The 114000-nt window shown below is 50.9% G+C and overlaps 4 protein-coding genes across 5 annotated transcripts; 1 reads left to right on the forward strand and 3 right to left on the reverse strand.

The window, feature by feature from the left end:
• Positions 1-2791: 2791 nt before the first annotated feature.
• UROC1 (urocanate hydratase 1) lies at positions 2792-38489 on the reverse strand. Of its 2 annotated transcripts, XM_010380576.2 has the most exons (20): positions 38316-38489; positions 32489-32619; positions 31414-31507; positions 30228-30287; positions 29779-29907; positions 29563-29624; positions 27708-27774; positions 27464-27607; positions 25814-25902; positions 23160-23222; positions 22634-22813; positions 21996-22093; positions 21283-21355; positions 19974-20095; positions 17971-18041; positions 14429-14527; positions 10926-11025; positions 9820-9901; positions 4971-5070; positions 2792-4087 (listed from the first exon to the last, which is right to left on the reverse strand). In XM_010380576.2, the coding sequence occupies exons 1-20, from the start codon at positions 38439-38441 to the stop codon at positions 3947-3949; spliced, it is 2031 nt and encodes a 676-aa protein (XP_010378878.1). In that variant the 5' UTR covers positions 38442-38489; the 3' UTR covers positions 2792-3946. The 2 variants fall into 2 exon arrangements, with proteins under 2 accessions (XP_010378878.1, XP_010378879.1); XM_010380577.2 differs by lacking the exon at positions 29779-29907 and having other exon boundaries at positions 2843-4087; positions 38316-38461.
• Positions 38490-44772: 6283 nt separating this feature from the next.
• On the forward strand, positions 44773-61458 carry CHST13 (carbohydrate sulfotransferase 13). Its single transcript, XM_010380578.2, has 3 exons — positions 44773-45074; positions 56359-56441; positions 59899-61458. The coding sequence occupies exons 1-3, from the start codon at positions 44978-44980 to the stop codon at positions 60742-60744; spliced, it is 1026 nt and encodes a 341-aa protein (XP_010378880.1). The 5' UTR covers positions 44773-44977; the 3' UTR covers positions 60745-61458.
• Positions 61459-68098: 6640 nt separating this feature from the next.
• Positions 68099-77328, reverse strand: C1H3orf22 (chromosome 1 C3orf22 homolog). The gene is made up of 4 exons (XM_010380579.2): positions 76990-77328; positions 71709-71837; positions 70406-70531; positions 68099-68499 (listed from the first exon to the last, which is right to left on the reverse strand). The coding sequence occupies exons 2-4, from the start codon at positions 71795-71797 to the stop codon at positions 68289-68291; spliced, it is 426 nt and encodes a 141-aa protein (XP_010378881.1). The 5' UTR covers positions 71798-71837; positions 76990-77328; the 3' UTR covers positions 68099-68288.
• Positions 77329-88553: 11225 nt separating this feature from the next.
• LOC104675927 (protein TXNRD3NB) lies at positions 88554-93355 on the reverse strand. Its single transcript, XM_030937292.1, has 6 exons — positions 92875-93355; positions 92627-92767; positions 91227-91271; positions 91057-91133; positions 90646-90703; positions 88554-88588 (listed from the first exon to the last, which is right to left on the reverse strand). The coding sequence occupies exons 1-6, from the start codon at positions 93260-93262 to the stop codon at positions 88554-88556; spliced, it is 744 nt and encodes a 247-aa protein (XP_030793152.1). The 5' UTR covers positions 93263-93355.
• Between the last annotated feature and the right edge of the window lie 20645 nt (positions 93356-114000).

Here is a 114000-nt window from a genome sequence, read left to right on the forward strand (position 1 = left end):
GACACGAGACAAAGCAAGGCCACGTCATGATGTGTCTCCACCCAGGTAAATGGCACAATTGCTGTGTCATTTACAAGACACCCAGCACCCCCTCTCTCAGCTAACGTGAGCGACTGCCGCTTTTGTAACCCTGACAGCCTGTCTGTCTGTGTGCCCCCTGTCTCTATATAGGATTTAGTCAGAAACCTAGTCATGGTGTTGACTCGATTTCTGGTAAGAGCCAATCCAGAGCAAATCCCCGCTTCCTAAGACTCCCCCACCCAACCAAAGCTCAAATCTGATACTCGGTTGTTTCTAATGCCCTCTGCTGAGACACCCTGAAAGGAGCAACAGGACTCCTGGCGAGGGTCAGACGCACCACTTCACCAGGTGGGCTCGAGTCAGCTCAATGTTGTCATTCAGTAGGACTCAGGCAGAGACTTGAACTTGGTAGTCTCAAAGGAGTCCCCCAAATTACAAGGACCACAGAGCTTGTGTCTCAGGCCACTCAGACCTGCACTCTCCAGGCTGTGTGGAAAGGATTTTGGAGAAGCCAGGAGAAGGGACACAGATGACACATGCATGCACGCTCAGATTTATTTGTGTCTGGGGAGAAATCCCACCAACCCAGGTATCGCTGGATGTCCAGCACCTCTTTTGGGCTAAAAGGCATCACGTGGATCTTGAGATTGCTAACAGAAGTGTCCATGATTCCCAAATTTTGATGGGAGTGGGGATGGGGTTCATGGGGAGCAAAAGAGCATCTCTTTGTCAAAGGTCACAAGTTCAAATCCCAGCAGAGGTCATACAAGTCACACAAATGTGGGAGACAGATGGGCACAGGAAACATAGAAGCTCATGCCAAGGGACAAACAGCACGCACACTCCGTCTCACCGTGGGGTCTGTAGGGATTGGAAGGGACTGTGGCCAAGTGTAGAGAGCTAGGCCAGCCCAGAGGGGCCCCCAGCAGATCACTGCCACAGAGGTAGTGAGAGCATGGTGTCACCTTACATCTTGATTTTCAAAAAATAAGCTCTGGATTTCTCCCAATTTGTAAACATTGGTGACAAAATCAAGTTTTTTTAAAACAGGACAGACCAAACAAAACACAACTGCAGTCTGAGTGTGGTGCTGTGTTCCTGTGGTCCCAGCTACTTGGGAGGCTGAGGCAGGAGGATCGCTTCAGCCCAGGAGTTCAAGGCTACAATGGGCCATGATTGCACCACTGCACTCCAGCCTGGGTGACAGAACAAGACCCAGTTTCTAAAAAATATAAAAATAAAACATATCCCAGCACTTTGGGAGGCCGAGATGGGCGGATCACGAGGTCAGGAGATCGAGACCATCCTGGCTAAGATGGTGAAACCCTGTCTCTACTAAAAAATACAAAAAACTAGCCAGGCAAGGTGGTGGGCACCTGTAGTCCCAGCTACTCGGGAGGCTGAGGCAGGAGAATGGCGTAAACCCGGGAGGCGGAGCTTGCAGTGAGCTGAGATCCGGCCACTGCACTCCAGCCTGGGCGACAGAGCGAGACTCCGTCTCAAAAAATAAAATAAAATAAAATAAAATAAAATAAAATAAATAAAATAAAATAAAATATAAAATATAAAATAAAAAATATAAAATATAAAATAAAAAAATAAAAAAATAAATAAAATAAAATAAAATAAAATAAATAAAATAAAATAAAATAAAATAAAATAAAATAACTGCAGATCAAGTCCGGCCCACAGGCCCCTGTGTGGTTGTCTACTCTGGGAAAACTGGAACGGGAGAGTGCACCACTCAGCCGGGCCCTCCCTCCCTGACCTGGGCTTGCCAGCAAGGAAAGCATACAGTTCCCAGGGACCCTGGGTTTGCAGGGAGCAGGGGCTGCCCAGGGAGAGGACCCTAATGCTGCACTACAGGGACTGAGCCTTTCTCACCACCAACTGTTAAGGCAACTGAACCCTACACTCATCATGGCCAGTTGGTTTCTCTTTTAATCATTTTGATGAAAACATTTCTAACTGGACTATACATCCTTGCCTTCTGAAAAACAAGATGGTACTAGGCACATCAGAAGCCACACTGTTCCGTCTATGGCGACTACAGCTGTGGCCAGCTACCCCAATTCCGCTGTGAGCCCCGTGGGAGTCAGCCGTCACTTCTCTTTGCAGCAGCCGACAGCAGGTTGGCATGCAGGGGCCCAGGGAAGTAGCTTGCTCCCTGGCATGGCTTGGTATGGAGCCCAGAGGGGGCCTGGGGTGTGGCTAGAAGCCACCAGAGCCCTGCCTGTCCTTCAAGAGGGAAGCTGCTGGATGGGGAAAGGGTGATGCCAGGGCCCTGCGGCCTGCTCTTAAGATGTGCGCACAGATACATGCAGCAGGGTCTTCCATGGAGATGTGGGGACAGATGATGCATTCCTACACAGTCTGTCTTATCTCTCTCTCTATCTCTCTCTGTCTTTCTCTCTTTCTCTGTCTCTTCCTCTCTGTATCTCTCTCTTTCTCTGTCAGTTTCTCTCTCTCTCTCTGTCTCTCTCAGTGACTCTGTCTCTGTCTTTCTGGCTCTGCCTCTCTCTGTAACACTCTCTCCTCTCTGTCTCTACCATGGAAGGATGCAGCGAGAAGCTGGCCTCACCAGGAATCACTCCAGTGGCACCTGATCTTGGGCTTCCAGCCTGCAAATGTGTTTCATTTCTGTTGTTTGGGCCCCAGTGCCAGACGTTATGTGGCAGCCGCCCTAGCTGACCAACCTGGTTGCTGTGTTTCCAGGCCCCACGTCTTGGTTCTGGCAGGAAGAAGGGGTGAAGGCAAAAAGCAACCCCACTGGATCTGTCCATTTTATTAGAAAAACGATGGCTTTCAAGAAGGCCTGCCCCACAGACCCCGCCATCATCTCATGGGCCAGGACTAGGCCAACAGTCCCTCCTAACAGCAAGGAAGACTGGAGAATCAGGCGGGTTTTTTGCCCTATATTGCTGCCCACACAAAACGAGGCTTTTCTTCACAAGGGAAAGGGGAGAATGGCTACTGGGGAGGAGACACGGAGTGCAGGGAGGGTGGGGACCAAGAACCCGGCTGGCCTGCCCCTCTCGTCCACAGACATGTGGGGTGTCTGGTTTTCTGTGGCCCTCAGAGGCCCACCCCACAGGCTCTTTCTCATTTCTCTGTTTAGGATGAGTTATCTGTTCGTCTGCTGCACGCCCAGCTAAGGGAATGACATTCATGAGCCATGGCCCTGACAGAGGCCACCTCCCCCATCCCAGTGACCTCTCACGAGACTCTGGACCCATCCATTGCTGGGTTACGGGATTGGGGGAGGGGTGCCAGACTCCAGCCTCAGGGACCAACACTCTTCCTGAAGTCTCCTTTGCTGTATCCCTTAGGCTGTGCTGGCCTCAGGGAGTGCCTCTGCTCTCTCATTTCTTTCCCAGTAAGTGATTTATCCTTAGGGCAGACCTGGCCTGCCCATCCACCAGCCCACAGTGCAGCACACAGCTCTGTTGAACCCTTTATTTCCCCGTCTATCCTCCTTCCTGAACTCCTTCAGGCCAACAGCCCAGCATGCCAAGGGTCCAGAAAGTGTTTGCACAGACAGCAGATGGGCAGCAGACAGACAGAGTTGCATGGAGGCTGGCAGGTGGCCAGGAGGCAGAGGGTGTAATCATCCCAGCTGGAGATAGCTTGGCCAGTGTTCACCGCAGGGCCCCCAGGCAGGCTTGGGACTCAGCCCTAAATGGACTTTGACACCCTTCAGGGCTCCCAGGCAAGTGGCATGGTCATGGACAGAGGGCTGCACGTCTCTGGGCCTCAGCGGTCTGTCTGTAAAATGAGGCTGTGGTGGCACCCTGCGCAGGGCACCATAAAGGCCACATGTGAGAAGTGCAGGTGGTGCGGGTGTGCAGGAAGGGTATGTGCCATGGCTGGGCAGGTGAGGATCGCCAGGGAGGAAGGGAGGCAGGGGCCGCGACTCTTGGCTCCCTCAGAGCTGCAGGGCCTGCTGGAGCACCCGCTCGTCCTCCACCTCGTGGGGCAGTGTCACCACCAAGCTGCTGTTCTCCTGCATGGTCTGGCAGATGATCTCATAGGCCTTCTGGTTCCCTGACCAGCAACGCCGGGCCACCTGGAGCAAGGAGGGGGAGAGCAGTCCATGTCAACAAACCTGGGCTCCCCACGTGTGTCCTGGCTCCCACACTTGGGGCCTCTTTGCTTCGGGACCTCTGAGGCTGTCCATGGGGCCAGCTGCCCTTTTGTGTCTGTCCCATCTCTACCCCCAGCTTAGGCTCCCTGTCTCTGGCCCTCCTCTGGGATCTGAAACTGGCCGTTATCACACCTAGTCCCGCTCCCCTGGCTCTGAGAATGGCCTTGCCTCCGGAGTCCTCCGCAGCACCTTCCTCTCCTCTAGAATCCACCTTGACCTGAGCCCTACCTTCACAATCTCCCTGCAGTCCACTTTCTTCCCTCCACCTGGTCTCCCCTGGAGGACGCCATGCCTCCTCCCCCATTCCCCACTGCCATTCTTGCCACCCCTGCCTCCACTGTCCACATGGTCCTCACACCTGTCCCCAACCCACTTTTCCATGCCACAGCCGGGGCATCTCCTAGAACAAAACCTCCTGCTCTGGGATGAAGACCTCTAGCCCCAACCCTGCCAGAAGCCCTGCAGCTCCCGGTGAGTTGGGGTGAGTCTCCTGCCAGCACCCTCTTTGTCCTCATGCTCACACTCTGGGCCCAGCCCAGGGACTCTTAGTCATCCAGACTATCTGAACTCCCGCCTTGGCTCCAAGCCTCCCCTCATTCTCTGGGTCCCACCTGTCTCCCCATCATCACCTCACCTGACCTCCATTTGAGCTGATTCCCCCTTCCTGGCTGCTGTGCTGTGGTCATGAGAGGAATCCGGCCCCTGTCCCCACACCCAGGAGATGATGTATGACAGCAAACATGGATGGGGGTCACCCAGCTGAAGGCCCTGCCTTCAGGAGGTGGCGAGGACTGGGCTGACTTACACCGTTGGAGACATCCCAGCTGAGCATCAGCCTGGCTCTCTGCTCGGCCTCTGGGGTACCGTCCAGCAGCAGGCCAAATCCCCCATTGATCACCTCACCCCTGTAGGAGGCAGAGGAGTTTCCAGTTCAGTCCTTGGGCCCAGCCCCGCACAGAGCAGGTAGAAGCCCATGTTTTGGAAGCATTAGCTTGAGACGGCATCAGGGTTGGGGCCGCCACACTGCCACCCTCTGCAGCCTGGTGGATGCAGGAGTCATGTAGGCAAGCAGAGCTGAGAGCAGCGTGGCCACCTGCCGCCCGTCTGCCCACTTGTGCCCCCTGTGCTGGGCCCGTCGGCCTCGAGCCCACTTCCAGCACCCATTGGAGGTCACCCCTTGATGGAAACCTCCTGGGCACCCCCAGTGGGCTATAGCTGCCTGCTCCCTGCATTCTCAGAGTGCTGCCCTATAAAGCACACTCCCCTTGGTGTGTCTTGTATGACTCAATTCAGTCATCACTCTTTCTGGTTTTATCTTTAAAAACTATTTTTTTTTAGAGATGGAATTTCACTATGCTGCTCAAGATGACCATGAAATCCTGGCCTGAAGCAATCCTCTTGCCTCAACCTCCCAAAATGCTGGGATTAGAGGCATGGGCCTCTGTGCCCCGCCTGATTTTATCCTTATGATCTTTATCTTCCTTATCTCTTCTTTCTGCCTGCCTCAAGTGTATGGTGGGGTCCTTCTGATTACCTGATCTGAAGGCTAAGTTCCTTTATTTTCAATATTTCTGATTTTCTAATTAATGCATTTCTCTCCCTCTAACAGTTTTTGATATGTTCTTGTTTTCATTTGTTTCCTAACAGATGAGTTGAACAGATGAGTTTCCTAATAGATGAGAAGTGTGTTGAAGCTCTGCCGCTGTTTCCGTACATGTGCACTGCAGCTGTTCCCCATCAGCCTGGGATGGCCCTCCTCATCCTCAGCCATCCACCTACAAGCTGCTGCCCTTGAAGGATCCAGCCTTGGCTCCTGCTCAGTCTTCTCAGCTTTCAGTCACACACAAGAAGCACCCTTGATTTTGTAAACACCTGTCATTGTGTTGTTGCAAACGTGTCCCTCCTGCCTCTTAGTCCTCACTTGCAGTGTATCTGTTTCTTTTTCCTCCAGCACCCAAAATGTGCATCTGGTTTCTCTTGTCTCACATCCTTCAGGCCCATCTGGCTTTCCCTGCTTCTCTGCTCAGCCTGAATCCTACTGACCACAACCTCAACCAGTTCTCACCAGGAAGCCGGTGAGAGGTGCCCTGTGCCCCTCGCAGCCACCTGCCCTGCCCATTCCTGGTCCCAGAAGCTGCACCCCTCCTACGAGTGAGCCAGCCCTGCTGCCTACCATGCTGCACTGGCATCCCTGCACCTGGGCAATCTGTGCCCTGCAGTGGGTTGCCCTCACACCTCCCACCAGCCTCCAGGTGGGAAGGTGCTCTGAGTCGATCTAAGGTCATTGCCATTCATCTGTCAGAGGAGCAACAGCCATGCCCAGGCCTGAGCACTCCCAGTGTCCCGCAGCTGGAGAGGCCTCTTGGAGATTAGAACTACAGATTTTGTTTTAGAAGCCTGCATCCCAGAGGGTCACAGACCAAGGCCACTCAGCTTCAGGTGACCTTGGCAAACTGACCACAGAGGAGCCCTGAACTTGCAGATCCCAGGAAAATGGGAACGCTAACACATTGCTATTAATAGCGAATTTGGGGTAACTCACAAATGGTGTTGGAACAACTAACTATACCTTAGAGAAAAACATGAAAGTAGAAAAACATAAATGCCGGATGTATTAAAGTGCATGATTCGATGAGTTAACATATATGGATAGTTTAGAAGTCCTTGCACATGTTACACTCTACAAGTGTTAGCTATTATCAGCTCATTTCCTCTTCACCCCTAGCCTACAAGGCAGTTACTATTATTATGCTTATTTTCTCATTGAGAAACAAAGGCACAGCAAGGCTACCCTGTGCAGGCAGATGGCCTAAGAACTGCTGTCAACTATGGCACTCCAGGGCTGTCCATTGGGGCATCACAGAAGGCGTGTGGGAGGGTGGGGGAGGGCTGTGTGCACAGACAGGGCCCTGGAAGCTCTGGCTACTCAGAGAGGTCCTTGGGGCAGAGGATCAGCGTCACCAGGAGTTTGCTGGAAATGCTGAATCTCCATCCCACCCCAGACCTGCTTTTCTTTCTTTCCTTCCCCCCCCCCTTTTTTTTTTTTGTAGAGAGGGTGTCTCACTATGTTTCCCAGGCTTTACTCAAACCTCCTGGGCTCCAGCAATCCTCCTGCCTCAGCCTTCTAAGTAGCTGGGACTATAGGCATGCACTACCAGGCCTGACTCAGACCTGCATTTTTACAATAATCTGCATTTTAATAATATCCCCAGAGGATTTCTGTGCACATTCAAGTTTCAGATGCACTGTAAGACATTGTTTAGTGTGAAAAAGTGGCAGTATCCAGATATATAATAGATGATGGATAGAACATAGCCATCTACCCTTGCCCCTCCCACACCTCACCAACAAAACTGCAGAGGAATTATTTAACCCACAAGGATGAGGAGAAAGGGACAGGAGAACGAGTGAAGGGATTCTGAAAGCTGGAGGCAGGCATCAGAAAGCTCCAGCTCAGTGGCCATGGGAGAGACCGGCAGAACCCATTGGCGCCCCAGGACCCAGGGAACTCCAGGAGCGGGTGGTCAGCACCAAGGGGCTCCGAAGGAGGGCAAGAGCAGGGGTAAAGTCGGAAACACCGGCTGGAAGCCTGCTCACCTGAGGTGGGCTCCCAGCTGCCCACCCACCTGCTGCCTAGAGGCTGCCTGAGCGGGCCCTCGGTGGCCACTGGAACTGACCGTCTCACATGTGAGGCCACAGCACCAACGGGGAGGCCTCACCCCTCTCACTGGGTCCTCCCAATAGGGAAAGGAAATCAGAAAAGTCTTTTATGAGGTCCGACCAACCCAAGAACAACAGCCTGGCTCTTGTCTTGATCTCTTGTACTCTGTGGCCCAGCCAGATGGCCCTGTCCTGAAGCCTATGGTCCAAACGTCCACCTGAGCATGCAGGGCTGCAGCCAGCCGAGCAGTGCCCTATCTAAACTTGAGCGCTGGGCAGATGGCACAAAGACAGATGGCAAACGGGCAATCAGGAAGAGGGGCTGCAGGAGACAGTGGCACAGAGGAGGCTAGAAACAACACACAGCTGTCACTGGTTGTCCTGGAGTGGAGCCAACAGACAAGCGGAAACACGGGACGGTCAGTCCAGGAATGTGAGGGTGAGTGCACAGCCTAGAAACAGGGATCAATGCACAGGAAGGAGAAACGCTGCAGAGTTGTGGGGGGTGGGGCGTCCCCTTGGAGTAGCCACAGTGGGGATGGAATTGGGAGTGGCATCCCTTTCAAGTAGCCATGGTGGGGACTGAGTTGGGAGTGGCGTCCCTTTGGAGCAGCCATGGTTGGAGGATAGACGTTTTTTCCGATGAGTTAGATTATGTATATGTGTAAGTGTGATGGGTCCCAGAATGAATCTGTGGCACTTTCCCAAAAGACCCCTCAAGGGCAGCAGGGTAAAAGGTCCCAGTATCTGGTCAGTCTGTGTCCCTGTCCACAGAGTCTGGGGGAAACCTTGGGGGAGCAATTTAGCAATTTGCAGTGAGCATTACCTATCTTGGGGAGCCCTGAGGGCAGGGTCAGTTGTGCCCTGTGTCTGCCTGAATTCTGGCCCTGCTGTCCCTGCCCTAAGGCCCTCAGGGTATGCCCTCTTCCTCGGCCTGCCCAGCCTCGTCCCTTCCTGTCTTCGGCTGTCTGTCAGCAATAATAACGGATCCTGGGGAACCTGGGGTCAGACCCCGGCTCCATCGCCAGCTCCATGGCCCTGGGCAAACTGGTCAGCCTCCTTCAGAGCCACTCTCTTTCCCTCCAGAAATGACTCAGGAAATCCTGCACAGAAATGCCAGGTACCCAATGGCCAGGCAGCCCTTTTCTGCCCGGAGCTTTCTACATCCTGTGTGTCGGAAAGGACATGGCCTTAGTCACATTTTCCTCCAATTACAGCCACCTGAGTGCCACAGCATGGAACTGCAGCCTCCAAGGACAGGAGGCCAAGCCAGCCTGTTGGAATGCTCCGCCAGGACTTGGTTCTGGAGGGTAGGGGACCACTAGACCCGACCAAAATAGGCTCAGAGGCCAGTTTGGAGATGGCCAATGGAGCCGGGAAGGGGGCGTTGTCCTCCCTCCGAAGCTGCAGCACCCCTTGCTGCTCCCCGCAGCCCCGAATCCAGCTTCAACTAGGAGCCCAGACCTGGGCACCTTTTCTCATAGAGGCCAGCCAGGCAGGGGCAGAGCTGGGAGCCGAGGGGAGAGGGGAGCTGAGACCTCAGGTCTCCTGCCCCCAGCCCAGCTACCCTGGGAGCCTCACTCTCCTTGCACTCTCAAGTGAGGTGGTCAGAGCAGGGAACAGAAGACCCTGGCCATGAAAGCACCAGGAATTCCATGGGAACACATGGAAACTGACACGCTGGAAACTGACATGAGGAGGGCGGCTGCCATTCTTGCAGAATGAATGAATCCTGCAGAGCCTCTGTAAGAGGCCTCTGAGACCCATGCGGCAGGGGAGATCCAGAGAGGTGTGGTGGCTAATGCAAGTCCGCTCCTGAAGTTCTGTCATCTGTCTCCGCTCACACAAGGAACACGTTTTCCACAAGGTGCTGGCAGGGGAGGTGACCAGGGAGGTAGGGCCCAGGACTTCAGGCACCTCAGCCTGGCCCTGCCCCAAAGGAACCCCCAAAACTTCCACATGAGCCCACACCCTGTCCTCTGAAACCTTCTTACCAGCCCACACCCCCTCCGTTGTGAAGGGCAACCCAGGTGGCTCCGCGACAGGCGTCTCCCACGAAGTTCTGCACAGCCATGTCTGTGGAAATAGAGATGCCTCCGCTCATCACCCCCTGCACTGGGTGGGCGCCGGGCTTAGTCAGGCCAGCCTCGGCTTGGGGCATCCGCAGGCCCCACTGGCTAAGCCCGCACTGCTCGGCTGGAAGGATGGGGCGGATGGGGCGGCAGCTAAGCCCTAGGGACAGCGCCTCTCACAGGAGCAGTCATGTGTGCTGGCAGAGCCAGAGCTGGAGCGGGAGAAATTGACACATGCCTAGTTGTCCCATGGTGGAGCTCTCCAGCACTGAGCGCCAGGTAAAGCACTCCGGAAGCAGAGGCAACAAAAGAATTAAAAGGGATGTGGAACCAGTGTTAGTTCAGATAAGCAGAGTGCCAAAGAGAGTCACTCCTACTCTTAAAAATGGGAGGAGCAACCTGCAAATGAATGGCTTCCCTTGACCCCATTAGGGAATTGAGGTCCCAGGACAACCATCCAACCTGAAACCTGGGGAGTGAGAGCATCTGCAGAGAGAAATAGAGGCCAAGTCAGTCACCTTGTAAGTGTTCAACACATTGCTAAGGGACAGGCGCGGGCCAGCCTGAGACCGTGAGCCCCGGGGTGGACAGAGATAAAGGGGTTTGCACCCTCTTGCAGGCTCTTCCCCTCAAAACCCCAATGGGTGCCACAGAGAAGATCAGGGAGAACCCTAAGAATATCCCCCCTCCTCTCGGTGCTGGGCTGTGAAGATGGGGAAGAGATCAGGAGCCAAAAAACGCAAGACGTGCAGCTCTAGGATCTGGAAAGGTAAAGAAACAGCTGGCTGCCCACAGCCTGAAGGTCACCCACGTCCAGGGCAGCCCGCTGGCCTGGTGTGCCTGGCACTCGTCGGTTTTACAACTGGAAGTCCCACATCCCAGACCCCCTCAGTCTGGGGTTGGTCACTCTATGCTGAGCCTCTCAGATGCCAGAACATCTTTCGAAACATTGTGACTGACTGAATGCATCAATTTTTAATAAAATCCAAATCTAAAATGAAAGTTTAAGACATTTTCGTCTTCCTCACCTGCACAGAAGGCAGAACCATCGTAAATGTTGGAGGTCTCCCTAAAGGGGCTGTCAGTGCCACTCACGTCATGGTGGTCTCGGCTCAGGACCACCGGCGCCTGTGCATGGAAGGACAGAAGCTGTCAGCCAACAATGTCCACCATGGCTGCCTGGTAAAGGCTGAGGACAAGGGGCAAGCCACACTAGAACCCGCTGGATTTCTCCCCCTGGAAAATAGACCCTTTTCACAACTATTTCTGATGTCATCTGTAGCTTGGAATAGATTCATGTGTGTCCGGCAACACTCGTGTGTAATACATGTGTGAGCTCACCAAGTACTCACAGCCACCCTGTTCAGATAGGCACAACTGTTATCATGCCCACTGCATAGATGAGAAAGCGGAGGCACAGAGAGGAGAAGAAATTTCCCCTACATCACAGAGCGAGTGAGTTGTGAGCTGGGATTTAACTGGCACGTGTTATGTGCTGGTGCTCCTCGTCTTACGATGGGGCTACATCTTAATAAGCCCATTATACCCTAAGTAAAAAAATGACTTAGAGTATTTTTAACTTACAATGGACTCATTTGGACACAACCCCATTGTACATCGAGGACAGTACTAAACAAGTGTCACTTCACACCATTGTAAAGCAGAAAAATTGTTAAGTCCTAGTGTCTGCTTAGTCTGGGCTCAAGCCTCAGGCAGGCTGGCCCCTGACCTGTGCAATAGAGACATGGCTGGCTGATGACCTGGAGGTGTTGGGGGACATCACTGGGGGAGTATTGGCAGCACCTACCATGAGACCTTGGGCAGGTCACTTCCCTCTGGGAATAGCTCTTGGTTTCCTGGACGAGGTAATTGCTAAGAGCCTTTTTGTGCTACCAGTCTCTGTGAGGACAAAGACTTTTCGCACGGAGAAAGCACTCACACTGAGTTTGATTTTTTAATACACTCATTGGCAGCACTCCCTGTTCCCCAGGACTCTCTGGCTGCTCAGATACCCAGGAGAGGCAGCTGGCTGCTGCTTAGCCCCGGTGAGATGGATGTCATGCAGCCCTGGAGGTCAGGTAGGGCTGTGGCTAAGGGCAGGTCAGCTGGCTCCCCTATGCTGTGCATAGGCAGGCCCGCTATGAAAAGGAGTCCTGGCCAGGCACAGTGGCTCATTCCTGTAATCCTAACACTTTGGGAGGCCAAGGCAGGGAGATCACTTGAGGTCAGGAGTTCAAGACCAGCCTGGCCAATATGGCAAAACCCTGTCTCCACTAAAAATGCATAAATTAGCCGGGTGTTGTGGCGCACACCTGTAATCACAGCTACTCAGGGGGCTGAGGCATGAGAATCACTTTAATTTTGGGGGGCGGAGGTTGCAGTGAGTTGAGACCCCACCTGGGATGTGGAGTGAGACTTTCTCCCGAAAAAAAAAAAAAAAGAGAGAGAGAGAAAAGAAAATGAGTTCTAACTGGCAATTTAAGAAACAGAGTGAAGGAACTGGGAGGAACCCTGGCTAAAGAGAAGGGGTAGGGGGAGCCATATGATACTCGGCACAGGGAGCGTGTCAGCCTGGCTCTGCACGGTTCAGTCAGGAGAGGGAGCAGGCAGGTCAGTACCTGGTTCGCAGTGTACCTGGGGAGCAGCCCAGCTGTTCCAGCTAAGTAGTCCTATTCCCATCACCAGGCCCTGGCAACTTTTCTTCCAAGTGTCCCATAAAGCAGATAGGGCTGGTTGATGGGCATGAACTTCTCAATCCCCCCAGGGGATCCCGAAATTTCACAGGCCCCCTGTGCCAGAGGATCCATCCTGCCAATAGCCTGGGATGCCCTGTGCTCCTGAATGACGAGGCCCACCTTTCCCTCCTTCAACAGGCCAGGCCTGTTCCCACGTCTTCACCTGGGCAATGAAACCACCTTCCCTCAGATATCCTGACACTTTCTGGCCATTCAGGTCTCAGCTCAATGTCAGCAACTCAGAGAGGCTGTCCTGACGACCCCTCTTCGCCATGTTCATATCCTGCATGCCGCTCCTCACCCTCTGAAACCCTGTCTCAGTGTGTACCTTCAGCTTTGCGTCAATCACCCTTCACCACACTACACAGGTCTGTCTTGTTCTCTGTTATGTCCCCGGTGGTTAAGACATGCTGCACAGCAGCCGCACTCAGCCTAGCACTGTCCAGTGAATGAACGCATGCGTACTGACCCGTTTCTGCTAGCCAGCTGACCGCAGCCCGGGGCGAGTGCGCCTAGAACCTCCTAGCAGTTCCCGGGAACACCTGGGCTTCCAGGAAGCACTGGGTGGGTGTGTTTGGCTGTGTCCAGCACGGCTGGCTGCTGCCTTTGCTGCCGGTGCCACCCCCAGAATCATGCCAGGGTGGCCTTCGCACCTCTGTCCCAATGCCTATCTTACATCTGGCCAGTAACATTCCTGGCGCTTCTGAAAAGAGAGACGCCCACAAGAACTCTGTGGGAGGAGGAGCCAGAGTCCCTCGGAGCAAGCACGCCCAGGGTTCCGTCCTCGAGGCAGGCCTGGCTGATTGGGAGCAAAACGAGCAAAAGCTAGGGAAGTTTGCCATTGCTTGAGAAAAGGGAGTTCCATGAAGATGTGTAAAGTGGCCGGGCACGGTGGCTCAAGCCTATAATCCCAGCACTTTGGGAGGCCGAGACGGGCGGATCACGAGGTCAGGAGATCGAGACCATCCTGGCTAACACTGTGAAACCCCGTCTCTACTAAAAATACAAAAAACTAGCCGGGCGAAGTGGCGGGCGCCTGTAGTCCCAGCTACTCCGGAGGCTGAGGCAGGAGAATGGTGTAAACTCGGGAGGCGGAGCTTGCAGTGAGCTGAGATCCGGCCACTGCACTCCAGCCCGGGCAACAGAGCAAGACTCCATCTCAAAAAAAAAAAAAAAAAAAAAAAAAAAAAAGATGTGTAAAGTTACTTTGTGGAAGCTGACTCACTCAGTCCTCACACATACGCTTTTTATTCTCTTTTCACAGAAGAGGGAAACCAAGGCTCAGAGAGGGCCCCGGACTTGCCCAAGCTCACACAGAGGGACCAATGATGGGGGCTGACACACACAGAGCAGGGTCCCCAGACACCTCCCCCAATCCCAGATTATCCCCAGAGGGGCCTTGGAGCCCCCGAGCCACCTATGCTCCAGGGAGGTTACCTATTTTGAGCACTGCTCCTGCTCCTCCAGGCCCTGCTTCCCACCACCCCCTCACGGCCGCCTCACCCTTGCCTCCCCAATAGAGCCCTTCTACTCAGCTGGTACCAGGGACCAAAGCCTTCAGCAAAACCTGATCTCCCTAAAGAGGGGGAAGTTTGGGCCTCAGCTGCGGGAGGCCTAAGCTCCCAGGAGGGGCTGGTCCACTGCTCCTGAGCACTGGGCTGCCGAGGCCCAACAGGGGTGTCATCCCACCCAGAAGGCTGTGGGGTGCAGCCGAGGCACAGGCGGGAAGGCCCAGGGCAGGAAAGGCAGTGGGAAGAGGTTGAGGGATGCTTCCCCTGGAGCACAGGACACCTCACCTTGATCCTCCTGCAGGCGATGGCCTGGTTAATGGCTACAGCGATGGCCACACGGCCCTTCTGGTCTGAGTACAGGATCCTTGCCTGGGAGCCCACCACCTGAGGAGAGAAGGGCAACAGGTGTCTCAGCTGACACAGGCAGCAATACCAGGACCTGACCGTGCAGGGAGATGCAGGCGGCACTTCCACCGTGGGACATGGCCCTTGGCAGCCTGAGTGCCTCTCTAACAATGTCCAGGAGGACCCCCAAGGTGCGTGGTAGCTCTCAAATCTGTGACCTGAGGTGAGCCCCCACATTCAGCCCACTAGACAGCCACACCAGCCCCACATGTCCACTGCAGTCTGGGCCCCCAGACACCTTCCCCCAATTCCAGATTATCCCCAGAGGGGCCTTGGATCCCCTGAGCTATCTGTGCTCCAGGGAGGTTACCTATTGTGAGCACTGCTCCTGCTCCATCCCACAGTGATGACATCAACACCACCCAGGGCAAGTTTGCATCTGGCCTGCTCCACTCTTAGTATGCCACACAGCCTCTCGGCTGTGAGTCTTATGGGAAGATACTGTCATCCTCATCATAAGCTCCATTTTCCAGATGATATGGCCCCGAGAGGTGGAGCCACCTGTCCGCAGGTTGGCTGTCTGTCTGCCGCACCCAGGAGCTCAGCCACCCAGTGATTGCCTCTCCTGGCAGTAACAGGTGGTTGTCCCCGGGAGACAAAGCTTCAGCGCATGAAATGAGTCACTGTGTAGCTCTGCGGTCCTCAAGCCGGATGACATTTGGCAATGACTGAAGACATTTTTGGGTGCTACTGGCAAGGGTACGGATGCTGCTAAACACTGTACAACAGCCCCCATGATGAAGAAGAAGCCCCAAATGACTCCAAGAGATACGTGCACACACGTGTTCACAGCAGCATGACAACAGCCAAGAGATGGAGGCGACCTGGGTGTCCAGCGCGGTGCACAGATGAACCAAACGTGGTCTATCCGTACAGTGGATTGTGATTCAGCTTTAAAAGGAAGGAAATTCCGACCCATGCTATAACATGGATGGACAAAAGGACAAACACTTCTGATCTCGCTTATATGAGGTTGTTGAGTGCCAGGGTCTGTGGGAGCAGAATGGGGAGTTAGCGTTTAATGGGGACAGAGTTTTGGTTTGGGAAGATGAAAAACCTCTGAGATGGATGGTGGTGATGGCTGCACAGCAGTGTGAATGTGCTTGAAGCCACTGCACTGCACGTTCAAAAATGGCAAAGATGGTTAAGATGGTAAATTTTATGTTTATGTATAATTTACCATAATTAAAGAAAATTTATCCAGCCCCAAATGTCAGTACGCCGAGGCTGAGAAACCCTGGTTTCTCCAAAGAAGATGCAGGTGTCTGCCCCAGCTGCTGGTGAGCTCAACCAGGAGCCAGTTAAAAGGCGGCAGAGCTGGTAAAAGGCGGCAAGGCCTGGCCACAGAGGCAGCTGTGCACCTGGCCGCGAGCTCAGCTTTGGCCAGGACAGTGAGTCTAGCTGCTTCTTCCTCCCTCATGGGTTCCTAGAGAACAGCCTTATTTTACTCACACCAGCTGCCTCAAATCCTTTTCGGAAAAACTACTCGTGTGAATCAGCACTGCAGAGATTTTCAGATTTTTTGGATCCAGAAAAAAATTGGCGAGGAACTGACATAGGATTGCCCACTTTGTTAAGAGTGTACGTTAAAAGAAAATAAATCAAAAAATTTTTAAAGGCAACCTTCTGCAGTCCCCGTTCAGAAGAGAAACAACAGTAAGTATCAGGAGGCACACAATTGCTAGGGAGCTTTAAGTCAAAGCAGACGCACCCTGCTGGCAGCTCCAGCTGCAACTCCACCCCTTACACCCTCAACTCTGGCACCTCCCGAGGCCCCTTCTCAGCCATGCTGGCATCCTCTCAGGCTATCCCCCTCTCTTCTCCACCCCATCTCTGCATTGACCCTGCAACTTCAGCCTCCAAGTCTTGGCCTTGGCATCTCTGACTCCTCACCGCCACAGAGATGCTGTTGGCATGGGGGCTCTGAGGCTGGATACAAATGCAAACCATTGCGCACAGATGAGACAGCCCAGGACGGGGGCAGGCCCCTCCTGGCCCTGGGACTCCTGGGCTAAGACACGGTCCATGGCCAAAGGTGTATGAACAAAATGCCCACTTTTTTTTTTCATTTTGTCCTCAGTACACCCAGCCTGCTGCCACCGTGGGGCCTGTACATGGGCTGGTCCCTCTGCCTCACCCAATTGTCACGTGGTTGCCACCCTTTCTGCATGTAGACCTGGACACACATGCTGGACCCCTTCCCTGGCCACTCTGTGTGAGGCACTCCTCCCTGCTGGTGCTTTCCCGAACACACACCCAGCAGAAACTGGGCAAGACACATCTGTCAGCTCAGCCCCACTATGCACCACCTGTACAAGCAGGGCCACAGGGGCCTGCTGCAAACACTGGCACTGCCGTCTCCACTTTGCAGATGAGGGTGTGGTGCTCAGAGAGGCTGAGCCACTCACCCCAGGTTACACAGCTGAGGATATGGAAGGCTGCTCAGGTCCAGGCACCCTGGCTCTAGAGCCCAAACTCCTTCCTCTGCCGGGCTGCCTCTATTTGTTGAGTAACGGGATGAAGAACGACCTGCCCAACTCTGGTCACTGCCCCAGAGCCCCAGGCCACTTTCCCCTCTATGTTTTAAATTATAAAATATACATTACATAGAATGTACCATCTTAACCATTTCTAAGTACACAGTTTAGTGGCATTAAGTCGATTCATAATGTAAAACCATTGCCCCATCCATCTCCCCATTCCTCATCCCCCAACCCCTGGCATCCACCATTCTGCTTTCTGTCTCTATCAGTTTGACTGCTCTAGGGACCTCATAGACATGGAACCATGTGGTATTTGTCCTTTTGTGACTGGGTTTTTCACTTAGCATGGTGTCCTCCAGGTTCATCCATGTTATAGCATGTGTCAGCACTCCCTTCCGTGTGAGATATTCCATCTCATGGTTACCCACACTTTGTTTATCCCTCCATCCATCAGTGAACACCTGGGTGGTTTCCACAGCTTAGCCATTGTGAATAGTGCTGCTGTGAACATGGGCGTGCAAGTATCTCTCTGCGTCCTTGCTTCCAATTATTTGGGCTACACATCCAGAAGTGGAATTGCTAGGTCATAGGGTAATTCTATTTTTGATTTTTTTTGCAGAAGCTTCCTCTTGTTTTCCATGTGGCTGCACCATTTCACCAACAGTGCACAAGGGTTCCAAATTCTCCGTGTCCTCTCCCAAGCCACCCTTTAAAGGCCCTGGGCTTCTTTCTCCAGCAGCCCCTTGGGCTGCTTCCCCTCCCAGTGTAGCCATCATGGGGCTGGCACAAACAGTCACATGGGATCTGGTGTGTGCACACTCTCAGGGCTTGGCAAGCTGGAGGCCGTGGACCAGGCTGAACGCCCATTGGCAGCACCTCACCTTTGGCAGTCTCCTGACAGCACAGCCACCCCAGCCTCCCCCAGGCCTGGGCCCTCACCAGCCGGTGCCTGGCAGCCTCTCGGATCCAGCGGATGTTGTCCATGTATTGCAGCTTCACAGATACCTTCACTGCAAGGGAGAGGAGAGCAGGCATCAGAGACCCTCCAGGGGCATAGACCCGCCCTCAGGCAGGCTGCTCAGCTCAGCACAGACCCTGCCCTGAGCCCACCACTGAGCCAGGACACAAGGTGAGGGAGCCCATCCCACCCCACCCCTGCCTTTCTGAACTTGGGGACCAGCAGTGCCAATAGTCCCATGAATTAATGCACAGCCGTGCAGCCCACTGCCTGACGCACTCGGTCCCTCCACAAATAGCTATACAGTGCCTACTGTACACCAGCACTGAGCAAGGCACCAGGAACAAAGACCACTGTGGGCTGTGAGGAACACAGGACCGTGGTGAGGGGCCCCCAGGGTGGTGGGTGTGAGAGCTCTCTGAGGAAGTGGTCGTCAAGCTGAGTCTAAAGGCTGGGAAGGAACCGGACAAGAAAGCTCTGAGGGAACAGCATTCCAGGCAGAGGGAACAGCCAGCGCAAAGGCCCTGAGGTGGAAATAAACTTGGCCTATGTAGGAGCTAGTTGGCCAAGTTCACGGAGGATGTGTGTGTGTGAAGAGGCACGGGAGCCTGCCTGACCAGCTCGTGAAAGCAGATTGGTAATTTTCCAGAAATTGTGTGAGCCAGTGGTTAACACAAATATCATTAAAATTTTAAATAAGTTTACACTTTTACCAAATTATACTAAAAATGAAGGTAATAGAAATCCCTCACTCCTGTGACTTCACAGCTGTTGACGAATATCTGCCTGGTGGAGATGCCGCAGGGTGTGCGCTGCGGGCACGTGTTGCTAGGTCAGCATGCCTGGAAACCAGCCAGGCCTGGAGTCTTTACACCAGGGTCCTCGCGGGTGCAGCAGCTCAGGGCTTCTTTTTGGAGGGCTGGTCGTTCCCCACTGGCTGCCTGCTGTTCTCACACCAGGGGAGCCCAGGAGACATCTGACCAGACCCCCAGGAGAAGGCCCCTGCTTCCCCTGCCCTCCTGCCTGGGCCCCTGCCCACCTCCTCCTCCACAGGTGACCACATCTCCCCTCTGCCTGGCTCTCCTGCCCTGGGTCTGTGTAACCTGGACCCCTGCCCAGCCCACCGAACCTGGCTGGCAGCAGGGTGGGTACAGGCCCTAGAGATGTGAAGCACACAGCAGAGGCTGGTGACCCACACAGAAAAGCCACCCAACCTGCAGGAAAGCTGCAGAGAGACCAGGGTAAGAACTGCAATGACAGAGGAAGTGTCATAAAATAACCACGAAATAACAATGTCAGACCTACTCAACAAGAACAAAGGTTGGTTAAAAACCAGGTGGGCCATGTAGACATGGAAAAACACAACCCTCTGGCGGAACCAACACTCAGCATCAGCAAAACCCAGGATGAACATGGGGGACTCTGATGCAGAGGAGACCCTTGTGGACCTGGCAGGCGTGGAAGGCTGGCGGGAGCATGTGGAGGCAGCTTCATCACAGAAGGCAGCAAGAAGGAACTAGAAGCACTGCTGTCAGCACTGCCCTGGCCACGTGGAGGGGGAGGCTGCGTCTGAGAGGGACCATGGCGTGCTGAGCGCTGCCCAGCAACCCTGGCCCCGGCCACTGCTGCCTGGCCACCCTAGCCCTGGACCATCCTGCTTCACCCACTTTGAAGGGCTTTCTGTCACTCGCAGTCAGAGGTCCTCACTGGCAGAGCCCAGGACAGCTCTGGAGGCAGAGGCTTGGTGGTGGGAACTGTGCCTCCATGACTGAGAATGACACTTGGGGACCAGGATCTTTGCAACTCACTCAAGTTTCTTTGAGTCCCTTTGTGTTGCCAGCTGAGCACCCACCAGACTCAAAGTCATCTGCACCTGGGTTCCCTCCCAGAATTAGCTAGGTGGGCCTGCTATGGAAGCTTGTCGCTATGGAGGCAGGAGTTTTGGGGGCCACCCACCCAGGGGCACCCCCACCAACAGCATCACCTCCATCAGCGATGGCTTCCTCCAGCACAGATGCGGCCAGTTCGTCTGTGACCGCCAGGTCCTGGGGGTCCCCCGATGTGCAGACCCAGCGAAAAGGTCCAAATCCCTGGGAGAATATGTCCCTGCAAGCACAGATGCCTCCTCACCCTGGGCCCGCTGGCTTGGGCGGGAGAGGGGGTGCAGGTGTGAGCATGCCAGGGAGGAGGGCTCAGTGTCCAGAATTGGGGTGTGGAACCCCCTAAGCTGCCATTGGACAGAAAGTTCCAGGGGCCTCCCTGTCCCCTCTCTGTGTCCCAGTGCCCCCAGCCCTCCATCCCTGCCTCCTGGTTGTACCATCTCTAGCTGCAGGAATAGGAAGCCGGGACCTGGGCAAACAGAAATGCCCCCAATTGCTGTTACACATGACAAGAAAATCTGTCGCCTAAAAGTGACAGTCACATTGAGAGGAGAGTCAACCTGGGGCGGTGGCCTTGGGGAATTCGGCCTAGGTGAGCTTATCTTCCCAGGAGGCAGGCTTCAAGGCAGGGTTGTCCTGGGGGGAGGATGCCACGGCCTGGGCCCTCCCTGGGTTTCTGCACTTGCTAGGCCAGGGGGCACCTCCTCCTGGGCAGCCCTCCCTCTCCGGAGAGTGCCGGCTGCCAGTGCTCAGCCCCTCCCACCTCTGCACCCCACAGTGAGCCTGATGGTGAGTGGCATTTGCCTTTCACACCTCCATCTCTCTCTGGTCCCACGTGGCACCCACTGAGGACTGGCACATCTTCCAGAAGTCATGCGGCCCCTCCGCCCACAGCAGAAAGCCCAGACTTCTCAGCCTCGCCTAGGCTCCTCTCTGGCTCCTGCCCTCATGCCCTGCTTGTCCTGGGCTGCTGGCCCTCCCCAGACCTGACCCCCATGGCCAGAGAAGCCCACGACCCCCAGGGCCACAGCAGGTGCTGGGCTTCATGATCCAGCCATCAGCTGCCCACAAGGGCCTGCGAAGACACACCCATGAGGGCCTGTGAAGAAACACCATTCAGGGGCAGGTGTTTGCCAGGAAGTGGCCTCGGCCTCTAGGGCCAGCAGTCCCCTGTTCTCGCTGAGGCCCTGCAGGAGGTGTCTCTGGTCTGCATTTCCTCCTCACCTGCCTGTCTGTGGTGGAAAACCCACGAACGGAGCCTGGCCACTTTGGGGTGGTGTGGAGGTCTCAGCGCATGACCTCAGGGGCAGTCAGAGGCTGAGGCTTCTCCAACCTAAACACCCAGGACCCAGACCCTGAAGGGGGCAGGGGCAGCACTGGGCACACTAGATGTGGCAGCTGCCTGTCACTCACCCCATGATGTGCTGCACGTAGGAAGGGTAGCGGAACTCTGTCCTGCCAGCACCTTTCTTCTCCACATCCGCTCCTGTGGGCAGAGCCTGGACAGTCACCGCCCAAGGCAGGACACCCACGGCCACCCTAGATGGCAACTTAAACACAGGGCCCAGTGGGAGGCTGGGGAAGGACCCGCAAGGTCTTTTTCAAGTGAAAGAAGAGAAAAGCAGGGGCAGCCGTGGCCGGCTTGCCGCCATCTATGTGGCCGGGCACAGGATGCATGTGCTTGCCATGGACGCCACGTCAGCCTCCAGCGCACCACAGCCCGCCACCTGCAGGGAGGTGGACAGGGTTGGGGGACTTCCCACCACGGACACTGTGGCTTTTGAACCTCATGCCCCGTGAAAGAATTGCCCATTTCACGGAAGGAAGTTTCCATCACGGAAAAGGAAAGCTGCAATTCTGGGACTGGAGCTTACGCCTGAGTCTTGTACCTGCTCTCCTTATGGGACTTTATGTTCCTAAAGCACGTGGAGAAACTGAGGCCCAGAGAGGCTGAGCCACCTGGCAGGGCCAGCATGCAGAAGGCCTGGCAGAGGCACAGCGAAGCCTCGGTGGGGATTAGCTGGGCCACCCATGGCTGAGCCTCCGAGTGAGGTGGGAGCCAGAGGCACTGGCCCAAGAGGCTGGGCCCAGGGTTGTGGCCCCTCCCTCCTCCTCCTCCCTCCTACCTGCTCTCTGGGCCTCCAAGAGGAAGGCGTTGCCATAGTCCCAGAAGAAGAACTTCTCCTTGGCCAACCTGTTGATGGCTGAGACTTGCCTCCTCAGGCTGCAACAAGCCATGGGTCAGCACCACCGCTGCGAGGCCCTGGGGCCGCCCCCACATGGCACACACAGCACTGCCTGCCATGCTCCCCGCCAACTTCTAGCCCTACTGCCTGGACTGCCCCTGCTCCTTGGGTTGGCCCCATCCACCTGGAATGCCCCTGCCCCTGCCATCTGTTTGGAACCTCTGCACCCTTCAAGGCCCAACTAGCAGCTCCCTAAACAAGCATTTCCTGGTCCCCAACGCCATCAGGCCCTGGGGAAAAACAGATGCCCCGGAAAAGTCTCACACCCCAGCATCTACTCGGTGCCATGCTAGGACTACACTGGGCATTCAACAAATGTCACTCCAGCTTGTCCCCCTGCACTGCTAAGAGGTAAGTGTGTCATGATTCCATCTGATGGGTAGAGGCAGAGGCTCAGAGAGGTTAATGTCTTGCCAAGGCCACACAGCTGGTTGCTGGAGAACCAGGTGGCGGCCAGAGCAGGACAAGGTGGTCTGCCCAGGCCAAATGCTTCTGCCACCCGCAACCCCGAGTAGCACCTTTCCTGGACCAGGTCCTTGAACACAGCAGGGTTGGAGGCCATGAGGCTCTGGGCCTCCGTGAAGCTGAGCTGCACGGGGTAGTAGCCGCCATTGAACGGGTTGTGGCAGGATGTCTGATCTGACCCCAGGTCCACCAAGCATTCCCCCGTCGTGTCCAATTCGTGGACCAGGCGCTCCCTGGGGAAGCCATGGGGTGGTCAGTGCAAGCCACACACAGCCTGGGCCCAGAGTCTGGGGCCAGCCGGGCGGGGACCGTAGCACATTTTCCCATTCACAGATCCAGCAGGCACAGCCTGAGCCAGACCCTGCTTTCCCCTGGAAAGAGAACCTACGGGAAGGCTGTGGGCAGAGCAGGGACGGCCGCTTCAAGCTTGGGTAAGGGTGTGGGCCAACCAGGGTGGCGCTGAACTGAGGCTCGAACGAAGCTTTGTGTCCCAGCAGCTCCTGGTCAGCATTGGGGTCTTTGCTCAGGGAGGGCCATCTGGGTTCTCAAGCTGGCTATCAACTCCCAACCCCTACTCACCAAAGCGCCACCACGTTGCCATGGTAACCAAGGCTGAGCACCTCCTTTCTTTTCCTTGCTTCCCTGGAAGGACACAAGAGCAGAACAGGTGCCCCCCGCACCTATGCATAGGTGCCCCGGACACACCTGCACCCCAGCTGCACACAGGGGCAGACCCAGGAGGCCACAAGAGGTATCATGTGCAAGCGTGGGGACCATGGGGCTGGGCCATGCAGCATGCCTGCAGGACCCCGACTTTTGTTCAGGACACAAAACTATAAAGGGAAAATCCAGACCCAAATGCCCCAGATCAGAAAACCCACATGGCAGAGGCAAAACTGCCTGGGCGATCTATGGAATTCAGGTTATCGATGTGGGACCTCCACAGGGATCGTTACAGAACTCATCAAGGTGGCCCCAGAGTCGCAGGATTCACTAGAGATGATTCCCAAAATTATTCGGAAAAATAGGACAAGAAATCAAAGCATATTTTGGGGAACAGAAGATTTGAACAGGACTTGCAGGTAGTAGCGGTATCAAAAAGCAGCAATACGCAGAGAAGGTGGTGTGGCCCCCATGAGAGAGCAGATTGAACGCTCACCGGGAGCGGCCTGGAGAAGCCCGAGGGAGCCAGGCACCTCCCCTCCCCCAGGGGTGCAAGGTTGACAAAGTAGGAAAGGACACACAGTCGCAGGGCAGCAGGGAGGCCGGCCCAACCCGGGGCTTGTTGCAATCCCAGCTCAACGACCCTGTGGGAACCGTGAGCTCCTGGGAGCTCAGGAGCTCACCCCATTCCCATGGGTCTTCCCCAGCTCAAGGGCTGCGGAAGTGTGGCAGGCAGGTTGCTTGAAGCAGTTCCTTAAACTGATTTTGATGTATGTGTATGTGTGTGTGTTCATGTGTGGATGTGCATGCATGTGTACATATATATGTATATATGTATGTATATGCATATGTGTATGCATGTGTGTGAGAATAGATATTGTGGGCATGTACGTGTGTTTGTGTGTCTGTGTGTGTTTATGGTGTGTGCATGTGTCTGTGTGTTTATGTGTGTGTGTTTGTGTGCACCTGTATGTTTATGTGTTTGTGTTATGTGTGCTATGTGTCTCTGCACATGTTTATGCATGTGTGCATGTGTGTTGTTATGTGCATGTTCCTGGTTTGTTACATGCATGTTTGTGTGTGTTTACATGCATGTGTGTGTTGTGTGTGTGTGTATGTTATGTGTTTATGTGTTTATATATGTGCATTGTGTTGTATGTGCATGTGTGTGCATATGAATTGTGTGTTTATGCGTGTTTGTGTGTATGCATGTGTGTGTTGTGTATTTATGTTTGTGTATGTGTTATGTGTTTATACTTGTTTGTGTTTGTGTGTGCATGTGTGTATGCCTGTGTCTGTGTTTATGTGTGTGTATGTGTGCGTTTATGTGTGTGCATGTGTGCACTCTGTGTGTGCCTGTGTGTGCATGCATGTGTTGTGTGTCTATGTTTATGTGTGCGTCTGTGTGTGTGTGTTTGTGTGTCTTGTGTGTTATTGTGCTATGTGTCTGTGTGTTTATTTGCATGCATATGTTGTGTGTGTTTGTGTGTGTAACCATGTGTGCATGTGTGTGCTGTGTTCTCTGTGTATGTGTGTATGTGTATGTGTGTCTTTATGTATGTGTGTGTCTGTGTGGCTACATGTATGTGCATGTGTTTTGTGTGTGTGTGTGTGTACATGCACACAGTCAGGATGCTAAACGGCCTGAATAGGGATGGGAGTTAGGTCGGGGAAGCCCCTCACAGCACACCTGGAGTGTAGAATTTCTTCTATCATTGACGAAAAATTATCTGAGAGTTCTAAAGAGGGTGCAGTGTGGTTGGATTGGTATTTTAGGATGATCTAGGTCAAAATAGTTCACTGCATCATTTCTCAAATTTTGTTTACATTTTCATCAGAAACAGCTTTTAAGCCCCTGTGGAGATTCTACTCGAAGCCAGGTGGGCAACCAGTGCACCAAAGTGTCTTCCCGTAACAGGACTCTGCTCTGCATGGTAAATTAATTGAGAGGATGCTTCAAAAGTGGCATCCAAGCAGGAGCCCCCAGGGCAGTCTTCCCACCATCCCACTGAAATACCTCTGAAAACTTTGCCTGGGGGTGAGGCAGAGAAACCCACTGACCACCCCTCAGCACCACAGGCGAAGCTCTGCCCTGGAGCACAGGGAGGGAGTGCACGCCTCGCAGGCTCGCCACTGCAGTAGCACAGGGCAGCCCCTATCATGGGCCAGGCCGATTCTGCGAGCCCACACAGCAGGGAAAAGAAGACACGTGCTTCACAGAATCAGGGTGGAGCATGGGAGCCCCAAGAAGGCTGCCCAAAGCCCGTCAGAACCAAGTGTCTGAGCACCAAGCCGGCAGCCCAGTGGCTGCCTCCATGCTGGCAATGACGGAATGTTGGAGGCCCTTCCAGAGGCTTCTGCCCTATCACCACCCTCGGGTCAGCCCTTGTGTGCATGTGCGCATGTGTGTGCATGTATATGTACATGTACATGTGCGTGTGGTGCCCACATGCGGCCAGCTGTCAGGCATTAAGCAGGCCCACACCAAACTGCCCCCTGGGGGTCCTCTTGTGGTCTCCTGCTGCCATGTGTCAGGTGTCAGGTGTCTGGAGTTAAGCTTGGAACTGTACCTGAGCCTCTGGATGCAGCGGTCCAAGCTGTCAGTCACTTCCATCAGCCAGCCCTGCTTGTGGCGTTTCTCAAGGGCTGCTTTATCCACCTGGGGCCATGAGACATGGGGACACGCAGTTACAAGTCTTCCCTAAGTGTATCATCCCCAACTAGGAAGGCGACATCTCCCGTAGGTCCCTTGCTTTTCTATAACACAGTTTCAGGGAAGACACCACAAGCTGCCCTCCCTCTATTTATTCCTTCTCCCACCTCCCTTATCAGCAGAACCCAGGTAGGGGTTCAGGGTGACACAGTTCAGCCCCAGGAGATAATCTACGTCCAAGCTAATCACAAGGACCTGTCCACTATCTCCATCCTCCCTTGCAGTTAAAAACATCGATTTCATCTAAGACTAACCAACGAGATAAAAGAAGGGATTTGGAGACATGACTTTCCTGATAAAATAGAGTTGTAGCAGCCACTTCCCTTCTCACCTCTTCCTATCTTGAACATGGATAGGATGGCTGGGGTGGGGGCAGCAATTGTTTCTACAAGGGAATCCCAAGGGAATCTAGAGATATTAGCATCATTGAGCTGCCAAACCAATGCCAACACTATTGGTTACATGAGAAAAATAAAACCCTATTTATACAAGCTGCTGTAGGTAGGTTTCCTGTTACCTGCAGCTCAGTGCACTCCTAACAAGCACAGGTATGTATGATGTAGGTTTGGCATCAACTGAGTGGAAATTCCACTGGCACCTATCGCCAAGGCTTGCCTCAAGGCTCCTTGCCTCCTCCACTTCCGACTTCCCTTCCTCTCCTTAGCACCCACCAAAGAAAGATGAGAGCCTGCTATAGTTGGGATATATTTGTCTCCCAAACCTCATGTTAAAATTTGATCCCTGGTGTTGGAGGTGGGGCCTGGTGGGGGGTGTTTGGGTCATGGGGCAGCTTCCTCATGAATGGCTTGATGCAGTCCTTGCAGTAATGACTGAGTTCCTGCTCTGTTCGTTCCTACAAGAGCTGGTTGTTTAAAAGATCCAGCACCTCCCTCTCCTCTCCCTGCTCTCCCTCTCTCACTGTGTGACCCACCAGACCCCCTTCACCTTTCACCATGAGTGGAAGCTTTCGAAGACCTCAACAGAAGCAGATGTGGGCACCATGCTTCCTGTACAGCCTGCAGAACTGAGTCAAACAAACCTCATTTCTTTATAAATTAGCCTCAGGTGTTCCTTTATAGAAACTCAAATAACTAAGATGGGGCCACTGAGGGAAAGCTTCTTGTACTCACTTCTATGGAGGGTGACCTGTCTGCCTCCCCACCTGTTCAAGGTGGGGAGTCTATGAGTTCATTTATTCACACACATTCATTCCCTCCCATCTGTATTCCAGGGATGCGGTGGGATACAGGAAAGCTAGGTCAGAGTTTTGTGGGAGGGGAGCTGACAGGCATTACCCATGCAGGGTGATGGGCACTTTGAAGGCAGGAAGCTTACGTCGCCATGGAAACCCACCCAGTGAGGTCCAGTGGGGCTTTGTGGAGGAGGCAAGGGTGGGCTGGGCAAGGAAGGATGAGAAGAGGGGGTCTGTAGTGTGAGCGGTCCTGGAGGAAGGAGGGAGGGAGGAAGGGAGGCAGGCAGGAGCGAAGGCTAGGAGCCCCCAGCTCACCTCTGCTATCACACCGATGCACCCCACTATGACTGCGGCCTTGGCCTGAGCCCCGCTCATTCCACCGAGCCCAGAGGTGACAAAGACCTTCCCAGCCAAGTCCTCGATGCCCAGGTACCGACGCGCAGCATTCAACACGGTGAGCTGCAGGGAGAAAAGGTAGGGGATCACTGCCCACTTGCAGCCCGCCCCCTCCACCCCCCATGCTGGGACACCCACAGCCAGGCGTGGCCCCATCTCTCACCACAGTGCCGTGGACAATTCCCTGGGGACCGATGTAGCAGTAGCTACCTGCTGTCATCTGGCCGTACCTGATCACAGGGAGAGAAGCCAAGCCCAGGGCTCAGCCAGTGCCAGGCCCAGGCCCTCCCAGCCACTCCCTTTAGGAGGCTGAAAATTAGTATTTACCCAAGAGGCATTAATATATTCTCCTTTACATGAAATATAGAGAGAGAGCACAGACAACACAAGAAGGCTATGGACACCTTTGTCCCCTCTCGCCTCCCAGACATTTTACAAGCAGATTCTGTTCTGTTAAAAACTGTAGTGTAATTGGTGAAGAATTGCTTTGGGGAATATTTGGTCGTATGGACTCCAGCTGGACGTGCACAGCATGCCCACACTACATGCTTATGCCAGGCAGAGACACACATAAGGATGTTCACCGCAACTTTACATGCAGGGGCCAAGACCTGAAGCTGCTGAGATGCCCCTCCACCGAAGACGAGAGAAGTGAGCGGCGGCCTATGTGACCCATAAAACACCACATGGCAGAGAGGGTCAGGGCCCTGCACTGTGCCGTGGAAGCAAGCCAGATTGGGAGGCAAGAGGGTTCAATAAATTAGTGCAATTGAACATTGCAGGTAAAGGAAGAATGCGTGAGATCTGCTTCCTGAAATACAGCAATCTCCTAGCTCTCTTGTGAAGGTGGGAAAGGCAAGGCACAGAGGCCAGCCCCAATGGTCTAACCACCTAAATTGCCAAGTCCGCTTGCATGGAAAGTGTTTGGAAGAACACAGGAGACACTGTCAACTGGAGAATCTAGGATGTGAGAGGGATCTCCTTTTCATTGTAGCTCCATTTATAATGCTTGATGAAATACTTTGCATTGCTGGCCTCTGGGGCTCATGCCTGTAATTCCAGCAATTTGGGAGGCTGAGGTGGGCGGATCACCTGAGGTCAGCAGTTCGAGACCAGCCTGGCCAACATGGTGAAACCCCATCTCTACTGAAAATAGAAAAAAGTAGCTGGGCCTGGTGGCACATGCCTGTAATCCCAGCTACTTGGGAGGCTGAGCCAGGAGAATCACTTGAACCTAGGAGGCAGAGGTTGCAGTGAGCCGAGATCGCACCACTGCACTCCAGCCTGGGCAATAAGAGCGAAACTCCGTCTCAAAAAAAAAAAAAAAAAGAAAGAAAAAAAGGAAAGAAAAATAAATAGTTTGCCTTACCTCTGTAACAAATGAAAAGCCTTCATTCCCTGAGAGGGGGCGTGAGGGACTTCTCTGGGGCACTGGCAGCATTCTGTGCCTAATGGTTTTGGTTGCACAGATGCACACTTTGTCAGAACCCGAAATGTGGTGCACATAAGATGTGTGCATCTCATTACATGCAAGTTTCACCTCAAAAGAAAAAAAAAAAACTGTAAACAAATATTGACTTCCAGTCAGTAATATTTACAATTGACTTTGAGATGCACACACAAAAAAACCCCCCAAAAACAACAAGTCGAATGAATGGATAGGCGGAGGGACAGATAGACAGCCACATGATAAAGTGAGTATGGTAAGTAGCACATTCATCACAAAAATTTGGTGGTATTCACTGTAAATTCGGTCAATTTTCTGTATGTTTGAAATTTTTCATAATAAAATGTGGGAAAAGGCAGGATCTAAAATTGTAGGTTCTCTTGCATTCAAGAATATAAAATTTGTAAGCATATACATAAAATTACAAGAGAATGCATAAAAATAAAATCAATTATGCTACAGTTCTGTGACTATGTCTTTCCAAACTTGTATTTAATATCACCATTTTGTTTTATAATGACCCATGGCTAACAGGGAAACACCGTGTAAATAGACTGAAATAGCGACTTACATTGTAACCCCCAAGGCAAAGAGCTTCTCATACTCCATCCGGGAGGAGTAGTTGGGAATGACCTGGAGAAGAGGATGGGGGCAGACAGAGGGGCTGAGGGCGAGCACAGAGCCCAGGGGGTGATGCACAGCGTTGGGGCACTGGGCTTTCTTTCTGGCATCAGCACCATTTCTTTGGAGCCCTGGGCAGGTGCTGTGCCCACTGCTGAGGACCCACCATCCCATTGGTGATGATGAGCCGGGGGGCGCTGCGGCTGCTGGGGAAGAGACCGAGCGGGTGCCCGCTGTACATGACCAAAGTCTGCTCCTCTGTCATCTTCGACAAGTAGAACATGGTCAACCAGAACTGGGGGAGGAGCAGAATGTGGGGAATCTGTCCGCGGAAGCAGCACCCCATGCGCAGCCCCACACCACCATCCATGCCCAGACAGCTCCCGCAGGCCCCCAGGTCTCCATTCCACTCCAGTGGCCCTGGTGCCTCCCTCAACACCACCTCGTCCATTCCTATAACCTGAAATTTCCCCACACAGTCTACAATGCTGGAGCCTCAGGCACCAGGGAGGCAGAGGCCTGCATCCTGAGCCATGGGTTTGTAAGCTCCTAGGCCAGAGGACCAGACTAGGGGAAAGGCCAGGGGTCGGAGCGATGTCACACGGTGCACAGTACCTGAGCCCAGTTGCTGAACACCTGCCCATTTCCTCCGTAAGTCACCAGCTCCTGGGGAAACTGAGGAAGACGCAGGGTCATCTGAGATGAAGGCCTGGGAAGGGCCTATGGAGTCGCAGACAAGGAGAGAAAGGGCCCTCATCCCCTGGGGACCCAATGGGGCAAGGAGAGAAGCCAGAAGTGTGAGGCCCAGAGACAGACACAGCTGCAAGAACACTGGCCCCGGATGCGACTGGAGCAAGGGCTCAGCTTGGGGTTGGGGCGGATCTGGGTCTGGGGTCACAGTGGGAACTCAGCCTGGGGTCAAAGGCAGGGTTGATCTGTGACCAGGGCCTGGGGCCAGGGCCAGGGTTTAGGGCGTTCCCACCTACTAGGCAAAGTGGTCACATTCTGGCAACGTATCTCCCCCAAGGAATGCAGGGACACACCCCAGAGACATTCCATTCTCAAATGTGGGCAGCTGCTCTGTAGACGGGCTCAGGGTGCCCAAGACAGGCGTAAGGGGCCAGATCCATGCTACCCAATATGGTGGCCACCAGCCATGCGTGGCTTTTCAGCTCCGCTCCTTGCATAGATACACCCTGATTTCAAAGTCTCAGGATGAAAAACAATGTAAAATATCTCATTAATAATGTTTATATAGATTACATATTAAAATAATAGTATTTTGGAGCTGGGCGTGGTGGCGGGTGCCTGTAGTTCCAGCTACCCGGGAGGCTGAGGTGGGAGGAATGCTTGAGCCCCGGAGGTTAAGGCTGCAGTGAGCCAAGATCAAGCCACTATACTCCAGCCTGGGCCACAGAGTGAGACCCTGTCTCTCTAAAAAAAAAAAAAAAAAAAAAGTAAAAAGTAAAAAGTAAAAAAATAATATTTTTGATATATCAGGATGAATAAAATATAGTGTAAATTCATTTATTTTTACTTTTTCATATGGCTGCTAGAACATTTAAAATTGGACATGTGTCCACTGCAGCCACAGTGACGTCCTGGTTTTGAGGCTGTACTACAGCCACAGATGCACCCACTGGGGGAGGCTGAGGGAAGGGCCAGGGACCTCTCTTACTAGCTTTGCGACTTCCTGTGAATCTATAATTATCTCAAAATTAAGAGCTTGAAAGCATGATGCGTGTGTCTCGCGCTCTGTTTCTGCTGGACAGTGCTGGGCCTCGGTTTCCCTGGCTATTACCTGGGCCACGGCGGGATCCAGGTTGTTCATGATCATATGCATGATGGCAGCGGCCGCTTTCGTCTGGCAGGGGTACTGCTCAACCGGGTAGGCCCTGCAAGGGAAAGCCCAACCGCCAGGCTGCCCTTGCCGCCAAAGCACAGCATCTAGCCTGGCCCCACCCAGCCCCTGGCTGCTCAGGCAAGGATAGCCGGACCCGGGACCTGCAGAACTAGCTAGGAACATACAGTGGGGGCTCCAGAGCCACTAGGGCTGAGGGAGGTGGCGTTCAGGCCCCAACCCACCCTGCTCTCCTTCCCTATTTGGCACACTCCACCTGGGAGACAGCTGCTGGCAAAGCAGAACTGATGACTGCTCTCCAGAAGCCTGTCCCTCTGGGTAAGCAGTTTATTCATTTCTTCTTTCATTAATTCAACAAACACTTTTGGGCACCAATTCTCCAGCAGGTGCCAGGCCCGGAGGTACTGGCTGGAGTGAGGAACATGGCTCCTACTTTAAAGGGAACAACCCTGGGATGACTCAAGGCAAGCCTGGGCCGCTGGCACCTTCAAGAACAACTGCAGATATACAGACTCGAAGCCCCACCCCAGAACTGCTGGGTCTGAAATTGGGGTAAGGCCTGGCAGCCCGTGTTCCCACAAGGCCTCCAGGGGTGCTGTGCACACTGTGGTTTGAGACCCTCATCAAGATCATGAGGTATTTGAAGTCACTGCCAGAGCTCCCCAAAGCTCTCCCTGCCCTCTGGCAGAACAAAAAGTCATGGTTTTTAAAAGAGGTTTTGTGTACAATTTGTCTCCAGAATTGCACAGGACTGGCTGCTCAGGACAGATGGGCCAGGCCTGAGAGTCCTGAGAAGCTGCCCCCATCTTCTGGCAGGCTCAGGGGCTGCAGCCAGCACTGGGCTCCAGCTCCTGAGATGACAACACAGAGTCTTCTCTCCCCTGCCTCCTAGTCTGGACAGACTGGGTTTCCCCCTCACTGCCGACTCTCCCGTTGTTCCTGGCCCCCAGCACAGTCCCTTGTGGGAGCTGCCTGCCCCTCTGGGTCCCTTTGAAGCTGTGCCCACAAGGCTGACCTCATTTCAATGTCGGGGCAAAACCGGTACATGTAGATGTGCCCGTACAGTTGCAGCTCCTGGGCAAACTCTGGGGCCAGCAGCTCCTGGACATCCGCGGGGAAGTAGCGCAGGGCGTTCCTCAGCGCCAGCTGGGGTAGGAGAGCAGAGAGGCAGTGGGGGCTGGGGGTCCAGGCCCAGTGTTCTGAGGCCTGGTGATGGGCCATCCTCCTTCCAAATGGATTTGCCTTTGCTCCACTTAGAAGCCTGTTGTCCACCCAGAGACCGTCTGTTCTCACCCCGGGCCCATCTACAGTGTCACCTTCCGCAGAGAGCCTTCCCTGATTGCTCCCTCCTGCCCCTTTCATGAAGGCAGACTGATCCCTCTCTCTTCTTGCTTATGGTGAACCACTCCTGTTCTGGGGATGGCGCTGCTTACCCCCAGGCAGGGACCAGAGAGGGGCCTGCTCGAGGCTTGTGGCTACGGTGTAGGATGCAGAGGCTCCAGCGGGGAGAGTAGACCCCACATAGCCTTAAGTACCCTGTGCAAGTGCAAGTGCATACAAGAAAAAGCTGTCAAAAGCAACATATATTTACACACACACATGAACTCTTTTGATTGTGAGCCACAGGAAGCAATTCCTATGGCTACCCAGATACATACACCTATACTCCATGCAACAAGAACAAGACTCAACTTTCCCACATGGATTCTAATACATCCATCCTCTTCTAGCTCCTTTCATTTCACTTTCAAATCAGTACTGCTTCACTTCCTAAACTGATTTCGCAGCCTGCTGGTAGGCGGTAGCTGCAACCTGAGACCACTGTCCTCGCTATTCTAAAGGCAGTGCCAGCCTCAGCCCTGGGGCTTGATGGGACATTTTACTCATATGCTAGACAAGGAGGACCTCTTTCATAATCAGTTGTGTCAAATGCATTAGAAACATTGTTCAGGTAATTACATAGCTCAAAAAGCACAACAAAGGTTCTGTGAAAATTAGTGAATTTAAAATCGTGTCAGCTGATGGAAATGGCCATTCTTAAAGGTGAAATGTGTAAGAAGCTCAATCTGTTCTGAAATGAAGCACAAACTTGTGCCCTTTTTCCAAATCTGAAATACAGCCCCAAAGCTCTGTCTGCCACATTTTCCCCTTGTATAAAATTTCCATTTGCTAACCATTGAATTTTTCTTTATTGCTGAAATTCAGTAATTTGGCCTAGATACGTCTTTGTGTTGATTATTCTATATCAAGGTTTTTTTTTCTTTCCAGGATAAACTGCCTTTTAATCTGCAATTTCATGTTTTTATTTAGTTCATGAAAATTGTTTTCTATTTTTTGTTTAACACTTCATCCTCTGTATCTAGAGTTACCTAATAGGCATGCAATAAATACTCTTTTCAGTGGGGAAGAAAGGCTCACTCTCACTGGCCTGGATGTAATCCTCCATGCCTCAGACAGGAGGCAGCACTCAGCATTAAAACAAGACCATGGGGCTCACACAGGTCACGTGACCGGACCTCTGGAACTGTAGGAGAATAAATATGTGTTGTTTTAAGCCACTACACTTGTGGAGATTTATTACAGCAGACATGGGAAGCTAATACAGGCAGTAACAGAACCCTGCCTCGGGCATCAGGGCACCTGTGCCAGGCACACGCCTGTCCTGTGTGGTGGCTGAGCACCGAAATGAAAGGATGCCAGCCTGCAACATTGTTCAGCCCACAGTGCAGGGTGTGTGTGTGTGTTCAGCCTAGGACTTACTTTCATTCTAACCTGGCAGTCAGCTTGTGGGGCAGTAGCTCACTTTTAAACCTCACCCACATGAAAGTTTCTGTCACTATTTCTGCCAGAAACCATGGCCACTATCCAAATGGCTTGGCTTCATCTGAGTCACTCTTATTCCTGCACCCCCCTAGCACAGGCTTCATCAGGGTCCCCACCAGCTCTACGCCAAGGCTGCGTTGAGAGCCAGGAGCTGCAGCCAGACTTCCTGGGTGCGGATAGCACTCTGGGTTGCATGGGCTGCAGTGGCTCTGCAAGGCTGCTGTGGCACAGGCCTGCCACATGGCACATGCCCACTGCCAATCTCTGACTGCTCTTTCCCCATCTGTAAAGTGGGCATAATAACAGTATCCCCCTCAGAGGACTGCCTTGGAGACTCAATGAATTGAGGTATTTAGAACAGCCCCTGGCACACCGAAGTGTGTGTGAGTGCCTGGTTGTCAAAACTGTCATCTCCCACACTCGTGGGCCACCATGCTGCCCATTTTTTCTTCCAGCTGGGCCTCTGCCTTCCCCACTCCTCTGGGACCTCCACAGAAGCCTTTATACTCTGGTGGGCATAGTTAAGCAGCAGGTATGCCCCTTTTCAGAAACCTTCATGGGCTCCCTATTACCCATTTGATAAGGCCATGCTGTTCCTGTAATTTAGAGTCCTCCATCAGCCGGCTGGGTCTGGCTCTCCAAGCTCAACACCAAGCCCCGGCCTGCAAAGAACCTCCTTCACTTTGACACACCTCGGATGGCTCCGTCTCCACATTTGTGCACACTGCCTCCCCTTGTCTCCAAATGGCCTTTCTTCTTTCCCAGGCTAAGAACCTTGCCCAAGCTGCCATAGCCACCTCTTCCAAGAAGTCCTCTCAAGTTCCTCCTGCCGATTGAAATCTGATGGGATGTTTGTTAGGGCTCCGAGTGCAACTCTCATTCATTCAGCAAACATCTGCTGCTGTCACTGGAGACCTGGAAATGAACCCGGTGGAGTTCTGCCCTCAAGAAGTTCATGAGGGGAGTATATTGGTAGTGATGGGGACACAGACGCCAGCCATCTTCGGATCTGCTATTGGATGCCCGGCACAGGCGCTGTGGATGGGGTGGATTTGGGGGAAAGGTCACCAGCACAACCGGCACATGGCGGGAGGTACTGAGGACATTTCTAACATGGGAACTGCTTCAGTTGTGTGACTGAAATTTCCCTGTGCATGGTGAGAGCTGTGTCGGGCGCATGCTGAGAGTGTCCTGATTAACTTGGCAAAGGAAGGCCCCGCTCCAGTCACAGAGCTCTGTTAAAGATGAGCAAAGAATGACGCACACGTTAGTTCATCCAAAGCATGAAACACTACGCAGCCATTCAAAGACGGGACCCTCTAAATGCACCAAGAAAGAACAACCTGAAAAAAACCTAACGTGTATAGACGCGTCTGCTTGTATTTTTAAGAGGGTTCACAGACGTCTTCTGCACTGCATAGATGCATAGAATGTGTTTCTGAAATTCTTGAGTAGTTTTCAGTAAAGAAAGAGTAGGAGGAAAGTCTATATAACCGTGTCACCTACTTTATTTCATTTGGTCTCCTCCACAATCCCCTGGTGTCATTGTTTCCATCTTCAGCTTACAAATGCCAATAAATAAATAAATAAATAAATAAATAAATAAATAAATAAAAGGCTATAGTGACTTCAGAAGGTGAACTGGGGAATTTACACTTTTATACATTCAACTTCTTATCTCATAAAATTGTCTTCAAATATGTATGTTAAAGATCAACGAAACACATTTAAACAAAAAATAGAAGGCAAGCCACAGGACTCAGGGAGCCGCCCATAGCCCTCAGACCTGCACCCGCTCCTACTCCAAGGGCTTCCTGACCTTCAAGCAAAGAGGGACATAACCCAGCAAAGCCCAGGTGGCCAGTCCTCCACCTGGAGCCACCTTCTCCCAACACAAGACACCCCGGGAGCTGATCACAGCCACGGGGAGCTGATCACAGCTATAGGGCGCTGCAGGGGATGTGCAGGCCGCAGGGCCTTCCCTGAGCTCCAGGGTGAAGGTCAAGGCATTGGCACCCAGTAGGGGGGTGACCAAGGGGAAGAAACATTAACAACACCTGGACAACCGGGAGATGGGCCAAGGGGAGCAAAGGGGCAGGACTACCTGCTTGCAATCTGCCCCTGAGTACCCACCACCTGCCTGCCCCACTCCAGGACCCACCACTTACCCGCCTCCCCAGCACCTGACACTACCCTCCCCTGGCCCCCAGTGCCCAACACCTACCCTCTCCCCATCTCCCAGCACCTACCACCTACCCTCCCCCACCCCCAACACCCACCATCTACCCTCCCCCTGCCCCCAGTACCCAATACCTACCCTCTCCGCCCCCAATGTCCACACCTACCCTCCCTTGTGCCCCAGTACCTGCCATCTACCCTCCTCCTGTCCCCCAGTGCCTACCACCGACCCACCCCCCATCATCCCAGCACCCACCACCTATCCTCCCCACAACTCCCAGCACCCACCACCTACCATCCCCTGACCTCCAGTGCCCACCACTGACCCTCCCCAATCCCATCACCCACCACCTACCCTCCTCCCACTCCAACCCCCACCACCTACCCTCCCCCCACTCCCCAGCACCTACCACCTACCCTTCCCCACCCCCACCACCCACCACCTACCCTCCCCCACCCCATCACCCACCACCTCCCCTCACCCACCCCCACTACCCACCACCTACCCTCCTCCCAACCCCAGCAACCACCACCTACCCTTCTCCCACCCCCACCACTCACCACCTACCCACCACCCACCCCCAGCAACCACCACCTATCCTCCTCCCACCCCCACCACCCACCACCTACCCTCCGTCTACTCCCCAGAGCCCACCACCTACCCACCCCCTCATCACCCCAGCATCCACCACCTACCTTCACCCCACCCCCAACCCCCACCACCTACCCTCCTCCTACCCCCAGCACCCACTACCTACCCTACCCCCACCCCAGCACCCACCACCTACTCTACCCCCACCCCCACCCCCCACCACCTACCCTCCTCCCAACCCCTACCTCCTCCCTCCCCCCAGAGCCCACCACCTACCCTACCCTGCTGGCCCCTCCCCCATTTCCTTTTCCCTCCAGCGCCTGCTCCACCTGCCCCCAGTGCCATACTCCTACAAGGATCCCCAGCATCCTCCTAGCCCCCCAACTCCCCTCCCCTCCCACCCCCACCAACCTGCTTCCCCTTTTCCCCTTCCCCAGCGCCAGCTCCTCCCTGAGCGACCCCTACTGTCCCCACTGCGTCCTGTTAGGCCTCTGTGGGTGGCTCCAGGAAAGTCCAGGGGGCTCTGGTGCAAAGGGCAGCTGTCTGTTTCTGGGGAGGTAGGATTCCTCCTTTAATCTTTATGCCTGTTTGTAGTTTCCACTTCTCTACTGTTTCTGAAATTCTTGAGTAGTTTCCAGTAAAAAGTAGGAGGAAAGTCTATATAACCATGTCACCCACTTTATTTCATTTACTCTTCTCCACAATCCTCTGGTATCACCATTTTCATCTCAAGCTTACAAATGACAAAAGGGAGGTTCCCAGACAGGGTGTCGCTGGCAAGCGTGCACCATCCCTGGCCTGCTTTGCTGTTAGGTGAGGGGATACTGGCCTCAGCCCATCTTTCCTTAGCACCCGCCTGCCGGCTACATTGCAAATGAAAACAAGAGCTGACCTGTGCGCAAACGTTCTGCTTGCTGGGGCAGACCCGGCGCTGGGTGTGGGGCACTTCACACCCGCCCAGAGCCTCCTCCCACTGGAGGTGGCCACAGTGCCACCACTGACCGGCTGCTGACCTTGAGCCTCAGGGTCCTCATCTGTAAACAGACACAGTGATCCTGCGCCCAAGGGCGGCTGCACCCAAGAGACAGAGTCCACCATGCATTGCACCCGCACCAGCTGGAGCCTCTGGAGTCCAGGGTGGGCGGCTGAGCAGCTCCCACCGAGAGGGCAGGAAGCCTGGGTGCTCACTATGGACCACCTGGAGGATGTCTAGAGGCCAAGGCCTCGGGAGCACAGGCCCACTGCTTACCTGTTTCTCCTCAAGGCTGAGGCTGGGGGTCCTGACTGGGGCATGGGGCACCCCAGCCTGGCGTCCCCGGTTCTCTGGGAGGGGCCGCAGGGGCAGGCCAGAGCATAGCGCCTGGAGGCTGGACATGTGTAGCTGAGATGGAGGTAGAGGCCAGCACTGTGGGGAGACTAGGAAGAAACTGGGCAGATAAGGCCCAGCAGGGCGGGGACCTCCAGCTGCAGGGCCACCTCCTCCAGTCCCTCATTGGGTCCCTGGCCTGTGCAGGGAGTCATGTGCAGGTCGGAGGGTCACTGGCCTCAGGCAGGGCACTTGCAGTGCTGACCTGGGGAGGGCAGAGCTCTGTGGGAGGGCAGGCTTTACGATGGGGAGGGGGGGTGGGCCCACTTCCCCTTCCAGGAGGGCTGTGCTGTCCAGGACAGCTTTAGGGGGTGGGTGGGGCTCTAATATTGGGGTGCGCTGTGGCAGCCCTCAGGGCACCACACCAAACATTTGATGTTGATGATGAGGAGATGGGGAGCCATGTGACACTGAACTGGGCATAGAGTGTAGATCCCCTCCTCCTGCTACCTCCTTCTGGGGGGTGGGGTGACAGGTGGAGCGGGAGCCCCCAGCAGCAGGTGTGCCCTCCTTGGCTCCCGCTGGGGGGCACACCGCTGTACCACTTCCCAAAGCTCTTTTTGAAAGACCTGCCTAAGGGATGACCCACATCCCCAAATCTGTTAACAACTCTGCCAGAAAGCACTCTTTATGAACCCTACACTACTGATGGAGAAACCAAGGCCCAGGTCTCCCTCACACAGCCAAGAAGTGGCCGAAGTTGAATTCCAGCAGTCCTGGGGAAGCGACACACCTGGGTGTACCCGGTGCAGAGCCTGACCAGCCCTGTGGCCTTTGGCCATGTCCTGTCCACACAAGTGGGTGGCGATGGACTGCTTGGCTGTAAGGGGGCAGAGCGCCGTTAGGCAAGCGCCAGTGCAGGGCCCACACGTGGAAGCCCAGCTGCCTTCTGAGTGTTTGCTCCTCTGAGAGCATCCTGTGGGTCAGCCCTGAGGGTTTCGTTGTCCCCATTTTAAGGATGAAGAAACAGGTGGAGAGAAGGATGGGACTTGCCCAGGGTTACACAGCCAGTCATAGGGGGAGCTCGGATTGGAGCCCTGAGGACCCAAAGGTCTGGCCCTAGCACCCTCCCATCCACGCTGGCTGTTTTGTGGCACAGGGAGGGCGCCCTTAATGGGGGCGATGAGAGACTGTGTTAGAATAAGAAACAGGCTTTGGTCTCTTCCCTGTTCCTGCCACAAAGCTCCTGAGGCCCTGGTAGATAGAAACTCTAGGAGAATCTTTTGTTCTAACATTTGGTCTTTGACCCTGGTTCCTGCCACAGAGCTCCTAGATCTGTTGGAATTTCCTGGGTGACAGGAGCGGAGCCCTTTTGTTCTAATGAGGGAACTCTTGGCAGATCCCTGATATCCTCAAGATGGGGGCTGGTTGACAAGGGAACCAACTTGTGATGAGAGGGTTGGAACTTTCAGCAGCCCCCTGACTTTGGGGAAGAGAGAGAAGCTGAAGGTTGAGTTGATCACCAAAGGTCAATGATTTAGTCAATCGTGTAGGTCATGAAGCCTCCCTAAAAACCCAAAAGGACAGGGTTCAGAAGAGCTTCCCAACAGCTGAGCACAGGCAGGTTCCTAGAGAGGGGCATGCCTAGAGAAGGATAGAAGCTCTGTGCCTCTTCCCCATACCTCGTCCTGGACATCTCGTCTATCTGGCTGTTCGTCTATATTCTTTGTAATGTCCTTTATAGGAAACAAGTACACATCAATAATAAAGTGTTTCTCTGAGTTTTGTGAGCCACAGTAGCAAATTAAATGAACCCTGGAAACCCCAGTTTATAGCCAGACTGTGGTCAAAACCACAGTCCATAGACCACAACCCATGTTTGCAGCATCTGAAGTAGGGGGTGATCTTGTGGGACTAAGCCCTCAACCTGTGGGATCTCATGCCATCCCCAGCAGGTGGTGTCAGAGCTGAGCTGACTGGGACACCCAGCTGGAGGAGACACCCAGCTGAAAAGCTGGCTGCTGGAAAAAGCCCACATATACTTTGGTGACTGGGGTGCATCGTGTTGTGTGAATGAAGAAGGAAAAGGTTTGTTTTCATACTGGGCCTGTGGTATCTCTGCTCCTCACCAGCCGGGGCCACCTGGGACAGAGCATGCAGAAAGGTGCTCAGGCTTAAGCATCCCACACTCAGTCCTTCTTATGCCAGGTGCTGTTGCAGGCCCTGGGAACAGAGTGCACAAGACAGACGTTGTGCGGTCTGGATGTCAGTGGCCAGCACCTTCGGCTGCCTTCTCAAGGGTGTCTTCTGGTGACCCTGAGTGTCCTCTTCCCACTCAGAGGGCAGCTGCAAGGGTTAGAGAATTAGCAGCCCCTCCCCACCTGCCCAGGGAGCAGCCCCTAAGCACGCAGGTCCCTTGCCCCTCAGGGTGGGGAGACTGCTTCTCAGTCAGCGGCTTCCCATGCCCAGCTCACCTTGCACTCCCCAACAGACAGAGCCTCAACAAACTGCACCGAGACCTGGTCCCAGGGCCCACTGCACAGGAAGTCCTGCGTCTCATGGCCCAAGAACAGCCAGAAATCCAGCAGGTTTTCTGAAATCTCCTGAGTTTTAAACATCAGCAACCAATTTGAGAAAAGGTGAACATTGTGCAGAACTCATGTGGATGGCGTCCATGTCACATCCCAACTGGGCTACTGCACTGTGGTTCTGCACGATCTCAGCACTGGGGGAAAGAGAGTAAAGGGGACACGGGATCTCTCTTCCTTACAACTGCACACAAATCTAGTGACCCCAAAATAGTTTCATTAAAAACAAACATTGCCTAACTATTTAAAAGTATGAAGATCTTGGCTGGGCGCCATGGCTCATGCCTGTAATCCCAGCATTTTGGGAGGCTGAGGAGGGAGAATCACCTGAGGTCAGGAATCTGAGACCAGCCTGGGCAACATGGCGAAACCCTGTCTCTACTAAAAAAGCAAAATTAGCCGGGCATAGTGGTGGGCGCCTGTAATCCAGCTATTTGAGAGGCTGAGGCAGGAGAATTGCTTGAACCTGGGATGTGGAGGTTGCAGTGAGCCGAGACTGCGCCACTTCACTCCAGCTTAGGCAAAAGATCAAAAAAAAAAAAAAAAAAAAGAGAGAGAGAGAGAATGAAGATCACAGAAGTTAAATATGGCAGGCTGCTAGGTTCAAACAACCCTGGCTACACCACTCTCTAGCTTGTCCTTGGGTAAGTTACTGAGCCTCTCGGTGCCTCAGTTTCCTCATCTATAAAACGAAAGTCTATTATGTACCTCATAGGATGCATCTCAGGATCACATGAGATAACACACATGGAGGGCTTAGAATAGTGCCTCGCACAGGATACACGCCAGACAAGATGAAGTATTATTTTTCTGATGGTTTCCTCCATGAGAAAAAAGCATCTCTCACAGAGACAGCTCTGGCTCCTCCTGGTCCCCACCTCCTCCCTGCCTCCCACAGAGCAGCAGAGGTGGCGTCTGTGATTCAGCTGTTCTTCATGGACGGCTTCCCTCTGTGCTTAGAAAAACCTACCTGTGGGATCTGGACTCCCTGTCTGCCTCTCTGACTTCACCCATTCACTCTTGCCCACTCCAGAGCCTCCCTGCTGCTCCTGGGACAGGCAGCGGTGGTTCTAAAACATGCCTGCAAATTCTCAGGCACTGCTGGTTGGTGTGGCCCCACTCCTGGGTCTGGTCCAGCCTCAGCAATTTTCGGGTAACTAATAAAAGGCAGCCCCAGGCCAAGTCAGAAAATGGCCACATGGCCAGGCTCTGTGGGAGCAACATACCGGGCCCCAGGTCGGAGGGTGCCCCGAGGAGGACTGGAGGCCAGGGGGTGGCCCAAGGAGACTCCCAGGCTAGAGGGTGCCCCCAGGATGACCCCAGGCCAGAGGGTGCCCTGAGGAGGTCCCCAGGCTGGAGGGTGCCCCAGGAGGCCCCCAGGATGAAGGGTGTCCTGAGGGGATCCTTGCATCGCTGCCCAGCAGAGCTCCCAGACGGACACCACCTGCCAGTGTGAGCAGCGGGACACTCGACCTGGGTGAGCCTCCCAGTGATGCAGTGCCAGCTGCCTTCTGACTGCAGCAGCCTGAGACTCCCATGAGAAACACTCAGCCAAGCCCATGCCCCAATTCCCAATACACAAAATTGTGAGCAAAATTTAAATGGTTGTCTTAAGCGGCCAATTTTTAGGGCAGTTTGTTACCTAGCAACAGCAACTGGAACATCACCTCAGGGCCTTTGCAATGGTACCTGCTGGCTTCTGCTTCCTGGAGTCATATCTCTGCTCCAATGCCACCTCCCCGAGGCCTGCCCCAGCACCCTCCTTACACCGGACACACTTCCCATCCTGGTACCTGCTGTTTTCTTCACAGTAGCATTCACCTTTATCCTGATTTTCTGTGCTTCCCATCTGTAATGGAAATGCTGTGAGGGCAGACACTGCAGGGGTCTCACCCTCTCCACGCGAACCTCAGCGTGGAGTGGGTGTTCTGTATCTGTCGAATGAATGAATGAATGCGAGTCCCTGGGAGAGAGCGTCTTCACAGGGAAGCTCTCAAGGTCCCGGGTGTCTAGCCAGGCATCTGCACCCTCCCATCCCAAGACCCAAGACCATCTCTTCCTCTCTCCAGCGACCCCATCTCCAGGGACATTTCCGGATGAAGGGCTGAGATGTTATTCCCAATTTTGACCACCAGGTGGCAGCACATAAGGGCAAGGAGCGCTGAGGATTCCAGACTGGCAGTGGGGCCAGGGAATGCCGGTCTGGGGAAATTTGGAAGGCACCTTTGGATGCGAGTTAGGTCCGGCAGGGAATGCAGATGACCTGGAATTCCTGGGTCCTGGGCCAGTCTGGGGGTGGGCTGGAGGCTCCCCAAGGCCAGGAAAGTCATGATAAGAAGCTCTGGCTTACTGTGAATGGGGACTCCCACCCCTCTGTCCTTTGAGACCATCATCAGCATTTAAAACTGTATCTCAAAATCAGCAGAACTATTATTTGCTTAATATTCTTCCTTAAATAGATCTTCCACAACTTAAATAAATGTAATAGGAAGAAATTTTTATTTCACAACTGTAACAGAAACCAGTCATTTGCCAGAAACAGGCAGTAACCATAAACAAGTTAATTACTAACATCACATACTTACCTGGCACTCACTGAGTGCCAGGCACTGTTGCAAACATTTCCTGTATCTCATTTAATCTTCACAGCAGTGAGGTTTAGGATTATCCCCCTGTACAGGGAAATGGGGCACAGAGAGGTTCAGTGACTTTCCTAATCTCCCACAGCAATAAGTGGTACCAGGTGGGTTTGGAGTCACCAGATTTTTCAAAAGCAGTTTAACAACTGGAGCTTAGAGTGCGGAATAATAGACACTGGAGACTTGGAAGGGTAGGAGAGTGAGCAGGGTGGGAGGGATGAGGACTTATTTAATGGGTACAATGAACATTATTTAGGTGATGGTTACACAGAAAACCCAGACCTCACCACTGCATAATATATCCATGTAACAAAACTGCACTTGTGTCCCTTACATTTATACAAAAACTCCAAAAAACCCTGGAGTTTAACGCAGTACCCTATCCCATGCACTCACACTGCTAAATGTTGTCTCCAACACACTCATCCGCGCTCACAGTGCCAGCCGCACCCTCCGGTTCCCTGCTAGCCTGATTTCCGGGCAGCAAGACCCTGCGGTTAGGCGTGGGCTCCCACCCACAGGGCTAGCTGGATGTGTGTGTCTTCCAAAGGCTGGACTTTACTCTCACCTCGCCCCCTCCACTCCCCAACACACACACACACACACACACACACACACACACACACACACAGTCCCTGGCAAGTCCTCAGTGCTCACATGGTGTCCAGAGAGTTGTGGGTGACACGCTGAGGCACAACAAGCTCCATTCCCCGGGAGTTGTAAGCTGAGACCCTCTCTCTGTGTCCAGAGGCTAGAGCCACCTGCATGAGCTAGATTCAGGCAGGACCTGGAAACCCCAGAGAAAAGCAAGGCTACAGGGAAAGCAAGCTTTGGGTCGGGGAGAGAGGGACACTCTTAGGCCTCCTACTGAGGGCAGGGGTCCCAGAGAGCCATGGATAGGGCAAGGCTCTACTAGGATCCTTGGTTCATCTCGGATCAGCCCTTGGGCCCCTGGCATCTAAGGCAGCAAAAAGGCAAGGGGACACCGCCCGGGGTGGCGCACGCCACCGCGACAATACCTCTTGGCCTTGGGTGGATAATGGCACCCCTGGGCAAACGCTAGGGGCGGAGCCTAGGGGCAAGGGGCTTCCCCAATCAGTCTCCGCCCTCGCGCCCTGGACTTCGGCCCCATTCTATCTGGTGAGGGTGCGGGCACGAAAAGAAGACCGGGCCTGCCGCCCCACCGTGTCCCATCTACTCAGTCCCCAGCGACTCGCAGTGGCTCGTGGGGCTGCAGTCCAGGCGCCGTGCTCCCCTGCCCTGCGCGGAGCCGCGCGTCTTGGTAGGCGCTGCGCTGCCGGGGCCGGGTCCTGGGCCAGGGCACCTCTGCCCCCAGCCGGACCCAGCGGACTGTCCTCCGCCGCTTGCCCGGCACAGCATGGGGAGGCGCTGCTGGCGGCAGCGCGTGCTGGCTGCCGCCTGTCTAGGCGCCGCGCTCCTGCTCCTGTGCGCCGCGCCCCGTACCCTGCGCCCGGGTGAGTGCTCGCCAGCCCAGCCGCGCACCCGCAAGCAAACGCTTCCCACTGCGGCCTGACCTCTCGACAGCGGCAGGAACACCTGCCGTCTCCTTCCTGGCTGGGGCTAGGAGTGGCGGGCAGGGGCGCTGGTGGGGTACAGAAAGGCTCTAGACGCCACACGAGCAAAGGCTCTTGCTCCTCCTCCGGAGTTATCTCCTCACTCCCAGAGCGGTGACTATCTGGGTCCCACAGCCGGTGCCTGGAGACCGGGGTCAGTTGTGGGGGGTAGAGGGCATTTGACCAATCCAGGAAGGCCGTCTCCCTTACCTTCGCCCCCTTCCCCTGGGCACCCGGGAACCCCTGGACGTGAGCGCTGCTCGGCCCATGCGCATAGGAGGGGAAGCTTGGGCCACTCGGTCGGGTCCCTCGGTTGTCCTACTGTGCAGTGGGTGCCACTCCCTGCTCCACCCTGAAATCCACACCGGGTAGGGCTTGGGACTCCTGTGCAGTCACCTCGTGGTCTGGCTGGGGAAACTGAGGCAACTAGCCATGACTCCGCAGAGCTGAGTGCTCTGGGCTCCACCAGTGCTGAGTCTTTGCTCTGAGTCTCTCCTCAGCTCATGTGAAGGCTCCCATCAACCCATTTCACACAAACTGAAGCAGGCCAGAGAGGTGGGGAGACGGGTGTGGTGGCAACGTGCTGGCTACACAATCTACTTGGGGCTGGAGGGGCCCAGCCAGCACCCCCACCTCCTGACCTCAGGGCTGTTTGCCTTTCCTTGTATGTGGTATGTGTTCCAGGTGGGACGTCTCGGTCTGCCTCCCCACCCCCAGTGTGGGCTCTGAGAATCCTGGGCCCCACCCTTGGAACCTGGCAGACACAGTCCCAGGGAGTAAGTAACTAGGTCCAGGGTGGGCTGGGATGTTGGGCAGTTGGGGGTGGGAGTGGCCCAAGACTTGAGGATATCAGGACTTGGGGAGGCCTCTGCCCACTCCCCCTGCCCCTCACACTGCCCCCTACCCCTTGTGTGCCCAGAACACAGCAGGTCAAACCTGGATGCCTCCCCAAGCCCATGGAATAGGGCTGGGGTCTCTCCTTCCAGCACCCCACCACCCCTTCCGTGAGCTGGCTACTGGTATAGAGCAGTCTCCTGGTAGTCTGGGGTGTGGACTCAGTGTCTGTGACTGCCACAGCCTCTGTCCACCCAGTCATTCAGTAGACAGATGTTTACCCAGTACTAAGACAGGGCAGGGCTTGGTGGCTACTGGCCCCTCAGGGCTCGGCGTGGGATGTTAGAGGACACCTGAGCGCCTGGGTCCTGGGGAGTGTCTGCAAAGGAGCATACATCTTTGAGTGACTGCATGGAGTGTCTGTGTCCCCATGTCTCTGTGGGACACCTCTCTCCTGTCACCTACTCTACCCAGGTTTGAGGGATGAGAAACAAACCAAGGTACTAGTCTCCTTCTGGGCTTTGTTCCTTCTGACCTCCCTCCCTCTCCTGCAGAGCCTGGGAAGAGACAGCAGGTGTTACGAGGGTGGCTCCAAACCTCCCTTCCCAGCCTCTGTGCAGTCTGGGCTCTGCACCTGGCCTGTCCTACCCTTGGCCATGACCTTCTCACCCAGCGTCTCAGAATCTCTCTCTGTTTCTGTCAGGCTCTCTTGTACCTCTCCCATGGCCTGTTTCCAGCCATCGTGCTTTGTGAGTGACCCTGGGCGAGCAAGAGTTAATCAGACCAACCTATCCAGCCTCTCCCACTGGCTTTTCTCCCTCCCAAGCCCTGAGCTGAAGTTTTGGCTGAGACCATGCTTGTGGGCCTGCAGGTGGCATGCAGGGAGGGCACTCAGCTGGGAAAGGTCTTTTTCCGCCAGGCTGGTCCTGCTGGAGGGGCATCTCCTGCCCTTGGCCTCTGGAAATGGCCTCACAAGAGCCTGCAGTGTCTCTGCAGCCATGCCTGAGTTGGAAGGGATGTGGTCTGTGCCCTGTGAGGGCTTCTGACCTGGGGATGAGGGCTCCAGAACCCAGGAGGAATTTCAGCCCCTTCTCCCTGAAGGGCAGGCCCAGCACTGTCCCCTCCTTCTCCAGAGCAAGAGGTGCTGTCATAAGTTGGGCAAGGGGCCACTGAAGGGCTACTGGCTCAGGCCTGGGGCTCTTGCTGCCCCAGGGAGCTCAGAGACATTCTAGTAGGGGGAGGTGTGCGCAGCCCCTCCACACCCACAGCCTCAGCCCCAGGGCTCCACCACCAGCACTGGCCTAATGCCTAGGATCCCAGGGAGGAGGAGATTCCAGAAAGGTGGGGCAGCTGCCCAGAGCACCGCTGCCCTCATCACCCCACCCTCACCCCCAGTGCCCAGTGACAGCGCCCAACGGCAGACCCCTGGGTCTCCTGCGGCCTCTTGGCTCCCTCTGTGTTCTTGCCTGGGCATGGTGGCCATACTCCCCTTGGCTGGCACACCACGGACCACAGACCTGTTGGTTGCCTGCTCACGCCAAGCATACATCTAGGTGCTGAGAGACAGTGGGGAACAAAACTTAGAAATACCCCTGCCTCGAGGAGCTTACATTTTTAATATGAAAATCCAAGATCTCAGCTCTATGTCTTCTGCCTCTGAGACACTGGCAAGAGCAGTGTTGGCACTAGCCCCCTTCCCCCATTCCACTCCCGCGGCTGCAGGGCTGAGTATCTGTCCTAGTGTTTGGAGTCACAGGTGTTCCTCTTGGAGCCAGGTGGGCCTCTGCATCCCGTCCCAGCCCCTGCTCACCCCTAGGCAGGCAAGGAAGCTAAGACCGTGGGCCACCCGATGGCACACAGTGGTAGCCTTGGTGAGGACAAACCCAACCCAGTTCAGACTCCCTTCAGCTGGGAGGGAGTGGGTCTGTGCCTGTGACTGAAAAGGCCAGGTGTCTCTGCCTCAGACAGGCATAGATCTTGGGGTTCAGATCACACCTCCAGCTGTAGTTTAGCTTTTCTCTGCCATAGCCTCACTCTCAGCTGCACAGTTCAGCAACTAAACCCAAAGCTACAGAGGGCTCCTTTGCCACTGATTCCAGCCAAAGTCCCAAGGAGGCGTCCATTGGCCCGGTCTGGGACTCAAGTGCCCATCTCAGAGCCAGTCAGGTGGCAGGAAGGGCTGGGAGGCTGTGACTGGACAGGCCTAGGCCACATGCCTATCCTAGCAGGTGGCGGAGGCGGAGGGGAGCCTATCGGAATCACGTGGGCTGAAGGCCTGGCAGGCTTCCTCCTCAGGTGGGTGGGCAGAAGGAGTGGGAGTGGCTGCTGGGGCCAAATTGGTAGATGCTCCCCGTGCTGCTGTCCATCTTCAGGTACTGCTGGAGTGTCCCAAGTTCAGAGTACCTCCAGAGAGTACCATGAGAAGAGGCAAGCTGGCAGGTGGGCAGCTCTGCAGAACAGGAATTGGCAATCCTGTTTTGCAGAAGAGAAAAGATCAAGAGAAAGGAAGTTGCTTGCTCAAGTCAGGAAGTATGGGGCCAGGATTTAAATCCCAGTTGAAACCCCAAATCCTTTTTCTTTCCATTCTACGGGGCAGGGGCACTTGTATTGGCCTTTGAAAGCTGCATAGGAGTTTAACAGGTAGGAAAATGAGGAGAGGAAACTGCAAGCAGAAGGAATGGCACAGAGAAAAGCATGGAGGAGTGAAATGGCCTGGGGTGTGAAGGAATGTGCTGTGGGTGGGACTCTGGGTCCTCGAGAGAGAATGGTGGGATGGGAGGCAGGGAGATACTCTAAGTTGGGGCTCAGTCATGAACAGCCTTGAATGGGATGCTAGGGTCTGGGGTGTTCTTCCTATGGCTGTCAGAGGGCATCAGTCTTTAAATAAATAGTCACTGGCACTGGGCAAGGTACAGGGGTTACAGAAAAGCAAAAACTCTCCTTCCCTGTAGAACTGCCCTTCCAGAGGGGTCAACCTACATAGAAATCAAAATATTTCAGCAATAAAGACGGCTGTGGCTGGAGCCGAGTGGTGAACCGGGAAGGGTGGTGGTGTACTGGTGGGCCTGGGCGGGAACCAGGGTTTGCTGTAAGTAGTGGGAATCCCCATGGGTTTAGAGATCACCAAGGTGGGGCGAGGAGAAATAGGAGACAGGTGAGGTATCTCTTTCCAGTCTTGGTAATTGTCCCAGGGAGAGCCCTGGGGCCTACCCGGGGCTGGCTAGGGGCAGGGAAGGTGGAAGTGGGGATCCGGAGGGTTCTGGAGGCACAGCCAAAGGCACTGTGCCCACGGAGGATCTGGGCAGACTGGGGTTCCATTCCAGATGGTCTGTGGAGTTCAGCAAATGGAGTTTGAACTAAATACACGTGGAGAGATCTCTAGTTCTCTCCCCCTAAACAACAGAATTGCTTCTTATAATACGTGAAGGGCTTCTCCGTGTCCCTCCCTTGGGCCTGATCCCCAGAAGGAATGTCCCTAACTCTGAGACATGCAGGTCACCCCAGAAAGCCCCTGGGGGAAGGAATGGGGCAGGGCAGAGGCCCTCGGAGGCCATGTGGGAGCCCATGCCTGCTGGCGGGAGATTGCTGGGGCCCGGCTGCCCTGCTTGTCTGCTCTTGCAACACTGTGACCTGCTGGAACTTATTAACCAGAAGCCGGGTGTCATCATCTCTGCTCGCTGGACTGGGAAGTCTCCAAACAGCATCCCCCTACATGATGGCTGTGCCCTCACCCTGCACAGGGCGTGAGCCCTGCTTTGGCTGAGGTGGGCGTGTGGAGGGTGGTGGGCATGCCGAGGATGATGGTCGTGCTTCTGCTGTAGGTTTCCAGTGTGGTATTTCGCCCGGTATCTTGATTGGCAGAGGAGGCCTTGCAACATGATGTGTGCAGGTGTCCTGTGTGCAGCAATCGTGTGGCCTTGAGCAGCTCTCTCTGCTCTCCCTCCCTGGGCTGCTATTTCCTCGTGGGTCACTGAAGTGGGGCCCACTGGCTTATGGGTGCTGTGAGGGGGGACAGTTGTCAAGGTCAGGACGAGGGGGCACCCAGAGGCAGGACAGCATGGGTGTTAAGGGTACAGACGCTGGCACCGGTGGCCTGGGGTCAAATTCTATTTCTGGCACAGCAAGGAAGCTGTGAGGCCTCAGGCAAACTTCTTTGCCTCAGTTTCCCCCCGTCAAGTGGGATAATGATGGTTTCTACATGACAGGGATAAGTATGTCAGTGTGCACTAAGCATCTGGCACTGTGCTGGGGTCTGCACCCCCCACCACCCTCTGTCTCCTTCTGTCTCTTCCTCCTCTTTCTCCCAGCCTCGGGCCCTGTCGTCCAGCACTGTTTCCCGGTCTCTGTCACTGTTTTTGGCACTCCTCCCGTCCCTCCTCCCCTCCCATTGTCCTCTCTCCCTTCTCTCCCCTGTCTCCCTAACCTCCTGCTGGCTTTGTTTCCTTTTTCTAAGCAGTCACCGCGTGGCTTTCCCTGTGCCGCTCTGGGATTGGCCCTCCTGGGCTACACTGCCTGGCTCTCCCTGTCCTGTCTGCTCCACTGTCCCCTTGGCAGGGGGTGGCAGGGAACCTGGGACCTAGGGCCCAGTGGAGGTGCTGGGGTACAGAGGATACAGGCAAGGGGGTTTGGGATGATGGGGGTGGAGGAGGTGGATGCCCCATTGTGGCCCTGTTTGGGGCCAGTCCCCAGCTGGCCAAGTCAGGGTTGGACCCAGGGATCCACAAGATACCCCCCTTCTGACCTCCTATGCCCATCTGTCCCTCCATGGCAGCTTGCCTGTCTGGAGGGCCCAGGCTCCTCGGGGCAGGATGGGGCTGGGTGGAGGTGGCCCAGCCCTGTAATCACTGGCCGCAGCTATTCTGGGCCTCTCTCTGGTGCCTGCTCCCTTTTCCTTTCTACCCACTGGCCCCTGGGGTCTGTTATGGCACCCACTTTCCTGCAGGCTGCGGTTTGGCCAGGAAATGAGAGGTCTTATGCAAGGGCTGGCATTTCCGGAAGACTGGGAGCCTCTGAGTAGCAGGACGCTGGGGCGGAGACAGGCCTGGGTCTGCTTGTTAGTCACTGTGACTGCCTCTCCACCCCCTGCCCAGAGAACACAGGCTGCTGAGCACCAGTTCTTCCTCAGTCCCCAGCCACAGTCCCCAGGAAAGGGACGCGTCTCATCTGCAACATGGCGAGAAGGTCAGGCCTCCTCTCATGGGGTGCCTGGCCCTGTCCTGCCTGGTGTGGCACCAGCGGAGCTCCCCATGGCTGTTGCTAGACTCAGGCCAGACCCAGCCTGGGTCTCCCTGCACCTGCATGACCAGCCAGCATTGCTGCCCTCTCGTGTCAGCCTGTCAGCTCCTTTTCTGATGACGGTGTCATTCCTGGGACATGTCCGGCAGTTTAGATCCCTGACTGTCTGGAGATGCAAGGTCAAATGCTGGGCTGGTCAATGGCTTGGAGACAGAGGCAGTCCTGAACCTCCGAGGGCCTCAGCCTCCTCTGCATGCCCTGGTCACTGGAATCTGGCCCTTGTTCCTGGGCCTTACAGGATATGGCCTGGGGCGCAGAGGGGGCCTGAGGCAGGCAGGGGGCGGCAGGACCCTGGACAGTGGGTTTCAGGTACACGCAGCAGGGTTCTGGACGATGGGCTTTAGGTACATGCAGCAGGGTTCTGGAGGCTAGCGCAAGGCTCGTCCAGCTGCCATCTGTTCCTTCCATGAACCCCTGTTTATTCAGCACAGACCATGTTCTGCCTGCTGGGCACTGCACCGGCGCAGCCGGTTCAAAGCACACTACCAGACCAGCAGCCACAGCCTCACCTGGAGCTGCTGGAAATGCAGATTCTTGGGCCCCGCTCCACAACCTGCTGGACCAGAAACTCCAGAGGTGGGGCCAGGGACTCTTGAGTTTAATGGGCCTCACACAAGCTGAAGTTTGGGAACCACTGCTCTAGGTCAGTTTGCCAACAGACCAGTTCCTCAGATTTCCCAAGTTTACTGGTGTGCCAGAAGTTTGTCTCAAGTGAAGAGATTCTTCTTAGCGACATTTATAGACTCTTCATTTGGTTGAAGGCCAAGGATCACAGAAGCATTCATTCTTCTTTTCTCACATGTTCCTGAATTCTTGAACATATTCTTCTTATGAATATTCAGTGTTCTTATGAACTCTTACGGACATATTAAGACAGCCATTTCATATAAATGGAATCGTGTCTTAGGTGGCCTTTTATGTCTGGCTTCTTTCACTTAACATAACGTTTACAAGGTTCAGCCACACGGAAGCATGAGTCAGTCCTTCATTCCTTTTATGGCCAATTAATAGCCCATGTTAAGGATATACCGCATTTTTATTATCCATTCATCAGCTGATGGATTTGGGTCGTTTCCATTTTGGGGCCATCACGAATAATGCCAATGGGAACATTTGTGTACAAGTTTTTGTGTGAACAAGTTTTCAGTTCTAGGAACATACGTAGGAGAGGAATTGCTGGGTTGTATGGTAATTCTAAGGTTAGCTTTTTAAGAAACTGCCAAACTGTTGTCCCTCATGGATGCGCCACTTTACATCCCCACCAGCAATATATGAGGGCTCTAATTTCTCCACATCCTTGTTATTTACTGTCTTTTAAAATAACCATCCTCATGGTGTTGATTTCTATTTCACTAATGGCTAGTGATGTTGCGCACGTTTTCATGTGCTTATTGCCATATGTATATCTTTGGAGAAATGTCTGTTCAGATTATTTGCCCATTTAAAAAATTGGGCTGTCTTTTGTTGTTCCATTGTAAGAGTTCTCCATATGTTATGGGTACTAGTTCCTTATCAGAGAGATTATTTGCAAATATTTTCTTCCAACTGTGGATTGTCATTTCACCTTCTTGATAGTGTGCTTTGAAGCACAAATGTTTTTAATATTGATGTAGTCTAATTTATCTGTTTTTTAAAATTTGTTGCTTTGTGCTTTTGGCATCATATCTAATAAATCATCACCTAATCCAAGGTCATGGAGATTTATGTCAGTATTTTCACTGAAGAGTTTCATAGTTTTAACTTCAGTGTTTAGCACTATGATCCATTTTGAGTTAGTTTTTCTTTGTGGTATGAAGAAGGGGTACAACTTCATTCTTTTGCATGCAAATATCCAGCTGTCTCAGCACCACTTCTTGTAGACTGTCCTTTCCCTATTGCATTGTCTTGGCATCCTCATCAAAAATCAACTGACCATAAATGTAAAGGTTTGTTTCTGAACTTTCAATGCTATTTCATTCATCTGTATGTCTCTCCTAGCCAGCACCACACAGTCTTGATTATTGTAGCCATATAGTAAAGTTGTGGTATCAGGAAATGTGAATCCTCTAACTTTGTTCTTTTTCAAGATTGTTTTGGATATTCTGAATCCCTTCAATTTCCACATGAATTTAAAGATCAGCTGTCAGTTTTGGCAGAAAAAGGCAGCTGGGATATTGACAGGAATTGCAAAGAATCTGTAGATGACTTTGGGGAGTATTGCCATCTTTACAACATTAAGTGTTCCAATCCACAAACCTGAAATGTCTTTCCATTCATTTGGGTCTTTAATTTCTTTCAATGGTGTCTCATAGTTTTCAGTGTACAGGTCTTATACTTCCTTTGTTATCAACTTCTTCTTTATTACTTTATTATTTTTGATATTGTTTGATTATTCATTGCTAGTATATAGAAATATAATTGACTTTTGTATATTAATATTGTATCCTGCAACCTTGCTGAACCCATTTATTAGCTCTTATGGTTTGTGAATTCTTTAGGGTTTTCTATATATATAGGGTTATGTCATCTATGAATAGACATAGTTTTACTTCTTACTTTCCAATCTGAATGCCTTTTATTTATTTTCCCCGACCAATTACCCTGGATAAAACCTCCCGTACAATTAATAGAAGTGGCAAAAGCAGGCACTCTTTCCTTGCTCCTGATCTTAGGGAGAAAGCTGCCAGTCTTTCACTATTAAGTTATCTGAGGGTTTTTTGTTGATGCCCTTTACCAGTTTGGCAAAGTTTCCTTCTATTCTTAAGCTGTTCAATGTGTTTTGTCATGAAGAAGGGTATTGGATTTTGTCCAATGCTTTTTCTGCATTTCTTGATAAGCGTGTGGGCTTTTTTCTTTATTCTATTAATGTAGTGTATTACATTGATTGATTTGTGTATATTTAGCCAATCTTGCATTCCTGGGATCCATTCTACTTGGTCATGGAAAATAAACTTTTTCATAGGATGTTATTTTTGGTTTGCCTGTATTTCTTGAGAACTTTGCACTTATATTCATAAAGGGCATGGCTCTGTAGTTCCCTTTTCTTGTGATGTCTTTGTGTGGTTTGGGCATCTAGATAATACTGGCCTCATGTAATGAGTTAGGAAGTGTTCTCTCCTCTTCTGTTTTTTGGAAGAGTTTATGAAAGATTGGTGTTAATTCTTCAAACATTTAGTAAAATTTACCAGTGAAACCCTCTGATCCTGGGCTTTTGTTTGTGGGTTTTTTTGTTGTTGTTGTTAGTAATTCAACATCTTGACTTGTGGGTCTGCTGAGATTTTATATTTCTTCTTGAGTCAATTTCAGGAATTTCTGTCTTTCTAGGAATTTGTCTATTTCTTACATGTTTTCTCATTTGTTAGGCTACATGTGTTCATAGTTCTCTTGTAATCCTTTCTTGTTTCTTTAAGGTCAGTAGTAATATCCCCTCTTTCTTTCCTGTTTTTAGTAATTTGAGTCTTTTCTATTTTCTCCTTGGTCAGTCTAGCAAAAGCCTCACTAGTTTTTGAGATCTTTTCAAAGATCACCTTACACCTTATTAGTTTATTAATATGCATCATCATATTCATGAAAATGGGATCCAGAAGCATATGATCATATATATTGGCTATATTACTGAGAACATATTAATATTAATTGACTATGCTTAAAAAGATATTCCTTAAAAAGATTTTGAGTAACGGAATACACTTATAGGTAAACAGAATTTTACTTATAATAGTTCTAGGAAAACTGAGGATTGCAGCAAGGAGACAGATAGACAGAGAGCATCCCTGTCCTCAGCCAGGAGACAGACACACAGACAGCATCCCTGTCCTCAGCTGGGAGACAGAGAGACAGCATCGCTGTCCTCAGCTGGGAGACAGACAGACAGCATCCCTGTCCCCAGCCAGGATACAGATAGCATCCCTGTCCCCAGCCAGGAGACAGACAGACAGCATCCCTGTCCTCGGCCAGGAGACAGACAGACAGCATCCCTGTCCTCGGCCGGGAGACAGACAGACAGACAGCATCCCTGTCCTCGGCCGGGAGACAGACAGACAGCATCCCTGTCCTCGGCCGGGAGACAGACAGACAGCATCCCTGTCCGCAGCCGGGAGACAGACAGACAACATCCCTGTCCTCGGCCGGGAGACAGACAGACAGACAGCATCCCTGTCCTTGGCCGGGAGACAGACAGCATCCCTGTCCTTGGCTGGGAGACAGACAGACAGACAGCATCCCTGTCCGCAGCCGGGAGACAGACAGACAGCATCCCTGTCCGCAGCCGGGAGACAGACAGACAGCATCCCTGTCCTCAGCCGGGAGGCAGACAGACAGCATCCCTGTCCTCAGCCGGGAGGCAGACAGACAGCATCCCTGTCCTCAGCCGGGAGACAGGCAGACAGCATCCCTGTCCTCGGCCGGGAGACAGACAGACAGACAGCATCACTTTCCTCAGTCGGGAGACAGACAGCATCATTTCCTCAGCCAGGAGACAGACAGACGTCATCCCTCTCCTCATCTGGAGATGACTGAACCTCCTTCCATGCGAAGCAGCATATTCCCTGATGGGGAAGCTGCCACAGGCATCCACAGCGGGTCACCCAGCCTAGCAAGGTGGCACTGAGAGGCTGCAGCCTACTGTACCATCTGCACTGTTGCCCAAACCTTTCTGGCTGCCCATACACAGGATCTGGGGGTGCTGGGCAGCCAGCCAGCCTGGTGAGCCCCACAGGGGTGGGACATGAGGCCAGGGCAGATGGCAGTGGGTGAGGTTGGGTGATCTGGCCTTTCCTAGAGGGTTGGTGGGCTGGGTATCACCTTCCCACTTGTCCCCTCTTGCTTGGTACCCTCCAACTTTGGAGGGTAGGGCATGGGAGCAGGAATGACACAAGACACTACCCTGGTGTAATTCTGCCCCATTAGTACCCCCTGCCGTCCCCCATTCCACCGTGCCCCTAGGGGGTAGGCAAGACCCGGGAAGGAAATTGAGTGCCAGAGGTGGGTCAAATGTGCCTAGATGGGTTGGCCAACCCCCCAGCTCCACGCAAGTCCCTCTGATGTGGTGGCTACGCTTCTCTCCTTATGCCCACAGTATTTGGAAACAGAGCCCTGGGCTCCAGCTGGCTTGGTAGGGAGAGGAGAAGCCCCCTGCAGAAGCTCTATGACCTGGATCAGGTAGGTGGACAGACCCCCAACCCAGGCATGCCCCCCTCCATCCCAGCCAGGAGCCTGACAGCAACAGTGCAGACCTGCTGGCATGAGACTGGACCCCACACTGGGGCATGGAAGGGCGTCCTCCCCAAACCCAGGCTTTGTCAGAGAGCAGTGACAAGGGCAAATCTTGGGGGTAACATGAGAGACCTGGGGTCTCTACCTACCTATCTTCCCATCCATCAACAATCTGAGGCCAGGCACAGTTCTTTGTGTTGCAGATAAAAAAGAGTCAAAACAGACCCTGTACCTGCCCTCAGGAAGTTCAAAGTCTAGTGGGAGACCAAATCTCAGTGCATGCTGCAGTGGGGAGGTGTGCAGGGACCCCCAGCCCCGGCGTGATTCTCAAGCAGATGGACCAGGTGGTTCGCTGGCCCACACACCCAACTTCAGCTGGGGGCGTGCAGGGACCATGCACAACCCCAAACACACACATACAACTGTACCCTACCACCAAGAACCCCACACTCTGGTTGTCTCTCTCTCTCACACACACACACACACACAGAAGTACTTATTCAGACAGCATGTATTGAGCACCCACTCATGCAGACTGTGTTCAGGATGCTGAGATCCAGCAGCAAGCAGGTCAGCCAGGTCCCTCCCCTAGTGGAGCCACCAGTTCAGCAGGGGAAGATGTCATCCGATCACCACCCACACTAATACTTAACTAATTCTGCTCTAAAGGGGAGTATGAGGTGCAACAAGAGCTCTCTTGAGAGGGTCCTAGTTTAGAAGGGGGAGAGGAACTCCTCTCCAAGGAAGGGACATTGGAGCTGAGACTGAAGAGCAAGAGTCAACAGGCAGACAGGAGGGGCCAAGCACCACAGGCAGAGGGAATAGCTGTGCCAAAGGCCTGGCGGGGAGTGGAGGACAGGAGAGGGAGCACTAGGGGAGCCTGGAGAAGTGGGGGCAGCACGCAGGCCCTGCACGTGTGCAAGGGTAGCAGGGAGTCATGGAAGGTGTCCCCCCCCCCCCCACCCAGACGGAGTCTGCTCTGTCTCCCAGGCTGGAGTGCAGTGGCGCAATCTGCAAGCTCACTGCAAGCTCCGCCTCCCAGGTGTGCGCCGTTCTCCTGCCTCAGCCTCCCGAGTAGCTGGGACTACAGGCGCCCGCCACCGCGCCCGGCTAATTTTTTGTATTTTTGGTAGAGATGGGGTTTCACCGTGTTAGCCAGGATGGTCTCGATTTCCTGACCTCGTGATCCGCCCGCCTCGGCCTCCCAAAGTGCTGGGATTACAGGCGTGAGCCACTGCGCCCGGCCGAGTCATGAAAGGTTTTAAGCCAGGAAGGACAGCATCAGATTTTCACTTTGGGGGTATCCCTTGGACTGCTGTGTAGAGAAAGATCAGGGTGGTGTTGGGTAGGTGGCTGCTCACCAAATCCTGAGGGCTGAGCCGAAGGGGCTTGTGGAGCTCATCTGGCCCAAGCCTATGAGCAGGTAGGGAGGCCTTCCTTCACAGAGAGAGTGACTGACTGGCCCTGGGCCACACAGCAGGCTGACGGTAGGACAGGCACTCAGTAGGGTGCTGGGTTCCACTAGCTCTGGCGGCTTCTGAGGGGCAGATGGCCCTTCATGGCCTGAGGACCCTGTGACCACTGGGTGTCAAGTCCCTGGAGGCTTAGCACCTTGCGGCTGGAGAAAGAAAGTAATAAAAACCATCTGGCCAACAAGTGCTGACCTCGTGCCAGGCCCTTTAGTTCTGTGGACTCATTACGGCAACCCATAAGGTGGGGCCGTTATTGCCCCTGTTTACAGACAAGGAAACAGGCACGGGGAGGCAAGGGCCCTGCAAAGATCACAGAGCTTCTATGGACTAGAGCCAGTGAGGAATCCAGGCAGCCATACCGGGGGGGGGGGGGAGCGGGGTGGGGAGTGAGGACAGGAGCTGTAGGTGCAGCTCTGGACAGTGGACATAGGTCTAGCTTTAGAGTCCCAAGGGGCCTGAGTTGGAGCCCCGGCTTCCCCACTGAGCGCTGTGTGACCTCAGGCAACTCATTTCCCCTGAGCCTCAGTTTTCTGTAAAATGGGTATTCATGGACCTATGAGCAACAGCAGTGGCAGCCCAAGCTGCTTCCAGCCATGAGGATTGTTAGTGCTCACTCTTGAGCTGCTCGGAGACCGGCAGTCCACAGTTCAGCAGCAGCCAGTGCCCACCATCGTCCTCTGGATGTTGACTTCTGTTATAGAGTTGGCCTCCTGGCTGTAAGAGACTGCCAGGGCTGCAGACACCTCACAGGAGGGCATCCCAGGCAGAAAGTGAGTGGTGGGGTAAGGGTTTCCCCTGACTTTTCACCCTAAGGGAGACTTTCTTGGGAGCCATCTGGCTAACTTCCCCTGGTATCACCTCAGGCAGAGCCAAGCCACATCCCCTCCGAAATCTCCGACCCAGTGCTTCAGCAATGGCACACGAAGCTGGGCTCATGCCCTGACACAGCCGGGGTCTGCCGGCAAGGAAGGAGGAAGACTGACAGGTGGCCAGATGGCCAACATTCCCTGCCACAAGAAATGTGTTGGGTCATCTAAAAGCTGAAAGCAGACCTTGGCTGTGGGCCCCGGGAGGACAGCCTCTCCTGGCACCAGGTGGAGCTAGGCTTCTGAGGTCAGCCCTGACAGTGGAATCAGGGTCTCCCAGGTGTCCCCAGACCCCCACAGCATGGCTGGACCTGGCAGCCCTCCCATGGTGAGGGTGGCTAAGTGATTGTCTTATTTCACTTAGCATGATGTCCTCAGGGTTCACCATTTCTCAAAATGGCAAGATTTTTAAAATGTAAGCACGTGACATGGCATTCGACACTACAGAAGGTTAGGTACAGGTGCTAGGTTAAAGCCAGTCGGTGTTCCTTCTCATAGGAAGGATAGGCTCAGAAGGGGCAGGCTTCCTGCCCCAGCTCTGAGATAAGAATTTGCTGTGGGAATAAAAGGAGTGAAGGTGCAAAAGAGAGTGCTGACTGGTAAGTATAGAATCAGCCCATTTGTTATTGAGGCAAAGCAGCCCGACAGCCCACAGGCGGCTGCAGTTTTCAGTTGGGTGTGGAATTAAACAGCGCTGCTTCTTACGCAGCATCCTGCTTTTAGTAAACAGCGGCGAGTCCATGTGTGCCCGTACTCACACGGAGCGCACTCTGATGCCACAATTCCTTATCACTCCTCCTCTGAGTGCCCCACAGCATACATACCCAGCGCGTCCTTCTCCCAGCCTCAGCAAGGTCAGAATCCGTTTCTCCCAAATCCAGGCCCAGGACAGATGCCCGGGCCCTAAACCATACAGTGATCAGTGGCAGCCCTGGGGTTCAAATTTGGGTGCCCGGTCCAGCTCCTGCTCCCAATTCTCGGGCGCATCCCGCCGGGGCAAAGCCAGAGTCAGGAAGCCCGCGCTGCCCTGACGCGTCCCCCTGTCTCGTCCCCTGTCGCCTACAGGACCCGCGCTCTACCCTGGCGGAGGTGCACCGGCAGCGGCGTGACCTGCTAAGCAGCGCCTGTAGCCGCCACACACGCCGGCAGCGCTTGCTGCAGCCAGAGGACCTGCGGCACGTGCTGGTGGACGACGCGCATGGCCTGCTCTACTGCTACGTGCCCAAGGTGGCGTGCACCAACTGGAAGCGCGTGCTGCTGGCGCTGAGCGGCCAAACCCGCGGCGACCCGCGCGCCATCCCCGCGCACGAGGCGCACGCGCCCGGCCGCCTGCCCTCGCTGGCCGACTTCAGCCCCGCCGAGATCAACCAGCGCCTGCGTGCCTACTTGACCTTTCTGTTCGTGCGGGAGCCCTTCGAGCGCTTGGCGTCGGCCTACCGCAACAAGCTCGCGCGCCCCTACAGCGCTGCCTTCCAGAGGCGCTATGGCGCACGTATCGTTCAGCGCCTGCGGCCACGCGCGCTCCCCGACGCCCGGGCCCGCGGGCACGACGTGCGCTTCGCAGAGTTCCTGGCCTACCTGCTGGACCCGCGCACGCGGCGCGACGAGCCCTTCAACGAGCACTGGGAGCGCGCGCACGCGCTCTGCCACCCGTGCCGCCTCCGCTACGACGTCGTGGGCAAGTTCGAGACGCTGGCGGAGGACGCGGCCTTCGTGCTGGGCCTGGCGGGCGCACCCGACCTGAGCTTCCCCGGGCCACCGCGGCCCCGGGGGGCCGCCGCCTCCCGCGACCTGGCAGTGCGCCTCTTCCGGGACATCAGCCCCTTCTACCAACGGCGCCTCTTTGACCTCTACAAGATGGACTTCCTGCTCTTCAACTACTCCACCCCTTCCTACCTGCGGCTGCACTAGCGGTCCTAGAGGGCCTGTGGCCACACGGGGCAAGTGCCTTTCCGACAGGACCCCCGGGGAATGCAGGTGCTGCTGGCCCCAGGGCCCCTCTTCAAGAGCCACTGCGTGCACTCACCTGGCCGCCGGCCCAGCGGGCGCAGGGCACACTTGGCCGGGCTTGGGGGCAGCCCATCTCCCGTGGCCCTGTACGCGTGTGCCTGCTTCGGCCTGTCGCTTGAGGCCTGCTTCCTCCACTTGCTCCAGCTGACAGGCACCTCTCCAGGCCCCGTAGATGGGCAAGGACTTGGTAACCAGGGTTTTAGGCTTTTAAAGGCCATTTTGGGGGGTCAGCCCTGCCCCTGAACCTGTTTATGGTGCATCAGAACAGAATGCTGACACCCGTGTTGGTGTGGCCCGAGCCTGTGCCCTCCCCACCTGGCCCACCCTGGCAAGGACAGGTGTGGCCAAGGACGAAAGCCCTCCGTTGGCTGGCCTCACGATGGGGCCATCCCGGGAGCCAGCTGGGAGCTGCCTTCCACTGCCATCGGGCCTCTGCTCCTCTCCCATGTGGCTGGCCCTGCCCAGGCACCACCTTCGGTCTCAGTCTGGCAAGACGCTGGGTCTTGAGGCTCCATGCCAACAGAGCCCCTGGTGCAATGCAGTCACAGGTTTTATGGGACTTTGGTGAGCTGGGCAGTCATGGTTTTGAAATAAATGTATTTTGTTACTTTCTGATTTGTTGGAGTTTGTCTGCTTCATTGGGCCGTTTTCTCTGGGAGCCTGCAGATGTCTGATCTCGAACTACTCCGTCTCCAAGCCTTTGTTTCCCTGTTGCCAGTGGCATAAGAAGATCAGACGAGAGTGCCCACAGAGCCTGGGGACCTCCCAGTGGTGATAGGAGTGAGGGGCTACATGGGGCGTGAGGTGAAGAGGGTGCACTGTGTAGGGGGTGCTAAATTCTGGCACTGACAACTTGGAGAACATCTACTCTTTCACCCTGACCTGGGCCAAAGACTGAAGCCCACACCAGCTCAGCCAGGCCTTGGGCCTTGTGCTGCCTCCCACCTTCGTGCGTGTGTGACTGTGAGTGTGCATGAGTGTGTGCGTATATGCGTGTGAGTGTGCATGTGTGCATGAGTGTGAGTGTTGTGTGTATGTGAATGTGTGAGTGTGGGTGTGTCTTGGGCCATTTGTCTCTGAGCTCCCCCAGGGCTGTGTCCAGAGAACCTGCCAGCAGGAATGGAGTGGCCAACTCCAGTGGACCTGGGAAGGGGCTGCTGCGGCCACTGGTTTCCCTATGAGGCCTCCCCAAGCCTGGGCCCTTCCCCCACAGGAGGGACACACAAAGCCCAGGGTCTTGCACCATTTCCAGGGCTCCCTGGGTGCTATGGTTTGAATATTTGTCCCCTCCAAAACTCATGTTGAAATTTAATCCACAATGTGGCAGTCTTGAGAGGTGACCCAACCATTAAGATGCGATTGGGTCATGAGAGCTCTGCCCTCACAGATCAATTATTCCATAGGTAGATTAATGGATTGATGGGTTGATGGATTAATAAGTCACCATGGGAGTGGGACCAGAAGCTTTATAAGAAAAGTAAATGAGACCCGAGGTAGTGTACTCAGCCCCCTCGCCACGTGATGCTCTGCACCACCTCTGGACTCTCCAGAGCCCCCGTCAACAAGAAGGCCCTCACCAGATGCAGTCTCTAATACTGGGACTTTTCAGCCTCCATAACTGTAAGAAGTAAATTTCTTTTCTTTATAAATTACCCAGTTTCAGGAGCTCTGTTATAAGTAATAGAAAAGGGACTAAGATACTGGGCCAGAGCCCCACTGTTCAGCGACAGGCTGAGGAGGGAAGGGTGGGGCCTAGGCCACACTGGGGCCACTGTCTTTGTGAGGGGCTCCCTGGCCCTCACATGCTCCCTTAGAGGCCACACACACTGTGTTCTAGGCCACTGTGTGTGCAGTTGTTGCACACCCATTTCGATGACACATGCCTTTGTTCCCAGCTCACTCAGCTCCCACACAGCCCCCGATGGGACCTGTTTGCTGAAACTGACACCAATCTGGATGTCTCACTCCCAGGTATCTCACAATTAGATGTGCCCTACCTCCTGCTGTCATGCCCTCAGCGTCTGGACATGCTGGCACTTGTCACATTCACAGTCCCTTGTGTGGGCAGCTACTCCACTGCTCCCCCACTGATGTCCCCATGTGCAGACACTATAGGCACCCAGTGTCACGCAGGTGCCATATCCACCATATGCAGCCCTGCACCCTCTGCTGTGTGTGCAGGGCCACAGCCCAGGCCCTCGAGGACTGAGGGAGTTGGGGCAGCTCTGGAGGCTGTCCTTGGGGAACTCCACCTGCTCTGGCCTGCTCTGGACTGTTTCCTCTCTGGCTGGTGCCAGAACACCTGTGTCCTCACAGATCACAGGATGACCACCCTGTGGGGTCCCAGATGGATCACTAGAGGATCCAAGAAAGACAGGGTCACATGTGCAGAGCTAGACAACACAGGGGGGTGCCCAGGTGGTTCTCCATCTGGCACCTCCTTCAGGCAAGTGATTGTCAAAACCATAGTCCAGTGCCCACAGGGGCTGATGGCACAGACCCAAGGTCATGCAGCATTTTAACTTCCTTGACATTGCCTTTTACTTCCCAGGTTTTCAGTCTCTTAAAGTTGGACAGTGCTGGTGGGACACTTCCCAGGATGGGATGCCATTGCTGGTTTGGGTTACAGACTTCTTTAAAATAAGTGTAAGTGTTCTTTTGCTTTTTTTCTGGCTTTTATTGTCAGGAAAATGTTAACCAAAAAATTTTCTGCAGTTATGGGGTAGGGTTTTTTTTTTTTTTTTTTCACTTTTATTCTGTGTCTTTATCATCTAGGCAGCTTCCTGAAAGGGATGTTTCCAATGCTTAAAATTTAAAATAAATCCCTGGTTTCTCACCAACAGTGAGATTTCATGCATTATTGTTTTAGAAGCACAGCTGAATGCCTCTGTGGGCTTCAGCAATGAGTGTGACAGCAGCAGGGTGAAGGCAAGGCCCAGGGCTGCTGGGTGCAGCTCCAAATGTGTGTCACCAGCACACTCCAAGGGGTCAGTGGGCCCAGATCTCAGGATGCCGCCTTTCCCCATCATGCTGCAGCTCCTGCATGAGGAAAAAGGTGCAGCTGTCTGGGACAAAGCCTTGATGACAGTCGTTTAACGTGTTTTCTGTTATCTAGAGGAAGGGGGCTCAGGGCTGGTGGGACAGATGCTCCATTGGGCCACTTGGAGCCCAGGACCCTTCTCTTTTGTTGCTCCCCAGTCTCTAGGGTCTGGCCCTTTTCCATGAGAGTGAGCAATTCACTTTTCAAGTATCCCAATGTCGAAGGGAAAAGAAGGGCACCCAAGCTTGCTTTAAAGACACAAACTAGGGCCGGGCGCGGTAGCTCACGCCTGTAATCCCAGCACTCTGGGAGGCCGAGGTGGGCGGATCACGAGGTCAGGAGATCGAGACCATCCTGGCTGACACAGTGAAACTCCGTTTCTACTAAAGAATACAAAAAAGTTAGCTGGGCGTGGTGGCGGGCGCCTGTAGTCCCAGCTAATCGGGAGGCTGAGGCATGAGAATGGCGTGAACCCGGGAGGCAGAGCGTGCAGTGAGCCGAGATTGCGCCACTGCACTCCAGCCTGGGTGACAGAGCGAGACTCCGTCTCAAAAAAAAAAAAAAAAAAAAAAAGACACAAACTGGAGGTCCATTCCATTTCCAGTGCAATGCCATTGGCCTGAACCTACCTTACTGCCATTCTCAGCAGCAAGAGAGTCTGGGAACTGACAGCCAGTTTTAGGTCGGGTGAGTCAATGGGCTCCCTGGCATCTGCAACCCTCCCACAGGCTCCCTCTGACCCCCGGGCCTCTTGGCCTGAGCACAGGAAGGTTGGGTGTGCAGGAGTTAGTGCCCCCTGGGAGCAGTCCTCACCCACATCTGATGGAAGTTGGGGGATAAATGCTTCAGTTTTTATCCCTGCATGAAGGACACTGAGACACAATCTGCATGGTGCCCAAGATTTCCCCACAGGGACTGGGCAGCAAATGCCCTCAGTGGCTGCTGTGGACTGAATTATGTTCTCCCCAGAGTCTTATGTGGAAGCCCTTACCCACAATGTGATGCTATTTGGCAATGGAGCCTTTGGGAGGTGATCAGATTGAGATGAGGTCATGAGGGTGGGGTCTCCATGGTGGGATTACTAATCCCACCTCAAAAGAAGAGCCACTGGAGAGTCCTCTCTCTCTCCCTCCCTGCCTCTCCCTCTCACATAGGGAGAAGGCAGCCATCTACAAGCCTGGAAGGGAGCCCCTATCAGGGAACCAAGGCAGCCAGTACTTTCACCTTGGACGTCCAGCCTTTCTTGGAACTGGGAGAAAATAAACATTGTTTAACTACCCCCAGCCTATGGTGTTTGCTACAGTGGTCCCAGCAGACTAAGCTGTGGTTGCCAGCTCAAGAGCACATTCCTTGTCCGGTTCGGTCCCTTCCCTGTCTCCTCCCTACTTCTCTATGAGCTAACTGGGATTGTCCCTCACATAAACTACTCACACTCCATCCTTGCTTCCAGAGCTGGTTCTGCAGGACTCAGGCAAAGAGGGAATCAACCATAATTCCACGACGACATGCTGATTTGTCCCACTGGTCTTAAATGCTAGGTTAGTTTGGATCCTTTTCTGTGGCAATGCCGACATGTTGTTGCATACCCTCCTCCTGCACGGGTGTGAGTGTGACTGCAGGATAAACTCCTAGGAGAGGGTCCACACCCGCCAATGCACCTCCACCGTGCCTTTTCCTTTCCACCTGTGGATCTGTGTTTGACTGTAACTGCTCACAGCCTAAGGGCACATGGGGACCCAGATGGCCTCACTGAGATGCAGGGCACAGGGCCTGTGTTGCTATCTGGGCCACGCATGAGCATTTCTAAAGTTTATGGAGTAGCTGTGCTTAGAGAGTATTGCTGCACCATCCCTCTCCTGTTAAACATTTCAGCTGTCGCCCGCTCCTCGGCAAGGGCTTCCATGTGGTGCAACTTCCTGGGGGCTCATTTTCTTCTTTGTAGGAATAACATGCATATAAACCTAAACTTGGTGCACAAGGCAGGGGCTGCAAACACATCCTGGCTGCCCTCAGATTCTTCCTTTAAACGCCCAGGAGAGGAGGCATGAATTAAAGACCATGTATATTTTTATAATTGACTCTGGATTCAGGTAATGAGTTACCAAATTTTTCTACAAACCATCACCAGCTTTGCTATCACGAGTGGAAGAGCAGGCAGCCAGCACCTCCGCCTGCTCCAGCCCCAAAAGCTCTGGGCCCTGCGTGTAGTGTAGATGTGGACCAGAGGGAATGGAGAGGCTGGGAACTATCTGGCAAATGATCTGGCACGAGCTGGTAAAGGAGGCGCTCAGGAGCCCTCCGACCAACCAACCAGCAAATCCTATCCTGGGTGGGGGAGGGGAGAGAGTACGCCCCAGGGGACGGGGACAGGAATACCTAGAGCAGCAGCACCCACAGTAGCACAAAGTGGAAACAACCCAGACATCTACCCAAAAGAGAATGGACACATCATGGAATGAGAAACAGTGGAAAGTGAAGGAACTACAGCGGTAGCATCATCATCACATGACTCTTAGCAACTTGCTGTGGAGGGGAAAAAGTTGCATGGAGTTTGATACCATCTTACATAATTGAAAAAAGCAAACAATGTGTTATTTCAAGGAGTGCAGTGGCGTGATCTCAGCTCAGTGCAAACTCCACCTCTTGGGTTCAAACCATTCTCTTGCCTCAGCCTCTGGAGTAGCTGAGATCACAGGGGTGCGCCACCACGCCCAGCTAATTTTTGTATTTTTAGTAGAGACGGGGTTTCACCATGTTGCCCAGGCTGGTCTCGAACTCCTGGGCTCAAGTGATCCACCTGCCCTCAGCCTCCCAAAGTGTTGGGATTATAGGCGTGAGCCACCATGTCTGGCCAAGATATAACGTTTTTAAAGCAGGGAGAAAGATGTGGTGACCTGATGGGCAGGGAGGAGGAACTCAGGACGGGGGGAAGTGGGGGAAGGAGCACCCAGCAGGGGTAAGGGTGGGTCTCTTTCCCTGGTTATGCTGCATGGTAGACATGCGTTGCTGTATTTTGCTGATATCAAACAGCGCATACATTACACCTCAAGAGACAATCTCCTCAAGGCTTATACAGTCCAAATGAAGATCAACCTGGCTCCCATCCCCACAGGAGGGGACCCTAGGGGTCTCTGCTTCCTGCAGGTCTGCGGATGCTGCTGGAAGCTGTACTCCACCCCCAGGCAAACGCTGTGAGTCCCCTGCATGAACCTGAGGCCCCACCTGGAGAGGGAGCCTGGAGTCTTGGCTGGGGTGGCACAGTGCGGCCTGGTTGCCCTTCCCCGAACACCACAGATGTGACTCCAGGGTCTGCTTCTTGCAGGTTGGGAACCCATTCCTGTCCTGCCCCCCGGGCCTGGGAAGCCAACCCCCTTCAATCTTTTCATCATAAGGGTCCTCACTCCACCTCCTTTCTGAGACAATAAAGCCACTTGCCCGCTCCACTCCCTCTCCAGGGAGAGGGCTGCAATTAGTGTCCTGATTTTATTTACCCTCCCAAGGACTCCAAGGTGACTTTCTAGCTCCTCTCTGTAGAACACAGTGGGGGGACCCTTAAATCTTCAGCAGGCACCCCACTTCCCAGTGCTGCTGTCTTGCTTTCCAAAGGCATCACCAGCCTCCAGTAGCCACACCACGCGCCTTACATTACTGATGTAATACAGGAATACGGCATTAGGCTCATATATGACAACCCACAAAATGGTGTGCCTCGTTCTTGGTGCTATCCCCAGGGTCCCTGTTCTTCTCCTCAAAGGTAATGATTGCTGCCTGCTCCTCATCTACAACACACACACACACACACACACATACACACACACACACACCATTTTTAGTACACACAAGATGGCAGCATATCAGACACACTCTTCTGCTGTGCTTTTTAACAAAAATTGTAATAGACCTGTAGATCATTCAGGTCAGTCTATAAAGAGCTGCCTCTACATTTGAATGGCTGCCTAAGATTTCTGGGAGTAGCTGTATAATTTAGCAGCTTCCTGTCAGTGTTTAGGAAACGGTTTAGCTGCTTTCCAATCCTTCGCTGTTTCCAGAAGTACCAGAGTTAACAGCATTTACTTACCTGTGTGAGTGTACATTTGGGATAAAGTCCTAGAAGTGACATTCACACTCTTTAATTCTGACACCAACTCTGCAAGATTAAACATTATTACAACAATTTTAGAGATGAGAAAATGAAGGCTCAGAGAGGCAAAGTGATCATTCCAACTGGAAGTGAGGTGGGAACCCGAAGTTTATTAGCTTGGCGTAGCTTTTGGGGGGGACCGCAAAGTTCTCCTGGTCTATGATAGCCATGAAGGCCGATCGCTTCACTAAAGTCTCTGTGGCCATTGCCCAGAGCCTGCCAAGGAGAAGGTGGCCAATAAGGAGGCCACATAGAGCCCAGGCTCTAGGAGCGGCCCCTGGATGGCCCTGCCGCCTTGCTGGTCTGGGGGCAGGTAGGCTCAGTGTGCGGAGCGGACAGCAGGAAGGCGAGTTGTCTGGGGAAGCGGCGACTCAGCAACTTAAGTTCCCAAAGGTTGTACAGTGGAGGTGGCAGTGGTGCTGGTAGTGGTGTCGGGCAGGAGCTGGATGGTGATGTAAAATCTGGAGCCCCGAGCCTAGAGAAGCCATACAGAGCCACACCTGGCCTTCAGGATCCCTGCTGGCTGTAGCCATTGCAGCCCAGAGATGTCAGTCAGGGCCACATCTGGGAGGGCTCCAACCAACATCTGCTCCCAACCAGGCTCGGCCTGGCCCCTCCACAAAGAGCCGCTGCCGCCTGGTGTCCCAGGAAGCCATGGGGGCACCGCACACTCACGCACCCACACAGGCTCCTCCAGCCGCCCGACATCCAAGCCAGAATCTAGGAGCCCCCCCAGTGCCTCCTGGGCCCCTGACCCATAAGTGGCTGGGGACATGGTCTCGAGTCCTGCCCATCCACTAAGAGAGTTTTATTTTTAGCGCCTGCTGGAGGCATACCTCTCTGCCACGCCAACCTGAGTGTGAGGCCACCCTCTCTCTCCCACTCCTTCCAGGCCATCTCCCAGCAGCTACATGCAGGACCCAGCATGCCACCCGCAGGCTTGACTGTCTCCGCAGCTCCCCCACAGGACAGGTGGGAAAGCTCCCTTCTGCCTGCTCCCCACTATTTTGCTGCCATTTGATCAAGGCTGACACCCACAGCCCCTTCCCTAGCTCTTGTGCTCATGGGCCTGGCTGTAGAGATGTGGAAAGTCACCAATGCCCACTCCTCCAGCCCTGGCATGGGACCGACTCCCTACTGTGACTGGGCTCTGGGAGCCGCTCAGTCCCTAGTCAATTATCTCTCCCCCGTCTCTGCTCTGCACACTGCCCCCTTCAGCTCCCTGACATGTTCCCAACAGCAGGGGTTCGGCCCCAGGCCCCTGCTCTGACCCCACAGCTGCCCCTGACTCTAAGCCACTCCATTTTGCACGGGTAGAATCTGAGACCAGGAACATCTGAGCTCTCAGAGCCCAGCCCTGGCCGCTAAGCCCCATCGCTTCAGCTTGGAGATGTGGGACAAAAGCCTAGGGATCCAATGCGCCTATAGCCAAACTACGGCGAGTGACGCCCAGCAAAGACCAGGGCTGTTTGCTCTGTTTGTATGCTGAGTGTGCGTGTGCGTCTGTTCTTCGTGTGTGTGTGTGTGTGTGTGTGTGGTGCTACTGTCTCTCCAGGTGTCCATTCAGGGGAGCTCATGTGTGTCCTTATGGCTGGCCAGAGTTGACATGCAGTATAGTACACAATGGGCACAGAAAAGTCAACACAGATCCTGCCTTGCCCCTGACATTAACTGGAGTGGGCTGGAGGCAGGGGCATTCAGGAGGCTAGGGATCCTGCACCGCTAGAGGAGGAAGCCCTTCAGTGCCACACAGCTGTTCCCCGTGCTGGACATGACTGAGGAGCCACCAGGTCAGAAGCTCTGTTTCTTTCTCCACATCTGTTTAGGAGGGAGCAGGTGTGCCTGAGGGTCTGCTTTTCTGTGACTGGATCTTTCCAAAGGTGTCCAGGGTTTCCTTGAGCGCCCCATGCATGGGGTGACGAGGGGGCATGAGAGTTTGTGCTGTGGTCAGCTGAGGGCCTCCCAGTGCAGAGGTCCCAGCCAGGGCCTCTACCCTTGGAATACAGCATTAGCCAGCCCAGTGCAGCTGCACTGAGCACAGAAGCTCCCGGTTCCTTCCCTTGCTGCTCTCCCATGTAGAGGACTTGGCTAAGCTCCTGCTACACCGAGGCCAATTTCTCCACCACTCGTGCAACTAGGCCTGCCCCCGCTGGTCTGGGCCCTGCCCAGGGAAGGTTCTGTGTGCCTTTGTCTGGATGCTGCCTGGTTGTGGGAACAGTCACCAGGCTTTAGCATCCCCCTTCTCTGCCTCAGTTTCCTCAGCTTTAAAGTGGCACATGCTGGGAGGATGACGTGAACTTCTGCATGCAAAACCGGGGGACAGAAGGCCAGGCAGCATGCACACAGCCAGTGGGGACAGTGGCATCAGGGCAGGCACTTACCCTCGGACTGGGATGGACCTCGTTGGCACCAACCTCTTCTGCAGAGGCAGCTCCACTGTGTTCAAGTTGTTTGCAACCTCCCAGGGCTGCAGGGGCTCAGGGTCAGGCTCTGTCAGCCCCGAGAACCTGCAACAGCACTTGGAGTGTCAACATGTCCACCAGCCACCAGCCTCCTGAAGTAGCTCTCACTCATCTGGAACTTTCCATCTGCCAGGTACTGTTCTAAGTGCTTCACAAATATTAGCCCATATGTCATCTCACAAGCGGGCTGTGAGGCAGTTGTTACTCACACTTTACAGACAAGGAAACTGAGGCACAGAGGTTCCACAGCCAGGAGGTGGGAGCTAAGCTGCAGCCGCCTCCAGAGCCTTGTCATGGCCACAGCAGCCAAACGGTCCAGAGCACCTGAGCCCCCGGGTGCTGGCCTCCCCTGTTTTCAACCTGAGGCCACCCTGTGCGGTGTGTACCTGCCACCTGGGCCTCATGTGACAGTGTCTGTGGGGGGGGACAGAATGGAGTGCGAGGCTATGGCTAGAGTCTCCTGGGGCAAGGACAAGGACAGGTGCTCAGCTGGCCGGGCACAGGGGCACAGCATGGAGCTTATTATCCCCACCTCCCTTGAGCGTCGCTGCCCAGGTGGTACCCCATGGTCCCTGTGGGCAGCCCTGCCAAGCATCCAGGGCCACCGCTGGGCACACAACACCTGTTTCTGGGGTGGGGGGTGAGCATGGAGTGGGAAGCTTGAGGTTGCAGGGTGCCAATCTGAGCCCCAGTGCCAGGTGCTGCCTGCTGTCCTGCAGGTGGGAGGCCAGCTGCCTGCGCCCTAGGCATTGCTGGCGAGGTTTCCCTTGTGTTTGTTTTGCCTGTTCGGCCTGTGGCTCTGTCCTTATGTGGAGTGCTCCATGGAGACTTGGCCCAGGCCCCCTTGGGCAGCCTGTTATCCTGGCTAGTTGCGAGTCCCAGGAGCTCACAAACAATGGGTGCCCAGCACACCGATTCCAACACAGCTCAGGAGGGGCAGTCGTCTGTGGCCATGCTCCTAGGGTGACTTGGGGAAGTAGCTGGCCTGGGCTCTGGGATGACCCAAGGAGGCCTGAGCCCACCCAGAGACCCCTCGGCTTAGGCTGTGATGGGGGTAATGAAGGCAGACCCCAGACTGTCAGCTGGGCAAGGGCTGCTGAGGGGCTCCCTATGGATAAACCCCCTCCCAGCTGCAGGCCCACAGAATGCATTTGGATTCCCAGGATGCTGGGGTGACCTGGGGGAGGCAAGGCTGGGCTCCAGAGGTGTGAGTGTCCTGCACCTGTATGGAAACTTCTTGGCAAAATTCTCCTGGGCCTGGATCCTCCACTTCTTACTCAGGTGAGACTTCTTGCGGGCACTGGAGTCCATCACTGAGCGGGTTAAGCTGTAGCACACCTCTCGTCCATGGCTGGAAGACAGGAGGAGACGTCAGAACAGGCAGGAGTGGTGGGGGGCAGAAGGCAGAGTGACAGAGCAGCCCAGCAGGGCTGGGGATGCCTGTGGACCGCCAAATGACCTGCATCACTGCCCTGTGCATGCACCGCTCTGTGCAATTGTTTCCTGTGTGTAGCTGATGATGGTGGTGTAGTGACCACCATAATCAAGGTCCTCACCAGATGCTCTCCCCAAGGCTCTCTCATGCTTACCCCTCCACAGCCACACCTGTCCACAGCCGAGTTCCCCAACCCTGGCAGCCACTCATCTGTCCTCATCATGGGGCAGCCATGTGATTTCAGGAGCGCTATGCAGAGGAACTGCACGCGAGGTGTCTTTCTGAGACTGGCTCCTTCTCATCCTGCTTTCCTCCAGATCTGCCCAAACTTCACCCACAGTCTGTCCCTCCTGCTGCTGAGCACTGTTCCAGGGCGCAGTTGTGCAGCTCCTCAGGCCTCCAGCTTGGGGCACTTACAAAGCCACTATTAATATTCAGATGCAAGTTTCTGCATGAAAATAAGTCTTCATTTCTCTGAGATACATTGCTGGGTCACATGGTAAGTCCATTTCTAGTTTTTTGTTTGTTTGTTTTGAGACAAGGTCTTGATCTGCCACCCAGGCTGGAGTGCAGTGGTGTGATCATGGCTCATTGTTGCCTTAACCTCCTGGGCTCAAGTGATCCTCCCACCTCAGCCTCCCGAGTAGCTGGAAGCACAGGCGTGTGCTACTATGCCCCACTAATTATTTATTTTTGTAGAAATGGGGTCTCACTATATTTCCCAGCCTGTACATACATTTTGTTTGTTTTTATTTATTTTTTGAGATGAAGTCTCGCTCTAGTCCCCAGGCTGGAGTACAATGGTGCGATCTTGGCTTGCTGCAACCTCCGCCTCCCAGGTTCAAACGATTCTCCTGCCTCAGCCTCCCGAGTAGCTGGGATCACAGGCGCCTGCCACCATGCCTGGCTAATTTTTGTATTTTTAGTAGAGATGGGGTTTCGCCATGTTGGGCAGGCTGGTCTCGAACTCCTGACCTCAGGTGATCTACCCGCCTCAGCCTCCCAAAGTGTTGGGATTATAGGCGTGAGCCACCATGCCCGGTCCTGCTGTACATACATTTTAAAGCACCCCAGGTGAGCAGAGTTAGGTGGGCATTGAGACTAGTGGAGGGTAAGGTCTGACCCCTGGTGTCCTTTGTGGCAGCATGTCACATGCTCCTTCTCACTGGTGTGTCGTCATGGTAGCTACCTCAGCCAGCATGCCACCACACGGACCCTGAAGCATGCTGTGACAACGCCGACTCCTGCCAGTTTCCCCGGGCGCCACATTTGGTCCCCTGAGCGGGTGAGTACATGCTGTGACAACGCCGACTGCCTGCCAGTTTCTCCGGGCGCCACATTTGGTCCCCTGAGTGGGTGAGTAAAGCCCTGGTCAGGGAAGGGGGCCGATTCCTGGTCTGGGGGTCTGGGTCCTTGTGGCCTAGCCAGGTGGTGGCCTTTCTCTGGGACCAGCACCGTCCAGTAGAACTTTCTGAGATGATGGAAATGCCCTAGGTCCATGCTGTCTGAGATGGCCGCTGCTGGCTACATGAGGTCATTGGCTGAGCATGACTGAGGGACTGAAGAGTTTTCAGTTGTATTAATTCTAATAACTGTGAACAGCTAGCTGCGCATGGCTAGTGCCTGCTGCATTGGACAGCACAGCTCTGGCCACTCGGAGGAAGTCTGCTGCTTCCCCAGGTGTGGTTCTAGCGACAAGCTTGGAGGTTGTGCTTCACCAGAACCCTAGGCCTGAGTGTTTGGCTCCTGTCCTCTCTCAGGAGGGCCAGCCCTTTGGTCAAGGTGACCCCTGATGCATAGTTCCCTGGCTGCTGGGGGTTCTCAATCAGCCTTGCTGTGCTGAAGCCCCACGTGTATGACACTGAGGAGGCATCACCCCTACCAGAGCAGCCTGCCCATTAAGAGGAGAGATGGGCAGCCTTTGGGGGCCATCGCCGTGTGGGGCCAGGATGGTGCAGTTGCAGGAGACCTGACATGGTGCAGGCTACACCCTGCTCCAGCATGGTGGGTACTCTACAGCCGGGGTCTCCAACCCCTGGGCCATGGACCAGTACCAGCAGCCTGTTAGGAACTGGGTCACACAGCAGGAGGTGGGAGGCAGGTGAGTGAGCATTGTCGCCTGAGCTCCACCTCCTGTCAGATCAGCGGCAGCATTAGATTCTCATAGGAGTGCAGACCCCATTGTGAACTGAGCATGTGGGGGATGTAGGCTGCACACTCCTTATGAGAATCCAGCTCCTCCCTGATGATCTGAGGTGGAACACTTTCATCCTAAACCAGCCACCACCACCCATCATGGTGTCCATGGAAAAATTATCTTCCATGAAACCGTGGTGCCAAAAAGGTTAGGGACCACTGCTCTAGAGCAACCCCCGGCCTCAAAGACCCTCTAACACCCTTGCCAGCCACCCCCTGCCTCCCTGCTCCCAACCCTGCGCCTCCAGGGCTGAGCCGGCTTTGTCTCCGCAGGCTCCCCCAGCCCCACTGCCCTCTGGGAGGTTCCTTGATGGATAGGGCCATTCGGTGTGCCTTAGAGGGGCAGGGGTGTGGCCCTGAGGAATGTCTGCCTCCTCCCACATCCAGTGGGCAGCACTGGGACAGCCCAGCTCACAGGCCAGCTGGTCCCTCCACACCACACCCTGTCCCATCCTACCTGGTGCTCCACTGAAGGCCCTCAGCCCAGAGGACCATGTGCTGCTTTGGTGGGGATGCCTCAGGAGCAGGGAGCCTGCGTGCCAGTGAGGACCTGGCTTCAGCCAGAGATTTGCAGCAGATGCTGTCAGTGGCCCATGCACAGCCCCTCCGCCCTCACCTCCACACCTGGAGGCCAGGCCTTTGACTCTCTCTGGCTGCAGAGACACACTAGGCCATGCACGGAGAGTGAGAGCCGCCCCTCACCAATGAGGGCAGGGAATTGGATAAATACCCCAGCTCCCTTGCCCCTCTGTGGGGGCAGCTCAGAGTTATGCTCTGCACAGTCACTCACAGCAGCCTGTGGGGGTTGGCTGAGCTGCAGCCGTGGTGAGGACACACCCCAGAGTGCATCCTCTCCTCCCGTTCCCTCCCCACATCCCACTTTCCTCTCAGCGCCTCCTGGGTACAGCTCCCAAGTGCAGCTCTGCACTCGCACCTGTCCAGGGCCTGCTTGGGGACTGCACATCTACACACCCATGCCCAGCAACCGCTGCAAACGCCCCAGCCTCAGAGGACCCAGGCTGAGAAGGAGGTCGCTAAGCAGGTCTCCCACCTCGCCTCACTGACTGCCGTTCCCACGCACACTCACTCTCACAGATACACACATACTCTCACAGACACACACACACTCACTCTCACACACACACAAACTCAGATACACACTAAAAGACTCACATATACACACACACAGATTCATACACACACAGACTCAAACACACTCAGACACACACACAGACTCACATACACAGACACACACAGACTCATATACACACAGACACACACAGACACCCCCCACACAGATTCACATACACACAGACCCACACACACACAGACACATACAGACACTCTTATGGACTCACACTGAGACCTGCCCTCACACACAGCCCCACACACAGGCAGGTGGCCATCTGGGCGTGGCTGGCCTCTCCCCGTCACGGTTCTGCCTGCAACCAGCTCTGTCCCCATCCTCTGCTACCTGACCTGGGAGCTCCTCGCTTCCTTGGTGCAAGGCAGAGGCTGCCCCCACCAGCCCATAATGTACCTTGCTCCCTTCCTAATTCAAAGCAGCTGGCATGGCCTACTACCACACCTGGCATGATTCAAAATCCAATGATGTCTGGAGAGGAGCACCCGGGTAACACGGGTAGCCCTTCCCAAATCTGGGATTCTGGGGCCCCCCAAAAGCCAGTGGGCTTGGGCAAGCCTGCTCAGCAGTGATTCCATAATGTGCCATGCTGTTCATCCATCCCTCTGAGGGTGGGGTACGGGGCCAGCTAGAAGGCTGCCTGCTGCCAAGTGTGGAATGACTCAAGGCCCTACACAGGAGGCTACACACTGGACACTGAACACAGGCCCCCAGGACCATGGCCATGGCATGGGAGTCCAGCCTGTCTGTGAGCCAGAACACACCCACCCACCTACCGCCTCCGCACCCCGTCTCTGACTCTGGAAGATCAGCCACCCAGAGGGCCTTTGCCCTGGCCCAGAAATACTGCCAGCCCTGCTCATGACCTGTCCCTTGCCTGCACCAAGAAGTCCCTGGGCCCTGAAGGGTGGGCTTCCCCACTGACTTGTCCACTAGCCTAGTACAGGGTGCAGCTTTCTACCCCAGTGCTGGCTAAAGGGGGTCTTGGTGGCCCCCACCCCTGCAGCCCTGGCTGTCCTGAGGACTCTGGGATGCCTTCGCTGGGCCTAAGCCCACGGTCCTGCAGCCACAGCCTGGGCCAGGCCCCAGCTCAGCCCCTTCCTTTTAGGTGCACTTGGGCGAGTCACCTCCAGCCTAGGCTCAACCCTGAGGAGTGCGGGGCACGGGGAAGCCCGGGCCAGGACAGGCAGCAGGGTCACAGTGGGAGGCTGTAAAATGGTGCCTGTGGCCTCTGCTAAGTGTCTGCTACATTCTATGCATAACCTTACTTCATTTATTTTTCTGCCTGATGGAGAACATATTATGCTAACCTCCGTAATTCAGGTGAGGAAACTGAGGCTCTGGAAAGTTAACCGATTTGCCTGCATTCACACAGTGAGTGGGGGAAGAGGTTCAGGATGGGTGGCCTGTGCTCCTCCTGCTGGGCCACGCAGACTTAGACAGTCCTGGACCAGGGAAGCAGCATTACCACAGGAACTGAGGGATCAAGGGAGGCAGGAGTGCCCCTCAGGCCCATCCCATACCCTCCCACCTGACCCCTAGGTCATGGGGATGACCCTGTAAGCTGACTGCTGAATCTGCCCCCAGGGGCAGGGCTGCTGCAGAGTCCAGGGCTGCCTTCTGCCATCATGACCCCGTCTCAGGCTCTTCACCACCCTGTTGTTGCTTCCCAAGTCCCTAACCGACTTGGGACTGTCCTTTCCAGCCACACAGGCTGCCAGCACTCACCAGGCAGCTGCCTTGAATCCTGGCAGTGATGATGATGAGGTGTGATCAGAGTGTCCTGGAACTGCTTCTGCCCAGCAAGATGCTGGTGTGAGAGCCGCTGTGGCCCCCAAGGCTGGCAGGGCCCTGGCTAGAGCCCTCTCTGGGGAGACCCAGTCCCAGGTTATGCCCGGAGCTTCCAGCCAGAAAGGACAAGCAGCAGGACCCCGTGGGCGGGCTTATGTGATGCCAGGTGGACTGAAGCTGGCCATGGTCCCAGCTGCCACACTACCACAGGAACAGCAGCCCCAGGACCCCTGGACAGGCAGTGCCTACAAGCCCATTGCGAGGTCATAAGTCCTTGAGGTCACAATTGGTGACATCACAGCTGCTGACCCATGAGGCTCAGACTCTAGCCTGAAGCCCCTCTGGCCCAGGGAGTGGCTGCAAAGTCAGCAGCACATGGGCCAGGCCTGGCCAGCCTCTCAGCTCCATGCACCCAGACAGAAGCATCCACATCTGCACTCTTCATAGCAGAGACCTCTCCCGGGTTCAGGTTCTGCAAACAGAAGAGATGCCCAGAAATAGGTAAAGACTCACTGAGGCTGCAGAAAAGCTGTTTCTGTGGAGGAGTGGACACCAGCTTGCAGGGGTTGAGGAAGGCGAAGGCAGTGAAGGAGCTGAACTGGAAGTGGTTCAGCTGTTCACCTGTGCCACTGTCCACTGTACCCTACGACTTTTCACTTATGAGTGCTGTTCACCTGTGCCACTGTCTGCCATACCCTACGGCTTTTTACTTATTAGTGCTAATAGGATTTTTATGGATTATTTAGGGTTTTCTATATGCTATCTGTGAGCAGAGGCAATTTCACTTCTTCCTTTCCAATTCGGGTGCTTTATATTTCCTTTTCTTGCTTAATGGCTCTGGCCTGAACTTTCAGTACTGTGTTAAATAGAACTGGGGAAGGTGGGCATCCTTGTCTCCTTCTCGATCTTAGAGAAAAAGTTTCCAGTTTTTCACTATACGTACGGTGTTGGCTGTGGGATTTTTGTATATATTGCCTTTATCATGTTAAGGAGTTGAGTGTTTTTATCACGAAAGAGTGTTCAATTTTGTCAAGCGTGTTTTCCACATCCATTGAAATGATCATGTTTTTTCCTCCTTATTCTAAAAATGTAGTGTAGTACATTTATATTTTCATTGTGAAAAAATAATCCTTACATTCTAGGGATAAATCTTACTTGGTAACAGTGTGTAACACTTCTAATATGCTGATGAATTTCATTTACTAATATTTCACTGAGGATTTTTGCATGTCTATTCATAAGGGATATTGGCCCCTAGTTTTCTTTTCTGGTAGTGTCTTTGTCTGGCTTTGGTATTAGGGCAATGCTGGCCTCACAGAATGAGTTAGGGAATGGTCCCACCTCTTTAACTTTTAGAAAAACCTTGAAAAACATTTATGTGCGTTTTTTAGTAGGTGTTTGTTGGAATTCACGGGTGATGCCATGTGGCGCAGGGCTCCGCTTCATTACTGACTCAGCCTCTTTACTAGTTGTGAGTCTGTTCATATTTTCTATTTCTCCATGACTCAGTCTTTTTTTTGTTTTGTTTCTAAACATTTGTCCATCTCATCTAGGTTATCCAATTTGTTGGCATGACATTTTTGGGAGTATTCTCTCCTAATCCTTTTTATTTCTGTATGGTCAGTAGTAATATCTCTTTCCTTTCTTATTTTACTAATTGGAGTCTTTTTCTTTCCTTAGTCAATCTAGCTAAAGTTTTGTTAATTTTGATCACTTCAAAAATCACCTTTTGGTTTTGTTGATTTTCTCCATTGTTTTTCCATTCTCTACTTGATTTATCTTTACTCTAACCTTTATTATTTCCTTACTTCTGCTAGCTTTAGATTTAGACTGCTCTTTGTTTTCTAATTCCTTAAATTGTGTAGTTAGATCATTAATTTGGGATCCTTCTTATTTTAAGATGTACATTAATAGCTATAAGTTTCCCTCTTAGCACTGCTTTCCCTTCATACCATAATATTTGGTATGTTGAGTTTTTCTTTTAATTCATATCTCAAGGAATTTTCTTTTTTTCTTTCTCTTTCTTTCTTTTCTTTTCTTTTTTTTTTTTTTTTTTTTTTTTTTGTGAGACAGTTTCACTCTCTCACACAGGATGGAGTGCAGTAGCACAATCTCGGCTCACTGCAACCTCTGTCTCTTGAGTTCAAGTGATTCTCATGCCTCAGCCTCCCAAGTAGCTGGAAATATAGGCAGGTGCTACCATGCCTGGCTAGTTTTTGCATTTTTGGTAAAGACTTGGTTTCACCATGCTGGCCAAGCTGGTCTCAAACTCCTGGCATCAAGTGATCAACCCATCTCAGACTCCCAAAGAGCTGGGATTACACAAGTGAGCCACCGTGCCTGGCCTAATTCATATCAAGGCATTTTCTAAATTCCCTTGTGGATTTATTCTTTGACCTACTGGCTGCATAAAGTGTGTTGTTTAATAGGCAAATACTGTAAATTTTCCAGTTTTCCTTCTGTCATGGATTTCTAGTGATTCCATTGTGATAAAAAATATACTTTGTATGATTCGAATCTTCTTAGGCTTATTAAGATTTATTTTATGGCCTAATATGTCCTGGAGAACATCCCATGTACATTTAAGAAGAATGTATATTTTGCTATTGTTGGGTTTAGTTTTAATATATATAATATAATCTGTTAGGTCTAATTGGTTTAGAGTGTTGTTCAAGTGCTCTATTTCTTTTTCTTTTCTTTCTCTCTCTTCCTTCCTTCCTCCTCCCTCCCTCCCTCCCTTCCTTCTTCCTTTCTCTCTCTCTCTCTCTCTCTTTCTTTCTTTCTTTCTTTCTTTCTTTCTTTCTTTCTTTCTTTCTTTCTTTCTTTCTTTCTTTCTTTCTTTCTTTCTTTCTTTTCTTTCTTTCTTTCTTTCTTTCTCTCTCTCTCTCTCTCTCTCTCTTCTTTCTTTCTTTCTTTTTCTTTTTTTCTTTTTTTTGACAGAGTCTCGCTCTGTCACCCAAGTTGGAGTGCAGTGCTGTGATCTCAGCTCACTGCAACCTCCATCTCCCAAGTTCAAGCAATTCTCCTGCCTCAGCTTCCAAGTAGCTGGGACTACAGTCATCCAACACCATGCCCAGCTAATTTTTGTATTTTTAGTAGAGACAGAGTTTCACTATGTTGGCCAAACTGGTCTTGAACTTCTGACCTCAGGTGATCCGCCCACCTCAGCCTCCCAAAGTGCTGGGATTACAGGCATGAGCCACCGCACCCAGCCTCTATTTCTTTATTGATCTTCTTCTGTCTGGTTCTATTGATTATTGAAATTTGGGTATTAAAATCTCCATCTATTATTGCAGAACTATTTCTTCCTTCAATTTTATCAATTTTTGCTTCATATTTTTGGGGGTTCCATTGTTAGGTGCATATATGTTTATGATAGCTATATATTTTTGATGGATCAACCCTTTTATCAATGTTTAATGTTCTTTGTCTCTTGTAACCTTTTTGGCTTAAAGTCTATTTTGTCCCACAATAACATATCAATCCAAGCTCTCTTTTGATTATTGCTTTAATGGAATATCTTCTTCCACCCTTTTACTTGCAATCTATATGAGTTTTGAATCTAAAGTGATTCTTTATAGATAGCACATATATGGGCCTTTTATACATTCTGCTAATCGTTGCCTACTAATTGGATAATTTAATCCACTTTCATTTAAAGTAATTACTGAGAAGGAAGAACTTACTTCTGCCATTTAGTATTTCTTTTCTTTATGTCTTATGTGTTTTTTGCTCCTCAATTTCACAATTACTGCCTAATTTTTATAGTTAGTTGATTTCTGTAGTGTACTACTTTGAGTCTTTTCTTCAGTCTTTTTCAGTATATTTTTTAGTTACTATCTTAGTGGTTTAGCTTGGAGGTTACAATCAACATTTTACACTTATAACCACCTAGTATGAACAGCAACTTAGTTAAAATTGTATATAAACACTTTACTCTTATATCTCTTCATTCCTCCACTTTATATTGTGATTGTCATAAATTACATGTTTATACATTGTGTGCTTATTAACATAGATTTGTGATTATTCCTTTATGCACTTAACTTTTAATTCATATAGGTAAAAAAGGAGTTACACACAAAAATTACAATCATACTGACTTTTATATTTAGCTATGTAGCTACCATTATCAGTGTTCTTATTTTGTATTATAGTTTCAAGTTTCTGTCTAGCATATTTTCATTTCTGCTAAAACCCTCCCTTTTCCCTTTAGCATTTCTAATAGAGAAAGTCTACTGATAACAAACTCCCTTTTTTGCTTTTGTTATTTGGAAATGTCTGAAGTTTTCCTTCATTCTTAAAGTATCATTTTGCTAGATATAGAAATCTTGGTTGACAGCTTATTTTTCTTTCAGGACTTTAAACATGGCATCCCTTTCCTGTGTAGCCTTCACAGTTTCTGATGAAAAATCAGCTGTTAATCTTATTGAGAATCCCTTGTACATGATAAGTAGCTCCTCTCTTGTGGCTTTCAAGATTCTCCATTTGTCTTTGAGTATTGACAATCTGACTATAATGTGTGTTGGCATGAACTGAGCTTTTTGAATGTGTATTATTATGTCTTTCATCAGATTTGGGAAATTTTCAGCCATTGTTTCTTCAAATATTCTTTTATGTCTTTTTCTTTCTCTCTCTTCTCCTTCTGGGACTCCAATGCAGTGTATGTTATACTTGATGGTGTTCCACAGGTATCTCAGCCTCTATTCATATTTTTCATGTTTTTCTCTTTATATTATTCAAACAATAATTTTTATTGCCTTATCTTCAAGTTATGGGTTGAATTGTGTCCCTCTACAACTTATATGTTGAAATTCTAAACCCCAGCACCTCACCATATCACTTTTTTTGGATATAAGATCATTGCAAATGAGTTAAGATGAGGTCATACTGGAGTAGGATGGTCCCCTAATATGACTAGTGTCCTTATAAGAAGGGAAAATTTTGGATGTAGACACACACTTAGGGAGAAGGCTGTTTAAAGATAAAGACAGAAAACTGCCAGCCAAAGAATGCCAAATAATGCTAGCAAAACACTAGAAGCTAAGAGAGAAGGATGGAACAGGTTCTGACTCACAGCTCTCAGAGGGAACCAACCCTGCCATTTTGGACATACAGTCTCCAGAACTGTGAACCAATAGATTTCTGCTGTTTAAACTACTGAATGTGTTTGTGGCACTTTGTTATGGCAGTCCTAGCAAACTAATTCTATGCTTTGTTTTTGGTTTTGTCTTACTGAGAACTGTACATTCTGAGTACTGTAATGTGGGAACTCTAGAAATCACATATTCCCACTCCTCAGGAACTATTTTTGTTTGTTGAGGGTTGGAGCCACCCATTTGTGACTTCTTGAAGCTTTTGCAAAGTGTGTATTCATTGTGGAGTGTGGTTGCTGGAATTTCTGTTCTCTGTGGTCAGACTTGACAAAGATTTCCTTAAATGTCTGGCTCCCCAAAAAGGCAAAATAAAAATAAAATAGCTCTTCTTAAAAATTACTATTTCTCTAATTATCCTTGTGGCAGAGAAGCTGCTTCAGATTGTGGGAGTTGAAAGGATGACCAGCCTCTGAGCCATCCCCCCAGCAATCAAATGCAGCCATTGGCAGTCAAACACACATCCTGGTTTGTGAAGGACAAGGTCCTTATTGCCCTCTCTGGCACCAGCAGGTCCCACCATGAACATAAGCTGTCATCCCACAGCTGCCTGCCACACTGCTAGGGAATGGAGGATATTAGGCACTATTAGAAACATGGAAATTCACCAGCTTGTTCATCAGGTTCTTCCATGGAGGATGCAAGTGTTGGACTAGACTCCAGAGTTCCAAAACAGCTGCTTTGGAAACTTCCCGACAGCTCAACTGTTATCTCAGTGGAGGGATGGATTCCTGGAGTATCCTATGCCTCATTTCCCATAATGTCACTTTGGTTCATTCATTTTTATTGCTGAGTAAATTTCTTGGTATGAACGTACCATAGTTTGGTTAACTGTCCACCTGTTAAAGGACATTTTGGTTGTTTCCAGGTTGAGGCTGTTATAAGTAAGGCTGCTACAAACATTCAGGTACACACAGAAATGAACATAAGACTTCATTTCTCTCGGATAAATGCCCACCCATTGGGTTTTTAATTTCTACCATCAAAACTGACATTTTTCCCATCCAAGTACTAATCAGGCCCGACCCTGCTTAGCTTCTGAGATCAGATGAGATCAGGTATGCTCAGGGTGGTATGGCCATAGACAAAATTTACATTTCTAATATTTCTAATAGTTATCTTTTGGGTCTCTGAATGTTACTTTTGATAATATATTCTAATAATATAGATAATATATTCTATGTTCAGGTCATGATTGTAATACATTCTCTCTGAGGATTTCTGCAATACTCCCTGTTTCTTTCAAGTCTGATGATCTTTCTCTACTCATATTGGAGATTAAAAAGATGTTTGGATTTGGGGGACATGGAACTGTCCTTTACCTTTATTCTAATGGTAGTTTTACAACTGTGTTTTCTGAACTCATAGAACTATTATACACCTAAAAACTGAATTTGATTATAAGCAAATTATGCCTTAATTTTTTTTTTTTTTATTATACTTTAAGTTCTAGGGTACATGTGCATAACGTGCAGGTTTGTTACATATGTATACTTATGCCATGTTGGTGTGCTGCACCCATCAACTCGTCAGCACCCATCAATTCATCATTTATATCATGTATAACTCCCCAAGGCAATCCCTCCCTCCTCCCCCCTCCCCCCTCCCCATGATAGGCCCCAGTGCGTGATGTTCCCCTTCCCGAGTCCAAGTGATCTCATTGTTCAGTTCCCACCTATGAGTGAGAACATGCGGTGTTTGGTTTTCTCTTCTTGTGATAGTTTGCTAAGAATGATGGTTTCCAGCTGCATCCATGTCCCTACAAAGGACGCAAACTCATCCTTTTTTATGGCTGCATAGTATTCCATGGTGTATATGTGCCACATTTTCTTAATCCAGTCTGTCACAGATGGACATTTGGGTTGATTCCAAGTCTTTGCTATTGTGAATAGTGCCGCAATAAACATACGTGTACATGTGTCTTTGTAGTAGAATGATTTATAATCCTTTGGGTATATACCCAGTAGTGGGATGGCTGGGTCATATGGTACATCTAGTTCTAGATCCTTGAGGAATTGCCATACTGTTTTCCATAATGGTTGAACTAGTTTACAATCCCACCAACAGTGTAAAAGTGTTCCTATTTCTCCACATCCTCTCCAACACCTGTTGTTTCCTGACTTCTTAATGATTGCCATTCTAACTGGTGTGAGATGGTATCTCATTGTGGTTTTGATTTGCATTTCTCTGATGGCGAGTGATGATGAGCATTTTTTCATGTGTCTGTTGGCTGTATGAATATCTTCTTTTGAGAAATGTCTGTTCATATCCTTTGCCCACTTTTTGATGGGGTTGTTTGTTTTTTTCTCATATATTTGTTTGAGTTCTTTGTAGATTCTGGATATTAGCCCTTTGTCAGATGAGTAGGTTGCAAAAATTTTCTCCCATTCTGTAGGTTGCCTGTTCACTCTGATGGTAGTTTCTTTTGCTGTGCAAAAGCTCTTTAGTTTAATTAGATCCCATTTGTCAATTTTGGCTTTTGCTGCCGTTGCTTTTGGTGTTTTAGACATGAAGTCCTTGCCCATGCCTATGTCCTGAATGGTACTACCTAGATTTTCTTCTAGGGTTTTTATGGTATTAGGTCTAACATTTAAGTCTCTAATCCATCTTGAATTAATCTTCGTATAAGGGGTAAGGAAAGGATCCAGTTTCAGCTTTCTACTTATGGCTAGCCAATTTTCCCAGCACCATTTATTAAATAGGGAATCCTTTCCCCATTTCTTGTTTCTCTCAGGTTTGTCAAAGATCAGATGGCTGTAGATGTGTGATATTATTTCTGAGGACTCTGTTCTGTTCCATTGGTCTATATCTCTGTTTTGGTACCAGTACCATGCTGTTTTGGTTACTGTAGCCTTGTAGTATAGTTTGAAGTCAGGTAGCGTGACGCCTCCAGCTTTGTCCTTTTGACTTAGGATTGTCTTGGCAATGCGGGCTCTTTTTTGGTTCCATATGAACTTTAAAGCAGTTTTTTCCAATTCTGTGAAGAAACTCATTGGTAGCTTGATGGGGATTGCATTGAATCTATAAATAACCTTGGGGAGTATGGCCATTTTCACGATATTGATTCTTCCTATCCATGAGCATGGTATGTTCTTCCATTTGTTTGTGTCCTCTTTTATTTCACTGAGCAGTGGTTTGTAGTTCTCCTTGAAGAGGTCCTTTACATCCCTTGTAAGCTGGATTCCTAGGTATTTTATTCTCTTTGAAGCAATTGTGAATGGAAGTTCATTCCTGATTTGGCTCTCTGCTTGTCTGTTACTGGTGTATAAGAATGCTTGTGATTTTTGCACATTAATTTTGTATCCTGAGACTTTGCTGAAGTTGCTTATCAGCTTAAGGAGATTTTGGGCTGAGACGATGGGGTTTTCTAAATATACAATCATGTCATCTGCAAACAGGGACAATTTGACTTCTTCTTTTCCTAACTGGATACCCTTGATTTCTTTCTCTTGCCTGATTGCCCTAGCCAGAACTTCCAACACTATGTTGAATAGGAGTGGTGAGAGAGGGCATCCCTGTCTTGTGCATTTGAAGTCTCTAAGCATGTGTTCATGGCTTACTGAATTTGAGCTTCCTTGTCAAATAATCTAACTGGGTAAGTTTACTTAAGGACATTTACTCAGTATTTTTAAGTCTTCCCTCAGGGGCCTATAAGACTCTACCAATCTCTGGCTAGAGCAAGGGCAAAGGGCTCATTGCCAGAGTTCTGCAAAGTGAGTGAGAGAAGAGGTCTGAGGATTCAGGAAGTATTTGTTCATCTCAATATTGTGCTGGTGTAGCATCCATGTCTCCATTTGTGCCTAGTGTCTTGTAGTCAAGAGATCCTTGGTTTTAACCCTCTCCAGAAAATAACCTTCTGGACAGTTGCCAGTGTGCAGAAAATGCCCTGAAAGGTGGTGGGAGGTGGGAATCCCATTGTCTCATAAGTAAACTTTCAAAGAATCTCCTTTATCTCAGCCGGCTGCCACACCCCAACCTGTTCACTTCCTTTTCCAGAGGCACGTGGTGTCAGCAATTTGAGATTTTGATTACTTTGATATAAAGTCAGAATGGGTTCTTGACTTTCCCCCATACTCTCTCAGAATTTTCTTTCTTTTATATGCTGGGTTATTTTCCACTCGTCTATTGCTTTTCTTTCCAAAGTTTCACTGCTTGACTTTTTGTCTCTTTTCCTATCCTGAAAGAAATTAAAGAATACTTAACTAAATGAAAAGACAATCTGTGTTTATGGATTGAAAGATTTAATATTAAGATGGCAATACTACCCAAAATGTTCTACCAATTCAAGGCATCCCTATCAGAATAGATTCAATGCAATACTTATCAAAATCCCATTGATTTTGTGCAGATATGGAAAAGCTGATCCTCAAATTCGTATGGAAAGGCAAGAGACCCTGAATGGCCAAAACCATCTTGAAAAAGTAAAACAAAGTTGGAAAACCCACACTTCTTAATTAGAAAACATGCTACAAATCTACACTAATCAAAACATTGTGATGCTAGCATGAGGACAGACATAGATCAACAGGGTAGAATTGACAGTTCAGAAATAAACCCATAAATCTATCATTGATTATCTTTTTTACTAGGGTTCCAGGACCATTCAATGGGGAAAGAATTGTCTCTTTAACAGATGGCACTAGGACAACTGAATATCTGCATGCAAAATATTAAACTGGACCCTTACATTGTACTACACACAAACATTAGCTAAAAACAGATCTAAAGTCTGAATACAAGACTCTTAAAAGGAGTCTTCCAAACTATAAAAGTCTTAGAAGGAAGTATAGGTTTAAATTTCCATATTCTTTCATTGGACAAGGGTTTCTTAAATATAACATCAATAGTGTAAGCAACAAAATAATAAATAGATAAAATGGACTTTGTCAAAACTAAAACCTTTCATGTTTCAAAGGATATTAACAAGAAAGCCAAAGACAACCCATATAATGGGAGAAAATACTTGCAAATATGATAATGGTTTAACATTCCAGATTGTATAAAGAACTCTTACAACTCAACAATGAAAAAACAAAACACCAATTTAAAAAGGTGCAAAGTACTAAAATAGACATTTTACCCAGGTAGATATGCAAATGGCCAACAAGCAAATGAAAACATGCTCAACATTGTTAGGCATCAGCAAAATGCAAATCGAACCACAGGGAAATACTACTCCCCACCAATTAGGATGGCTATTATCCGAAAAAAAAGGAAAAATCAATTGTTGATGAGGATGTGGAGAAATCAGAACCCTCTCACATTGCTGGTGGGAATGTAAAATGGTACAGTTGCTGTGGAAAACAGCCTGTCAGTGCCTCAGAAAGTTAAACATAGGATTACCAGAAGACCCAGCGATTCCAATCCTAGGTATATTTACCAAATGCTTGAAACAAGGACTCAGGCACATTCTTGTACACTAGTATTCACTGTGGAATTATTTATAATAGCTAAAAGGCAGAAACAACTCAAGTATCCATCAACAGATGAATGTATGAACAAAATGTGGTATAGCCCCACAATGGAATATCATTTAGCATAAAAATGAATGAAGAACTGGTTCATGCTACAACAGGATAAACTTCAAAAACATTAAGCTAAGTGAAATAAGCCAGACACGAATGGTCATATATGATTTCAATTTTGTGAAATATCTAGAATAGACAAATTCACAGAGACAAAGTAGAATAGAGTTTGTCAGGAGCTGGGGAGGTGGGGCATTGGGAGTTATTGTTTAATGGGTATGGGGTGTCCCTTTGAGATGATGGAAATATTTTGACAAGAGGTGGTGGTTGCACAATATTGTGAATGTACTAAATGTCATTGAATTGCACACTTTAAAACGGTTTAATTCATGTGAATTTATCTCAATAAACACAACTCCACCCACTGCTCCCCACACAAAGATGAGCCTAGAACATCTTGTTTGCCAGAAAGCAAGTCAGTGATCAAAGAGTGATGAGGACACTTCAAAATTACCCAGAACCAGCTTGAATTGGTCAAATCAGGGACAATCTGTATTTTATTAACTTAGCAACAAAAAGAAACAAACTACTGATGTCCACAACAGTATAGATTGGTCCCAGATGCATTCTGCTAAATGAACAAAATGAGCCACTACAGACTACATACCATGTGATTCTACTTGCAAAACTATAGTGACAGAAACACATCAGTGGTTGGCAGGGGTCAGGACTGAAGGGGAGTGGATTGACTTCAAATAGGCACTACGGAACGTTTGTGGAATTATAGAATTATTCTATATAATCATTATGGTGGCTACCTCAATAAAGCGGATAGGAAATAGAACTAGCTGCCCATGTTTGAAAGAAACTTCACATTTCCCCACTATTCAGCTGCCATGGCCCGCATGACCCAGGTAGCTATAGGGGGCCAGGTAAGTGGAGACTGACCCTTGACAAGGCCTATGTGCTCTCTGGACGCCTGGGCTGCTTCACTCATTTGTGTGAGCACTGGACCCTGAGGGTGTACGAGCCAAAAGAAATTGTGCCTGACTCCTAAACGGCTTATAGGACAGAGAAGGGGTGAAGCGATACTGGGGTTAAGGGCTGTGTCCTGGGAGCCTGAGCTGGGGGCGGCCTGCGAGCATCTGTAGGAATAGTATCCTCTTCTCTCTCTGGAAGCCTCTGTGGCCACTGCAGGAATCCCAGCCCCTCCCAGCCACAGGATGGGCTCTGCTCTCCCTGGTGCCATAGTGTGCTGGCATAGTGTGCTGGCAAAAGGAAATAGCAGAGGCAGATGCACGGGCTCCAGGCTTGGCAGGAAGACTGGCTGACCCTGCTTTGGGACTGCAGCCCTTGAGATTTTGAATATCAGAGGGAGGGGGTTGCCCAGCAGGCCCGCGCTCTCTGATGAGGCATGCATGTGGTCCAGTGATGAACCGAGTGGGTGAGGGCTGAAACCACCTCTTCCCTCAGATTTTCTGGAGCGTCATTCCTGGCACAGGGCACAAAGAGGTTCAGGATGCTTATGACTCCAGTGTAGATTATGTCCTTCATAAAACAGAACAAACCCTGTCTGTCCTGTTCAATGTTTCTTATTTTACATTCTTTTTTTTTTTCTCACATTACAATTGTGACCCAGGATTTTGCCTGGGTAATGGAGTTTGCTTTGGGGACAGCAAGAGGTCATTCTTCCATCCCATCCTCTCACCACATACAAGGCTGCTGGGCAGGAGGGGTCAGGGACATCAGATTGTGGGGCTTTGAATTCTACCCTAAGTCTAACCTGGGGCCTGTGAGTCCGCTAAAGAGAAAACTCAAATTGCATATTTTTAAATACAGAGACCAGATTCAAGTTTGGGAGTAGACAGCTGTTGTACAGTGGGGGACTTAGTGGGAACCACAGAGGCGGCAGGCGGGACCAACGAGGGAGCACCTCCCAGACTAGAGCGTGATTCATGGCTGCAGGAGCAGGGACATTTGATATTGTTGACAGCTTTTGTGTGTGAAGTCTTTCTGTGACCTGAAAGGTACCAGCCCTGTGCCAGAGCCTGCGGTGGGAGCTGTGTCCCCTGGAGGCAGAGGGTGGTCCTGAGTCCTGGCCTCATCTCCATGGAGGGAATGAGAGCAGGGCACCAGCTCTGGGGTCAGGCAGCTGTCTAAGAAGATGTGAGTCCCATCCCTTTCCCCAAACACCAGAGGAAGGGACCTTGACAGGGCTGGCAGAGGCCCAGTCTTGTTCCTCCAGGACAGCAGCTCTCTAGTGCGGGCGGCCGGGCTGCCTTTGCACTTGGCTGGGCCATCCTTGGTATGCTGGTGGTGATCCAAGGGGTTATAAGAAAACAGAGCCCCGGGTGCCCACAGGTGCATTCAAGGTGCTGCAGGAAGAAATTCAGATTGCTTGACTGTGAGGCTAGTCTGTTTTCCAAATGCATGGAGTTGGAAATGCCCTTTAAATTGGCACACGGAGATGGCGTGTTGGTCAGCACTCACCTGCTGCAACAAAGACACCTCCAATGCAGTGGCCCGAAACACAGAAGCTGGCACCTCCCTCTCCTAACCCTCTAAAGATGAGCAGTCCACGTTGGTGGGACTGTGCCCAGTGAGATCACTCAGTAGCCCTTGTCCTTCCTTGTGGTTCACCTCTCCTTGAGGTGTATGGCCACATCCGGCTCCTTTCACACCTGTACTCCCGCCTGTGGGCTGAAAGAGGAGAGGAACTGGAGGGCAGGAAACTTCACATATAAGGACTTGAAGTGGAAGCTGCAACATCACATTCCAAACCTAGTCACATGGTTGGCAGCCATGCCAGCTGCAAAGGGACATAGGACGTGTGGTCTCTAGTTGGCACTGTATGCCCAGCCGAGACTTTCCTCCTAAAAGGAAGAAGTGAGGACTGGCTTCAGCAGGAAATGGTAGGAAGCTCTTCTAACGTGATGAGGGGCCTAAGCAGATTGGTCTTCAGTTTCCCAACAGACCGGTGGCTTGAGGGTCCTCGCCAATGCTGGTGTTATCTGTCCAGCAGAGCACAGCATGCTGTGATGCAGAGAAGCTGGTTCCGGACAGGCCCTTACTGCCCTGGGTCCTGCAGCCAGGCTAGTTGGGGCACCACGCCCTGAAGCACACAAGCTGGGTGCTCCCACCTGTCTGCACCCTCTGGCAGGGTGGGCATGGGCCTTGAGCCCTGCTCTGCTTCTGCAGCTTGTGCCCTGCCTAGTCCCATCACATTTGGATACCAGGTCCAGGCACTTCCCTTCTCAGTGCCCAAATCCACCGCCATTCTGTGACCACCTAGGAGGCAACCATGGTTGTGCCCTGCCAGGCCCTTCCTCAGCAAGCTGAGAAAATAGCTCCTCCTGGGGCGAGGGGAGCTGGAAGGTTTACCTCACCGCCCAACGGGCCGGGGTGTGAGCCTGGCAGGAATTTGGACAGTCTTGACACAGGAAGCAGAGCAGCCCATCCTGGCCTGCAGAGGGCGCCGGGGGTGGTCAGAGAGCAGGAGAGCAGCCTGTAGCGCTGAGCTCTTGGCTTGGCTCTCATAGACCTGTGTGTGGCCTACATGGGCTCTTGGACACCGTCAGACAAGGACTGGAAGGACATGTGGCTGGGGTGGAGGACAAGGGTCGGAATGGAGGGCAAGGGAGGAATAGAAGCCAGACACACACACTCACTGCCTCCCCTCACGCAGCACAGAGCCTCCTGGAAGGGGCTGGGCTGGCAGGGACGGTCGGGGAAACCATCCACAGCCAAGGCCTGGGTCTTGAAAGCAGTCTGGAGAGACGGCGGCAGACTCATTTCACGGGCTCAGAGGCCAAGGAGGCTCCTTGGCAGCTCATTGGCCCTGTCAACTGTGGCCACTAGAAGGACGAACTGTGTTCAGGGCCCTGCTTAGTGGCTGACAGTACACTGGGCCCTGGAACTGCCTCACCCTTCTGTCCCTTCAATGTTCGTAAGCCTCCCCTACGTGCTACTCTCTGCTGGTCTGTCACTGTGTGTTGTCGCATTATTTCATGGGATTTAAAGAGTCAAGCAGTTCAAATATAAGGAGCTCGTGGCTGTCAGCTGCAGGGCTCCTGGAGGCAGCTGCTCAAGCAAGAGGGTTGGTAACAGGCTTTCCTAACTGGACAACAGCAGCCAGTGCCACTCTGCGGCTCTCACAGAATCACTTGACATGAGCAGATCAGCAGCGCCCAGAGCCACAAAGCCTTCCTGAAATAAAACTCCACGAGCAGGGGGCTCTTCCCCCATGGTCCCATTGTCAGGTCTGGCAGGAGGCGACAGGCAGCCCACTCCCAAGGGTGCACTCACCAGGAGAGTTGCAGGAGATGTTAGCACCCCATGTCAGTGGGGAGGAGCTGCCTGAGGGCTATGGTCTGGGTGGAGGTCACAGCCTCTGTCCACCTGAGGTTCCTGTGGGGCTCCCACCCCATTTAGTCTCCCGCTGGTGCCTCCCATGGGTTGGACCTGAGTGGAGGTCAAGGCTGGAGTCCTGCTGACAAGTCCTGGAGGTCGTCTCCAGGGACACGAAGCAGGTGGAGGAGGGTTGGCGGTGGGGGTGGTAGGGGGTGTCTGCAGGAGCAAATAGAACCTCCAGCACACTGCTTTGCTTCAGGAATGACTTTTCTGACTCAAACTCAGCAGAGTAAGTGGCATGCTGTCCCCTGCCCCACCATACACTGCTCCTCACCAAAACCAAAACCATAGGCCCCCGCTGCTCACCAAAACCAAAGGCCATACTCTCTGTGCCTACTGTCTCAGGCCACGCCTGCCAACACCCCCCTGCTAGCTGGCCAATGGCGACTCCCTCACAGGGGAGCATTATTCTCAAATGGGGATGTATGAGACTATCGAACTCAGCACTCGCATTTCATTGTTTGTATTCGATGCCTTATTTTATACACGTAATATGTGCATGTGGTCTAAAGAGACAGGAAGCCCTAAAAGGCTCACATGGAATACCTCTGCTCTCTGAACCACCTTTCCCTTTCCCCAGGTCCCTTTCCCAGCAGCAGTGGTGTTTGTCTGGTTTGGTGTTTCTCATTGCTAAGTCATTGGGTGTAGCTGCCCTGGCTTCTTCCATGAGAGACCATCCGCTGATATCTGTTGTGGGAGATGAGGACTTAGTTGTTACAAACTGGCCTCTGTGCCCTGTCTCATCCCCTAAAGCAACTGCAGAACTTCTGGTTAAATCAGCGTTCATCACTTACATTTCATGCCTGGGCAAACATCATCCTTTCTCATGGCTGGCTCTGCCTTACCCTCTACTTCCCCAGGGCCAGGATAGTTTTCTTGGCCTTTCCCCTCTGGCTGCCCAGCCTCTCCAGAAAGACCTTTTGCCTTCTCCTGGCTGGAGGGTACAGACCTGGCTTGCAGTGCCCTGGAGATCTTCAGTAGTCTCTTAATCTCTTCCAGGGGACTGGGAACCCCCTGTCCAAAAACCTTGTCTCCATGTTCCAGAGAGGACGCCTCTGCAGTGGTGCGGGAGCAGCAGCAAGCTAGCCCCATGCTCAGTCGTGCCCTCACAGACTCCGGTGGTGTCTGCTGCTCAGCTTTCAGCTCCGGATGCCCAAGCCTCCTCTCAGTCAGGTCCCTCATCCAGCTCTGGCTTCCAGAGCTCAGCTGCTGCAGTCTCCTGTCCTCCTATCATTCTGGGTCTATGCTTTCATGAAACATCCCGCTGCAATCTGAGAGAACCTTCAGTAGACAGTATTATTACATTTGTTTTCAATCCACCTTCTTAACCCAGAGATCGACTTTATCTTATATAGCTTTTCTTCTGTGCCATTATTATTATAATTCCTTTCTGTTTCAGGCAGTGAGACTGTTTCCTTTTACAGCAGTTGTAAACCAAAAAGTATCTGAGACAGGTCCCAATCAATTTAGAAGTTTACTTTGCCAAGGTTAAGGACACATCCCGGGAGACAGGTCTGTGCTTTTCTCCAGAGATGATTTTAATGGCTTCAATATTTAAAGGGGGAAAAGCCCGCTGGAGAGGACAGAGGGAGAGTTTGGTCTCATTACTGAATCCACATGTTGCAAGAGAAAAGGAGCAGGTAGGGGAATGGTCAATTATGTGTTCATCTTGTGCTCACTATAAGATAAGGTGAACATGGAGTGAAGATCTTTAACCTTTTATCTGTCACTGTCTGCTCAGGAACAAAAGGAAAGACTGCTTCTTGCATGACTTGGCTTTCAGCTTAATTTTTTCCTTTCAGCAGAGTGAACTGGGGTCCCAGTTTTTATTTTCCTTTGTAAACCAAAAATAAAATTCTAAGGCTCCCCAACCATTTGAATGAACCCTTCCTCTCCACCAGGGCATTCTAACGTTAACCAGAAAAACTGGTTTAGGCCATGATGGGAAGGGAGCGTTGAACCTGCTTCATCATACCATTTTCCTGTTAGCAGCGGTGGCGAATCAATACAAGTCTGCAGCAACCTCAGTTCTTGCCTCCTCAGAAGAAAGAATTCAGCCGAGGGGCATAAGGCAAAGGGAGAGACGGAGGCCAGTTTGGAGCAGGAGTGAAAGTTCATTAAAAGGTTTATATACTTTTTATAAAGGTTTAGAGCGGGAATGACAGGAAGTAAAGTACACTTGGAAGAGGGCAAGAGGGCATCCTGAGCGATCAAGTGCACGGTTTGGCCACTGATTGGGGCTTATATGTTGGCAGGCTCCCGGAGGGTTGCATCCCTTCTGCCCTGATTCTTCCCTTGGAACAGGCTGCCTGCCTGCGCCGTGGCCTGCCAGAACTTGGGAGGGGCCACAGGTGTGGTGTGTTTACTGAAACCGTGCGCATGCTCGCTTGAGGTGTTCTTCCCTCACCAGTCAAGTGTTTTAAACTCCACCGTTTTGCATCTTAGTGCACATGCTGGAACCCACTCGCCCAACTCCTGAGACCTTATCGGGAAGCTGCTGATTACCAGTTTCAGATTGTATCTATCTATTGGGAGACTGCCTTTTCCTGGCGCTGGCTGCAACCAATTATTATTTTAGAGAGACAGTTTAACGACTGCCTGACCATCACCTGATGGTGGCCTGACATTCCTGGTGGGGAGGCCCTCTCCTGCCCTGCTCATGTCTGACTACCACTCCCTTCTGGATTTCAGGAAAAGCTGACTAGCATTAACATCAACACAGACCTTAAGTGTGATAAGAAACATTTATAGTCTATTCTCTCTGAAGCCTGCTACCCAGAGGCTTCATCTGCATGTTAAAATTTTGGTCTCCACAACCCCTTATCATCGTAACCCAGATATTCCTATCTATTGATCTCAGGTCTTTAGATACTAACATAACTCTTTCAAACAACTATCAATCAGAAAAGTTTTAAATCTACCTATAACCTGGAAGCCCCTCTGTATATCTTACATGTTTTTGATTGATATCTCCTGTCTCTCTAAAATGTATAAAACTAGGCTGTGTCCTGACCACCTGGGGCACATGTTCTCAGGATCTCTTTGGCCATTGGTCACCCATACTTGGCTCAGAATAAATCTCTTCAAATATTTTACAGTTTGACTCTTTCATTGACATCTTTCACATAGCAATATTAAGTTTCCTTTTAAAATACATGTATTTAAGTACATATTCATAAAATGTAAGTTGATTTGCAAAAATATTACTAGGTAGGGCAGGCACGGTGGCTCACACCTGTAATCCCAGCACTTTGGGAGGCCGAGGCTGGCAGATCACCTGAGGTTGGGAGTTCAAGGTCAGGAGTTCAAGACCAGCCTGACCAACAAGGAGAAACCCCATCTCTACTAAAAATACAAAACCAGCTGGGCGTGGTGGTGCATGCCTGTAATCTCAGCTACATGGGAGGCCGAGACAAGAGAATTGCTTGAACCTGGGAAGCGGAGGTTGTGGTGAGCTGAGATTGCGCCATTGCATTCCAGCCTGGGCATTAAGAGCAAAATTCCATCTCAAAAAAAAAAAAAAAAAAAAAAAATTACTAGGTAAACAGTGCAGGTAAAAAGTGACTGGTAGAAATCAGGAGTGATGGAAGTTTGGGAAATAGAGTACTTAAGGAATTTTAAGGTTCCTTAGATATTTCTGAAATCTAATGATTTTGTAACCATCAGGAAAGTAAAGAAAAATACCAAAATCTCCAAATTCGTTTGATCTGAAATACCCACATGATCATCTCAGTAGACTGAGAAAAGTTTTGACAAAATCCAACACTCTTTAAATGATAAAAACTCTCAATAAACTAGGAATAGAAAGGAACATACTCAACTCAACAAAGGGTGTCTGTTCTATTCCACAGGGAATAGAACATTCGGTGATGAAAGACTGAATGCCTCCCCTGGGATTGGGAGGAAGGCAAGGAGTTCTCTTCTGGCCACTTCCACTCAACGTTACACTGGAGGTTCTAGGTTGTGCAACCAGGAAGAAGGAAACAATCCTGTCCAAATTGGAAAGGAAGGAGTACAATTACTTTTATTTGCAGGTGACAGGAACCGGTATATAGAAAATTGTAAAGATTCCACTAGAAAAACTACTAGAACTAATAAAACTAGTTCAGCAAGATTGCAAGACATAAGATCAATATACAAAAGTCAATATATACTAGCAATGAGCAATCCAAAAATGAAATTAAAATTTCATTGACAAAAGCATCAAAAAGAATAAAAATATTTGAGACTAAGTTTAATAAAAGAAGTATAAGACTTGTACCCTGAAAACTACAATATATTGCTGAGAAAACTTCAATAAGCTCTATATAAATGGGGAGCTATTCCATGTTCATACATACTGAGACTTCATCATTAAGATAAAATACTCTCAAAGTGATCTATATATTCAAGGCAAAATCCCAGAAACTGATAAGCTGATCCTAAACTTTATACGGAAATACAAAGAATCTAAAATAGCCAAAACAATCTCGGAAAACAACGAAATAGAAGGAGTCACATTTCCCACTTTCAAAATGTAATACAGGGTTACAGTAATGAAGACAGACAGTGTGTTACTGGCGTAAGAATAACCAATGGAACAGAATTAAAAGTCCTTCTGGACTCTTTATGACCAACTGATTTTTCTTTAATTTATGACCAACTGATTTTTGACAAGGGTGCCACGCAATTAAATGTGGAAAAGGCAATCTTTCAAGGGTACTCTGTCCAGTGGTACTGGGACAATTAGATACATGCAGGCAAAAAAATGAACTTAAAAGCTTACCTCACATCATACATAAAAATTACCAAAAATAGATCATAGACTGAAATATCAGAGCTAAAACCATAAAACTTCTAGAAAAAATGAGGAAAACTTTATGATTTTGCATTAGGCATAGTTCTTAAATAAGATGCCAAAATCATAATCCAAAGGAGGGAAAAACTGACAGACTTTATCAAAATTACAATTTTTGTGCTTCTACAGACACCAAATGAAACAAGCCACAAATGGGGAGGACATATTTTCAAATCACATATATGGTAAATAACTGGTATCCAAACAATGTAAAGAGCTCTTATTGCCCAAAAATAAGAAAACAAACAACTCAGTTAAAATATGGACAAAAGATCTGAAAAGACATTTCACCAAAGAAGGTACATGACTGGCTGAGAAGCACCTAAAAGGCCCTCAATATTGTTGGTCATTAGAGAATGAAAATTAAAACCTCACTGAGACACCACTCTCTACCCATTAATGCCTATTATAAAGAATTATTGTCGAGGATGCGGAAAAACTAGAAATTTCATACATAGCTAGTGGAAACATAAAACGGTTTAGCTGCTTTGGAAAATAGTTTAGCAGCTTCTCCAGAAGTTAAATATAAACTGACCATACAACCCAGTCTCTCCCTTCCTTCATTCCTATTTATTTATTTATGAGTCAGGGTCTCACTCTGTCACCCAGGCTGGAGTGCAGTGGCATGATCTCAGCTCACTGCAGCCTCCACCTCCCAGGCTCAAGCAATCCTCCCACCTCAGCCTCCCAAGTGGCTGGGCCCACAGGCACACACACCACCATGCCCAGCTAATATTTTTTTATTTTTCGTAGAGACAGGGGTCTCGCTATATTGCCAAGGCTGGTCTTCAAGTCCTGGGCTCAAGCTGTCCTCCTGTCTCAGCCTCCCAAAGCACTGGGATTACAGCCCTTCTTCTATTTCTTGCAAAAGAAACGAAAACAAAAACATACGGGTTTCTGTAGTCTCTTTATCTACAGGCACAGCTGCTTAAAGAAACCAGACAGCCCTGTGTCACCAGAACTTCAAGACCCTTCCCTGAATACCAGAAGAAGATGAGAAGGCAGAAACCAATGCAGTCCAGAGCAGGGTCCTGACTGAGGCATCCTAACGCTGAAGTCCCCGCCCCTAAAGGAAGACAAGGCCATCAGGTGTCCCATCCCAGTGATGTCTGAGCTCCACCCTGTGCAGGCCTCCTCCCCTTGCCCATGCAACTCTACAGTGCCTGCTCTGCCTGTGGGGGAGTTGCTGTAGGGCAGAGCTCCCCTTTCCACTTCCCGGCAGTGAGTCCCAGCACCTGACTGCCTTATCAATTGGCCAAGGTTGAGTAGGGAATGGATGCAGTTACTGGTGGCATATTCATAGCAGCCTTAGTAACAGCCAAACAGTAGAAACAGCCCAATCCACCAAGCGCTGCATGTGTAAATCAAGTGTGCTATTCAGTACTCCTCCTGCTGGAATACTATTCAGCCACATGAAGGAATTCAGCACTGATCCACGCTCCAATGTGCATGAACCTTGAGGACATTACACTCAGTGGAAAAGCCAAATGCATAAAATCAGCATGCTGTGCGATTGCATTTGTACAAAATGTCCAGAATAGGCAAACTTTTATAGACACAAAATAGACCGTTAGCCTCCTGCGGCTGGGGTGAGAACAGGGATCGGCCGGCAAGGGGCACAGGGTTTCCAGGGGGATGACGAAAATGTTCCAACATTTGGGCTGTGGTGATGGTGGCACAACTCCATAAATTTATTTAAAGATCATTGACTCATACACTGAGAACAAGGGGAACTTTATAGTATATAAACTATACCTCAACAAAGTTATTCACATTTTTATTCAATCAAAAATATCAGTTCGGATATAAATTTCCCTTTGCCTAGATTCAAAAGCTAACAAAGCAGGGCAGCCATGTGCAGGTGCCTGGGGCTGAAGAGGAAGGCTGGGCACTTCCACACCTGCAGAGGAAATCATACACCAGTGCTATTAAAATCCTGTATTAAAGCCACACATACCCACTGGAGAGTACATATGTTGAAACATCTTAGCGCACCACCCTGAGGGGCACAGCATCTTGGTCGGGCAGGGAAGCATGAACCCTGAAGTCAGAAAAGCTCCAAGCTCCTCTGTAAGAGGAGCACGGGCAGCTGGGAGGGCCAAAGGAGATAGCACAGGTCAGATGCTGGGTGCCGCACCTGGACCTCAGTGCCACTCAGGAATCCATGGGCACAGGGCTGGGCAGAAGGGAGAGCAGGAGGACGGGGAGGAGGAGCAGTTAGTGAGGGGTGTTTCATACCTCACTTTCCAGCTTTTCATATGTACCCATGATAATAGCGATTATGCTGTCATGGTGGCTTTTTCCACTTACCACTGGAAATGACTCTTTCTCTCTGCCTGTTTTTTGTTTGTTTGTTTTCTTGTTTTTTTTTTTTTTTTTTTTTGGAGATGGAATCTCACTCTGTTACCCAGGCTGAGTGCAGTGGCGCGATCTCGGCTCACTGCAACTTCCACCTCCCAGGTTCAATAAGTTTAAGCAGTTCTTCTGCCTCAGCCTCCTGAGTAGCTAGGACTACGGGTGCGCGCCACCACACCCAGCTAATGTTTGTATTTTTAGTAGAGACAGGGTTTCACCATATTGGCCAACCTGGTCTTGAACTCCCGACCTCGTGATCCACCCGCCTCAGCCTCCCAAAGTGTTGGGATTACAGGCATGAGCCACTGCGCCTGGCCTTTCTGCCTGTTATTAAATGTTGTCCACGAACACTGATGTGTCCAGCCGGGGGAAGCTTCTTGGCAGCCCCTCCAAGGGAAGGGGCTGCAGTCACCAGGGTGGGAGGCACCCTCTTCTGCGCTCACCATACACCACTGCAGGTGTGTGCCCAGCAGCTGTTCTCCTATGTAGAGGTTCTTTCTACATAATTCATTAAACTCTTTTCCACAAATATTTGTTGCACACCTACTAGGAGTCAGGCAGTGTATCAGGAGCTGGGAATGCAGTGATGAGCAAACCAGGCACAGGCCCTCCTCCCATGCAGTATGCAGTCTCCTTGGGGAGGCAGACTGGAACCAAATAACCAAGAAGGAAATTCTCTGTGGGTGGGGGCTGAGAACACGTTGATTAGATAAAGGGGAAGGGAAAGGGCTGCAGGCGAGAAAGTGCAGAGCTGGCTGGCTGGGCACCTGGCTGAAGAGCAGGGAGCTGGGGGTAGCTAGAAGATGGGCAGCCCCCGCCAGGCAGGGCCTTGAGCCATGCTAGTGACTTTGGTCTGTGGTATCAGAGTACTGGTGGTCATTTACATAGGCTCAAAGTCAAGATCCACCACTCATCAGTGCATGACCTTGGATGCATTACTTATTCTCTCACCTCAGTTTCCTCACCTGTTAAATGGGAGCAATCACAGTTGCAGGGAGGAAGAAATGGCTGTGGAGGTCCTCAGATGGTACTTGCACACTGGGAGGCTGGCTGGGTGTTTGCTATTCTTACACAATCCAAAAGAAACAGGGTATCTTTAAAAGGTTTTAAGCAGGAGAGTATCATCATCAGATTTGTGGACATGGGAAGGACAGATGGGAGGGGATGGACATGACAGGGGGACTTAAGACATGGAATTGAGAGGGTCAGATGTGGAGGGGAGGCAAAGGAAATGTCAAGGATGAGCCTGTGCTGGGGCAGCATGGAGGTGCCAATTGCTGAGATGTGGGTTGTAGATGTGGTGTGTGCTGGGAGGCAGGGTGCGTGCTGGGAGCTGTGGCCTAGATGTGTGGCCAGGGGACAACAGTGCCTGAGGAGGACCCAGGGCTATGGAGCAGGAGGGGCTGGGGTCTCTCCCTCCACACTGCTGGCCTTCCTGGTGTGGGCCACCCATGCTTCTGAGATGTTTAGCATCCCTGACCTCTCCCAGGCAAATGCCAGTGCAGCTCCCCACTCTCCAGTTGTGGCGGGGTGGAAGGGGAGTGGGGGAAATCACAACTGCAGTTGGGAGGCAGTGCTCTAGGTCTCAAGGCTGCCCAGCACCCAGAGGGCAGCCCTGCACTCCAAGCCTGCCCTTCCCAACACACTGGGCTGAACCCACCAGCCCCTGGGCTCTGTCTTCAGAAGCCCCTCCTCAAAGTACCAGCCCACCACTTAGCCCCCACGCTACCATCCCATAATGCTCTGCCCACCACCCCCTTCCCCGCCCCGAGTGACCTCCACACCCCCCACTCCCTAAGACTTCTGCTTTGCTCCAGGAACTGCTCTCCTGGTGGGGGTGAGGGCAGCCCCACGCCCATGTCCTCACCTCATCTCCTGGTGCCCTGGCCCTTGCTCTGAGCAAAGCCTGGCCTCCCATGCCTGGTTCTGGGCAGCGGCTAAGGGATCCACACACAAAACCAAACAACACACAACCCAGTGCCAGGGACACATGATCCTCCAGTGGGTGACCCTGGAGAGCTGCACCTGGAGGAAGAGAGGCCTGGGCTCTGGCCCCCCTGCCTGGGGCCTGGTCCTGCTCTGTGCCTTGTGCTGTGTAACCCTGGGCAAGCCCTTCACCTCCTGACCCTCAGTCTCCTCAAATGGAGGCCAGGAATAAGCCATGACTCCTGGCAGCGTTGTTGTGGGGTTAAAGACGACACACCTGCTAGATGAGTGCCTTGCAACGCAGGGCAAAGGAATGAAGGGGGAGGAAGGGTTGCCCTCACTGGGCCTCTGGTGATCCCCAAGCTGCCCTCAAGCAGTCCCTACACACCTGTGTCCTCCCAGGGGATGGGCTCCAGCCCAGGCCACCTTCTCCAGGTGCTCAGTCACAACGCTTCCTCTAGGGTCTCTCCCTTGTGATCTTAGCAATAGTCACGACCACATTTCACCCTGACAAACATGTAGAGCAGGAACCAGCCACAGGAGAAGGGGGTCACAGAGAGCTGTTGCCCTGCCCATACACCCTGCTCCTCTCTGCAGGTCAGACACAGCCACCACTAGATCTGGGGTTTAGTCCATGCCATGTCCTCCTCTTTGCACACTCAGCCTGCACTAACCCCAGCAGAGAAGCAGCCTTGTATGGCACCCCCGACACTCCCCTTGGTGGTCCCCATCGTCTTGGCTCCATGATCAGCAGCATGCCACATGGGACCCTCCTCTCCATCCTCTCCCTCTCTTGTGTGTGGTGTCATCTCCTGTTCTCCCGCAAACCAAGAGCTAAGGTGGGCAGTCCCTGATCACAGACTGGCATCCTAGGTTCAGAAGACAGACTGCCTGGGTTCAAATCCTAGTCCCAACACTTACTAACTCTGGGCCTTGGGCAAGCTTTACAAATCTGCATCTGCTTCCTGTGTGTCTCATGGAGTTGAGAATTAAATATAGCCCCTGCCGCAGACAGCTGGGGTGCAGGTTAAATGAGATACATAGGAAATGTGCCTGGCACAGAGCTCAATACATCATGGCTATTGTTGCTGTTTTTTAAAAGCAGTTTTCCTGGTATATTACCATAAAACATACGGACTAGTGTGAGCCATTCTGCTATTTCCCATGATAAAGAAAATGTAGGCTCTGCCCTCCACAGGTAAGGTATGGGAGGGCTAGCCAGGCCCCTGCTCATGCCCACTGAACAGCTCGAAGCCCGGCACTCAGGGTGTTGGTGACTCTCATTGCCTGCGCTCCTCAGAAAAGGTGACAGGACTCAGATAAGTGAGAGGATGGTCTCTGACACACAGCTGCAAACCAAAGGGCTAGCATTCTGCTATGACACTCAGGGCTCTGTAAGGAGCAATTTATGTGAAACATGATATTTCTGGCAAGTAAACGTTTGCTGAATGGAGGAAGTCACAGGGAAATCCCCAATCCTGCCTTAATGAGACAAACAGTCTGCTTAAGTGACAAAATGATTGTTTGTTTGTAACCCACCAGAGAGCTGAGAATGCAAACAAAAACAAAAGCAAAAACAAAGCAGACTAAAATAGATGCCCAAAAGTGACAAGACTGCTCAGAAGGAGGGGGCCAGAAGCTGCTTTCCTCCAGGTAAAGTGCTGGAAGTGGAGGAGCCCACCATGGATGGGGAGGAGAAACCGGCCACGCTCACAGCAGAACACACTGGGGGTGGGTGTGTGGATTCCAATCCCCAGGAGCCCAGCCCAGGACAGGTCGGCACCCACCCACCCTGGTTCTCCACCCACGTACAGGGTGGAACAGGAGAGCTGAGAGGCATCCCTCCAATGCAGCGAAGGCTGGAGGCATGGTGCAGGGGGCAAGGGGACCCCAGAGGCAGCACTGGAGAGCAACAAGAATGCCTGAGCTGTCCCTCGCAATGCAGGGCAAAGGGCAGTCCCTCGCAACGCAGGGCTGAGGGCTCTCAGTAAGGCAAAGGAAAGTCTCCTGTGGTCAGATGCTGGGTGCAGGCTGGAAAGCATGAAGATGGCTGCAGTCTTTCCAGTGCTGAGATCCTAAGCCCTGCCAATGGGACAGTCCTGATCACACCTTCAAGACATGTGAGTTTTGTGGAGAAGAGTCTGACTAAAACTGTGAAAAGAGCCCAGCCCAGCTTGGCTACATTTGGATGGACTGAGCCACCCACACTAACACATGGGCAGAAAAGGAGGAACATTCTTTTTCTGGGGGGTAAATGTTATTTATTAATACTTCAGCCTCTACTTTAGGTAGTGAGAATCACTAATACCCTGAGCACTGGGTTTCAAGCTGTTCAACGGGCAGCCAACCCCAGGGTCCTGGATAGCCCTCCCCTAACTTACCTGTGGAGGGCAGAGCCTACCCTTTCTTCAGCCTATCCTTTCATACATAATGCCTGACGTGCAAACTTGGGAGACATGTGAAAAACAAAAAACAAAAAACAAAAAACAAGAAAATGTAACCCATCAACAAAAGGTAATATTCAAAACGTTCAATAAAAGCAGACAGGGATGACCAAGGTATTGGGAACAGACAGGGGTTATAGAACACGGATAAATGTTAAATAGTCTAAAGGAAAAGGTGGATGTTATGAGAGAATAGAGGAGGAATTTGAGCAGATAAATGAAAATATAAAAAAGAACCTACAGAAATGCTAGAAAGGAAAAACACAATTCATAAATGAAGAATTCACTTAATAGTGTTAACAGAAGATTGGACATAGTAGAAGAAATAATCAGTGAACCTGAATACAGGTCAGTATATCCAAACTGAATTACAATGATCCAAACAGAAATACAAAGAGGAAAAAACTGAAAGTCTGAGATAGGTAGAGCATTAGAAGTTTAATACATCTGCAGTTGGAATTCTAGGAGAGGCAGTATGAACAGAATAAACATTTGAAGAGGTAATAGCTGAGAATTTTCCAAAATCGGTGTAAGACATCAACCTACAAATCCAAAAGCTCAGTAAAGCTCAAGCAGGATGAGTACAAAGAAAAACATCTACAGGTACATAAGAGCCAAACTGCTGAAAATTAAAAATAAAGAAGAAAAATCTTAAGAGCTGACAGAGAATGGGAAAAAGATACACTACATAAGAGGAAAATGGTAAGGGGCCAGCTGATGTCTCATCAGTAACAACAGAAACAAGATGAAGGAACTGCATCCTTCAAGTGCTGAAAGGGGGAAAATGTCAAACTAGTCTTCTCTATCCAGCAGAAATAACCTTAAAAAAGGAAATTGAAACAAAGACATTTACAGATAGACAAAAGCTGAGGAAATCAGTCTCTACCAGACCTGTGAGAAATGCTAAAACAAGTTCTTCTAACTGAAGCCCAAAACAGATAAAACTGAGTTGAGGTGTTTTCTTTTCGTTTGTTTCTTGTGGGTTTTTCCCCCCGACTTATAACAGATGGAAATATACAATATACATACACAATAGATGGAAAATGGCTTAATTTCCTAGAGATTAAAATACATAAATATGGGTCCTAGCACTGAGCTGAAAGAGATGTTTGGCCATGAGGAGAGTGGCTAGGTGGCATAGAGAGTCATGCAGAGGGCAGCAGAAAAGCAATATGAGGTCTGAGAGTTCCAAGAGAAGCAGACAGATCCAGTAGCAACCTGCAGCATTAAGTGACTTGAGAGCAGATGGGGCAAGCCCCTATTCTCCCAATAAGCCCAAGGTGCATTCCCTGGACATTTGTGCCAGCTGGGGAATGACTTGAGGCCTGGCTCTTTATATTGAAGATCACAACCAGAACAGATGGCAGAGAAGTTATGCCTAAGGGCTTTGTAGGAACAGCTGTAAAACCCACAGTATGGTCTTTGATCACTCTGAGACTTTCATCAGTAGAAGAAATACTAAGTGAGTACAGGTCTCTGCTTTTAAATATGTATACCTTTCAAACTAAGTGTTTATTTTTTATGGCAATTTTAATGAGCAAAAGATGGCAGACAAATTAAACCCATCCAAAAAAAGGGTAAAATGCTCTGATCACATGAAATATAAACTGAGTCCTACCTATTAATTTATTAACATTATTTCATGCTGCCTTGATAAAGTGGAAAAAGAATGAGTTTGAAATCAACAGGCTGACGTGTGAAACATGGCTCCAAAGGAGGGCCACTCTCCCTGTGGACATAGTTTCCTCATCCGTATTTTGTAGTGTTGTTGAGATGGTTAGATGAATGTGTAAACCAAGCATGACTCTGGCTTACTGCAGAATTCAATATTCATTCCTTTCCCTGTACATGACAAAACTAATCTGTACAGTTGACTGTTTACCTGTGCCTGGTATTCCCAATTATAAACTCTTTGAGGGTGTAGACCACACATAATCCTCTATGCAGGACTGGGTCTTGTGTCACAACAAAGGCTGAACAAACAAGGGTGATTTTGGGCTGAGACAATGGGGTTTTCTAAATAGACAATCATGTCATCAGCAAACAGGGACAATTTGACTTCCTCTTTTCCTAATTGAATACCCTTTATTTCTTTCTCCTGCCTGATTGCCCTGGCCAGAACTTCCAACACTATGTTGAATAGGAGTGGTGAGAGAGGGCATCCCTGTCTTGTGCCAGTTTTCAAAGGGAATGCTTCCAGTTTTTGCCCATTCAGTATGATATTGGCTGTGGGTCTGTCATAAATAGCTCTTATTATTTTGAGATACATCCCATCAATACATCTTGAGAGTTTTTAGCATGAAGCGCTGTGGAATTTCGTCAAAGGCCTTTTCTGCATCTACTGAGATAATCATGTGGTTTTTGTCTTTGCTTCTGTTTATATGATGGATGACATTATTGATTTGCATATGTTGAACCAGCCTTGCATCCCATGGATGAAGCCAACTTGATTGTGGTGGATAAGCTTTTTGATGTGCTGCTGGATTTGGTTTCCCAGCATTTTATTGAGGACTTTTGCATCAATGTTTATCAGGAATACTGGTCTAAAATTCTCTTTTTTTGTTGTGTCTCTGCCAGGCTTTGGTATCAGGATGATGCTGGCCTCATAAAATGTTAGGGAGGATTCCTTCTTTTTCTATTGATTGGAATGGTTTCAGAAGGAATGGTACCAGTTCCTCTTTGTACCTCTGGTAGAATTTGGCTATGAATCCGTCTGGTCCTGGACTTTTTCTGGTTAGTAGGGTATTAATTATTGCCTCAATTTCAGAGCCTGTTATTGGTCTATTCAGGGATTCAACTTCTTCCTGGTTTAGTCTTGGGAGGGTGTATGCATCCAGGAATTTATGCATTTCTTCTAGATTTTCTAGTTTATTTGCATAGAGGTGTTTATAGTATTCTCTGATGGTAGTTTGTGGGATCAGTGGTGATATCCCCTTTATCATTTTTATTGCGTCAATGTGATTCTTCTTTCTTCTTTATTAGCCTTGCTAGCAGTCTATCAATTTTGTTGATCTTTAAAAAAAAACAGCTCCTGGATTCATTGATTTTTTGAAGGTTTTTTTTTTTGTCTCTATCTCCTTCAATTCTGCTCTGATTAGTTATTTCTTACCTTCCGCTAGCTTTTGAATGTGTTTGCACTTGCTTCTCTAGTTCTTTTAATTGTGATGTTAGGGTGTCAATTTTAGATCTTTCCTGCTTTCTCTTGTGGGCATTTAGTGCTATAAATTTCCCTCTACACACTGCTTTAAATGTGTCCCAGAGATTCTGGTATGCTGTGTCTTTGTTCTCATTGGTTTCAAAGAACATCTTTATTTCTGCCTTCATTTCGTTATATACCCAGTAGTCACTGAGGAGCAGGTTGTTCAGTTTCCGTGTAGTTGTGCAGTTTTGAGTGAGTTTCTTAATCCTGAGTTCTACTTTGATTGCACTGTGGTCTGAGAGACAGTTTGTTATAATTTCTGTTCTTTTACATTTGCTGAGGAGTGCTTTACTTCCAACTACGTGGTCAATTTTGGAGTAAGTGTGACGTGGTGCTGAGAAGAATGTATACTCTGTTGATTTGGGGTGGAGAGTTCTGTAGATGTCTATTAGGTCTGCTTGGTGCAGAGCTGAGTTCAAGTCCTGGATATCCTTGTTAACTTTGTCTCACTGATCTGTCTAATGTTGACAGTGGGGTGCTAAAGTCTCCCATTATTATTGTGTGGGAGTCTAAGTCTCTTTGTAGGTCTCTAAGGACTTGCTTTATGAATCTGGGTACTGCTGTATTGGGTACATATATATATTTAGGATAGTTAGCTCTTCTTGTTGAATTGATCCATTTACCATTATGTAATGGCCTTCTTTGTCTCTTTTGATCTTTGTTGGTTTAAAGTCTGTTTTATCAAAGACTAGGATTGCAATCCCTGCTTTTTTTTTGTTTTCCATTTGCTTGGTAGATCTTCCTCCATCCCTTTATTTTGAGCCTATGTGTGTCTCTGCACATCAGATGGGTGTCCTGAATACAGCACACTGATGGGTCTTGACTCTTTATCCAACTTGCCAGTCTGTGTCTTTTAATTGGGGCATTTAGCCCATTTACATTTAAGGTTAATACTGTTATGTGTGAATGTGATCCTGTCATTATGATGTTAGCTGGTTATTTTGCCCATTAGTTGATGCAGTTTCTTCCTATCATGGATGGTCTTTACAGTTTGGCATGTTTTTGCAGTGGCTGGTACCGGGTGTTCCTTTCCATATTTAGTGCTTCCTTCAGGAGCTCTTGTAAGGCAGGCCTAGTGGTGACAAAATCTATCAACATTTGCTTGTCTGTAAAGGATTTTATTTCTGTTTCACTTATGAAACTTAGTTTGGCTGGATATGAAATTTTGGGTTGAAAATTCTTTTCTTTAAGAATGTTGAATATTGGTCCCCATGCTCTTCTGGCTTGTAGAGTTTCTGCTGAGAGATCTGCTGTTAGTCTGATGGGCTTCCCTTTGTGGGTAACCCAATCTTTCTCTTTGGCTACCCTTAAAGTTTTTTCCTTCACTTCAGCCTTGGTAAATCTGACAATTATGTGTCTTGGGGTTGCTCTTCTGGAGAAGTATCTTCGTGGCGTTCCCTGTATTTCCTGAATTTGAATGCTGGCCTGCCTTGCTAGGTTGGGGAAGTTCTCCTGGATAATATCCTGAAGAGTGTTTTCCAACTTGGTTCCATTCTCCCCATCACTTTCAGGTATACCAATCAAATGAAGATGTGGTCTTTTCACATAGTTCCATGTTTCTTGGAGGCTTTGTTCGATTCCTTTTACTCTTTTTTTCTCTAAACTTCTCACTTCATTTCATTCACTTGATCTTCAATCACTGATACCCTTTCTTCCACTTGATTGAGTTGACTACTGAAGATTGTGCATGTGTCACGTAGTTCTCATGCCATGGTTTTCAGCTCTATCAGGTCATTTAAGGTCTTCTCTATGTTGTTTACTCTAGTTAGCCATTTGTCTGATGTTTTTCAAGGTTTTTAGCTTCTTTGCAATGGGTCTGAACATTCTCCTTTAGCTCGGAGAAGTTTGTTATTACCAATCTTTTGAAGCCTACTTCTGTCAACTCGTCAAAGTCATTCTCCATCCAGCTTTCTCCCATTGCTGGCGAGGATCTGTGATCCTTTGGAGGAGAAGAGGCATTCTTAATTTTAGAATTTTCAGCTTTTCTGCTCTGGTTTCTCCCCATTTTGTGATTTTATCTACCTTTGGTCTTTGATGATGGTGACCTACAGATGGGGTTTTGGTGTGGATGTTCTTTTTGTTTTGTTGATGCTATTCCTTTCTGTTTATTAGTTTTCCTTCTAACAGTCAGGACCCTCAGCTGCAGGTCTGTTGGAGTTTGCTGCAGGTCCACTCCAGACCCTGTTCGCTTGGGTATCACCAGCGGAGGCTGCAGAACAGCAAGTATTGCAGAACAGCAAATGTTTCTGCCCGATCCTTCCTCTGGAGGCTTTGTCCCAGAGGGGCATCCGGCTGTATGAGGTGTCAGTCGGCCCTTACTGGGCGGTATCTTCCAGTTAGGCTACTCAGGAGTCAGGGACCCACTTGAGGAGGCAGTCTGTCCATTCTCAGATCTCAAACTCCATGCTGGGAGAACCACTACTCTCTTCAAAGCTGTCAGACAGGGACATTTAAGTCTGCAGAAGTTTCTGCTGCCTTTTTTTCAGCTATGCCCTGCCCCCAGAGGTGGAGTCTACAGAGGCAGGCAGGCCTCCTTGAGCTGTGGTCGGTTCCACCCAGTTCAAGCTTCCCGGCCTCTTTGTTTACCTAGTCAAGCCTCAGCAACGGCAGACGCCCCTCCCCCAGCCTCGCTGCCACCTCACAGTTTGATCTCGGACTGCTGTGCTAGCAGTGAGCAAGGCTCTGTGGGCATGGGACCTGGGCTGTGGCAATTTCTTAAAACAAGACAACGAAAGTTGCTACATCAATTGACTCTTTCACAAAAGATTTCTCCATAGCATGTGATGCTGTTTGATAGCATTTTACCCACAGTAGAACTTCTTTCAAAAGTGGAGTCAATCCTCTCAAACCCTGGTGCTGCTTTATCAACTAATTTCGTGATCCTATTCTAAATCCTGTTATCATTTCAAAAATGTTCACAGCATCTTCACCAGGAGTAGATTCCATCTCAAGAAACCATTTTCATTGTTCATGCATAAGAAGCAATTCTTTGTTCATTCAAGATTGATCATGAGACTGCAGCAATTCAGTCACATCTTCAGGCTCCACTTCTAATTCTAGTTCTCTTGCTGTTTCCACCACATCTGCAGTGACTTCCTCCACTCAAGTCTTGAACCTTTCAGAGTCATCTAAGAGGGTTGGAATCAACTTCTTCCAAACTCCTTGTTTATTCTGATCTCCTCCCATGAATCATAAATGTTCTTAATGGTGTCAGAATTGTGAATCCTTTCCAGAAAGCTTTCAATTTACTTTGCGCAGATCCATCAGAGAGATCACTATCTAAAGGCAGTTATAACCTTATTAAATGTGTTTCTCAAATAGTAATACTTGAAATTCAAAGTTACTCCTTGATCCATGGGATCTATGGATGTTGGGTTAGCAGAGATGAAAACAACATTCATCTTGTATATCTCCAGGAAGACTTTTGGGTGGCCAGGTGCATTATCAATGAGCAGTTTTATATATATTTTTTTGAGACAGAGTCCCACTCTGTGACCCAGGCTGGAGTGCAGTGGCATGATCTCAGCTCATTGAAATCCCACCTCCTGGGTTCAAGTGAATTCTCCTACCTCAGCCTCCTGAGTAGATGGGACTACAGGTGCCCGCTACCATGTCCAGCTAATCTTTGTATTTTTAGTAGAGGCAGGGTTTCACCATGTTGGCCAGGCTAGTCTTGAACTCCTGACCTCAGACGATCTACCCGCCTTGGCCTCCCAAAGTGCTGGGATTACAGGCTGAAGCCACTGTGTCTGGCCTCAATGAGCAGTAATATTTTGAAAGTAGTCTTTTCTCCTGAGCAGTAGGGCTCAACAGTAGGCTTAAAATATTCAGCAAAGCATGTTGTAAACAGATGTGCTGTCATTCAGGCTTTATTATTATATTTCTAGAGTACTGGCAGAGTAGATTTAGCATAATTTTTAAGGGCTGTAGGATTTTCAGAATGGTAAATGAGCACTGACTTCAACTTAAAGTAGCCAGCTGTATTAACAAGAGTCAATCTGTCCCTTTGAAGCTTTGAAGCCAGGCATCAACTTCTCTCTAGTGTGAAAGTCCTAGATGGCATCTTCTCTCAATATAAGACTGTTTTGCCTACATTGAAAATCTGCTGTTTACCACCTTCATCAATAATCTTGGCTAGAGCTTCCAGATAACTTGCTGCAGTTTCTCCAACAGCACTTGCTGCTTCTTCACCTTGCACTTTTTTTTTTTTTTTTTTTTTTTGAGATGGAGTCTCACTCTGTCGCCCAGGCTGGAGTGCAGTGGCACAATCTGGGATCACTGGAAGCTCCACCTCCCGGGTTCAAGCCATTCTCCTGCCTTAGCCTCCCAAGTAGCTGGGACTACAGCGCCCACCACGACGCCCAGCTAATTTTTTGTATTCTCAGTAGAGACGGGATTTCGCCATGTTAGCCAGGATGGTCTCGATCTCCTGACCTCGTGATCCACCCACCTCAGCCTCCCAAAGTGCTGGGATTACAGGAGTGAACCACCATGCCTGGGTACCTTGCATTTTTATGTTATGAAGACAGCTTCTTTGCTTAAACCTTATGAACCAACCTCTGTTGGCTTTAAATCTTTCTTCTGCAGCTTTCTCACCTTTCTTAGCCTTCATAGAATTGAAGAGTTTGGGCCTTGCTCTGGATTAGGCTTGGTTTGAGGGAATGTTGTGGCTGGTTTGATCTTCTATCCAAACCACTAGAACTTTCTCCATATAGGCAATAAGGTTATTTCACTTTTAGTGAACCATTCACATGTTCACTTGTGTAGCATTTTTAACTTCCTTCACAAACTTTTCCTTTGTATTCACAACTTGGCTATTTCTTTGGCACAAGAGGCCTAGCTCTCAGCCTATCTCAGCTTTTGACATGCTGTCCTCACTGGGCCTAATGATTTCTAGCTTTAAAGTGACAGATGTACACCTCTTCCTTTCCTTTCACTTGAACACTTAGAGGCCACTGTGGGGCTATTAACTGGGCTAATTTCAATAATGCTGTGTCTCAGGGAATAGGGAGGCCTGAGGAGATAGAGAGGCACAGAGGAATGGCTGGTTGGTACAGCCTGAAACTCTGAACTGGGTATTGGCAAGGACAGGTAGCTCTGGTTGAGGCCCTTCTACTGTTGACTTGAGCAATGGGAAAAGGGCCTCCTGATGCTAAAATAGAGTGGGAGAAATTCTGTTTTTGTTTTTTGATTTTTTTTCCTTTTCTCTGCTCATGTTCAGCCCCTAAGCAATTCCATGGCAATGAGATTGGTAGCAACGATGGCAGAGGCCTAAAACTCCGAGGGGAACCTTATCTCTGGAATGTAGGACAACCCCATTTTTTCCTCTCTCTGTCCTCCTGCTACTGGGCCCTTGATGTACAGAGATGTATAAAGTGTGTGGCAGAGAGAGGTGAATAAAATCCTAGTTTTGGGGCTAGAAAAACAATAAAAGGGATCCCTAGGGAACTAGAAAATATTAGTGAGATTGCACAGAGGAGGGAACTTGGGAATGCAACCCCACAAAGTTGTTTATAAATCACTGATCTCACTCAAAGCTACACACCTATGGATATGACCCTAAACAGCACACCACAGGCCTTGAGAACTGAATTGTGGGACATTTCAAGTTACAGAGAGAACATTGGGTGGCAGGACACTTTGAAAATGGAACTGACATTGAAACCAACCCCATACAATGCTGATAGGAACTTGCAGCCTGAATCCAATCAGGTCAATTGCCTGATAAAACGAAAATGTCAACCTTTGCTGTAAGATTTAAACAAGACCAAGAGACTTATAATATTCAAAATGTCTGGAATACAATACAAAATAACAGCATATGAAAACCAAGACAATCTACATTTGTATAAGAAAGGACAATCAATAGATACCAGCACTGAACTGATAAATGGCTTTTATAAAAATGTCCCTACGAGTAATAGAAAATATTCCTGAAATGAATAAAATAATAGAAAGGCTCAGGAAAAAAACAAAAGATATAAATAACAACAAAATGGAAAATTTAGAACTGAAAAATGCAATAACCAATATTTTAAAAAGCATCAGACAGACTCAATAGCAGAATGGAGATGACAGATTGAAAAGTCTATGAACCTGAAGACAGAGCAACAGAAATCATCCAATCTAAACAACTGGCAGGAAAAAAAATTAAACTTAATTGAGTTTCAGGGAACTGTGTGACAACAATATCTAGCCTTTTTGTCATCAGAGTCCTAGAAGAAAAGGAGAAAGGGTGCAGGGATAAAAATATATTTGAAGAACTAATGGCTGAAAACATCCCAATTTCAACACAGACATAAATCTAAGGATGCAAGAAACTCAGTGAACCCTAAACAGGATAAACCCAAAGAAATCTACATCTAAATACATCATGATAAAACTGGTACAAATGAAAGATAGAGTCTTGAAAGCCACCAGAGAAAAGCAACACTTACTTATAAAGGGTCAATTCAAATTACAGATTTCTCATTAGAAACCATGAAAGCCAAAAGGAAGTGGGACCACATTTTATAACTGCTGAAAGAAAACTGGCCAGGCACAGTGGCTTGCACCTGTAATTCCAAGCACTTTGGGAGGTCAAGGTGGCTGGATTACCTGAGGTCAGGAGTTCAAGACCAGCTTGGCCAACATGGTAAAATCCCATTTCTACTAAAAATAGAAAAATTAGCCAGGTGTGGTGGCACATGCCTATAGTCCCAGCTTGCTCAGGAGGCTGAGGCAGGAGAATCGCTTGAACCCAGGAGGTGGAGGTTGCAGTGAGCCAAGATCATGCCACTGCACTCTAGCCTGGGTGACAGAGTAAGACTCCGTCTCAAAAATAATAATTACTATAATTAACCCAGATTTCTACATCAAGCAAAGTATCCATCAGGAAAGGTGAAATTTAAAAAATATATCAAATATTAAAAAACTAAGAGAATTTTTTTTTTTTTTTGCCATCAAACATGCTGGGATTTTTCACTGGGGTTGTACGGAATCCAAAAATCAATGAGCAGAGAGAAACATCTTAATAATGTGGACTCTCCCAATCCATAAATATGGTATATCTTTCCATTTATTTCACTTTACAATTTCTCAGCGCTGTTTTACAGTTTTTCATATAAAGATCTTGCACATATTTTGTTAAAACTATCCCTAAGTATTTTGTATTTATATG

This window comes from Rhinopithecus roxellana, chromosome 1 (genome assembly GCF_007565055.1).
Source record: "Rhinopithecus roxellana isolate Shanxi Qingling chromosome 1, ASM756505v1, whole genome shotgun sequence".
NCBI lineage: Eukaryota > Metazoa > Chordata > Mammalia > Primates > Cercopithecidae > Rhinopithecus > Rhinopithecus roxellana.

Coding starts and splice junctions, on each gene's coding strand:
- UROC1 (XM_010380576.2), bottom strand. CDS start 38,441: ATGTCCAGCCTCCAGGCGCTATGCTCTGGCCTGCCCCTGCGGCCCCTC. Junction 23,223..25,813: donor CGCTGCATCCAGAGGCTCAG/GTACAGTTCCAA, acceptor GTGTCCTTCCAG/GGAAGCAAGGAAAAGAAAGG. Junction 22,094..22,633: donor AAGGACCTGGTCCAGGAAAG/GTGCTACTCGGG, acceptor GGCTTGTTGCAG/CCTGAGGAGGCAAGTCTCAG.
- C1H3orf22 (XM_010380579.2), bottom strand. CDS start 71,797: ATGGACTCCAGTGCCCGCAAGAAGTCTCACCTGAGTAAGAAGTGGAGG. Junction 70,532..71,708: donor GCCAAGAAGTTTCCATACAG/GTGCAGGACACT, acceptor GTGCTGTTGCAG/GTTCTCGGGGCTGACAGAGC. Junction 68,500..70,405: donor AGGTCCATCCCAGTCCGAGG/GTAAGTGCCTGC, acceptor TGGCTTCTCTAG/GCTCGGGGCTCCAGATTTTA.
- CHST13 (XM_010380578.2), top strand. CDS start 44,978: ATGGGGAGGCGCTGCTGGCGGCAGCGCGTGCTGGCTGCCGCCTGTCTA. Junction 45,075..56,358: donor GCCCCGTACCCTGCGCCCGG/GTGAGTGCTCGC, acceptor TTATGCCCACAG/TATTTGGAAACAGAGCCCTG. Junction 56,442..59,898: donor AGCTCTATGACCTGGATCAG/GTAGGTGGACAG, acceptor TGTCGCCTACAG/GACCCGCGCTCTACCCTGGC.
- LOC104675927 (XM_030937292.1), bottom strand. CDS start 93,262: ATGAGGGACCTGACTGAGAGGAGGCTTGGGCATCCGGAGCTGAAAGCT. Junction 92,768..92,874: donor TGTTTGCCCAGGCATGAAAT/GTAAGTGATGAA, acceptor CTCCCACAACAG/ATATCAGCGGATGGTCTCTC. Junction 90,704..91,056: donor ACACCCCGGCCCGTTGGGCG/GTGAGGTAAACC, acceptor TCTGCATCACAG/CATGCTGTGCTCTGCTGGAC.